This window comes from Telmatherina bonti, assembly GCF_933228915.1.
Source record: "Telmatherina bonti genome assembly, chromosome: 8".
Lineage (NCBI taxonomy): Eukaryota > Metazoa > Chordata > Actinopteri > Atheriniformes > Telmatherinidae > Telmatherina > Telmatherina bonti.
Genome location: NC_136626.1, coordinates 33,234,604 through 33,378,782, shown reverse-complemented (window position 1 = coordinate 33,378,782; position 144,179 = coordinate 33,234,604). Strand labels below are relative to the sequence as shown.

Below are 144,179 nucleotides of genomic sequence, written 5' to 3'. Positions count from 1 at the left end.
ATAAAGCTGAACTGAATTGAATTGAATTAAATGTCTGTGAAGTGAAGAAACCAGCTGCCAGAGTTTTGGTAGTTTTCAGCCTTGTCCCCGACACACAGAGATTTCTCCTGATTCTTAAACTTTGTCATGATATTATACACTGTGAATGGTGGGATCTTCAAAGTCTTTGCAATTTTATTTTCAACATTTTTCTAAAATTGTTTCTTATTTTTAGACCCATTTTGTTTCAGACAGGTGACCTTCTGTCCATCTTTCCATCTGAGAGACTCTGACTCTCTGAAATGCTCCTTTTATACCCAGCCATGCTGTTGAGCTGTTGTCAGTTAACTTAATCAGATCTCAAACGCTCCTCGAGTTGTTTCAGATTTGTGAACTACTTTTCTTCATTTGTTCTCTTACAGAGTAGATATTGTGAAAAATGAGTGTCCTGATTCTTCATTCCTTAAGCTGCAGTCTTCGTTGTTGCAGAAACTGCACTCTCCACATATGCTCCAGTTTGCAGACCGAGGTTGAGCTTGGTGTTATGCTATGCACAAGTGATCAATCAGACATAGCTCAGGTGAAAACAAGCGTTTAGTATTATTTGCAATTCCTATCGAGCATCGTATGGTATTGAAATATTAACAGTTTATGCCTAGTAAAGTAACATCTTTTATTTCTTCTTGGATGCGTCTTTAGTGGGACAGGGAAGGCAAAGGCACGACTTTACCCATTTTTGTTTAAAAATCTGGACTAGAAATCAAGCCTGTGTGCATCCATATCGTTTTAGGATGATTGTGACTTATAAAAGAGAAGTGTATGGCTTCATAAATCCAGCTTAAGAACGTACACGCACATTTCTGCCTTTGTGTGTGCAGTTTGAGTCATCTGGCTGGAGGATTTCAAAATAAAAAAAAACAAAGAGCTTAAGAGCAAGAAATAAGAAGCAAGCAGAGGAAGACTGTGCCCACTGGTAAAAACATCCACACAGCTGTATCATCACATAGATAACAGTTTCTGATTTAAGCTTTCGCCATACGCCAGATCTTTAACGCTTGTATCAGCTGTTAAAGCCTCAGTAAAACTTCATGTGTACGACTTTATTGTCAGAAGATATTCCACAAGAAAACATTGACTTGTGCCACCCCTGATACCCTGCATGGACACAATCCTCAAAGTGCTGAAATATTAGAACCTCCAGAGGCTGACTGGCCTCTTAGCCAGCAGGTTCCCAAGAGGTGATCAATCAGGGGCCCATTCCAGGGCAGTCTGCAGCAATCTGCTACAGGAGAACAATTCAATTTCCACAAGATGAATGACCTGACTGAGGTGGATCTGAGGCAGCAAGCTGACTGCGGCCCCAGAAAGCCAGTTATTACATTGCAGGAACAGTAACTGGGAACAAAATGAGGTTTGTCTTCTTAATGAAAATAAAACCATTTTAAACTAAAAACGTTTTGTTGCTCCTGTTTTTCACCAACATGAAACTTTATGTTTTCTGGTGGAAATGTAGAATGACAACAGTTGTTGGAAAGGTTTTCAGATGTTTTAAGTTTTCTATTTGTAGTTTCACATCTTTCTTTTTCTTTTTTAGACACCTTAAATCTGCTTTAATCAAGTTTTAATCCTTTGAATTTAGTCGCTGATTGAAAATTTTCTCCTCTCTGCAGTTGACTAACTTAGAGTTTGTGAAAGCATTACAGTTTCGCAAGGACCGCGGTCCTGCAGGTTTTGGATGTTTCTTTCTGCATCACACCTGTATTAGACTAATGTGCCAACATGCTTGGCTAAAATTTCACAAGGGCATCCATTTAATTTTATGCAAACGATATACACCTTCATGTGTCTGTCGCCACAGTCCAACAGACTGACTGTGTCAGAGTTTGTAGGTGAGAAATGGGTGGATGAGAGGATTTCTTACAATGAAATATATATATATATATATATATATATATATATATATATATATATATATATATATATATATATATATATATATATATATATATAAATATATATATAAATATTTATAAATATATATATATATAAATATTTATATATATATATATATATATATATATATATATATATATATATATATATATATATATATATATATGTGTATGTATATATATATATATGTATATATATATATGTGTATGTATATATGTATATATTGGTGAGATATATATACATATACATATATATACATATATACATATACATATATGTATATATATATATATATATATATATATATATATATATATATATATATATATATATATATATATATATATATATATATATATAAAATGAATATGTGCTGAGTCACAACTGGTGTAATGTTAAAGGAGAAGAACTGGGATCTTAACTTGATCTTGCTGAATATTTCATTCACTGCTGTAAATATGAACTAAACCCCATGTTAATAGATGGAAGCATAAACTCAGAACATTCACTAAGCCTCTTCTTTTTATTGAAATTAAAAATGCTTGAAGACTTTTTCCTTGATTTATTCATGTTACAAGACTGAGACCAGCCTTGTTGCTTTGTTCTTTAGTACCCTTTTTGTCATCCCTCATGTTATTTCGCTGTTCTATTTAGAATAATACTGACTTATGCCACACATTAGGCCATTTTTGTACAACCAATAAAGTTTAAAAAAAAAAAAACAGCAATAAAACATACATGTGACTGCCTTATTGTGCCATCATTTTACTATACAGTGTCTCTGAATGGATAAAAACTTAAAATGAATTTACTGATATAATTTACTTTCTTTTTTTGGCTCTGACTGAAGACATGACCATTAGTGCTTCAAAAGAAGCAGTGACAGTGGGAACAGCCAATCACATCAGCTGAAATGAGTTATAACATATAATTCACATAACATCTATCTATCTATTGTGTGAGCGTGTGTGTGTGTGTGTGCAATAGAAACTGAGAGGTTGATTCCTGAGGACACTGTGACATGTGGATAGTGGAATCAAACCACTGACGCTCTTCATTTGCCACAGCTGTACTATCTCTTAAGAAACCAAATGGATCTCACTTTCACACCTTTTTTTTCATAAAACAAATAAAATGTGCAAACAGCTCCCTATAAAAGGCCTTTTAATTTTGAACGGTTGTGTGTGTCTGACATGTTGGTAGTTGAAATGATGAAGTCCAAAGTCACCAGATAATCAGTGCTAGACCGATGAAGTCAGCCTCACAGGTGAAAAAATGTGAATAAACATCTGTTTCGTTGGCTATAAATCAACTTAATCACCCTCTTCTCATAATGAATCCACAAGATGAATATTACACTCTTTCACACCAATAAGCAGTAAGCTGTACAGCCTGGAGATTTCCAGGGGAGCTGGAAGCAAACCTGCTGATTCTGTCCAAGTTACAGATCAGTCTGTGGGAATGATGAACAGTAGCTGTGGGCCGTTGTAGCAAAGGTAATCAGTTACTGCAGATGGCATCCCTAGTTAAAAAAAACACATCGGGTTTAAATGATGAAAACGCCTTTAGAGTTTAAGGCCCTTATGTCTCTCTTCCTACGGTCTAACATTAGATAATCTGGTCCTCACTAAGCTGTAAAAAAAAGGATAAGCACAACCTCACATGAACAACTATTTTTCACAAAATATTACACTGTCATTATTTAAAACAGAAAAATTAAGCCCATTCTTCCACCTTCAACAGGGATTAGGAGTGGACGTAGCAGCAAGGTGATGCTGATCAAAAGTTGTGGCGGCTGATCAATCTGGGAAGGGCTGAAAGGACATGTCCAAAAACATTCAAGACATCTTCCAGAATTCCCAAGAATGTGCGTTACCCCAACACATCGCAACATGCAATGCTGAAGAAAAACAAGGCAAAACACAAAGCAAAGGCGGCATGTCAGACTTTCCAGGTGTCAGTCAGCATGTTAGTGTCAAAGTTCACGACAGTGCAGTTAGACGGAGACACAGAGTTTCAGGTTAAAGCCTCGTCTTTCTAAAAGCAACACGGCAGCACAGCCAAGGTTTGTGAAGTAGCATGTGATGGCTGTGTCTACAGCCACATATAGGTAATATTAAAATGCACCACACATACACTTAGATTTATTTTGTTTAATCAGGATTTAATTTACAGACCAATATTTTTGTTAGACATTAGTTTCATGTAGCATCCCAACTATGCTGAAAAAGCATGATGGTTTTCATTTGTTTTTTTTTTCCTTTGAGTTTCAGTGGCTCCATCCCTTGGCTGTGAACCAGCAGGTGGCCGTGGGGTGGAGCCAGCTAATTGGACCAGACCAGTGGCAGAAATGGGAGGGGGAATTTAGGGTTTTCTTTTGTTCCATTTAGTTAGGTTTTTGTGTGTCATCCCCTTTGTCTGGTTTTGTTTGGGCTGATCAGCGACTATTTAAGTTTACCCTTGTGTGTCATTCATCAGGTCAGTTTGTTTCATTTTGTTGCTTGAGTTACTTCTGTTACAAATTCTTTGATAATAGTTTTGTTAAGTTCACCTCTTTTATATGCCTGATTTATTCATTTATGTTAAAACAACTTTTTCTTTTTGGGTCAAAATAAAAACCCTATATTTTGAACTTTAAACCTGTGCCTGACTGTGCTTCACTGCTCGGCCCGTCACATAGCATTTGAATCGACTGAATATCTGGTGAAATGTGGGATGGATGAGATCAATGTGGAGATATTTGTTTGGCCAGAGTGCACAAAAGTTTTACTAAAACCAAACGCAGAACATCTGCACGAACTCCTCATTTAAGCTGTTGAGCAATGTGGTGTGGAGCTGGAGCTGGATCTTGCAGCTGGACAATGATCCCAAATGCTGCAGGAGATTTAAAACAGAATAGCTGATTTCTTGCCTTGTTGGAGATGCTTCATGGTTTTATGTTGACCCTTAAGGATCAAGCTGTTGCAAAGACAAAAGTTTAGAGCTCAAGCTAATTGAAACTCTGAACACCTCCAGAGGGCTGTGCAGAAAACAAATGCTGTAAACTACTGATATGGGGGCGCACCGGTAACCTGTGGGTCCCTTCTCTTTAATTGACCTTTTTTTTACATGTACACAACTTACACATGCTCACAACTCCTCAAGATGGTCAAAGCTTGGATGTTTGTGGAAATTTCCATAGTCTTCTTTAGCGGGAAAATTAGAACAATGTTGGAGAGTTGTTGCATGTTTTGCTGTTTCAGTCAAAGAGGAAATAAGTCATGTCAATGGGAAACAAGTTTTCATTGGTTTCCCAGTGAAGAAACACCGGCCAGCAACCTGGACTCATGTGGAGAAGATGACCAATCACAGAGTCCTTCCCCCTCGGGAAGTCACTAAAGTTTCTAAGTAGAAAAAACTCTGTAAAACCAATCGTTTCCGTTGCCATGGAAACTGAACATAGAGAGTGCTGGAAAACTCAAACATGTGTTTATGTAATGAAACGAAACGGCGCCAAATAGAAAAAAGTTTAGATCACAAACATCCTCATTTAGATAAAACTAGGTGAGGATCTGAAGGCAAGTAATGACATGAAAAGAAAAATAGGTCTGCACACTAGAAGTAGCTCCCGATGTTTTATTTACAAAAACAAGAGACGTTTCAGGCCAGAGCCCTTTCCTCAGACTGAAAAACACCAGGTGATGCACCTGCTCAAATAATCTCTGACTGATCGCCCGACCAATCAGATAAAGGTGCTCACCAACATGTGGATGAACATATATGCAGAAAAAAAGGTAAAAAAAAAACTGATACAATATATACAAATAGAAGTACACAAAGAAAAATACTCTCTAAATACAATATTATACATATGTACCATTTAAATCTATATTGTATGACAAAAAACATCTGGTGAAAGCCATCATGATGACATCCAATACTGAAAGTGTAGACAGAAAGAAATTCAGTGCATCACAGTATACAAAATATGGTGTGATGAATAAGAGAAAACAGAAAATGAAAAATGACAAAATCTACAGCATATAGGGAACATTTGTAAGGAAAAATATAATCACACATTAGGATATATGAAAGGCTTAATGAGAAGTGTATGGAAATACAAATATAGCTAAAGATTAAAAAAAATACCTGAAAATACTCACAGAACTAACACGAAAAGAACGGCGCTGCTCATATATCTGATGAGTATTCAACACTAAACACTGCAGAAAGCTCTGAAAACTAGAAATAGCATCATAGAGCCCTTTTAATGAAGCGAAGCAAATAAAATAAGCCAAAGTTGTTGCTGCTTCTAAAATCTGAAGCGTGCAACTGATTTTAGAAAATGCTTCAGAAATGTTGAAATCCAGCTCTGGAGCAAAGGCCGAGGTCTGCAACCCTCCTGGGAGAACATGGACAGGAACGTTTCTGCGTCGGCAATGCCTTTGTGTCTCTGCTATTTGCACATGCAGCTTGTTTCATTATCTGGATGTATTTTTCTGTGTTTGTATCCCATTTCTGCATGCCTTCTGTTTTCTGCACAACCAGCAGATTTCAGTGTTTTTTTTTCTTTCCAGCGCTTGTTATTATGATTGTATTTTCTGCATTTGTTCCTGCTTCAAATCTAAAATATGCCAACACATAGTGTCTCTGAAAAACGCTTGATCCACCATTGTTCTGCTTCTCTGAGGCTTAGCTTTGCTAAGTGTACTGCATACCTCAACACATCCGTCCAGCCAACAACCATGAACTAACTGTCTCATGTTGCCCTGAGCAAGGATTATTATTAATGGCTAGATATCCACAGATTGCTGCCTATTCATTATCTGCGAGGCTTTTCACTGCACCACAACCTTCAGCACACGCGCGTGCCTTATTACAGATCAGTTTAACAAGTTTCATGGGAATCCATCCATCAGCTGAATTATAAAAGTCAAGCCAAAACAGGCTGAAATATTAAACTGAAGCATGTTGGGAGTATTGTACTGGTTTACAACATATCCGTGGTAGAGTAATGAGCAGTGTGGAATGTGCCTTCGTTATTTCTACTAACTAAATTTGTTGTATCTTGGTGTGTTCAGAAGATGTGATGAAAAATCTCATGTGGATACCAACGAAATCTGGGACAAGATGACGATGTCACCTCTAGTCCGAGCTTTATTTAGACAAGTGATTCTAATTTTAGTGGGAAAGATAACTGGTTCAGGACAGTACCAGACTCCATCAGTGTGGACTCAACAGACATGCCTTGGCTGACATAAACTTGTCGGCCACTTTATTAGGTACAGAAATACAAGTATCTGCATCATCCAGTCACATAGCAGTAATGCGTGTTGTGGACATGATGAAGACGACTTGCTGAAGTTCAAACTGAGCATCAGAATGAGGAAGAAAGGAGAATTAAGAGACTTTGGACGCAGCATGTTCACTGGTCTGAGTGTTTACTGGGATTTTCACACACAACCATCTCTAGTGTTTCCAGAGAAGGTCTGAAGAAGAGAAAATATCCAGCGAGCAGCAGTTGTCTGGACCAGAATGTCTGGTTGGTGTCAGAGGTCAGAGGAGAATGGACAGACTGGTTGGAGATGATGGAAAGTCCAGTAAGCACTGGTTCCAACCAAGTCTATCTGATCTCATCCGGATAAAGTGGAACGGGAGATTCTCATCGTGATGAGGTGGAACGGGAGATTCTCATCATGATGTGGTGGAACGGGAGATTCTCATCATGATGAGGTGGAACGGGAGATTCTCATCGTGATGAGGTGGAACGGGAGATTCTCATCGTGATGAGGTGGAACGGGAGATTCTCATCGTGATGAGGTGGAACCGGAGATTCTCATCATGATGAGGTGGAACGGGAGATTCTCATCGTGATGAGGTGGAACGGGAGATTCTCATCATGATGAGGTGGAACGGGAGATTCTCATCATGATGAGGTGGAACGGGAGATTCTCATCGTGATGAGGTGGAACAGGAGATTCTCATGGTGATGAGGTGGAACGGGAGATTCTCATCGTGATGAGGTGGAACGGGAGGTTGTCATCATGATGTGCAGTAACTGTGTGATGTTTTATGTCAATAAGGAGCAAAATCTCTGAGAAATATTTCCAACATCTTTTTTAATCTTAGACGCCAAGAATTCTGAAGGACAAAAAGGGTCCAAACCGCTACAGCAAGGTGGACCTGGTACATACTAGATGACAATAAATGTTCAGCATACACAGTCTGTTAGATATATGTTACATGTATTAAACTTATACATGTATACATGGTGAGTGTTGAACACAATATTAACATCTTCTTTTCTCCAATCCTAAAATGTTTCTGGTTATTTTGAGTTTAGAGAATTTAGGACAAATATATGCATCTGTGAGTCTATGACAACTGGACAGTTTCAGAAAGGTAAAAGTAGCACAGCAGGAGAACTTGGCACAATTATATTCAAAATGGTATTTAAAGGGGTACATATCTCAACCTAAAAGTGTTTCACAGCTTTACACTCCCACATGTGCTTTGAGGGGCTGATGGTTCCATCTGAGCAAAGGGTGCAGATCAGAGATGATATACGCTTGATGAGATTCTTCCTTTGTGTGGTGAGATAGGTTCTGTGGACTTAATTGAAGTGGATCTGTTGATGATTCGGGGGTTAAAGGCGAAGATAATCTTAGACCGTATATTGTCCCAGTCTAATGATTCATTATTGATGTAATGTTTCAGGTCCTGAGACCAAACTTGTACAATAGGAAGAGGTGTATAAGAGGTTTCCCAAAAGAGGGCATGAGAGACCGAGCCCCTTTTCTGACATTTATCATAAAAATTTGGGTGCAAGGAATGAGTAGGAGTGTTTCATGACACACCATAGGCTTTCATTGATGACTGTAACTGGAAAAATAAAAACAAGGATGCATGTGGAAGATCATTAGATCTCATCAAATCATTAAAGTCATAGAGTCCTCTGTCATTAAACACCTCAGCTAAGGTGTGGAAGCCATTAGCGCTCCAAGCTGAAGATGAGAATGGAGTTCCTGCAGTTAGATGGGAATAGTTATGGAAGAGTGGACTGTTCAGGTGCCATTTACAAGTGCTTTGGGATTCTTTTTTAGCAAAATGCCATGCTGAAATAAAGAGGAAATCACAAGACCAAATGGTGATTTAGCTCGCTTTAAGGGAACTTTAGAATGAATAAAAGTTACTTTCTATTGGTTTCCAACAGGTAACCATCATGAATGGTGTTTTGTATTTTTAGTTTTGGTTTCTTGTTTTGTATCTTTAGTTCTGGTCTTCCCTGTTTAGTTCCCTCGTTTTTTGTTTAGCCTTTGTTCCATTTCATTAGATTCACTTGGTCTCATTTAGTTCATTCACTTTACCTGAGTCTCGTTTTGTTCCTGTGTATTTATACCCCTTGGTTTCTGTTCCCAGTGCAGGTCCATTGTTTGTGTTTGTATGCCTCCCATGTTCATGTTCCTTCGTTTCAGTTCAGTGGTCTTGTATTAAAACTTCATAATATTCTGCATCCATGGCTCCAATTCCTGCATTTGGGTCCTCACCTCCACCACCCTCGTGACAGTAACTCAATCAGGGTTTAGCCAAACTGAGAGTGGTCTTAAGACAAATGACCAGCAGTGATGTTTAAGATTTGCTAAAGAAAGTCCACCAACTGTTTTGTGGCTACAGAGTGTTTTGCTCATGGGCGCTTCCCATTCTAAATGAACTTGGACACCAGTGAGTGAACCTTGACCCAGTAATTGGCTGGGGGCAGTAATGGTAACATAGAAAAAAAGAAATGTATCCATTTTGATGATGACCACACGATCATGTAAACTTTCGTAACAAAAGATCACCTTTCAAGATCAGATCAATTTTATTTTATAGATATTATATTGCTATTGTTTTTTAGAGGCTTTTATTGAAGATACTTACAAGTGAGGGAAAAACATCCACACCTAAATATTTAAATTATGCAATGACCAGAATATGCTGAGGTCCTCAGCGTATTCCAGTCGTTTCCTCAGCCTGAGGAAATAAACTAGCATCCAGATCAAAGTTTGATAGAAATAGATTTCATCTAGTTAATAACTGGACAAACATCTGAATTGATCAAAAGTATCCAAAATATGTGATACAGAAGTATCAGCTCTATCAAAAAATAGTAATATATCATCGGCATATAGAGAAGTGGAATGGGTGGGGTAGTTAAAAATAATAGGAGCGATAGGTGGATGTTGACGAACGTTTTGTGTGAGAGGCTCTAAAGACAGAATAAAAAGAGGGACTCCGAGTGCAGCCTTGACGGCATGAGCGTGATACCGCAGTTTTGTCTGATATAATACCATTTGTGCTTTATTACTGCAGCGCGTGCCATGGCCAGCCGTTTTCAACGTACCATTATCAGCTGTGTGTCATTATGTCTTTTATTTCCTCTGCAGTGATTGGCTGGAGTGGCATGCCTAGGTGGACATATGGCAGGAGTGTGCAGTGCTCGGCAGAGGGCACTGCCAACTTCTCCAATGGTTCCTTTTAGTTGTTTTGAGTTGGGAGTCTCCGGTAGTCCAGGTTTTGGTTTTGGTTCTTTGGTTTGATCCTCTTTTTGTTTGGGGAGCAGCCCAGATCTTATGGCCCATTGCGTGACTGGTTTTAGACTGCTCCCTTCTTTTGTTCATTTCGGCTGGGGCTCCCTTCTCCTTTGGTCACCGTGGTTTTCTTTAATAAACTTTGTTAAATGTTGCAGTTGGCGGTGGTCTCTCTTATATGTTATGGTTCCTATTCTTTAGCCGTAACAATTGCAGATGGGTTACTGTACAGCAACGTAACCAGGTTGATGAAGTTTGGACCAAATCGAAAGTGAAACAGAACTGTCCACATGTATTCCAATTCTAGCCTATCGAAGGCCTTTTCTGCATCTAAGCTCAGCTTCAGGGACTTATTCATTTTAAACTCATTATCAATGCATGTTTTTGTTTAGACTTTAATTTCATTTCATTTCAAGATCTGTCCTTTTAACCTGTTCATTTACAGTATCTACAATATTTTCATCTTCACCTTTCATGTCTGGAAAGTAGCAGGTAGAAGTAAAAACATATAAAGACCTACCCTGTTCCTACTAAACATCTTAATGCTCCAACCCTGTTATACGGCTCAAACATCCAACTTCACAACAATAATAAAAAACTTATGAACTCTCTGGAGAAACGTTCATTCGGTTAGTTTTCTCATTAAACACCAGAAGCCTCTACAAGCTTGGACCGCAGGCTTTCACTTCCTGCTCCTACTCTTTTACCTTCACTCATAAAAACATGCTGGTGCAGCTGTAACACCCAGAAGAGCCTGTAAGACACCTCTGACTTTATTAAAGGTAATGTCTGGTTGTTAATCACAGTCTCTGTGCAGTGCCTGGGGGGTTACTGGGAATGCCTGCTGGAAGCTTCTCTTTGTGAGGATTTCTACATGGGGTTGGAGATTGAGATGATGGCGTCTGGAGATGGTGGAAATGGATGTACTTACTACACTCTGCTACCACTGGAACAGATGGACGGTATTCTGGAATAAATTTAGTTAGGTCTGGTTTTAAACTGGTCAGCAACAGACAACATTTTTCATGCTTCATCCATGACCCGAACCATCCGTTTAGGTGTGAATTGAGGTTTTCTCTTCATGTGAAGGGTTTTTGTACACGACCATACAGCTGAACATTAAAATATATGAATGAAAAAATATTTGCATGAGATTTTTATCAGCCTCTGCTTCACTTTGCTCTGGAGAAAAATCCTCAGAATTACCCAAAGCCCTCACAAAAGATCAGTCCTCTCCACTGTGCATAGATGATTGGGTTATTAATAGATCCAGCTGACTGCTTTGTGAATATATAATGTGTTTAGAAGTTAACTGTGCACAGGCCCAAATAAATCAAAGTAATTAACTCAATAACTGATTTGATGAATTTCCCTGCAAAATGGAGACAGTTTTGCTCCCTCTGCAGGAATGTAAAGCTCCTGGGGCTTAGGGGAAATTACACAGAGAAAGAGATCTTGCACAAACAATTGACACAATGTGCCAGAAGGCACCATACTTTTAATTACAAGAAATCTGCTGCTCGGGTGTACCATTCCATCAATTGTACACCCAAACTGATCAGGAAATTAGAACAGAGGTAAACAACATCTCCAGCCGAGTGAATAATAATCATCATTGTCTTTGGCAAAAATGACTGTAGCAACCATACAGTTCACAAACGTTTGAAGAACTCCAGCCCAGCAAAAAACTAAACAACACTTACATCTCAAACTCTGCAGACCTCTGTTTGCAAAGCTGCATTTGAGGAAACCAGTGGAGCAACAAACGTAGCATATCGACACAAACACCAGCTGTTGGGCTCGGTGGTGGACTTTTGCAGGTACAGAACCTGGTCACCTTGCTGTCATTGAGTAGTCCTCTGAATATCTCTGTGTTCTAGACTCAAATGTAAGTCTGTTTAAAACTTGCCTGGAACAGATCAATGATCTCAAAAGCTCCAGTAAGAGTGAAAGACATGTTTCTGATTTAAATGCAGTGGTGGGACCTGACCTCACAAACCTGTCTGAACTGATGGAACCGTGTAAAAAGCTTCGGTCCAGAACTCCTCCGCTGCAGGAGAGAGAATAACAACGTCACGCAGAAAATATTTACTTGAAGTTATTGCTGATGAAGGCGTTTCTACAAGCTGCTGAATCATAAGTGTACTTAAGTTTTCACATCCTGCATCTGCAGTTTGACTAAATGTTAAATAAATAATGACAAAGTGCAATATGTTATTATGTGTATTGTACCATGACATGTTGCACCATGTTGCACCCGACGGCCTTTTTTCCCACAATTTTATTCAGCTTACATTATTTCAGTGAGCATATCCCCAATTCTGTACTCAGTTAAGTTCGAATCCAGTGGTCAGAGCGATAAAGAAAAAAAGAGATATAACTAGGTCCTGTGATGGACTGGTGACTTGTACTGATTACTGATAGACACCAGCTTTCCTGTGACTCTTTAATCAGACTAAGCAGTTACAAAAATGGATGGTAGAGAGAATAACTCATTATCTGATGAAACATTTCAAACAAAAGAGGATTGACAAAGTCTGGAACAATATTTGTGCTTTTTATGCCTTTATATTAACCTGTAATGTTAATTTGGACTAAGGTTTGGACTATCTTTCCCGCTAGAGTTTATGGGAAAATTTGTCCACACTTTTGACTTGTTCTGTATATCTGATTTAGGAAACCTAACCCAACCTGGCTCTGCAGAGCTGTCCACCAAGGATTCAGCTTAATCCTTTATCAGACACGTGTTGTGGACATTTAAATTTTCAAAAACAAAAAAAGAGTTTTTTTTTTTTTTTTTTTTTTTTTTAAATAATAATAATATTGGAGGATTGTAAATTAAATGTTTTATAATATTGGAGGATTGTAAATTATATGTTTTAAAATATTGGAGGATTGTAAATTAAATGTTTTATAATATTGGAGGATTGTAAATTATATGTTTTAAAATATTGGAGGATTGTAAATTATATGTTTTAAAATATTGGAGGATTGTAAATTATGTTTTTATGATATTGGAGGATTGTAAATTAAATGTTTTATAATATTGGAGGATTGTAAATTATATGTTTTAAAATATTGGAGGATTGTAAATTATATGTTTTAATGATATTGGAGGATTGTAAATTAAATGTTTTTATAATATTGGAGGATTGTAAATTAAATGTTTTTATAATATTGGAGGATTGTAAATTAAATGTTTTTATGATATTGGAGGATTGTAAATTAAATGTTTTATAATATTGGAGGATTGTAAATTATATGTTTTAAAATATTGGAGGATTGTAAATTATATGTTTTAATGATATTGGAGGATTGTAAATTAAATGTTTTTATAATATTGGAGGATTGTAAATTAAATGTTTTTATGATATTGGAGGATTGTAAATTATACCTCTGAATGAAACAAATTTGCACTGACTTATATCAGGTTCAGCACAGATTAAAAAGAGAGACTGATGAGCTCAGAAAAACACAAAAAAAAACCAAAAAAAACTAGTGATGAGATTTTAATGTGTTAATTAAATGTCGCTAATTACAGAAAAATTTAAAAAAAATGAATGCATTTAATTGAGGAACGCCAATGCACAGTTTCCTGGTGCACTGATGCATGTGGTAGACCTCACCGCTGTAGAGCAGGAGGGGATCATTGCCACTGACTGATCCCGTCCTGGTTTATTATCAGATATTAATGCTTAATCATGATGAGTGTGGAAAAAAACATTTTAAATTTTAAAATACTGAAGCATGTTGGAGACTTTTAATTACTGTAAAAAGTTAAAATAAAGTTAAAATCACACTTTAATTTTAAGTCTGCTCAGTTCATGGATATTTTTTTTTTTTCTTTTTTACTTTTTTAAAATTAAATGCATTTTTCCAGATATTACTACAATACAATACTTGCACATACACAATACATATACACACAAATTTACATTTAAAGTTTGGACACATTTTCAAATGAAATCTAATGACAAAGTGTGTCCAAACTTTTGACTGGTACTGTATGCTTGTTATTTTATTTAGCTGTCGACTAAAATCCATTTGAATAAATGTTACTTTTATGCAAATAAAATGTGAAAAATCAAGATTAATTCATGACAGAGCCTGTATGTAATTATTTTTCAAATCAAGTCATTCTCAAAGCAAAGTGATAAATTTTAGAGCTTTGTCAGAACAGGAAGCTGCTTTCACTGAAAAGAAAACTGTTGCTGTAAAAAATGAGGTTTGACTCATATTCACATCTTCATCAGTGCAGAAGCAAACATGATTATATTTCATTTTAATAGTTTTTTTTTGGATCAGCAAGGTTTAATCTCATGAAAGTCTTTTATGACTTTAAATTCTGTCTGACCTTTTCCAGCTATAAGAAGAAAGCTCACAACTGTCCATTAATAACCTCTGTGCCTAACGAGATCTGGGTCAATGAAAAAGTTTGGTTGTTCATCCGACACACTAACACAGTTGCTGCGAAAAAGGGCTATAAATTCATGATGAAAAAAAGGACACATGTCACAGCCTTCTGCATCATGTTAAGTGACAGTTTGTATATTCTTTACGACTCTTTAACCCTCACATTCATGTTGCTGCTTAGCAACTATAGGTCATAACAAAGCAGCCATATTTCTGCTGCACTTTGACCCCACTAGACAGTAACAGGGAATATTCCCTGAGGGTTACGCAGCTGTAAAGGGGCTGTAACCACAGTGTCAACATGCAGATTATTATATTTTATGTTGCATTATAGTAATTAGTTACAGCTCCCTGACAGTGAACTGGATAAAACACTTGTAGCTCATGGATAGATGGGTAGTTATTGCACAGTGACGTGTTGTTGAAGTAGACTGGACTGAAGAGATAATCATTCAAACTGGTCTGGAAACATCTGTCACGGTTTGGTGGAGGTGTGGAACCAAAATGCGGAGACAGTAGTCAGAATTGCAGAAACTAGATTTTTTTATTCAAAAAGGTTACTTAACTGATGGCCAGCAGACACAAGAGGCTGACAGAACTAAACACAATGGACCAGCGAACAGGTGTAATAAATAAACTTGAAATAAACATAATTAATAAAATAAACAAGACCAGGTGAATCTAACTAACAGGAACGAAGGCTGTACAGGAAACAAGACAAGGGAACTAAACAGGGAAAAACTACAAAAGAAAACAAGAATCTGGAACTTAGAAAACACATGAAACAACAAGACATGACAAAATCCCAGTGGTGAGTTCGGAGCCGTTGCTGGAAAAGAGATATTGATTCAGTTAGGCAGCATGTTGTGACTGCCACTAAGTGATAAGAAAATATGAATTGAAAAAAGTTGCCATTTTTCCTTTCCTCTCTTTTTTTTCTGTCCTACAGAAATTACATGCATGTCGTCAGCTGTGTAAATCAGATGATGGTGTCACTTAGCTTCTTTCCCTACTGAGGAGTCAGCTACATCAGCAGCGTAGACAGCAGCAGTTAAATATTATATGCATAATTAGATGTCTTGGTTCACTCTTTGGACGATTAGAACATTATTTAATATGTTGTGGTGTTAAAAACAGGATTGTATTGTAGAGTCTTGATTATTGCTGAAAACATTGTCTATGACTGCATTGCATTTTAAATCTCTAGATTTGCCTTGAGTCCATTTATGCACTACAGAAAACATGGATATGGAGGTTTTTGTCAGTTTTCTGCATCCCTGAAGCGCGGGATTTGGTCTGTTTTGGGGGCCCTTGTAGATAATTTGCGTATGAACAAACAGAGCAGTGCCACCGGGGGCAGTGCTGAGCAGTTGTTGGCCTGTGGAAGCAGCAAGAAGAAGAGGAAATGGAGATGTTTTTAATGGCTGCACAGTCCAACGCTGTCTGCTGGGCTGTCTCTGTGAATGTTCATTTTCATGATCGTCTATAATCACCATGTTTGCTGTTTACTGAAACTCAAACTCTCCACTGCCCTCTAGTGGACATATGACACAACAACCACACCACCAAGATGATGCATAGGAGCATGAGAGCGCCTGTAGCTTTACCTCAGGAGGAAGAAGTCTCTTCTGTCACTTCAAAGATTGGTGGTTTGTTCTCTGCTTCCCTAAACCCAGAGTGTCCTTGGGCAACATACTGAATCCCAATTTGCTCATCAGTGTGTAAATGTTATGTAAAACTGCTTTGAGGGGTCAAAAAAGAACAGAAAAGCAAAATGCAAATACAATTCATGCAAAAGGAGCACAAACTCTGGCTTTTTGGGACATTAATTTTATATAAATTCAAGTAATTTTTGTGAGAGTGGTTAAAATAGCATATTAATGTAAAAATGTAACTGTTGATCTCTATTGAAGTTTGTCAGTTGTTGTTAATTAGCTAATTACCAGATTAGCTGCCAAACACGTCCCAGGAGCTAATAAATCTTCAAAGTTACAGTTTAATATGATTTATTATTCATTTAAAATGTCATAAAACCCTGCCTTCACACGGCGGCGATTGTTTTAAATTGGAAATTTGTTCAAAATCTGAACATGAACAATGTTTTTGCAGGTACAACTGCATTTGAGTTTTACTTTAATCATGAGGCTATGAAGAGAAATTGGGTGAACACAGCAAATGCATGCTATTCTCATTAATCTAAAGGGTTTCTGGGCATCCTGCCAGCACTAACGGATGCCAAGGTACCGGGACTCACTGAGCTTATAATATTTAGAGATATTTTAGTGATCTATAGCATGCTTTATTACATGCAGGGTTAGGGATGGATGTTGTATGGGAACGACTTGGCTTAGCCAGCTGACTTTTGCATCACTGAGGTGCAGAGATTCTAGAGGATGAATCAGGCTCTACTTAAAATGACACAGACTCTAGGAATTACAGGTAAAGTTAACCATTCATCACTTTGTATCCTTCAGTAAATCAGGACTAAAAGCACTGATACATGACATAAATATTAGAGCTAAGCCAATGGTTCCTGGTCTATTTTCCCTGATGAGTCCCTTCATCCAACTCAACTTCTAGAAAACTCTTGTAATAAAATACAAACCAGTCCATTAACTACACCAGACCAAACTGGTTTGTTTCCTCATTTCCCAAACTGGGAAAGACTGGGCAAAGTAAATTTCAGGGGTTTGCCAGATTATTGTAAATAAAACATATTGTCCTTGTCCTCTACTAAATACTAGTACAGCACCACCTTTGGTGGGAATGGGGATATATTATTCTAATGGTTCAGCTCATTTGACCCAAGGGCAATGTGAGCACAGCCTAAGTCCAAGTCCCCAATCGGACCAAGTCTAGCGGACTATCCTGATGTCAATGCACCCTTACTTGATCCACATGACTTACTGATCTCGCTGTGAAGTACCAAGTCTGGTGTTTCTCTCCGCTTTCTGTCTTTGTTGTTCTGATCTACCATCCTGCATCTTTTAGAGCAGAAGGGGGGCAACTCTGCTCCTCCAGGGCCAAAGTCCTACAACTGTTAAAGAGTTTTCTTGCTTGTGCAGAGTTTAATGCCAAGCTCTGGACATTGATTTGAGTCAGGTGTGTTGGAACAGGTAAACTCCTAACATTTGCAGGACTGCGGCACTTGACCCGAATTGCACACCAATGTTTTAGAGACGTCCCTTTTCAGACACACCTGAGATAAAATGAATTGCTTGCCTGTGTTTGACACGTGGATGAGACAGTACAGTCATCTGATTCAGGTTTCATCTAAGTATTGCAGGATATTAGATCAGACTTGGAAACCTCTGGTGTCTTATATTTAGGGATGTGACCAATGAGAACAAGTAAACCTGTCAGCAGGTGAGTTTTGTCATCTGGCACAATTTATTTCATCATTGCAGGTGGATTTGAAAGAATCAAGACACATACATTAAAACGGATAAGTGAAAGGATTGGACATTAAAAGACATTTATCAACATAAAATGTGTAGAAAGACTGGTTGTGTTATACGAGGACACTTGGAAAACAAAACACTTTAATTTTATTTGAGCTGCAGGAGCTCTGACTGTACACAATACAGTGAATAATTGAGCTCATTGTGGTGTGTGGGTGTGCTATCTGGCTGCATAATTTGGTTCTTTTCAAACACTTGACTAATCACATTCAATTTATGTCCTGCCAACAAACACACACACACACACATTTAAATATGAAAGCAAAACAAAGTGGGTTTTTAAAGGAAAAAGGCCATGAAAAATAGGGACCTGCGTGCTGAACAGCGCGCACACACAGGTCAACAAAGGTTCTACTCAGACATATTTAATCAGCTGTAAAGGAGAATAAGAAAATATCTGACATCAGCAGTAGATTGGAGAGCTGCTGGATGGTACACACAAAACTCAGCAACAGTTTCTCTGCAATGTTAATGTGATGATCACACAAAAACACAGCTTCTTTTTCTGTTAATGTGAAGTGAAACTCAACAATAAGTGCATGCGCTTCATGTTTCCTCATCACTGGGCAGGGTGCGAAAACTATTAAAACTCATTTCTTTCACCCTCCTGTGTTGGTTACTGACCTTGAACTAATAATGGTGAGTTTTCTGGAGCGCACCAACTGCTTATCAAGCCCTTTTTCCTAAAAAAAAACAAAAACAAAAAAAAACCCTGCATGCTTACAACTAAAGGAACCAGAAAAACCACTGATATTTTCTTTTCATGCTCTGTGTGCTCACAAACACCAACCCTGCAAAACAACTTTGCTGCAACGCAAGCGTCCTTTTAATTCCTCGCCATTTCACTTTAATTGTTTTCAGGTGATAAAGGCATAAGGAGCAAATGTTGCCAGTTCTGCTTTGCTGTGTGTAACAGGCTCGTTCTGAGCTTAGTTTAACTCTGCAGAGGGAAAATACTGCAATGAATGTGTAATGAGACCATTTAATTGGTGTAATTTGTAGATGAATAAGTGTGCAGTGACCTCTAAGCTCCGTTTATCTTCAGATATACATTTTACATCTGCCAGTAAGACCTGGCAGAGCCAAACACATGCTGGGAACGTCTGGTGGAGTCCCGTGTCAGAGTGCGCTTCAACCCCCACCTCCAGCGGAGTTTCAACCCGGTCCCGAGTGAGGTGGAAAATTGAGTCCAAGGACTATGTTTCATGCCTCTATAGTTGAGATGGCCAGCTAGAGCAGTGGCAATAAGGTAGTTGGTGCCTGTTGTGGTGGTAATCCCAGGACACCAGCAGTGAGGGATGTCGTCAAGCTGAAGGAATCCTACAGAGTCTTTTTGGCCTGTGGGACTCTGGGGGCAGCTGATGGGTATCGGCGGGTCAAACAGAATACAGCTTCGGTCATCATCAAGGCAAAATCTTGGGCATGGGAGAAGTTTGGAGTTTGGCCATGGAGAAACACTTCCGAACAGCTTCAAGGAGATTCTAGTCCACCATGTGGTGACTCAGGTGAGGAAGCAGTGCTCCATTAACACTGTGCACAGGGTTACAATGGGGGATTGGGGAGACTGCTGACCTCGACTCGGGACGTTATGGATCAATGGAAGGAATAAGTTGAAGATCTCTTCAGTTCCACCAACATCTCATCTTCTGATGAAGAAGAAGAGCTGGGGGACTCAGGGATTGACTCTCCTATTTCCATGACTGCAGTTACTGAGGTGGTTAAAAAGCTCCTTGGTGGCCAGGCCCATAGGGTGGATGAGATCTGCACGGAGTTCCTTCCGGTTCTGAATGCTGTGGGGGCTGTCCTGGCTGACACGCCTCTGCAGTATCGGATGGACATCGGGGACAGTGCCGCTGGACTGGCAGACTGGGCAGACTAGGGTGGTGGACCCCCCTTTTCAAGAAGGAAGTCCGAAGGGTGTGCTCTAACTACAGGGGGATCAACACCTCAGCCTCCCTGGTAAGGTCTATTCAGGGGTGCTGGAGAGGAGGGTGTGTCATCATCCTTGGTTTGGAAGAGTGGACCAGCTCTATGTCCTCTTCAGGGTCCTACAGGAAGTGTAGGAATTTGCATAACCAGTCTACATGTGTTTTGTGGACTTTTGTGGAGAAGGGTTCGAGTGTGTCCCCTGGGGACTCCTGTGGGGGGTACTCTGGGAGTATGGGATACTGGATCCAATTGTATGGGCTGTCTGGTCCGTGTATGACCAGTGTCAGAGCTTGGTTCACATTGTCTGCAGTAAGTTGGATTCATTTCCAGTGTGGGTTGGACTCCACCAAGGCTGCCCTTTATCACTGATCCTGTTTATAATTTTATGGACAGAATTTCTAGGTGTGGCCGAGGTGTTGAGGGGTGGAGAATCAGGTCCTGCCCCAGGTAGAGGAGTTCAAGTATCTCTGGGTCTTGTTCAGGACCTAGGAAAGGATGGAGCATCAGATCAACCAGCGGAATGGTGAAGCATCTGCAGTAATGCAGACTCTACATTGGTCTGTCATGGTGAAGATTCACCAGTAGATTTACAGTATGATCTTACCTTCTTCTTCTTCATGGTCACGAGCTGTAGGCAGTAACTGAAAGAATGAGACTGTGAATGCAAGAGACTGAAATGAGTTTCCTCTGCATGGTGGCTGGGCTCTCACTTAGAGATAGGGTGAGAACTTTGGAGATAAGGGAGGAGATCAGAGTAGATCCACTGCTCCTCTGCGTCGAGAGGAGCCAGTTGAGGTGGCTCAGGCATCTGGTCAGGATGCCTCCCTGGTGAGGTGTTCTGGGCACGTCCTTCAGAATAAGATCCCAGGAAAGACTCAAGACACGTTGAAGGGATTATATCTCTCAGCCGGTCAGGGAACGCCTCGGGATCACCCCACTGAGCTGCTGAATGTGATTGGGAAAAGGGAAGTCTAGCCTTCCATGCTTAGGCTGCTGCCCGCCACAGCTCGATCCCTAAAAAAAGTGGCATGAAATGAATGAATAAATGAATGAATGAATGAATGAATGAACATATGTAGGTAAACCCAGCTCGTTGTAGACTTAGACTTTTTTTAAAGGTTAAACTTTTTTTATGTGCTGATCACTTTTAGTGATAACTGTAGTGCATTCCATGTTTGAAATGAGCAGGTCATAAGCTGGGGTACATAATGTTGGAGATAATGGCGCCCTGTCTTGGCTCCTCCACGTCTGGTTTTGCTCTTTCCATAATCCAAGGTTTTTTTTTGTTACCCCCACCAAGGAGGTTATGTTTTTACCGGCGTTTATCTGTTTGTGTTCAAGATAACTCAAAAATTATGGACGGATTTAATGAAATTTTCATGACTTGTTGAAAATGTGAAAAAGAAAAACAGATTTCATTTTGGTGGTGATCCGGATCACCAGAATTTCTTGAAGGCCTTGGTGAAGGTTTGCGCCCTCTGAGTGCTTTTCTAGTTCTCAGCTTTTCCACCAACAATTTTCTCTTTCTCGGCTGTTTAGGAGGAGGAGGCAAATAAACCGAGCCGAGTTGGGAAATCCGTCCTGCATTTTCTCAGCCATGTTTGCTTTCTGAGTTTCTTCTTCACTACTTTGTATTTTCATCCTAACATGCAGGGTGTGGCTATCAGGTATGCGCTGCTGGAGGGGGAGGAGGGGAGCCGGGAGAAGAAGCTTACAAAATATAAGAAATGAACAACTTCAGTTCAGCCCAAACGTTTGGATTGTTCAGAGTTTTTTCAGATTTACTGTAAACTGAGGGGTCTAACTATATTTCTTATTGTTCATGATTACAAAATGTATCAGAACGAGGAACCAGTTCACCCAGAGTTAAAAAAAAAATGTCTCTGAGCAAGATTACCTACCCCAGCTTTAACACATACAAAAGTTCTGCAGCTAGATTGTAACTTCCTTAATTATTTGCGTTACACATTCAACAAGGTGTTGGAACCAATCCTCAGAAATTATATCCGTACCGACATGATAGTATCACACAGTTGTGCCGATTTGTTGGCTGCACACCCATGATGAGAATCTCCACGTTGGTACGTAAGGGCCCTGAGTGTGCCAAGAAAATCTCTTACACGATTACACTAGCAAAAGCCTGAAGCGTTAATCCAAGGCAGGAGGAATCCATGTTTTCACAATGTTTCTACCAAATTCTGACTCTGAAATGGAGACTTGGATAATTAGTTTAAGATCAATCTCAGAAATGGACAAATTTCTTAGATTCAAACTGAGATTACTGAGAAGTCTCTGCTGCTTTTATGAAACTGTTTGATATATTACAGAATGCTCTAATATATGCAAGTGTTATTTTATACACTGTCTATCTGGGTGTGAATGTAGCAGAACCATCTGGACAGGCTGCAGCCCAGCTGGTGAGCAGCATGGCACTCCAACAGCGAGCTGAGCTGTACTAAAAAAAACTGATGTGTGCAGGTGGTCCCTGCAATCAGTATGACAGAGTCCCTGTGTACTTTACATTTATACCAGCTCAACAGTACATTATATTATGATAATAACTAAGCAAAATAATACATCTTGAATTATTTTTTTGAAAAACAAGGTTGTGTGGACTTTTTTTTACTGCCCAGCAGGTGGAAGATATTCGGTTTTACAAAAGCCCGGCTACATGTGGACATGGCCTAAGACTGCATCTTCCATTTAGTTAATGTTGTAGTCACCCAGGTGTTAGCAACCCTAATAGTTTGTTTTTGTTTGATCCTTAAAGACATGCATCTGGTTAGGTTGAAATGTTAATCACCATCTTGTTGCCTCGTGAAGTCACATTTGTTTTGTCGACCCACTGCAGCGTCATGTTAGTCTTTGATAGTCACTTAATCAAATGTCAAATACAAGCAAGTTTTATATATAAAAAAAAAAGCATTAATAAAAAGGGGAAAAACTTCTTTAAATCAAAAGACAATATCATATTTACTGTGATGTGGGTCTGCTGAGGTAAATGTATGAAGATGGACAACCAAAAGCAAGCTACTCTCACCCAACTCATTATTAGCTGTTCAATTTCTTGTTAATCCAAAAATCTAATCATGGCGGCATCTCAATACATTTAGTCCTGCAGACACGGTGAATATGACTTGCTGAAGTTCAAACTGAGCATCAGAAAGAGGAGGAGAGGAGATTTATGTGACTTTGAAGGTGGATCGGTTGTTGGTCTGAGTGTTTCAGAAACTGCTGACCTACTGGGATTTTCACACATAACCATTTTTAGAACAGAGTCTTGCAATGTGTAAACAGCAACAATACTGATGCACCAATAAAAATTACATAAATAAAACCTGCATGCACAGGTTCAGGCATGTATTTTTATTTGTGCAGGTGAGAATGACTTTTTTTTCCTTCTCTTTTTTCCTTTTTTAAAATTTCTGTTTTAAGACAAAGTTTTTTTCTTGTCAGGCGCCAGAGTCTGGGGTCACCTTTATTGGGAAGTCCTGCAGGGTGTGGGCTTCCCTCCAATAAAGGAAGCAACATAGTGCCACACAGTGCCAACCACAGCTGTACCAGCTAGCAAAAACCAAAATGGAGGACATAAAAGGAATTGGAACCAGTGGTGAACTCCATATTGTGAAGAGTACTTTGATAACAGCAAAGTCAAATGTCTGGCAAAAGTTTGACATCAAGGACAAAGATCATAACACTGTCAGTTGTTTTGTAGATTGTAAGAAGTGCAAAAAAAGTATTGATGTTATTGAACTTCACAAATGGGGCCCGCCTTCTCTGAAAACTTTATTTACAAAGCCCTTTAAACCAACCAGAGTTGAAACAAAGTGCTGTACAAAATCAACTAAAATAACAGAATGAAACAGTTAAGAGACAAAGAAATAACACAATAAAACACCAGGTCATACAAGGAACTAAAACAATAAAACAAAATGAAAAACAGTAAATAAAACCAATAATTAAGACCAAACTAAAACACACTGAGCAGAAGCTGTCTCACGCTGGGTTAAAGGAATAAAAGGAAGGAATAAAAAGGCTTTTAAAAAATCTTCTGGTGTGGTACCTACACCGACGTTCTGCTGCTAATTATTCTTTTGTATCAGTGACATATATTTTCTCATAAATGCAGGAGATCTCAAACTGCCAAAACAGGAGGACAAGGAGGCCGTAACGCAGCTAGCTGTAAGGAATGTGTGCCGAGACATCAGATCATTAGAAACTGTGTTTGGTGAAGCACTTCTGGAGCAAGGAACCAAGTCGGAGAGCTTGACAATGGTCTGGTAGCTGCCATGGTGGACAGATCTGGTTTTATAATGTTAGTGATCAGGGACAGGTGTGTGTCTCATTAAGTACAGCTGCCACCTGAGAAGGAGGAGAGACTGAGCGAGAAGAGAAGGAAGGAACCATCACATGACACTAAGGTGAGTCCCAATTCAGGGTCTGCATTCTTCAAAGTGCTGATTTAAGAACAGGAAACAAAGGCTACAATTCATACCTGAACTGGACGGAACTGGAAATTTAATGTCATCCACACAAAAACGCAGATTTATGCACTCACAAGCGATTCCTTAAAAAACCTTTGACCAAAGTGAAGATGTGAGAATACCCCGTTTCCCCCATGTGGACACATGTAACCAGAACTTCAGGTTTTGAAATGTCACGTCTGCAACAGAAAACACCATGATGTCACATGTTTTCAACAACATGGACGTCTTCAAAACTGTGTTAGCGTCAACTGTGTGTGTACTCTATCTGACCCTACGACATGTGTACTCATACTGTACGACTGCTGTCAGCCACCATTATTGACAACCACAACTAGTTGTCGGCGTCAGTTGGTGTGTGACGGCACAACGTGCTCGAGTGTGAACAACGAAAAACAAATGTTCCTAGTTCCTATGACAACCACAGGGTGCCTGACAACAAGATGTCAAGCAGGCAGCAAGTTGTTGCAGTTGTGTGCACTGAAACAAAATTAAAAAAAAGAAAACCTCGTGTTCTCTCCATAGCTCTACTAATCTCTCTTCTAGCAGCTGTGTCTGAAGTTGGGGTTGCCCGTCGTTGTTTAAAGCTCCACCGGTGTCTTCTGCGCAGGTGTGAACGTAGAATCGTGACGTAACACCACTCACACTGTACGAGCGACGGTGAAAATTTCTGACATGCCAGAAGTTTAATCCGGAGGTCGCAGCATCATCGTTAGAACGTAGCAGCAATTAATCCTTCCTCGTGAGTGTTCTCACACTGTACGGCTTACGACCTCCCGACCGGACATCCCGACGCTGCGATGTTTCCACGATGACGCAGCGTGGTCTGCGACGGCAAAATCGTGGTGAAATCCTCTCGAAATGTCCGCCCGGCATTACTCTGATTGAATACGATTGGAGGCGCTACTGACGCCTAAAGGTTTGATATTTTTATAAATGCACTCATGCAGATTCTATTCTATAGTCATTTAGCAGACACTGTTATCCAAAGCAACATACATATAGATAGGCACATCGGGGGGCAACTTGGGGTTCAGTGCCTTGCCCAAGGACACTATGGCACGCAGTCAGGGGAAGCCTGGAATCGAGCCCCCAAATTTCAAGTTGAAAGATGACTGCTCTTCCTCCTGAGCTACAGATAGGTTTGCATGGACTTGTTTTTGGAAACAAGGTCAGGTGGACTCTTTATTTATTTATTTATTTATTTACTGGCTAGGGGTGGGAGTTTGGGGGCTTGGGGGTGACGGGGTTAGATATTCTTTTTAGTAACTTGGGCCAGTTGCATGACTCGCAACAAATTGCACCTGAAAGAGGAATCTGTTTCTTCCAGGTGGTCCAACTTCATACAAAACAATTGCATGTTTTTGAGTTAGGTGTGCAGTCTGTGCTCTCAGGCTATTTACAATATGCTCTCATACTAAAACAACATGCTCCAAGGGTTTTTAGGTATTGTAGACCTTGTAAAAGTCGTACCCCAAGGCAGGGAGAGGCCCCAAGATGATCCACTTGAATATAGGTGTAAATTAATGGAAGAAAAGGAGCAGCTGTCGCTGTGTTCTCTCAAACCACAGACGCTCCATCAAGACCTCAGGACATTGTGTCAGCTTCTGAAAAAAGGACACAACACGTCTCCTTTAAGTGCCCAGAGGGTATAAAGCGCATATATACAAACAGGACATTCTTTTACAACAGCAGCTGCTGATAAAATGGAGGATGTGCACAGAAAAGTGCTCAATGCTGCTCATTTTTTTGGAAACTCAAGTTTCTTTTATTCCCAGGAGCGTTATTGCTGCGATGCGCCACCGGGCGTGCAGAACAAGCGGCTGCTAATGTCGAGATTGTACTTTTAGTCTACCTTCTCTTAGGGGATCTGCTGCTGTTGCTCCCACCTCCAGTTTTAATATCTCTCGCTCAGATTCACTTGTGGGAGCAGATATTCCAACTGTGTCTCATTATACCCTGAAATGAAGTTTTTCACAGCCTCTCAAAGAAAGTCAATCAAGTATGATTTTTTTTCCTTTATTGCTTTTACTGCACACGCTAAGATTTATTATCAGAAGATATGAAGACAAAGAGAAAAATCATTTTGCTTTATTCTAACAATAATTTCCATAATTGTAATGGACTCATGGTTAAAAATATCACCGTGCATATCTTCATTTTAGTCATTATGCTCAGCTGAGGAGTGGTCCTCTACCACCCTCGTATCATCCTAGCCCTCATTTAAATGCCACTTATTGAACTAATCTGTAATTTTTATTCAGGACTGGCACTCTCTCACCCGCCCATCTGACAGCTTCCCTTGAAAACCCTAATTATACAGTCAAATCCTCAAAGCAGGACTTTTCAAGGAGGGTTTACGGTCCAGCATCCTCGGAGACATCACACAGAAAGCTTTTTTTGTTTCAAAGTTGTCATTTCTGAATATATTGCATACCTACTGCAGTGTGGCAGCTTTATTGCTGTTTTATTGTCATAATACAGTAATAGGTTGATGCTTTACAGCCGCAGCCTATTTTAAGCCTGTTTTAATGAGCGGAACAGCCAATTTCTGAACAAAAAAAAAAAAAAGCTTAAGGTGTATTTTTACAAGAATGAAGCTCTGTTATTAGCGTCACATCTCACAGGCATCACAGACAGGTGTATGTATGCCTTCAGGATGAGTGACTTCCAGCCATCTATTTTAAGACATGTCCGAGTTTTATGGCTTTGACATGATTTCTTAAATTTGTCATCTGTATGATGTTGTGGTTTGAGACGGAGACCAGATCCTTGAACAGAGGCAGACTCAACAGCTATTTCCAAAAGATTTTTACCCAAAACTCACAGAACTTCTGATTCACTGTGCAAGCAGTTATTCTTGGGATTTCATAGGAAGTAAAAACTCCCTTTCCACCACAGGAACTTTACTCATTTACTCAAGATCTTCACTAAACCTTAGTGTATTTCCACCAATGTTGTTATAGTTAAAAACTTTCATTTACTTCCAAACCTTCCTGAAAAAAACAGCTAGTAGAAGTGAAGGACTTTACCGATTGTCTGGTTGGTGGAATGTGCTTGGCAGCATTTGCAATTCTGCTAACATATGTTCTCTGGGTTATAAGAAATTATAAAGCTGTCCAGAGTGTACCCTGTCTTTCCCCCTAAGACTGCTGGGATAGGCTCCAGCTTCCTCATGACCCTGAATTGGATTAAGCAGTTAGGAAAATGAATGAATGAATATAAAGATTTCTGTTCTGCGAAGAGCACTTATGGACCATATGGACCCTACTACTGTCATATTGCAATAAAACAATTGTCGTTTCTATAGTTTACAAATGTCTTAATGGTCTTGTGCCTTATTTATCAGACCTGCTCTTGGGGACCCTGAGGTCCTCTGGTACTGACCTATCAATTGTTCCCAAAGTGAGACCTAAAACTTACAGTGAGGCCTCATATCATTCAATTTTGCCTCTTGCACGACATTGTTCCTCTCCGCAGCATTGTCCATTACAACTATATGTACCACTTTGATAATGCAAATTAGATGATGACGTTGCTTTTCAACTTTTAGGACAGTCAGTAATGACTTTTCTTACTGAGAAATTTGCAACACTGAACAGGTCACTGGAGAAGGACAAAAAATATCGATCCAAACATGCAAGAATCACCAGCATCACCAGTTTAAATGTTAAAATATTTTCCAATTTAGTCATTCTTCAAAAGTATTCATCTGGCTTCACACTTTGAGAAGAGATTTTGTCCCTGTGCAAGTACAAATACGAATGTCATGCAAAGCTGTTAACTTGATGTTAGCATGAAGCTATGTAGCAGTGCTAATCTAGTCGTATGTTAGCACTAGATTAGTTCTAAGAAAACAAAGGAAACCATGTCATATTAAATGTTTAGTCTGTGTATTTAGGGACTACACCATCAACTCAGTTAATCAAGATTTTTGTGTTGGAGCTGAAAATAAACGACAAAAATGTGCAAAGAGTACTTCAGTGACTGAGTGACTTAAGCTAGCGCTACTTGATCCAGTTTAATTTAACACCAGCAGGAGAGCCCATATCATACCCGTGTTGAAGTCTCTTCACTGGATTCCGGTTGTGTATCGCATTTAATTTTAAAATCTTGATTCTAACTTTCATAGCTCTACTTGGACATCGTTATATTGTGGAATAAAGAAAACCCTACAGTTTGGCCCGAAGTCTGTGGTCGTCCGGGAAAGACCTGTTATGAACCCACAAACCTGCTTTAAAACTCAAGGAGACCGATCTTTTAAAGCTGTCTCTCCCTGCCTTTGGATCAGGACCTGTGCTCTCTGGACTCAGTAGATGCCATTAAAAAGCTTGAACATATTTGTTTGAACGATCATTTTAGTTTCAATGTAGACCCAGTCGGTGCTACTGCTCTATACATGTTGTTACGACCCAGCGGTCTAGGGGTAAGGGCCGCAACATAAAACAATTGGAAGGGCAGGGCAACCAAAATATAGAACAGAGGTGGTTCTAAACACAAACAATCAAACACCTGTAAACTCAAGTCACTAAATAGTGAAAACAGTTAAGTTCAAAAGCTTCACAAAAACCCACAATATGGTAGACAAGGCTGTAAAACCAACAACCGAAAAACCCAGTCTCAAAGGGGGCAAGCTGCAACCACCACACAGCTCCCCCAGAATGAAGAACTTGGCGCTCTTTTATTCTGATTGGAGAGGTGTTGAATCTTCATTGGAGCAGAGGTCAGCCACTCAGAGATGCCGACGAGACCAGATGATGTGGAGGATCCAATCCAAGCCAAAGGGAGGCCAGATGGTTTCCAGGCTGAATGAAAATGGGTTGATGGGCAATTGGGGGCAGCTGTAACACATGTATTGTTGTGTTTATCATATGTTGTATGTTTTTATTATGTTTAAATTATATTTTTATACTGTGAAGCAATTTGTGACTTTGTGTCTATAAAAAACGTTATACAAATAAAGTTTACTTACTAATTTAAACAGAGTGCTAGCAAGGCTGCTAGGTGATTCAAAGTAGCTACAACATGAGCATGTAGAGAAATATAACCTGCAACCAGTTTGTAAAGGAAGGTATACGAAAAGAGAGACTTTTCTGTAAAGAGGAAGGCCAGGAGCCAGATCAGGACAAGACAGACTATCAGCAGCCTGACGGCTCCCAACATGGAACTAGCCACACAGGGATCCAGTCTACCACCGCTACCAGACAGTAAACCAGATTCCCCTCCCAGCCCATCAAGCTGCATCCTAAAAAAAGCCAACTTACCGTTCAATGGACCTGTTTGACTTTGACAGGTCTGTAGAACGGTAATTGGTGATCCAGGTGGTTTTTCACGTCTCTATAATGTGACCACAGCTACCACATCAGCGGATGTGAGTGTGTGTTGGAGAGAGGGGCACTATAACCCACCTTCAGTATTAAAGTAGCGTTAAAATTCAGGGTCCTGAAACTGCAGGAACTCCATCAGCAGTTGACTGTTTCAGCCCCCAGAGAGAGATGACCCCGTAGCAGAGCTGATACTGCTAATACCCAGTCTCCTTTTTTCCCTCCAGTCTGAAAATTTTCCTTAAAATGTTGGTAAATTTATTTTTAAATACATTTTCTCTCTGCTCTGCTCTGATTTGCAGTTCCTTCTGCCTTTCCCAGCTGTGTCCACCGTTTCTGTGGAAAAACACACTGCGATGATTTCCAGTGGCTCACATGGCCTCCAAAAGAGCACAGGAGGCGGCTTTATACCATGTTTCTCAAAAAAGAACATCTTTAAATACATATACACTAAAAAAAAATACAGTTAATCTTGTTAGTCAGATCAAAACCAGACTTCAAAACTTTGACACTTCTTTTTGTTTTTAAATGTATTCTTTCAAATGTTAGAATATGAGGCTAAAAATGATTTTAAATTAATATATTAAAAGATATAGAAGCATTAAAGTCCTGAAAAACCAACTAAACCAAATTTACAAAATTCTGTAGAAATAACACACATATAAACAGTGACCAAGGCTTTTCTCATCTGCATGTCAGACTTAAGTCATGACTTTCAGGGCAAAAAGATACTGGCATTGAAACAAGCACACAACAAAAACTACATATTTATATTTTTTCCTCAAACTGTCTGTTTACAATTATTCATGCTATTATTGATCTACAAAACCAGCATCATGGCAATCTTCTTGGCTTTATTTCAGCCACAGAGGAACATTATTTTTCTTCTTTTCAGACACACACAGAACTTTCTGCTCACCTGTTAATCTTCAACCCACCATATAAATACTATTTATGTTATAAATAATAGCAAAAATAATGCTAGCTTGGACTTTACTATCAGTTTAAGCTCTCTGATTGGTGGAAAGTTTGACAAGAAGCAGCTTCATTATGATTTCCAGGTCAAAATGGACGTCTCCATGCAACATGGCCGTGATGACAATATTTTTTTTTATCATGAAAATGTGATAACGATGTTATCATCAGTAACACATTGCTTTATTTACTATAAAGTCTGTGTGTATTTGTGACTGGATTGAGTGGATGGGATGTAAATGTCTTTAAAATTTCTGTAGATCACCTACAGTGAGGGTGGGGAACTCCAGTCCTTAAGAGCTGCAGTCCTGCAAGTGTTTAGAGTTTCCCTGCTGCAACGCACCTTACTCGGATAAACATGTAATTAGCAGACTTGTGCAGAGATGGACATCAAACTTTGCACAAGTTTGCTAATTACCCACAGATTTGATTCAGGTGTGTTTCAGCAGGGAAACTATGAACACTAGCAGCCTAGCCTTGAAGACCAGAGCTGCTCCCCCCTGACCTAAAAGGTAAAATATCCATCACCTTACCCAATAGAATGACACACTACTGAGAAACTGTTGGCAATAAAATGAAGATGTAATGAAGTGTTAGATGCGAGCTTACGCATGCTAACACGCTCAAGTATACACAAACAGGCCTGCATGCACCAACAGTTTTATTCTTTGTATCTTTTTTGTAAAAAATTAAAGTGTATGTAAATAGTTGTTATCTGGATAACATATTTTTCTGTTTCACTTGTCAAATTGCTACCCATGTAAAAACGTACATAAAATTCTGCCTTTTAAGACTGTACGAAATCAGTGTGTTAAGCGTACAGCTGGTTGCTACACACACTTTATGACCACATCATTATCTGAATATAAAAACTGTATTTATTATGATTTCCCACAAAGAAAGTTGAACAGTAGGATGTTTTGACACAGTTCACAGGATCTGGCATACTTCAGGATATAAATAGATTTTCCACCTGTCTTATACACACTGGGACAAGACAAGGGTCCAATTAACAGACCAATTGAAACTCTCACTGTAGCCCCACTTAACTGTACACGCAACCCTGCAAACTGAGACCAGGGCAGCAACACTGCTTTTGCTTAAAATGAACTGAATACATGCAGATTCTGCATCTTGTAAGCAGCTGTGATCGTCATGGTGTTTGGTTTGGTCAATAGTTTTAGCTTTTTTGTTAGTTTTGGCAGAACTGTACCATAATCATCTTTCACGGTCCGGTGGTACATGGCCATTGATACTTACTGGAAAACTTACAGCTTGAGCACTGGAAATGTAAATAATAACAGAAAAACAGAGGTACAGAGAGAAAACTCATTAAGAAACAAACTTACCAGTTGGTGAACATGCTGGTTCAGAGCTCACTGGATATGTATTATGCAAAGTGAGGCCCAGCTGCTGTGGTAGGAAACCTCAGCTGATAGAAGGCTTACTGCCCCGTATGGATAACACACATAGGGTTATACTAACCCAGCTGATTATGGCTCACATTAGTGAAGCAGCTTTCTGAGATGAAGACCACAGGTCCCTGTTTTTGCTGGTATTTGGTATCCAAATAAAACAACAGAGATCATGTTAACACTGCACTTTAGTCACCTGAGCCAAACCATTAGAACAATATCTCCCCATTCCCACCAAAGGTGGTGTTGCACTAGTATTTAGCAAAAGAGAGGACAATACCCACGTGAAGAAGAAAACTCTGTTCTTCCTCTTGCGAGCTAAACTTGTGTCTGTATCTGAATGTCCACAATATTCACTAAACCCTCATTTACTACACAGGGCTACACTATATAGTACACTGAACTTTTTTTGTTGGTCATTTGGATACGAAGCTGGCTATTTTCTCCTTGTCTCATGTCATGTGACTACCGTCTGTCACCACGGCAATCACCATGCGTCATTCCAAATCCAGTCCAAATTCATCTGAAAAAAATGTATTTTCTCATATTGTACTTTATTCTTTCTTTGTTGCATGTTTATTCAACAAATAAAGATATAAAGTTAATTATCTATAGTTTTTTTTAACTGGCTTTGACATTCGTGTCAATTGCGTCACTTTGAGCTCCTGCCCAATGTGTCGCGGTCTATATTGACATGTCTAGTGACCATCAGTGTTCACTACTTTTCAAAATACATTGTGGGTAATGTTCAGTGCACTACTTTTTTCTCTCTGGACATTCGGACAACCCTAGAAAATAGCGTGGGCGCTATAAAGGGCACTATGTAGGAAATAGGGTTCACATTCGGACACAGCCATGAAAACAAAACTATCGCTGTTTTGGTTTTTATTTTGTCTTTTGCAAGTATACTGCAGAAATACTCTGCAACAATGGACGGCGTATGAACAACAGATGAGGCAGAGTACCCTTAATGCAAACGTTATATATATATTCCTGTATTTGGTCCGCTTGAAACGGACCAAGGCCTGCGTTTGGAGACTGACCAAGTCTGCTTCTTAGGTCGGAATCAGAATTAATTTGGCGCATTCATATTTCCCCAAACGAAGTGGACTATCCGAGCAAATGGACTACGGTTTGAATCAAAAAGGCTGATGTGAATTTGCCCTTAAAGTCCACAAAACATGTCAGGTCTGGCCCCTTTACAACAAGCTAAACGTGATTGGCTTGAGTCATGTCATCTTCTCTTCACAGATGCTTCACAATGCTAAACATCATCCTGGAACTACTTTTTACAAACATGTTGCTGCATCACATTCACAATCACATCTCATATTTTTGCATAAAATGAAATATTGTTTATGTTCCACTGGGAACAAAAAAATGGGAAAATGGGATTTCCAAAATATTGGATTGTTTTTATTGACATTTCAGAGTCCCGGGTTTTTATATATATATATATATATATATATATATATATATATATATATATATATATATATATATATATATATATATATATAGATGTAGTGGCTTCTGAGGGAGAATCTGCAGATTGCAACAAGTTTCAAACCTCTTGCCACTGCTGCTGTAAAACTGTGTGCACGTTCTTATCTAAAATTCCCCAAGTGTTATAGGTGTAATAGCATTGGTTGAATGGTGAGAGTATAATATCTCTCTTTCGTTAAATCATTATCAGCCATTAAAGCCATTAACAGTTCCAGTGGTTTGATTAATGTCGTCTGTCAGCAGGACGTAGCCGTTTCATGAGAATCCAGAGGCCTGGAGGCTGCAGAATTTTGATTTCACGGTAATGTAACAGAGAATAAGAGAAATTTCAGCCATGAAATGTGCTTTTTGTCTCAAATTACAATAATGTTCAGCACATGACCAAACACACACCTGCTATTCATTAATCTGAAGTGAACTGCTATCAATCAGGTGTAATTTGCTGATTGGATTATCTAGCTTCTGGTGTACCCTGCAGCTCTAATCCATTCATCCACCACTGGGCTAATTACAATAGTGACATGAGCAGGGGAATAAGGAACAAACAAGCACATCGGCAGAAATTAGATTAGAAGAACAGTGGTAGTATAACAGAGTGGAGAAAGGCTGTGGAGAGTAAATGAAGAATAAAGATGACTAATGACTTTGGTTGTAGTTTCATGTAGATTTGTAGATTGTGAAGTGATGTAAATACTGATACAAATATGTAAAAAGCATGATTGTATCAGCGCTATGGCAACTGATTTGTTTCTCTCGTTTTACTGGCAAGGTCCTGCAAAAAGAGTTTCTACAGGTAACACTGAATGTCAAGGTTCGAGGAGGTATGGGGACCCAAATGCAGGACAGAGAGGCAGGAGCCAGATGGGAACAGGTTTTATCCAAATTATGAACTCAACGGAGGACAGTCAGGAACATCACAACGCAATAACAGACAAGGAAACTACATGATGAACCAGCAAGCGGGAGCAGAAACCAATAGGTGGAAATACAAGGAAACAGAACAAGACACAGGTGTCCTAAATAAACTCATTGAGTCCAGGTGAACTTAATGAACAGGAAAGCAAAACAGGACAAGAGGGAACTAAACAAGTAAAACTACAAAATAAAACAGGAAACTGGAAATAAAAAGACAAAACAAACTCCATATCACAACACTAAAAGATTCTTCTGGAAACTTTCCTCAGTTTTCAGACACAGAAAAATGTATTCCAGAAGAACACAATATGTAACCCATTCTTTATTATCCTTCACGGCGGCCTCTTACAGCAAACATATTGATTGTATTGTTTCATATGTTAATGGATTGAATATTGCAGATATATTCATTTATCCATGTGTGGAAGGAAAATGTACAAACACGTCAGTAGAAACTTCAAGACATTATAACAGAGCTGCTGAGTTTACTGGGGGAGGTCGGCATGTTTCAACCTGTTTTATACAGTCCATGGTTCCAGCGTAGAGACACTCTGGGACATACTTGTGGTGATGCTGGCACTGCTGATGCAGAAACGTGCTCTTTTCAATTCAATTCAGCTTTTTTTGTATAGCGCCACTTCACAAAAATGTCTCAGGGAACTTTACATACACATCATTTCAAGCCAATTCATAAATAGCCTAGTAATAGACACCAACTGATTGCATTGAATCGTGACTTGGATCCAATCCCCCATCCTGAGCTGCACACGGCGACAGTGGGAAGGAAAAAAACTCCCCTTTAGCAGGAAGAAAACCTCCGGCAGTACCCGGCTCAGGGAGGGCAGCCATCTGCCTTGACTGGTTGGGGTGGAGAGGACAGGAAAGACAGATCAACATGTACAACTGCACTTATTCAGGAAGACCTGCGGGAAAAAGGAGAAATAAGTTAGAGATGGCCATATTGTCATATATTGATACATTTATACATTAGAAAATTAGAGCAAGGTACTACTCAGTGCATCAGGTGATATCCTCATTGCTGCATAAGTACTGGATGGCTAGACTACCCATAACTGTAAGAGCGTAAGCGCATAGCCTGGACAGTTGGGACATGTAAATGCAGACTCCAACTCAGGAGATGCTCGTATCCTAAACATAAGATTCATGGAAAAGGAAGGTTTTCAGCTCGATCTTAAAGGTGTAGAGGGAGTCTGCCTCCTGAACCCACAGTGGGAGCTGGTTCCATAAGAGAGGAGCCTGATAGCTAAAGGCCCTTCCTCCCATAGTACTCTTTGAGACTTTTGAGTAAACCTGCAGTCTGAGAGCGAAGTGCTCTATTTGGATTATATGGAACTATAAGATCCTTTATGTACAATGGAGCTTGGTCATGGAGAGGGGAAGAATTTTAAACGTTATCCTGGATTTAACAGAGAGCCAGTGTAGAGAGCCTAAAACTGGTGAAATATGATCTCTCCTGCTAGTCCTCATCAGAACCCTCGCTGCAGTATTTTAGATCAGCTGAGACTTTTCAGGGCATATTTGGGACAACCCATGAATAAGGAATTGCAGTAATCCAGTCTGGAAGTAATAAAGGCATGGACTAATTTTTCTGCATCTTTCTGAGACAAGATGCCCCTAATTTTTTGCAATATTATGCAGGTGGAAGAAGGCGGTTCGAAAAACCTGTTTTCAATGTGAGCTAAAAGACAAGTCCTGGTCAATAATGACTCCAAGATTTCTCACGGTGGTACTGGAGGCCAGATTGATGCCATCCAGATTAATTACATATATATATATACATATACATATACACACACACATATATATATATATATATATATATATATATATATATATATATATATATATATATACATATATATCGCCTATATCATGTTTGGCTCTACTGTTTACCTTCTTACACACACACTTTTGCTACTGAAACAAATCTTAAAAAGGGATTTTTTGAGTCGGCTGCCTTTTTTCCAAACATCTACTGTAAAATCCAGATGTGTTTTAGCTCACGTCCTCCCCTTCCCCCCCTGTGAAGTTCTTTAGATTGGCTACTAAAAATCCCTTAGAAACCTCAGTTTAGCTCTAATTTCGCCTGAGAAACCCCCCAGTTTAATTAAAACATTAAAACCTCTCCACACTTGCTTGTTAATGTGAGTATCTTATCCATCTATATCATTGATGCTAAATAAGACAAGTTAAATGCATGTTATTTATTCTCAGACCCATTAAAATAAAGCCAAATGTAAACATTTTTTAAATCCCACTGCGGGAAATCAAGTAGAGCAATGATTTAGAAACGTTTTCACACTCATCAAGAGTGTTTTGTCGTTTTTGTGTGATCTTTTCAAGACATTGAGGCTTGTCAGGCGGATGCACAGATCGCTGAGTTTCATGGACTTCTGACAGGTGGTGTCACTCCTACGCGCTGCAAGTCGCTCAACCAAGGGGTGCAGATGGTGCGCTGCAAGCTGTGTCTGCCAGCATTTTCTTTTTCCAAGAAATTCTTAACTCCCCAGTTTCTTCAGTGCTCAAAGCATTTCACATGCTGAGCTTCAAGGAAAGAATGGAAAAAATCTCAAACTGTGGTTTTATGTTTTATATTTTCAATCACAAATAGGAAATTATAATATTATCTCAAGACTAACAAAACAAAACAGCAAGGCCAGAAATCACTGAGCAAAAACAATGATGACAACATAACCATGTGATACAATGTGAGCTGAGAGAAAATGTGCAGTTACAGTATGTACATCAAATCTCAGTTAGAATAAAGAAATCTGGAGTAGAGATGAGATCTGTGACAACGATTCAATATAAGAGCCTTTACAACATGGATTCTGAAATAAAAACAACAATAATAAGTTGCTGTTTGAAGTTTCATCTGGCAAATGTTTTAAAAATCGGTGAATGTGTCAGCAGGACTGATACCACAGTTCAGATATCATTAAAAATTTCCATAAAGGGAAACTTTGTGTGATCTTCACTTAACATAAAAATAGCAATTTTTTATGGGTATGAAAAAGCAAAAACATATAGGTATATTTAAATGTTTAAAAAAGTTTGATATATTTGTATTTTTCACTATTTGCTTATTTAGTTTGCAACAAATTTTAATAAAAATGATGTGACTGTCATACGTATAACTGAATGTTAGCGTAGCTTAGCATGAAAGGTAGAAAACTCAAAGTAAGGAGAAAACCAAAAAACTTTCTAACTAGCATCCGTGAAGTTCACAAACTAATACATGTTAGGTTTATTTAATTTGTAAACATAAAAATGGCAGCCACAGCATCAGCCAAGACATATTTACAGAACATAACTTTTGACATAAATTATACACATACACTGGCTTGCCAATGGATTAACCCCATGCTAGCATAAATGTGTTAGCATCAAAGATGCTTTCAGGCCAGTTGTTACTGAATTATTACCTAAACCTAGTCTTAGCTTGACATTAAGATACAGAAAAGCCACTTGTCACATTACTGTTAGCAGATGGACAGCTAATAAGTAAACGTCGATTTCACTGACAATGGCTGCGTCCGAATGTCCCCCCTATTCCCTACATAGTGCCATAGTGGTCACACCATTTTCTAGGGGTGTCTGAATGTCCAGAGAGAAAAAAGTAGAGTCCTCAAAATGACCCACAATGCATCTTGAAAAGTAGTGAGCATTGATGGTCACTAGACGGGTCAATATAGACCACAATGCATTGCAGGCAGGAGCTCAAAATGTTGCAAGTGACACAAATGTCACAGCCAGTAAAAAAAAACAAAAAAACTATAAAATTATTCATTTTATTCTTTTTTATAGAATAAATATGCAACAAGGAAAGAATTAAATACAAAAAATAAAAAGAAAATGAAATATTTTCATACATATTTAAAGAGGTTTAGGAATGATGTGTACTGGTTGCCATGGTGATAGCCAATAGTAATGTGATCTCGAAGCAATCTTTGTGTCCGAATTGCCAACAGAATGAGTGCACTACATAATGTGCTATATAGTATAGCCCTGTGTAGTAAATGGGGGGTTGGGGAACAGTGTGGACATTCAGACACAGCCGATGTGTATTGTCAGTGTGAGACAGACAGTTTTGTAGAATGGTGTTCTCTGTCATGACATACATTGGTGTTTGATACAGAAACTATTTTTTGACATTATTGCAGTGAGTGACCTAAGAAGGCTTTAAATTAGTGGTTTAAATACTGTGTCAAAGATGTTTATGATCAGACTTTCAATGAGCATGAGATTCTTGCTTTCTTGTTCTTGTTTTTATTGTTGTTTATGATTTTACTTTGCACATTATTTTTATCTTTAAAACTTTACGCTTCATGCTGTTTTCAGCACTTTGCGTCAACGGACGTTAATGTGCTCTTTCAATAAAGTTGAGTTGAGTTGGGTTTCTGGTCTTGAAGTTAAGCTAAGCTAAGCTAAATAGCCGCAGGTGTTAGCTTCTTGTTTAACAAACAGAAAATACGGTGGCAGACGGGTGTAAACGCGCTTCATATAGAAAAACGGCTGCATATAGGGATAGTAATGCAAGCGGGAAACGCTGCATGTATAGAAGAGCGCTGTAAATCCTAAAACACAATGCAAAAGAAAAAAAAAAATGGTTGCAAATAAAAAAACGAACTGCGCATACAGAAAAGCGTGGCATAAACGAAAACAGCTGCAACAAGGAAACGCTGCATATTCAGTCTCACAACGGAAGGGCTCCAGTGAGTTTCTACCCGTAAGACAAACAAAGAAGACACAAACGGCGGTTCTGTACTGAGTTTGTGCGCGGGTGTCACTTCACCGAAAAGAGGGGAGGAGTGGGATGACAAATTTATATAAGGGTCGCGGGGGAGCTGGAGCCTATCCCAGCAGCGAGAATCACTAATAGTAAAATTAGTGTCCTATCATTCCGTTATGGGCGTTACCATAGCAACGCGTTAATAAACTGACTTTCGACAGGTTATTGAGAGAAACTCAGTTGCTTGAGGACAACTATCGAGGTCAACATAAAATAGTTCCTAAAATATATATATATGGGTGGCAATGTAAAGTAGTTCTTCTCCCGCGTACCAACTACAGAACCGCCGTTTGTTTCCCCTTTGTTTGTTTCTCGGGTAGAAACTCACCGAAGCACTTCCATTGTGAGACTGAAAATGCAGCGTTTTCTTGTTGCAGCTGTTTTCGTTTATGCAGCACTTTTCTGTCATTGCAGTTTGTTTCTTAATTTGGAACGCTTTTTTTGTGGTTTTTTTTTTTTGCATTACGTTTTCGGATCTGCAGAGCTCTTCTGTACACGCAACGTTGCCCGCTTGCATTTCTATTCCTATATGCATCTGTTTTTCTATATAAATCACGTTTGCACCCGTCGGCCACCGCAGCCTCTGATAACAGTATCGTTAGCAACATGACATCTAATAAGTTAAAGCTAAACTATTACTTTGTTTGTTATAATGTTTTTATAAAGTGCTGGTGTCTGCTTTAAAAAAGGAAATTGATATTAAAGCTATTCTTTTTCTAAACATTTTTAGCTTGAGTGTACACTTGAGTGACGGGGCTTCAACTCCAAGGCAAATTAAAGGAAGGTTTGAAGATTTTGGAAAAATACTGCGTCTTGTTTTCACTTGTTTTTAGTTTCATGCTAAGCTATGCTAAGCTAAGCTAATAAGCTGCTGTCATCAGACATGAGATTGGCATCAAACATCAAAACAAACAAGGATATTTCACAAAGTGTCAGAGCTACAAATTTAATCTGGTTTAATTGCAAAACATTAGCAGATAATAATGTATGAGTTCAGTCCGTATAAATCATGCTTGCCCTTCACGTAAAGAATGATGGACTGGAGTGCTAACACTCATAGTGTGACCACATATAATACTGAAATCATGTAGATAAATGTAATTACTGATCTTAAGCAATGTAAGAAACATTTTTAAATTGCAGCCCTCCAAACCGTGTCCCAAGTGTTCAAAGTGGTTGGAGCAGAGACTGGTTGTACATATAAGTCTTTTAGAAGTACCGTAGTTAAATACTTGTGATCAAAGTATCTGCTCTCACATGAAAGTCTTCACTTCTTGTGGTGTAAAAAAAAAAGAAAAGTAATTCAGGATTATGCCATGTCAGGTGTGTCACATAAAGAAGTCTCTCGTTCAAAAACTAGCGAGTTGGGTTTGAAAATCAGAGAGTTAATTGACGTAGTAAAGCCAGTAGATGAGGTTGAAGAGGGAGAAGATGGAGGGGAATATAATCCGTGACCATCTGTCTATGGCGTTCACATCGGTGAGGTCAGGGATTTTTATTTTGAGCTGCGAAGATCGTCTCTGCAGACGTGCTCTCTTAAAATGTGCGTTCTTATCTAAGCTCAGGCGGCCTGATTCATGCAGCGCACTTGACTTCCTGTACTGGACCCCCGAGTTGTCAAACACCATGGAGGTGGAGTTGTGACTCTCGCTCAGCGTGGTTGTGATCTCGTTTCCCCCCATCTCATTGTGGATCTCCAAGGTTGTCAGCAAAATGTTCCCCTGGGAGTCGACCTGAGAATAACAGACAGCAGCAGTGTTAAAAATGGGGTGTGAGCTGAGGCCTCGGTGACTGATGACACATGTGCTGCGTGCGTCAGGGTTCCCGAGCCGGTCTCCTCCAGCAGGGTGACAGATTACACTTTGGAAAACTGGGACCAGCCTTCAAAAGCAGGTTTTTTTTGTCCCAAAGTTAAATCACTTCTCACAAATCAGCTCAAGGTTGGACTTGGATGGCTTTTACACTCATGTCATGAAAGGTTTTGCTTCCTACACAAAAAGAAATAAATCACTGACACCTCAAGCAAAAAAAGAGGCACAAAACAAACACAGACGATGGACATGAGAGGAAGCGACATGGTGAGTTTTTATTTAATAATTCTGTCTTCTTTGATGCAAGCTTATGAAGCAACCTATTTTCAGTGTGCAACAATGACCGTCAGGGTCTGCTCAAGAACTCATTTTTATATTGTCACCCTCTTAAAATAATGTCCAAAGTCATTTTTTTCCCAAAATTTTCTAAAAACACAAAAAGCTAAACCAGATAATAAGAAATTTATTTTTAAATTACTTTGACCTTTATTTTAGGAAGGTGACGACATGAAAACTTGCTCTAAGAAATGTTTTATTTGTGACGCAAATAAATATTACCAATAACAAGTAGAAGAAAGTGACCATATCCTAATATAAGTAGAGAATAACAAATTGACGATGTTAAAAGGAATTAGACTGCGATGGACTGGCGAGATGTCCAGGGTGCACCCTGCCTTTTGCCCAAAGACAGCTTCCAGCTTCCGAACGACCCTTCATCAGAATAAGCCGTTAGGAGAATGAATGAATGAATGAAAGAAAAGGAATTAGGGATGGGCGATAATTAAATTTTACCTGTTCTGATGATATAATTACTTTATGCTAATTTCTCATCGATACTTATACCAGTAGTTATACTTTCTGCCCCTTAAATGAAAATTTAAGGGGCAATGATACAATGTACAATAATATCTTTATTACAACGGCAATGTAAAATATAAATAAAACTAATAATAATGAGCAGAAATACATATATGCTTTTATATCACTGAGTAAATGAAATAAAAATAAGATTAGAAGAAATATTTTCATAAGTTTACAAATTAAAATCAGATCATTCAAATGTCTTAAATTGTCTAGAAAAAAATATAATGTATGATAGTGATATAATAGATATAATAAAAAAGGGTTCGTATTCAACTAGTATAATATTAAAACACATCATCATCACCAGCACTAGCATCATCATCATCATTATTATGCATCATCGTGATGTCTGATAGGCTGCCACAGTCATGTGACACAGAAGAGCAGAATGTCATTTTATTGTCTAAAATGATCATTAACGTGAGCTAAATGCATGTTTTGTATCAGCACAGTGGTATTGGCATAGTCCAGAAAATATCAGCTCTGATATTTTGATATCAAAGTATCGACTCCAGAGTACTGATACGCCCATCCCTAACAGGAACATGCCCACACGACGATGAGGGAAGTGACTGTTAGAGCGGCGGGATAAAACATGTTGGTTTGTTAAATGAAGAGGCCAAACTTTGCACCGCAGCTGTCAAGCGACAGACACTCACCCCCCGTGAGTGACGACGGCCTTGTACCTGATTGGACTGTTTAAGAGATGAAGACTTGCAATTGACTCCCTCCAGGGTGGACTAGCCAGAAGAAACACAAACACAGAGGCTTTTGTCTGGATGCCTTCAGATCTTCACATTGAAGAAGTCAAAGAGACGATCATTGTGGAGCCACAGACTCTCAATGTCGAACAGGTAAGTCATTCAATGCTGAACCAGAGTCACTTTTTTATACTTTATATCCTGATGGTACGAAGGGCCTAAATTATACCCATTATACCCTGCAATCCCCACCATCAGCTGTGACGGGAATACGGAGCAAATTGAGGGGCTGAATTCTGGGAACGGAAGCTATTGTGTAACATTGGAGCTGAAGCAGCTCCCCGTAAGCACAGGTAAAAATACAGGTCGAGTGTGTTGGACAGTTCACAGGACTGATTACCTCTGCTGCTAAAGCCTTGCTAGTGGATACGACTGGTTACACTTGGAGGTCATAACCCAACAACAAGCTGAGGGGAACCCAACTTCATGCATTTTCTAAGAATTTGATGAATGTAAAAAAAAAAAAAAGCTGTTCGTTTCAGTTGCATTTATATTAGTTTCCTTGTCAACATAAACTTTGATCTCACCTTTAACTGGCATATTAGAGGTCATTTCTTTATCTTAGTTCCTGCCAAACTTGGCAAGAGCAGGAATTATGTGTGGTTGACTGTAAATAAATACCATGAGGATGTGTGAAGAAAAACCTGCATCATCTTCTGGGTGTTCGGAAGGGATTCTCACCTTGGGCTTGTCAAATTTGTTGCGCTCATTATTTGCCTTCAGCGCCTTCTCAGCCAGTTTTTTCTGCATCTGAGGACCTCGTCCAAAGAAGATGTAGTTGACGAAGGCGTATTCCAGCAGAGCCAGGAAAACAAACACGAAGCAGCCCATCAGGTACATGTCTATAGCTTTAACGTACGGGATCTTGGGTAGTGTTTCCCTCAAATGTGTGTTGATGGTTGTCATTGTCAGCACAGTGGTGATCCCTGGAAAAAAAAAGTCTTAATCAGGTAGGAAATAGTTCGCCAATACACAAAACAAATGAGAAATGAAGTCTGACTGAGACTCATTTTCATGAGCTGCAGGTGATGCTTCAGTGTATCTTGGGAAGTTTTAGCTCAGGCAAGCAGAAAACACCCAACACTATGTTTTACAGCTCATGTTGCACAAAACGAGTGAACAGACTCAGCAAATATAAAACAGCGGAGTAGTCAGTCTGATGATAATGTGCACCATCTACGATAACGTGCCTGTGATGTTTCAGAGTCCTCTGGAAAGCTCACCGACCTGGACGGTGTGCGTTGTTTTTGTCGATTCATGTTCACATAATTAAAACAAACATGCTCGGCGTCTTAGTGTATGAGAGACGGTAAAAAGAAGGTAAATGGCACCAATTTCTAGAGAGCAAAGAGAGACTAGCAGGAAACTGAATTATCTCAGAAGTCAGAAGAGCCTGCAGGTATTCAGCAGATACAGTAAAGGACAGAGGATTTTGCCACAACTTCCTAATAGAAATCAGGATGATCCTTTAATGTCTTACTTCAAGAATAACTGCTCTTTTATGGAAACAGTCATGGATTCACCTTTATTATGTCTGCCTGTTCAACTGCTTGTTAAACCATCAGCCAGTCACCATGGCAGCAACTCAACACATCTAGTCATGTAGACATGGTGAAGGCGACTCGCTGAAGGTCATACGGATCATCAGGATGAGGAAGAAAGGAGATTCCCACTGTTTTCCATAGTGAATAAGACTGGGAAATAACTGCATTGTTTTGTTTTTTTTTAATCAAAATTTATACAATAAATAAATAGATAAGCAGTTACACTGTATATAGAAGATGGACGGCGTCTCCGTAATGTCACCTTTAGGTTTCTGAAGAGCTGAACTGAAGCTTGGTGGGCGGTTCCTACCATCGCCATCTTGGCAGCATCATGCGTAATGTCTCTACCGAAAAATACAAAAATGGGCAAAGAGGTAGAGCTGAGAGGGGGACTGTACACGTGTCGTGGATGATTGACATCTAGCGATCTCCAAACTGCCTGTAGCCAAGAACTAACCAAGCAAACAGGAGCTAACTAGCTCACGGAGGCAAGCGGGCTAAAACTAAGTCACGTTGTTAACCGGCTAAAAACTACAGTTGTTCTACGTTTCTCCCTCTCGAAGCAGGAGATGGGATACCTGTCAATCAAAAGGACACGCCCCTAAATATGCCAAATTTCTACAAGAAATTACTTCTAAACAAAGAAGTTAGAAAATAATTCCTTCCCCCCACAGTTGTCATGAAGGTAAACCTGACCTATTAAACCGAAAATGGACTTTTGAACCAGGCTGTAAACATGTTTATTTCTGCTGTAAACATGTTTATTTCTGCTGTGAAGTTGGTCTTTTTAACATGGGAGTCTATGGGGATTTGCTCTGTTTTGCAGCCCCTAGTGGATGAAGAGGGAACTGCAGTTTTATGCACTTCCGCATAGGCTTCACTTTTAACTGTTGGTGGCTCCGTCCATCTTTCATATACATTCATGTTTTTTTTTATTTATGTTTTTTTGGTTTTTTTTCACAAATAATAATTATTTTTAAGTCAATATTTTCATTTTATATCAGTGCTGCTGGATCATTGAATGGCTGTATTCTATTGGTTTAAAACAATGTCCCGGTGCTGCTGGGAATCATGTCAATGAGCTGTGTGGACTGTACATTGTGAAGAACCAGATCATTAAGGGTTAAATGGTGGCTCCTGGGTCAAAAAGCATAAAAACTTTCTCAATTGTCTCCTCAGGATTAAGTTATATTCAAAATGTTCAAATTCTCCACTTTCATTGAACTTGAATGTATCCTGCTGACTAGAAACTGCTTCCCTGAGGTTGGTGTAATAAATTTTCTTTAGCCAGACATAATTTCACAGCTGCATTTTTGAGCAGAGAGAAGCCATTAGTCAAACATTTCCATTTAAAACAGACACATTGTCTGCTGGCACCCATACCATCTATTTACAACATCCTCATTACCTCCTGCTCCTTTCTTCTGTTTTCATTTCCTGTTTCGCAGTATGTGCATTCCTCCACAAGGAAGACACTTTATACTGGCAAGGTCCCCCATGAGGGAAATCCTTTTTGGACGCATGGTGTTAACTAACCATCACATCTTATGTTTCCCACAAAAATTGTGTTAATCCACTGCACAAAACAAATCATACCTAATGCAACTCTGGCAGCCGAGGCGTCATAATTTATCCAGAACGACACCCAGGACAGGATGGTGATGAGGATGGAGGGCATGTACGTCTGTAGGATGAAGTATCCAATGTTCCGCTTCAGCTTGAAGCTCAGAGACAGTCGTGGGTAGGCACCTGCAGGACAAGACATCATGGAGGAAATGGACGACTTATGTTTCTGAAGAAACATGGAGATGGCTTTGTTTTGGTTCATGACAGAATTGATAGACGTGCAAATAATCTGATGAAGTTTAATGTTGTTCTTAAACAGCTATTACTAACTAAGAAACCAGTTAATTAAGCATTTCACAATAAAATAGCTATATCTGACAGTGCACTCTGAGTTTTTTACATATCAAAATAGTTTTCCATTAATGAGAAATTACAATAATATTAAGAGAACACATTAAATGTGATTTAATGTACCTGTCAATGCGTAATGATAATTTTAAAAAAAATGATGGGACACTGTTTTAAATGGAAAAAAAAATGCAATGACTTGCAAATCTCTTAAGCCCATATTTCCCACAACATACAGTATACAATCTCATCCAAAGATTCAGAGACTTCGGAAGAATCTCTGTTGCATTCATCACAGCAGCATGGTGCAACAGGAGAACTGGTCTACCTGCAGTCTAGACCTTTCACCAGTACAAAACATCTGAACCATCAAAAAAAAGAAAAATCCAGCAACAAGGTCCAGGACTGTAAAGCAGCAGGAATCCTGCATCAGACCAGAATAGGACAGCATTCTACTAAAACTCCAGCACCTGCTTTCCTCACTTCCCAGATATTTACAGACAGATGTTAGAAGAAGAGATGCTACACAAAAACATCACCATGTTACAACCTATCAGAGATGCATTGCTGCCATCACATTCAAAATGAACCTATATTTTCCATAAAATGATCAAATATCTCAGCGTCAATATCTAATATGCTTTGTTTTATTTTACATTTTCCAACTTCCTTGGAATTGGAGTTGTATAAACATATGTCCACAATGTCTTAATAAATCAACCAAAGCCTCATCAGAATACATTAAATGCATCAGTAGATGCTTTTCAGATTATATCTCATCAGGATGTGATCTTTAGCTCTAATTGCCATCTTTGGTTCATGTCCTCAACGACATTAAAACAGTCTCTATCGTCCATACCATTAATTCAGAAATGAAAATACTAATTGTTTTCTCATTAATATAAGAGAATAATTCATACTATCTACACTCTGCCACAGGAATACATCATGTTACTGTTAATCCTTTATTATTCATCAAGAGCTTGAAGAAAGGGAGCAGTTGCTTCTCTGATGTTACTCCCAATTCTGACAAGAGGTTCAAACATATTACAAACATAGTAATTGTAATAGACAAGAAATTCAGTCAGGGAACAACCTTATATGTGAAATTCTACAAAGTGAATAACTTTAAAACCAGTTTAAAAAGATTGCTTTAGTTTTGTTTTCATTGTTAGTTGTTGTTTTCTGTTTAACTTTGCTTCAGATAAATTCTATACTTCATTTACACCTCTGAACCTACAGTAACCGTTTTAGCAGCATCATGTCTGAAGTTAATATAGTTCTAGTAATAAAAACAAACAATAATAGAAATATATGTGTTAAAAAGTCATGTAATTATTAAACACTGTTTTGATGATAGTTTCTGTCAGACCTGACCAACCACACACCAACCGCACTTTAACTGCATCACAAACTGTACATGGTCATTTTTATGCTGATGACACTCAGCTGTACGTACTGATAAAAACCCGCCGATCCCACGTGTCTCATGAGTCTCACTACGTAAGTGACGGGTTGAGAAAACATAATATAGACACCCCCTCTCCCATAACCACAGTCTGTACCTTCCAAAGAGGGTATAATTCATATGGTGACTTCATTCCTAAAAAAAGGGATAAAAAGGTTTGATTCGTCACGTGATAAAAACTGTCTAAACTGCACATAGCAGTTAAAGAATACTTTTGTTAAAATGAACCAGAAAACTTATTTCTTTGGGTTAAGAGCATGTATGTGTCATAACGAAGATAACTTATTCAGGTAGACTCCTGTGCCCTTTATCGGTCGAGCCGTTACTCTGGGATTGTTTGTCCATGGATGTTCACGGCGGGCTCGGCGGCGTTTCCTTCATCGAGTAGATTCCATCATGAGGAAACATCATCCTAGTCTCTCTTTTGACTATTTCTCTTTCTTTATCAGGTATCCAGTAATTGTTTCACTGTACTGACCTTATGTTTAGAGCTGAAATGACACTGCATTGATTTTTTTAAGAAGTGGGAACGTTTAGCTCAGTTAATGTGAGTGTTAGCCTCTCGTGTTAGCCTCACAAGTTAGCTGTGCCAGCACGAGTACACGGTGGTCATGCTATTATTGAGCCTTTGTGTTTAAATAAAATATATCTGACATTCACTTATGCACTATTTCTGTGAGTATTTCATGTGTTTTTATAAATGTTTTGTTGGAGAGCAACTGTGTGGTGTTAGCCACTAAGGATATCAACACCGTTCAGGCTATATGTATGTTACTGGATATTCACCAATGTATCCTACTGCTTTGAATCTGACATCTTCATGTTGTGTGTTCATTAATGGTTTCAAGTAAATTCTCTCGTAAGGAAACATCATCTAGTCTCTCTCTTGACTATTTCTCTTTCTTTATCAGCTACCCTTGTATAGGGGCGCAACACTTACGTTGATGCAATTAAATCCTGGATCACATTAAACATACTAAAATTCACTTACAAAAGTCTATTCATTTTAGTTTCCAAATGTCTGCTGACCCTGTTGTTTCTATTCTCTGCAAGCTTTCAGGAAAATATCACCCAAAATGTTTGGGTGGGTGACTCGGTTCGATTGGGCAGGGATCCAGAAATATTTTGCACCTTTGTTTGATTTGGTTTGTGTTCATACTACACTTTATTCAGCCGGCCAGACCGCCTTGAAATGCAGGTACAACAACAGCTCACTAGGGGACGATACTATCTGAAAGAAAGAATAAATCCAGCTTGTTTCATGGCCATGAGCTACAACGGCTCTTACATCGCAGGTAAACAATGGAGCAACAACACAATCAGTTCAGTCAGGTTTCTTTTGCTTTGGGTGTTCAGACATAATTCTGTTTGAGCAGCAGGAGAGGCAGCAAGATATCCACCATGCAGCTCGACATCACTTCATCTCTTTGGTTCATTTGATTTTTTGCTTTCACACTGCAAGCAAAACACACCGGGGTTCACTTGCAAGTAAACCACGGCCAATTTCAAGCTGATCAAAGTTCGGTTCTTTGGTCCGCAACAGGATTCAAACGCACATTCACACTGCTCCAAGCGAACCAGCCAGACGTGACAAATACAGTGTACCTTCCAAATACCTGCACATGATATACACCATCATAAAGCTAAAAGTATTCCGATGTGAAAGATGTATATCATTCCTCGCTACGATCATAAATTTAGGTTCAATAAACACATTGCTGACCAGTCAGCAATGCAATTTATCTATGAAGCTATACTGTACTCCAGTAGCAGATGATACTGCAGCAACCCAGTCCTGTTACATCAGCCAATGGTCCAGTAAAAGTAGTTCAGTAAAATAATTCATCCACAAGTCTTTTATCTATAAATAACAGTTAAAAAGTAAAGGATTTAAGGGGTGAAAATAGGCCAAATGGTGCCAGTCTGCATGTGTCCTTAGAAGTCTGGGACTAATAAAAGTCTAATCTTAATTTTGATGCTCAGGTCAAACTTGGTTCAGTCTTGTTTTTCAAGCTAGAATCGGGTATTTTCTTTCTAATGCTGACGTACAAAGTTATTCATGCTTTTTATACTCTGCTTTGACTAATTCATTGTACTCAGGTATCAGTCTAGCCTCCCTTCGTCACCTCCAACTGATTCAAAACAAAGCCGATATAAAAAAACTTTCCTACATCACCGCTTTGCTTCTCTTCACTGCCTTCCTGTTGGATCTTCATATCTTCATCTTCAAAGCCTTAAATGTTCCCGACATCCATCTCAGACTTACTGACCTGCTTTGTTTCCTCCTGTCCACTCAGTTCACCTTCTAAATAGCCTCAGATTATTCTATCGACCCTCCAATTTATGGAAATGTTTGCCTGCTTCAATCGATACGATATCTGTGACAGCTTTGTATCTTTCTCTTTCAGAAGGACTTTGGTGTCGTCTGAGTATGTTATTATTCTGTTGCTGCTAATCTGGCTGCTTCTGTTTTGGGTTAATAATTTATAAGTGGTGTTATATAGATAATCCCATATTTTTATTCACGTTTTATGAGTAATTGCCTTTATCAAATAGCCTTCAGCTGTCAGATGAATAAAGCTGCCCCAGAATTTCATTGTTTTCCTTGTTTGTTGTTTTTATCTGAAGTTATTGAAGTGGATTTTAATTCTCTGCTGCAGTAAATTCTTTACTAGGATTTAGAGAACTGAAAATAATGCTAATTATTATACATTTCCCCCCCGACCATGTGTCTCTTGGGTGGGGCATGAAAATGGACACAGAAAGGAGAAAAATGTCCCACAGAATTTTTTCTTTCATATAAAATACCATGAGTGTCACTTAAACTCCCTTATTGAAGATTCTTTCACTCACCTGTGGAAAAGACAACGTTTCTGGAGACCAGTTTGTAGTCGACTATGGAGAACTGAGGGAGCTCGATGCGTGTCACCCCGGTAACAGCAGTGTCTCCTCCTTTCCAGTAGAACTCGATATCATCTGTTGTGTAACCGTCTGGGAGAAATGGAGGCATAAGCTGTGATTCTTATGAGCAGAAACGTCCTGAAAAGTGAGGCCGTCTCATTTTGTTGGATGGCCATACTTAATCTATGGCTGATTTACATCGGGGTGCTATGAACTGCAGATTGCAAGAGATGTAAATCTTTGTGGGAACTGCAGGAAGACAGACTTATCACACATAGAAGGGATCCATAGCTGTCAATAGTCTGATGACAGCCCAGATGGTCAAGCATGTCATCATGATGGATGATGCTGAACTAATCATTGCTGAGCTCTACTGAGAAAATCACTGTCTGCTTAAAGCTCTGGTGTGTGGACAAAGTTGTTTTGGCTGGAGAGGGTGCAGCGAGCAATCTCACTGAGATACGACCGGTTAATAAATCCAGAGCAATTCAGCAGTCGGTGCAGTTTCTGTCTCCGCAAAGGAAGGAGTGTGAGAACTTGTTTCTTTTTTACGAGAATCCGGACACTGTTCATATTTTTAAGTGATGAAAAAGTATGGCTGTATTTCTCTGCTAAGCAGCAGATGTGGGGCTTAAACTTACAACTTTCAATTTCCAGGGTGCAGTTCTGCTCGTCCAGCGGGTACCGCCTCAGATCCATCATGCAGGCTGCTGTCGTTGTGATCCTGAATCAAAACGTAAACAAAAAGTAAGACGTAGGTATAAAAGATGTTGTTTAGCTATGAAAGGAAAACCTGACAATAATAACAGATGCATGTTTATACCGAATCTTTTTTTGAGCTGCAGATAGAACAATTTAGGACTGGAGTTAAGAGATTAATCTTCAGTATTCAGATGAAAATGTATTGAACTGTGGCTTAAATGACTTCAGTGAAGCAAATGAAGCTCCCTGCTACTTGATGAATCTCAGAAATGAAGTGTGGAGCTAAATAATGGAGTAACAGCCAAGAGTATTGTAAAACCAAGCACTAAGGAGATGGACTGATGGCTAATTACAGAAAGTGTCATGATTGCTGCTCTGTAGGAACATCCTCTTCCTCATCAACCTCATCTGCTCCACCTGTGCTACCTGACTGCACGGCGTCCTCACCTGCTCTCTGCTCAACCTAATCCCTCTCCTGTCTCAGTTTCCCTGCCAGATGATCGGAGGAGCTTCTCATGTTGTTATCCAGCGTTCTGTGTCATCTCCAGATTCTGGTTGTCGACCATGTCTTGTTCCACAGATTAATCTTGTCTTGCCCTTGTCGGTTCCTTCTCGCCTTGTGTTTTGCCTGGACTTCGGCCCCTGCTCCAAACGACCACGGATTCTTGCCTTCTCCAACTGGATAAGTAGCCTGACCTCTGCCTCTTGGTATAACCCATGCCTGCCTAACTACCACGTCTTTGGATTCTGGATTCCAACATCTTTTCGGGAGCCAATCGCCATTCCCCGCTGGACCGGATCCTATCTTCCCCCTCAACTTCCCCCATCTTAATAAACTTTTAAGATCTTTTCATTGCTTTTAGTGTGGCCGAATTTCCAGGTATTCAAGGATATCCCATCACAGAAAGCACAATGAGAGGATTAAAAATACGAGTAAAAATGATCTTTTTTTGTACATGCATATATTATTTTATTGAGTTTGGATCAGTTTGAGGAAAGTCCAGATCAGTTTCCTATCTGGGTATTACAGATGCTTCATGTGTGAATATCTACAATGTGTTGTATCTGCATTTCATGAGATAGATGACCATGTAATTTAGGACGCCAGACTGCAAACAAATGGTCGAATTTGAGATTAAAATGTGAGACAGCCCTGTGATGGACTGGCGACCTGTCCAAGACGTACCCTGTCTCTTGCCCAACTGGAACAAGTGGTAAAGAAAATGGATGGATGGATGAAATGTGAGACAGTGCGAGTAGTGCAACCAGTAAATTTGAGTTTGTTTTGATTATTATTATTTTTATTATTGAATTTATTTTGTTGCTGACAAACTGCTGCTCCCATCTTCAGCCTGGTAGTTCACAGTGGCTACAGTAACTTGATGTTTTTCAATTCAGAATTAACTTTGGTTATAACATTTTTTGCTTCAATTTTGATTATATTTTTGAAGTAGCAGCTCGATACAAGCATGCTACTTTCCTTTTTCAGCCAGAGGAGAGGAAGACAGCGTACTGGAGATGGAAGGCAGAGGACCGCACATGTGCATCATCAGGATAGGACAAAGTAACGATTAAACGCAGAACAACAGGAATGAATATTTTCATAATAGACATTACTAGCCACTTACTTCAGAATTAAGTTTAATTCTGAATTGTCATTCCAGTAAGTTAAGTCTAATTTTGTAATACAGTTTATTTAGTGGAAATCTATATTCTTTTGCTTAATTGATGCCATGCACTGTTCACATGAGCAGATCATGCATGGCACTGAGGCAGCTTCATGGCCATATAGAAAGCCTGTTTATGCAAAAACTGTAATATTTTGCATGATTATTTAGTTGCTGATATTATTTCATTTCTGTCCTAGAACCACAATTCATGTCAAGTGCAAAGAGGACAAATTGGAAACTTCAGTTGGCTTAATAAACACCGTTAAAGTGCAAGCTCCAACCAGCATAGCACCGTCACTATCTTACAGGCATATTTAGGGGTGTGTCCTTTGGATAGGCATCCGATCTCCCGCTTCAAGTCAGAAGAACGTAGAACAACCGCGTTTTTTAGCCGGTTAGCAACGTGACTTAGCTTTAGCCCGCTTACCTCCGTTAGCTGGTTAGCTCCTGTTATCTCCGGGTTAGCTCAGTTAGCTCTTAGCTACAGAAAGCTAGGAGTTTGCTCAATGTCAATCATCCACCATGACGCTCACAGCCCCCCTCTCAGCTCCACCTCTTTGCCCATATTTGTATTTTATGGGCAAGACGACACGCATGCCCCTGTCAAGATGGCGATGGTAGGAACCACCCACTTAGCTTCAATTCAGCTCCTCAAAGCCTTTGGGTGAAGGCTCCGTCCATCTTTTTATATACAATCTATGGGAACGACTGTTATTCTTTTAAACGTCATATTGAGAAAAAGAGTTAATTTTTTCATTATCGTAAGATAAGGAGGGGGGCAGTTTTCCCGAGAAAACAAACTTTGTTTTCCAAGATGATTAATGTGCATAGAAAGTAGGGTAGTTACTGTGTTACACCTGGTTTCATGGGTAAAACTAGCCTGTGACAAGTGGGGGAGAGGGACTACAGTCATGGTGTTTATGTGTAACTTTGTGAATGAGTGATTGGTAAAACATAATAGTGAGACACATGAGAATTTCAGCCTTTGTCAGACCTGGTACAATTTAAATCTGGTCAAGTGATCAGGATGTTCCTTCATCTAATGTCCGTTGCAGGCTTCACTGACTGAGACATGTCAGGTGAATTTTTTTGGGATGTCCATTATCACAATTTATCACAATGTATCCTGTGATCTCGAGCTAACGGTGGAAAAAAGGATTACCTTTATTTTTTATATATCCTTTTTTTCTCTTTCCTGTATTGCTGAAAAGACTTAGTAAAGAATGCAGAAAAAAAAAGCAAAATTTGCTTTTAAAACTGGGAACACACAATTAAAACACTTTGATTAAACACAGTGCCAGTTTGAAATAAATTGTGCCATGACCTGCGTAATGAAAGTCAACTCCACTCCCAGTTGCATTTGGAAAACAAGAAGCAGCTGAGCAGTGCGCAGAGGAGACCGAATCTATTCTAAAGCTTAATACGACCAATTCAACAGCAAAATAAGAACTGCCTTTTACCAAATTTAGAGGCCAAATTGATCTGCAAAGGAAGAACAGTGTACGCCACAGTTACAACACATTGTGCATGGTTAGTTGGCATCATAGCAGCGACAACAGGATGAACATGCACGAGAAGATTAAGAACGCTCCCTATGTATCATGATCAATGGGGACGACGACGCTTCAACAAAGGAATGTGAAATCATATATGCTACAAGGGAAACCAACGAATCCTTTGATTGGCCACATCAAAATGCAACATGCACACGCTCAAGGTATGTTTTAAATCAAACTGTTTGAACTCAGCATATGATATTGATTAGGGTGTTAGGTGTGATGGCATGATGGTGGTGTCTGGTCTATGGTAAATATTAAAGCAATAATAAATAACTGTGCGAAACAATCATGTGATTTTATTTAAAGGGTGTATGACGCCACCAAAGAGGCCGTTAAGAAGCTTGGGTAAGAAAGAGGGTGGTTAGAGAAGACAGTTGCCATGGGAGCAGACGGTGCAGCTGTCAATCTTGTGCATGATGGAGGTGTAATAGTCCTTGTCCAAGCTGAGGCAGGAGCTTTAATCGTCCCATTTCATTGCATATCACATAGGTAGGTCAAGCAAAGTTTCAGGCTCAAGACATGCCATAAACACATGGACAAAATATTTGGTACCCTTCGGTCAATGAGAGAAAAACTCACAGAAATACCTTAAATCTGACAAAAATAATAATAATTGTAATAAACATTACAACAACAATAGGGCCCGATCGATACTTCGTATAGTTCAGACCCTAATAAAAAAATTCTATGAAATTTAACCAGTGAAAGTCAGACATTGCTTTCCAACCATGCTTCAACAGAATTATATAAAATAACACTCTAATGAAACAGGCCTGGAGAAAAATGACGGTACCCCTAGAAAATAATGTTACCAAAGGGACATATTGGTCCAAGGTGTGTCCACCAATTAGCATCGAAGGTGTCTACAATCTTGTAATCAGTCAATGGGTCTATATATAGAGTTGTCTCAGGAAATTAGAATATTGTAGACAAGCATGATGAAGGTAAAGGCTATAAGATCATCTCTAAGCAGCTGGCAAACAACTGCAAGACTTACAAATCAGGAAGATGAAGATGACAGTATGAAGTTGTCGTCGAAGTTCTCACCTGAGTCCATAGAGAACCGTGCCATCCGGGTGCAGCCGAATCATTCGGTTTTTAACTGTAACACCATGCACAAAGGACTTCTTGTCATTGAGGAAGTAGGTGTCTGGGACCCAAAGCTGATCCGCGACTCTGTTGTCCAGCGTCAGGTTGAGAGGGATCCCCACATAGGCCAGCCTCTTATCTCTCCAATACTGCTGGAAGTACATGGTCAGTGTGTAGTCCTGCAGACAGTAAAGTCAGAGAAGTTTAGGATTTAATATAAATAGTATAATTTCTTGCAGATATTTGAACTTCCTGGAGCCCAGCGTAGCCATTGATATCCAAACTGAAGCCCAAGAGTTCTGGGAGGTTAACAAGTTCAACACTTGATGCCTGCAGCCTGGAGCTATTGATGGATTTTTCTTGTTGTTGGAACAAAAGTGATATTTCTGGAGTTGACAGTCTGCCCTGGGTGACCACAAACCACGATCAGACTCAATAAGAAGCCCTCCCCAATACTGGCAGCAGCTGTCAAACAAAATGCTTCCAATTCTGCGGGCCCTGCATCACTTTTTTTGTTTATATTGACAGATAAATATCATTACTTATTGCCAACTGTACACGCAGTGGCATCAATTATTTATTCAGCTTTCATCTGCTGCTTTCTCCACAAGTTGATCCATCAAACACAAAAGCTTTTTCCAGGCTTTAATGGAGCTTTTTACCAGCTCACTTGGCTTTGTTCTGCTGACTAATGTTCTCTTAAATAAATAAACAAGCAGGTCTCAGGAAATAAATAAAAACATGGCCATGGTGAAAATCTGCTGGCAAACTTATGACACATAGTGTTAAAAATGCTTACATTTGAGAACCAATACAATACTTATTTATCATGAACTAATTATTGCTTGAAAGTGAGCTGTGAGGTCTCAACGGAGAAACTGCTGACCTGATTTTGGTCAAATAAACAGCTGAATTATATTCTTTGCTTTCTCATTACTCAGTACCCAAAAGACTGGTGCAAAGTGCAGCTGGACAATCTGTAAAAACAATCAATGATCTGACACTGTAATTGATTCTGATATCGTCCTATTCAATCTGTGTTCAATCAGGAATAATATCAAGTATTTTAATCTTTGTAAAGACAGTGAAGGCATCACCTAACCCTACCCACCATCCCCGAGCCAAGCTGGGGCCTTTTGACCAGTCAGACCAGGTGTAGCTCTAGAAAACCTCTCGCTGAAGTTTAGTTTGTGTCTTTTTAAGGAATGCCCTCACCCTCCTCATTCCCTCCCGCTCTCTGCGAACAGAAGATGCCATCCCACATACAGCGGAGGTGTGGGATGGTGAATCAGCTTTACACAACAGCTCTCACACTACAGCGATGGAGCTCATCAACCAACACACTCCTTCCATGTCTGGACCACTGCTATTTTAAGACTATCCCACTTCAGCAATTCTGCTCAGCTGCTTTGAACTTTGCTTTTGCTTGAAACACGGCAGGCAGACCCTCCTGGTGCTCCGAGCAGCCTGCAGGGACCCTCAGGCGTCTTTTCAAAGCCTGGCTTATCAACAGTGAGCCGCTTCGGTTTGTGTACGGGGTGGCAGTCGTACTGGAGGACAGTGTTGCCAGCGCTTGACCAGTTAAAGCTATTGGCTGCTGATAAAGTACTTTGTGGGCTGTGTTTGATGCAGAAAACTGAACAAAAGCTAGCATACTTTCTGCAATCTTTTGTTTTATTGCTTGCCACTGAAGCTTTTTTCTTTATTCATGACATGATTTTAAAAAACGGAAATAGAAAAAGGTAGAGATATGTAGTGAACTGTACCAGAAGTTGACTGCTGCCTTCATGCCAAAGCCATTCACCAGACACTGCCCCCCACTCTGCCAATACCATCCATCCATCCATTTATTTATCCATCCATCCATCAATTTATCCATTTATCCATCCATCCATCCATCCATCCATCCATTTATCCATTTATCCATCATCCATCCATCCATCCATCCATTTATCCATCATCCATCCATCCATCCATCCATTTATCCATTTATCCATCATCCATCCATCCATCCATCCATTTATCCATTTATCCATCATCCATTCATCCATCCATCCATTTATCCATCCATCCATTTATTTATCCATCCATCCATCAATTTATCCATTTATCCATCCATCCATCCATCCATCCATCCATTTATCCATCATCCATCCATCCATCCATTTATCCATCATCCATCCATCCATCCATCCATTTATCCATTTATCCATCATCCATCCATCCATCCATCCATTTATCCATTTATCCATCATCCATTCATCCATCCATCCATCCATCCATTTATCCATCCATCCATCATCCATCCATCCATCCATCCATCCATTTATCCATTTATCCATCATCCATCCATCCATCCATCCATCCATTTATCATCCATCCATCCATTTATCCATCATCCATCCATCCATCCATCCATCCATTTATCATCCATTTATCCATTTATCCATCCATCCATCCATCCATCCATCCATTTATCCATCTATTTTCTTAATTGCTTAGTCCAATCAAGGGTTGTGGGGGAGCTGGAGCTTCTCCCAGCAACCACTGGGTAAGAGGCAGGGCACAGCCTGGACAGGTCACCAGCCATCACAGCCCATAATCATAAATCATAAACATATAAGTTTAAAAAAGAAAAAGTAGTGTTCATTTTATGAGGGAATAACACAACTGTTTTGCATACTGTGAGCTGTAGTTACCCCCCACCACGCACACACACACACACACACACACACACAAAAACAACAAAAGCTATCTTACATACACACACACATGCAAAGGGGAAACAATCACAGACCTTGAATGACACATCCTTCACTGATTTGATTGACAGGTTTTGTGATTTGAGAACTTTTAACGTGTTCAGTGACAGCCCTTCCCTAATAACAGTTTATCTTGAATGAACTGAATTTTTGTTCATACATTAATGTTTATTACTTTTGCTATTTTTCATGGACCATGCACAAAAAACATTTATCCCAGAGGAGAAAAATGCTCAGATTTAGCAACTAGATCATTTCTATAAGTAAAACTCTTAACTTGATTTAACTTATATGTCAACCAGTCTGGTAATTATGAGGGGTGCCCAAGTTTGGTCCTAAATATCTACCATCCTGCAACTTTTAGATGCAACTCTTCTCTGAAAGAAACAAATTGCTCATTACCAGTCCTCTGCAGAAGAGGAAATCCAGGTGTTTGATTCAGGTGTGTTGAAGAAAAGATGATGTAAAAGTTGAAGGATGGTTGATGCCGATGACTGCATTGGGAACCTCTGAACTAAGTTAACAAAAGGTTAGTTTCAGTTTATTAAAGGCCAGTTATGAGTAAGTAAAAATGTACTTCTATAGCACTTATTGAGATAGAATATAAAGACAGTAGCAGAAGCTTAATGTGGAGAAGTTTAAAAAGATGGTTTTAAGCTACTTTTTTTTTTTTTGTAAAGAGATCACAGTTGATCTCCTGCTAAGAGGAAAGGGAGATCCAGAGAACAGGGGCTAATGTACAAATATCTGCATAAATTTCACTCTGAAAAATGGCGTATGACAAAACTTAAGAAAAGTACTTATGGCCAAAAGTATCCAGATGTAAGAATCTCTTTGTATGCTTGTTCCTGCGCATCTTTCACTGATGGATCTCAACTGATTTGGAAGTGAGTTCAGCTTCAGCGCCACCTCATCTCCTCCCAACAATACACATGTAAATAATGTGTGTACAGTGTGTCAAAATAAAAATGTTTGGAATTGTGTCACACAAATAATTTTCACATACATGAATGTCAATTTAAAAATGCAATTTTTTCTATTATGACTTTAAATCTGTAAACTGCATTTAAATTTCACAGTTGTGTGTGTGTGTGTGTGTGTGTGTGTGTGTTTTCAGGCATATTCACACCACCTTGTTTTATTAGAATCCAAGTCTGCTTGCTCAGAAAGTTTGCTTCATTTAGATTCTGATCTAACTAATTCTTATTTGGATCAAAGAAGTGGACTCAGTCCATTTCAAGTGGACCAAATACAGGAAGGAGACTGCAAAGTAAAGTGTATTAGGTTCAGTGAACATTGTGAGCAACAACCAAAACATAAGGACATGTGGGACGATAGACAGCTTTGGAAGGTGGAAGAATCCGGCAATGTTTTTACATAAATATTATCAACCCAAGCTAGGACGGTGGTACAACTAAGCTGTTATGCTTAGGGCACCCAAAAGGCAAACAGCTACCCTGCTAACACTGATAGCTGGCTAAAGACAGCTAGCCAAATGTTTTTTTTTATCCCATCAATGATTTTACATTCAGTTAAAAGACAGTAATGAGCGATGGGAGTTCATGCAAACTGGGGCAGGGCGTGGGTGAGACCAATGTACATGTGCTGTGTGTGTGTATCTGTGATTATGTGTGAAAGAAAGTTTTTTGGTTTTTTTTGTCTTAGAATTTATTTCGAACTAAAAAAACAAACTTTAAAACACAACAAATAGACAAGTAGACGATTTCTTTCACAGGAGCCTGTTACTGGAGACAATATCTACTGATGAAGCCAAACACATACAGTTGTGCTCATATGTATTCATCCCCTTTCATGAAAGAAAAGGCTGAATTTACAACAGTCACTCAAATAACTGGAGACTTAAAAAAGGAACAATAACTAAAAATTTGCAAAAATATAATTTAGTAATATAAGACAATGTTTTTTCATTTAATTGAGTTGAAGAAAGAAAAAAAAAATGGTCCTGAACAAATTAGAGCACTTTTCTGTTGAACAGTGGGACAAAATACCTGTCAACAGGTGCAGAAGTCTGACTGAGAGGAACAGAAAACACCTGACTGGAGCGGAAACATTAAAGGTTTGTTCAACAAAATATTACTTTATGAGTGATGTAATATGTAATAAATTATCTTATTTGTTTGCTTTTTTAAAGAAATATTTCTATTGAACCAGAATTAGAAAATAATGTGATGATTTTCATAAAATTTTAATTTATGATTACTTTAGTCAATTTCAGCTTATTTTACAGGCAGCTGTTTTTTCCTTCTTTAATGAAAGGGTATGAATAAATATGAGCACAACTGTATCTGCTGTGTTGCATTACTAATGTACAGTTTCACAAGCCATACTGTAACTGCAAATGTCCAAAAGAGGCTATTTTTCTTTTTTGTTTTGTTTCCTTATTTTCACTATGATGTTTACAGTAGTAGGCTGATGTGTGATGGATGGAATGGCTTGATGAAGTAAAGTGGAATTGTAATATTATATGGTAAAAAGGAAGGTGCTTTTATCCATAATAGTAATTAAGAAAAAAGGAGAAAAGATTCTTTCGAAATCACTCTTTGTAGGAAAGTTTGTCCAGGTGAATGCACTGATTACTGATCGAGTCCTCTATGATCGACTACTTTGGTCGTGGAATATAAAAACAGCTATGAAAAGAGCGCTTTGGCATAAAATGGTAAAAATGCCATGACTTGAATATTGTTTAATTGTTTTCTTGAACATTGATTTCACAGTGTTTCCTTGAAAGTTTGTGTTTTGAGAGTTTTACCTGCTGATCGTCTCTCAATAGATGATGTCTGAGATAACGTAGGAGAAACGTGTTGCTCCTGCTCGTCCATTACAAGACTGGACATGACAGCAGTAACATCGTGTCTGTTTTTCACTATTCCCCTTTACAGAGTTACAACAGATGCAACAGTGACCATTTAAAATGCCTTAAACTTTTATATTTTATTGCAGTCATAAAATGTCATTCTGCAACTGATCCAGTAGTTTTAACTATTCAAAACGGGAATAAAATGCAATGTTTATATGTAGTTTTTACGTTCTGACAATGAAAACATGTTCAAAAACATGTGTGTTATTAATACATGCAAAAGCAGTCAGGAAAATTGCAGCATTCAAGCTGGAAATAGAGATTTTTTTTTTCACTCTGTTACCTAAAGTTGACTTAATACTGTTTTATGGATATTTGGAACTTTAGATCACATATGTGGACATTATATTTCTCTAAAAGTACATAACATCAAAATATGATGCTTTTGTTTTTATTCTAATTAGGATCAAACAAACCCAAATAGTACAGAAAAAAAGAAAGGTAAAGGTAAAGGTAAAGAAGGTGTGGACAGCACACTTTTAAAGCTTCTTCCATTATCTGAGTTTATGATGATCTAATTCCAGCGTTCGAAGCCTCATAATTCCTCCTTTATTTAAAGCACATCACTTTTGTCTGAGGCACATAGAGGCTACTGAGGACATTAAAGTCCTGTGATGTGGAAACTTCTTAGTGAGCGGAAAAATAAATGTGAACTTTCAGAGTCCACTCTGTCTGCACTCGTCATAATAGAATCTATAAGTGAATCTCCGAGTGTCGCGGCTGAAATCAATGCAGTGAAATGGCTAATGCGCAATCTAATTACTGTGAAAAATAATGGAATGTGCTGCAATACTCAGCATGGCATCAGCTAAAAACTCAACAAGAACTTTAATGATTACCATTCCTAACTCACTCAGACACATTTTATGTGTAGAAGTCGAGCGTTGAGAGGAACGGTTGTGGAGTTAATCACTGATGGATGAGATCTTCTCTTAAAGGGGCTGCAACAACACTGACATTATTCAAATAAATCAGTTTTATCAGATGACATCATGTGAGGAGGGATGTGGCTGGTTGAGGGACTGACAGCAGTATCATCAGAGAGTGAAAAGACTTGTGGTTATAGAGGTCAAGTTTCCTGACAGAGGGAATATTAGGAGTGGGAAAATTGAAAAATCGAATATTGTGATTTTTTTGCATCTCAATTTTGAAATGTTTTTTTTTTTTTTTAAATCAAAATAACAAAATATTTTCAAATAAATCAACGTAATCTTGATAAAAATTTTTGTCTTTTTTTGTTTTTTTATTGATCTTTTAACTTCTTCTTGGGCATTATAGCAGCAGAATGATGGTCTGACTACTGTATTGTTTTTTTCAAATTGAAATAAAGAAAAATGACGAGCAAAAAAAGGTTTTGTGCATTTTTTTTTTTTTTTTGTTTTTAGTCTTCAAAAATCAGCAATATCGAAGAATTGTGAGAATCTCAATTTAAATTGAATCTGTACCTAAAAAATTGGAATCGAATCGGGACGAAAGCATTTCATCACAGCCTTAGTGAATACGGTTGGTTTTGACTTATCAGCTGATGAATCATCCAACTGCAGAATGACCCCATATTCATGCAGCATGAAGGAGAAAGATAACACCAGGCAGCTAATGCATGTGCAGAGTTTTGTAAAATCATGTATATTTAATTGTGTCTTTTGAGCCAATGATGATGTTTGTTACTTTACCATATTATGGAATCAGATTTGTTTCAGAATCTACAAAAAAAAACTTTTTAAAACTCAAGCAAAAAACAACAATTAAAACCAAAACTTTCTAAAACTTTAGTCAAATAAATGATCTCAAAATCAAAAATGATCAATTATCATGAAAACTATTAGGCTTTTATTTAGTTAAATTGAGTAGTTTTGTTTGCAGTTTCCTCTTCCTCTTTCTCTCTTCTCTCTATTTTAGTTACACTTCACAGTCTTTGGTTTTGATTCATGATTCTTTGGTTTCATTTCTGACACAAACCTTTCATGGGCGGGCTCTTTCTGGGGCGCATTCTGATTGGCTGGTGAGTTGTGGGGTGACACCTAGGCATTGGAGTTGTTCCATACCATAATCTGTGCTTGTAAAACGTCAAGATGATGGATTGAAAACGTCGTCAACCCACAGTGACAAAAAGAAAGAACAAATTTTGGAAGATATCTGGAGATGCTCCTCACAGCGATTTGAGTTTAGGCTGTTGCTTGTTATGCAGACCACATGAGACACAAAACAACGTTTGTTCTCAGAGTAAATGAGGCCTTTTGGGAGGACGAGACTGTCATGTCATCTTCGGCTCGGAGAGTTCACGGTCTCATACTCAGACATGGTTACAGTGTTCCAGTCAAACATTGTTTACGTCAGTTTTACAGCAAGATATCTGCTGGGAATACAAGACTAGCGCTTAAGTGATTCTTACCCCATACATGAGGGGGCTTTTCATCACTTCATGAGACAGTTAAAGGGTCCCATTGGGATTCGGAAGTACCATAGATGTGTCTGCAAAGCTTGTGTTTAATAACGTTAGACCAGCATTCTGTCAACCTTGATTTCTTTCAGTTTGTTCCTTCACTTTCCTACAAGCAAGGGTGTCTAAGTCTGTACTTATCTTACAAGAGCGTATGGAGACAGAACAATATGACAACCGTGCTTGTAAAGGTCTTTGTTTTATGGTGAATCTATGCTGCTCAGCCTGGTGGAAGCTGGATAGAGGATTGCTTCACTGCAGCGATCAGGAGCAGCCATGTTGATAAGAAGCTGCATTATTTGCACATTAATTGGATACAGGACCGTAACCTTATTCCATTAGAATGAGATAACTCCTAACTTTGCCTTTGGTGTTGGCAGAAAATTATTTTTTGAAATGTATAACCTGCTGCATGCTCAGGTTTTAAACAAAAGGTGATGAGAGTGCAGAAGCAATAATGGTTGTGGTGTATAAATAAAACAATAAACTGGAAGAAAAGAGTGTTTTGAACAAAGTCGACAGGATTTATCTCTGCTACAGTCACATTTAAAGCTTTAATACCAGACCCATGAAGGAAATGGTAAGAAAAGCCACATTTAAAAAAAAAAAAAAATGGAGGTCTTTATTTGCCCCTTTTACAAAGTGTAAAAAAATAGTTTAAAAGTAACAATGATATGTCAGAATTCTTATATTGTAATTATCTACTGATGAACTGGTGACCTGTCCAGGGTGGACCTGCCTCTCACCCTGTGATTGCTGGGTCAGACTCCAGCTTGAACGTGACCCTGAAATGAACTAAGCAGTTCAGAAAATGGATGGATGGAGTCTTCTGCTTTCTGGTGTCCATTAGGGGGCAAAAGACAAGAATCAGATTAAGTTTAACAGGATATTAGAGTAAGGTTTTTGCCATAAAGTGATGCCAAACGTCTCAGAAAATGTGTGAATCATTATGTCACGCTGGGGTCTTATGGTTTAACAACTCAACTGGACATTTTATCAGAGTCACCTTGCTAATACTGCCATGAGTTATTAACTGCGTTTCTTTGTTAAACTGAACTCAGCTGCTTACTAGACCACAATCTTGCATAATTTCTAAACTAAGCTGAGGAGCCATTTGTGAGCTGAAATAACTGGCTGAACCAAAAGAGACAAACTTCTAGAAGAGTCTGACTATTGAAGTGAACTATAACTTCAGTTGTCGCCACCATGCTGCATAACTTAATGTATTTAGTTGCTGCCGTGTGATTGGCTGTTTAGATATTTGCGTTAAACAACTGAACCTGATAAAGTAGCTTATGAGTGTAATAATTTTGATTAGATGTGATTTTTTTTTTTTTTTTTTTTTTTTTTTTTTTTTTTTTAATTAAATTACTGCAGTTTAAAACATTTTAGTTTATTTTCCTGTGAAGGCGTTCACACTACGGAGGCATTTGGAGCCTTAAAAAGCTCTTACCACACAATGAAACTCCATGATTAAATCATTCTGGTTCCTTAAAGCCTTGAAAAAACTGCATCCCACCTGGGGGTCATCTCTACTTATTTAAAGTATTTCTTCTCATCGTGCAGCTGTGGATGTGCATAAACCAGCTTGTTTAGTGGGAAATTCTGAGGTTCTGCTCAATAAAAACACTTGAATCTCCATTTTTCCTGAAGCGTGTGCAGGGTTTGTATTCCCGTACGGTCCCATTGTTGTATAATACCAAACGCAGCGCAGCTCCAGCACAAGTCTGCATGATGTATAAATGTAAGTACAGCAGTATTTCTGGCTAAGTTTCCCTCACCGTACAGGCAGCTGCAGCCTGCTGCTTCTCAGCACGCTGTGTAGCTGACTTATTAACTAAACCCTTCAGTATAAATCTGTGGTAAGACTTTTTTAAGGGTAACACTTCCTTCAGGCTGAAGTTGGGTAATGTTAAAGTGTCAAATCGGATGGGAGTTTTTAGCACATGATGGATTTGTCTTTCAGCTGACTCATACTGAGGCTATATGTAACAACACCTCTGGGAGGATCTGCTTTGCAGCCTCGAGTGCTTTATGTGCGCTGACAGGTGTTTCTCTGCATTGTGGGAACATCTGAAGGAGGGATTTTAAAAACTTGAACAACGGCGGTGTTTTTGTTGCGTGACTGTGATACATGACTATTACAAGGAGAGGAACTGGTAGAAAACACAAAGTAGGAACGTCCACTTCTCTGCAGGTGAGACAACATTTCATTGTTTATGGAAAAACTGTAAAATCTGAATTTGTCATTTAAATGCACGATACAGATGTTTAATATAAAATGTCAAAAGAACTTAACATATTAGCATTAGCGTGTAAATGAACTGTTAGTAGGGCTGCTCGATTATGGCAAAAATTATAATCAAGATTATTTTGACTGAAATTGAGATCTCGATAATTGAAACATTTAACCTTTTATCTTTAACATGATATATTTTTACATTAAAATGTGACTTTTAAAAAAATGTCTTTAGGATTCCACATATTTTAGAAGACAAACATATAACAAGAAGCTTTTTCTTGACAAAGTGTAAATACTGATGTAAACTGAATAGATAAATATAAGTAAGGATTAAACAACGCTGCGCGTCGTGGTGTTCTCGACTCCGCGTCGGGCGTTATAACCGTCTAACACACGGTTACGAGTTGTTTAATCCGCTCATGCCATGGTCCCACACCGTAAACATTTTATAACAAATTTCTATTTCTTTTCTACATTTGCTGAAGTACAGGAACTATTTCATGTTGGCCTGGATGTGGTTTTTATGCCAAACAACCGCTGTCAGGCTGCAGCACGTTTCTCTCATTCACCTGTTAAAAGACGGCTGATCTGAACCAGCTGATGCGTTGCTATGGTAACGCCCCGTAACGGAGGGATAGTACAGTGTTTAACTCGCCGAACTATGTATATGAAAATAATGCAGCCAGTTGTCACTGACAACGGTATAAACTATGTTTAGGTGAACTTCCACAACCTACTGCAGTTATTCTACATTGACCTGCAGCCGGAGCCGACTGAGACTGGCCGCCTGGGAGTGCTTTAGGACGGGAGAGGCTCCCGCTGCTCCTTCCTTACAGTAACTGCAGAACAATATGTGCCTTCAAGTCAGTCGCCAAAACACCAGAAAAGTCTCTAATAACTCCAGTAAAAGCTGCTAGATTTGTCGCTTTTAACAACAAAAGTCTCCAGATTTAGCGAGAAAGTCGCCAAGTTGGCAACAGTGTCTGAATGAAAGCAAAGCGGCTGTGGGAGGAGTTTACAGCACAGCGCTGCAACGCCAGAGACGCTCGATTAGCAGCTGAAGACAGCAGGAGAGGAAACTGCAGAGAGAAAAATAATCACACACTTTTATTTTTATGATTGTTGAAAACCCGGATCGTTGTTGAGATTAAAATCTGATTAATTGCCCAGTCCTGACTGTTAGTGGTGTCAGATTTGAAACTTTTCATCATCGGTCAAGCTATCAATCAGCATTTACTTGCATTTCACATAACCACAGAAAAAGGTGTTTAATAAGTTCATGAGTGGCCAAAGTGAGTGTCTGTGATGAGCTACAGTCCTGACCGACTATGGGTTATTCTAAAGATTAATGTGAAACTGGACCCGGAGTGAACTAAAAATGTGCAATAAACCAAACAATGTTTGAAGGAAAAACACTGAATGGACTTCCGAAAGCCTGAAAACTATTACTTTAAGAGCTCTTTAAAAGAATCCAAGGCAGTCTGGGTACTTGAAAGTGACATATATGTAGGTCTTGTGTGGTGTGCAGTCAGGGTAGGAGGTACCTAGCCAAGGCACAAAGAAATAAATGGAATAATTCTTTTTTAATAGTTAGTTTTTATCATTTTCACTTTCTTTTGTAATTATTATTTTTAATATAATCTTTCAGATGATAATTTCCTATAGGCTGTAGTTGTAGTTGATTTGAAATTGGTGGCTTTTAGTGGTTTTCATAGCTCAATGAAAGTGACTCACCAGCGCCTCCTTCTGGTCAGACAGAGAAGCTGCACAACTCCGTTGGCACAGTCCTGCACCACAACGACATGTGTGTTTGCGCATGCACAGTCCGTTCCCTCATATAAAATCATTATGTAAAAAAGCAGATTGCTACACTGCCTTTTTTCACTCTAACGGGAGGGATGTGTTGGATTAAGCACGATGAATGCTGCCTATACATTTAAATTATTCTTTGAGTGTCTGGCGCAATTCTATGCAAATACCATTTCTGTGATTAGCCAGTGTCATGCTAGTCTGTCAACAAAAAAATGATATTTATTTCAGACCTACAGGAGCATAAAAGAGCACCACCTCTAATGAGGTTTATCCTAATTTACGTATGTTAACCCTGTAATGTAAAGTTTCTAAGACCTTTTTCATCACTTTATGGTAAAAACTATAAATGTGCTAGTTATACTACTATACTGGTTGTATACTATCTGATACTGGTCTTCATCCCCTGGTGGATACATATTACATAAATGCATTTCTTTATTCTTTAGGTTTTGTTAAATTATAAAACAAAAACTTCAGATTTGAAAAATTATAATTTTCTGCTGATCATTTCTTGGGTCAGAGGTGAAAAGGTTAAAGATCCTAACCTGGAGCAGGGCTCCATAGTGGTGTGGTGGTCAGCATTGTTGCATCACAGCAAGTTGGTTGCTGTAGAAGATCAGTCAACATCAGACTGACTTTTACCATGTGGAGAGAACTCAGAGTACGTGTAGGATGCAAGATAGATGCTAAATCTGCCATCGTCTGGGGTACCGCACTGTGAAAGTGTGCCCAAATTCAGTAGTACTTCTTTTAATCCCAAACCATTAAATCCCCAACCTAACTGGGTAAACTGTTCCAGTTAGTTTAAGACTATATGTCAAATAAATATGATTCCAGCTATGATTCACTGCAGCGGACGCTCTACATATTAAAATGTCATTCTTAAGCATGATTTTCATAGAACACACAGATTTATCTGAACCAGAACCATTTAATCCAACCTTTACCCCGAAGTTGGTTCTGGCTGCAGTTCTAAAGGTTTTTGATGTATCCCTCTACCCACACCTGGCTCACATTAATCCACATTGATCCAACAGCCTCTGAAGTTCTGCACAGCGACTGATTCATCTGAGTCCGGCATGTTGGAGCAGGGATACATGGAAAAACCTGCAGGATTGTGGCTCTTGAGGACAAACTGGACTCCCCTGATCTAATCTGAGGCCACACATATCAGACCCCACTGCATGTGGGAATCAAAGTGCAACTTCAGCACGCAGGAATGAAATGATGCTGTTGAGGATTACAGATAAACCCGGGCTGCACCACATCCTCTGATGATAAAAGCGACACTGCACAATGATGAAGGTGTTAAAAAAATGGAAACCATGATGAGCGGTCTTATCAGCAATCCCACGTTCTCATGTGTATATTCCATCAAGATGGTGCGGCTATTTATAGGCGGCTGACAAATCAAAGACGTGACTGTTTCCACGATGCCTCATGGAGATGTCGTCCCATCACCTCTATCACCAGCAGATCATTTTTAACACGTACCAGCGCGCCACTGGGAGTGTTTATTTTCTAGATGTGTCCGATTCTGAGGGCCTGGGGAAGAGATGCATTTCCTGTGTCCCCATCTGTATGCCCAGAGCCATTAACTCAGACGGTCTGAAACGATCAGCGCAGAAGAGACGGAATAATTTCACATGGGATGGCCAAAGCAGACAAGCAGATACTCAAGCTGAAAGGTTGTGTGGGCTCTAATGTGAATATTACATCTGTCCCATCGAGTACTGAATTCAGATGAGTGCTAGCAATCAAATAGCCTGACTTTCATCTTTTATCTAAAATAACAGAGGCATGGTAGAGAAGTCATGTCCATACAAATAATACGTACTACGCAGAGAGTTAACAGCTGCTTTCAAGTGGTTTGTGTCCTTTTAGTGGTATGTACTTTGGCTAACTAACAATAATAAAAGTATATTGCATAATTCCAAGACCTTGTTAGCATCGCACCCCCTCACATGGAGACATCCATCATTAGATGAATGTTGACCCTGGAAAATTGTTACCATGGTGACCCCCAGGTGAGTTTGGCTGCGAAACAGAAATCCTTTGCCAGTGACTTATGAGTAGAGCTTGTTTTAGAGCTGTATGAGTTTTTAACAGTGATATTTTATCTGTATTTGTGTGTTAACACCCTTTTACACTAACTGAGAGAAGAATTAGTGCAGCAGATAGACAAAAAATAGTCTATTATACTGTCATGAGAATTTTGGATGATATAAAAACAAAAGAAAAACTTTTTAATGTCCTTCATAGTAGAATCTGTTTTTCTCCACAGAACTTACCAGAGCAATGTCTTAGTCTGTATAGATTATAATAGTGTTGGTTATCTCAATCTCCTGCTTAGTTTTGCAAACAAGTTTCATCCAGCTTTTTCAGTTTTCCCCGATGATTTGAAGGGTGCTGATCTTCAGACACTCTTGGTACACGAAACAGAGCGAATCCCCATAGACTCCCATGTTAAAAAGACCAACTTCACAGCAGAAATAAACATGTTTACAGCCTGGTACTAAAAACCATTTCCAGTTTAATAGGTCAGGTTTACCTTCATGACAACTGCGGGGGGAGTGAATTTTTTCTAACTCACCCATTTAGAAGTAAATTCATATCAAAACGTGACATATCTAGGGGCGTGTCCTTTTTATTAACAGGTACCCATATCCAACTTCAAGAAGGAGGAATTTAGTGCAACCACAGTTTTTAGCCATTTAACAGTGTGATTTAGCTTTAGCCTGGCTACCTCTGTTAGCCAGTTAGCTCCTGTTAGCGCTTAGCTACTGGCCGGTGTGACGCCCAATGCTCACAGCCCCCTCTCAGCTCTACCTCTTTGCCCATTTTTGTATTTTTTGAATTTTCCGGGAGAGACGACATCTGCAAAGATGCTGACTGTGGGAACCGCTCCTCAGAAACTTATGGGTGACAGAGGCTCCAACCATCTTTTATAGACAGTCAGGAACAGCAGGGGAGTCCAAGTCTGGTCCTCAGGATCTACTATTCAGTAACAGTTAGATGCATCCCTTTTCCAACATACTTAAAACAAATGGCTGAATTTCTTCACCCACATGTCATTTAGCTCTGCAGAGGCCTGGTAATGAGCCATTCATATGATCAAGTTGTGTTGGAGAAGGGATGCTCCTAAAAGTTGCAGGATTGTAGATTTTGACGATTGGACTTGCAGAATTTCAGTCAGGTTACAGTCCAGAGTTAGACTGGACTGGACACATGAGCTTCATTCTTTTTGCATTTTTTAGTCATTCTGTTGAAGATTTGCTGCTTTGTTTGGGATCAGTGTCCCACACCAGTCCAGGTCCAGGTCCTGAGACTGCAGAACAAGCCCGAACCATCATTCCTCAGTCGTCATACTTGACAGTTTTGGTCTTCTGCTCCGGTCCTCGTGAGCTACCATCCTGCAGGTTTTAGTGTTTCCCTGGTACAACACACTTGATTCAAAGAAAAGGTTCTCCAACAACTTGTGATCTTCTGCACCTGCCTGTTGATGAGCCATTGATTTGGGTCAGGTGCATTGCAGCAGGGCAACTAAAACCTGCAGGACAGTAGCTCACAAGGACCGCGGTTCGGAGACCCCTGGTTTAGATTGACTCCAGGCTTCTACTGACAATATGCCAGAGTGTCCTTGGGCACGACACTAAACCCCAAGTTCCCTCCTAATGCGACTGTTCTGATATGAGTGAGGTGTGAAAAAAAGCATTAACAACATTAGAGGCCCTGTATGAGTGTTTTAATGGATGAATGTGACATGAGCGGCCAGCACGACTAGAAAAGTGCTTTATAAGTACAGTCCATTTAACGCAAGAGGTGTTTGTACTGATATGCTGCATTTGTTTGTTGTTTTTTTTTTAGAAATATGCTGCTGTGGATTCTGACCAAACATCTCCAATTTGGTCTGGTCTAACTAGAATACATTGTTCTACAAGTCCTGTGGCTTGCTCAGGTGCAGCTTTCCAAACCGAAGCCATATAGCCATTTTCTTTTCAGAAAGAAAAGACTTTCTCCTTCAAACATTCACACTTGTTCAGGCTTTTTCTAATCGGACTGTCATAAACTTTAACATTTAACATGCTAACTGAGGCCTGCAGACTCTGAGGTGTAGCTCTTAGGTTGCTGCAATTTCTCTGAGCATCGTACAATCTGATGTTAAGCTGAAGCCTCGAGTCAAGGAAGTTTTTGTTCTTTAATGATCTTTTGACTGTACAATGAAGTGATGCCAAATAGTTTCCATACTGATGAACAGCAGCAGTTGCTTCTCTAAAATCATTGCCGATGTCTTTTAGCCCTGGCAATCTGCTAACACACTTAATTTAGCAGATAATCATTTAAAGAAAGTACAATTAATTTATGTGTTTGACATGTTTGGTCAGATAGTTGTGATCTTTCTGAAACAATTTTGCTCAGGTGATCCGTGTTTGAAGTAAGAGCTAGTCCTTCCTGAAACTTGTGATGCAGTAACTACCAAAACAAATTCAGCCAAACCTCGAGAGATCTGCACGTCCATACAGTCTTGACCAATCACCACAACTGTAATGCAACACAAATAAATGTGCAGACCATAAACAAAACATAAAAGATGGGCGGAGATGTCACTCGTGGGTTTCTAAAGAGCTGCATTAAAGCTCTTTGGGTGGTTTCTACCATCACCAACTTAACAGCGTCATGCCTGTCGTCTCTCCTAGAAAATCGTAAAAAATGGGCAAAGAGGTGGAGCTGAGAAGTGAACGATTGACATCGAGCAAACTCAGATCTGCCTGTAGCTAAAAGCTAACCAAGCTAACAGGAGCTAACCAGCTAACAGGAGCTAACCAGCTAACGGAGGAAAGTTGTTCCATATTCTGCCCTCTTGAAGTGGGATATCGGGTACTTGTCAATCAAAAGGACATGCCCCTAAATATGATAATATGATAATAATAAATTAAGTTGATTTGTGAGATAAAATTACATCTGAACAGGGGAGTTAGAAAAAAAAAAAATTCACTCCCCCCACAGTTGTCATGAAGGTAAAACTGACCTACTAAAATGGTTTTTGTACCAGGCTGTAAACATGTTTTTTTCTGCTGTGAAGTTGGTCTTTTTAACATGGGAATATATGGAGATTTGCTTTGTTTTGGAGCCGCTAGTGGATGAGGGGGGAACTGCAGTTTTTTTAGTCTTCACTTTTAACCGCTTGGCGCAGACATACTACATAAGCCTGTGAAACCTAAAATTACTGCCAACAACCATGTGTGACACTGTCGCGATGTTATGCATGAAGGTAGAAGTAAGCTGTTTTCTAACACGTCAAACAAAAGTTGTCAGCTGACAATCTTCGGCTGTTCTCTCATTAATCCACTAAAACACCACCAGAAAAATGTCAGAAATGTGGAAACGAAGGAGACAAATCCCTGTGATGGAGTCTACAACATTTAAATGTGTTACAAATAATGAAAGTAGGAAACTGGCACTGTTCGAGCAATAAGTTGCATCTCCAAAAGCAACTTTTGTTGCATATTTTTTTACAAAAGCTGCCACAAAATAAGCATTTTAGGTCAGAATAATCACAAGAAAATGCTGCAAAACCCAGGAGGGACTGAAGAGAACACATTTCTGCCTCTACAATTATTTGGTAACCTGTTGTACTGGAAATTAAACAGGGCATTAAACAGATATTTCCATATATAATGGAGATCATGGCTGGTGAGCAGAAAATCTTGCATCCAACCATGAATTATATGCCTCTGGCTTTGTTATTTACCTAAAACAAGAATGCAACTACAGTGAGAAGGAAATACAATATATTAAAAGAAAATCATGCCTACTTTTTCTGAACTAACCTGAATAAGAATCAAAGTAACCAGATTATCTTTAACAAGTAAGAATCTGTATGCTAACCATGAAAAAAATCAATGCATTGCCTCTCAAAACCAGCATTCAGCCTCGCTGTGCTGCTGCATTCGAATGCAGCACGGGTACATTTCATCAGACACACTTGTCAGGACAGCATGTCAGGGTCTATTTCCTCTCAGACCGTGGGACTGGACATCAAGCTCTGTCAGCATTTCAGTCCACTGCTAGATGGCACAAAGGCACTGAACTCATGGCGTGCCAACCTCAGTGCGCTGCCACACACACCTCTAAAATCCCTCTTTTTCTGCACTTTATCTCATTGTTCTTTTGTTGGTTTATGACAGAAAGATATGGCATAGCAACAACACTTACTGACCTTATTTTCTAACAGGATCATTAGGGCATCGCTGCTACGGTCACATAGCCAGTGAACCAAGATGCGCAATTATTCTACTAATCTCACAACAAATGAGCAGATCCTTCTAGACAACACAAATAGAGCCTAAATAAACAACAAGAGTAAAGATGACTTGTTTCTATTGGCCAACATATGAGACCGGATTCATTTTCTAGTTTAAACAGACCAATTAAATACTCTGGTGCCATTTTATAAAACATAATGCTAAAGCTGTCACCATTAAAATGCAGCATGTTTAGATGCTTTACAAACCTGGAACCAAAAGCCAAAAATTACATGTATTTGGTTGATTATTTCCCCCTTTAATAAAACTGCATGGCATTGTGTTATACACTCAGGTCCATTTACACTGACACAGGTTTTGTTATTTAACAAAAAGACCCACAAACTACAACTGAAGACGGCCGGTGGTGTAGTCCGAGGTATACACAGGTATACACAGGCATACTAAGTATACCTACTTCCTTTTCAGTGAGTACTGAGTACCCTTCATCTACCAGTTCTAAACTCTCTGTGATGCTGCTGTTACAATTACAAATGTCCTTAGACATGTAGCTACGTGGCCCATTAGCTCAGCTAAGGTTAGCTATGCTACACTGCTGCATTTAGCCAGCAGTTGCATTAACTTTAACCTGAACATAGACATAATAAAGATATATGTATATCTGTCTACGAGCCTGTCTCTCTCTAGTCTGTGTGCCAGTACTGGTTTAGTTTTATAACTCTTCCTCCCTGAAACTGAAGAGCAGAAATTATGTGAAACATACTGATGGATTTTTGGGGAACTAGACAGAGTAGTCTTGCATGCCACTTTTTCTGAAACAGTGTTTTTCTGGGCTACTTTTTTCTGTTTTTAAAACAAGGGCAAAAAATTGAGAATGTACCGACCTGTTGGGGGAACACGACACCTCTGGCCAGAGTAAAGGCTGAGCAACAGATCACAGAGGAGTTGTGATGGCTGTGTCTACAGCCACACATGGGTGATATTAAAATGCACCACACATACACTTAGATTTCTTTTGTTTAACCGGGATTTAATTTACAGACCAATATTTTTGTTAGACATTAGTTTCATGTAGCATCACAACTATTCTGAAAAAGCGCGCATTTTAGTTTATGTTGTAATGGTATGATTGTTTTCATTTGTTTTCTTTTTCCTTTGAGTTTCAGTGGCTCCATCCCTTGGCTGTGAACCAGCAGGAAGCCATGGGGTGGAGACCAGACCAGTGGCAGAAATGGGAGGGGGAATTTAGGGTTTTCTTTTGTTCCATTTAGTTAGGTTTTTGTGTGTCATCCCCTTTGTCTGGTTTTGTTTGGGCTGATCAGCGACTATTTAAGTTTACCCTTGTGTGTCATTCGTCAGGTCAGTTTGTTTCATTTTGTTGCTTGAGTTACTTCTGTTACAAATTCTTTGATTATAGTTTTGTTAAGTTTACCTCTTTTATATGCCTGATTTATTCATTTTGTTAAAACAATGTTTTCTTTTTTTGGGTCATAATAAAAACCCTATTTTTGAACTGTAAACCCGTGCCTGACAGTGCTTCACTGCTCGGCCCAAGTGTTCAGTGATGTTCCTGAGTTCCAGACTTCAGGCTGTCGTCTGCAAACGACTCTCATCAGAATATTAAAAAATAATCTCTTATTGACAGTAATGTTGGTTTTCTAATTACTTTTGAATCCCTGAAATGAGCAGCCCTTGGATGAAAAGTGTGGCAGTTTCTAAATGCTTAATAGGATATTTTTGTTGTTAAACCCCGAAGTCTGAACTTCAGTTGCATATCAGTGGCTTAACTTCTAATCCAACGCAGAGACCAAATCAGGAAAATTCTCCAGTATTTCTGGGCCTAACTATACATCAGTAGAGAGTCTGAATAGTTCTTTACAGGATATCCTGAAAGGATTGTTCTTCTGTGGAATGAGCAACACAGCTGAAGGTGTGGGTAGTGCCACCCAAATATGTAAAAAATTCTCTTGCTTGTATGGCATCCCATTCCCCAACCTGGAGCTGTAAAAGGACAACCAGTGTGGGTGTGTTGGTCACTCTAGCACAAACAGCTGATCCCACAAGTGTTCAGCGGGTTTGAGGTCTGAACTAACGGCAGGTTATTTCATCCACTCTAAAGTTCTGGAGGTTGACTGTGATGATCCCGGCTCTGTGGGGGAGCGCGTTGTCATCCTTCAGGATGGTGTTATGACTTAACTTCCAGATGAACACACATCTGGAAGAACTTGAATCTCAACACGAGAGGGAATACAAACAGGACAACATTCCCTCCCTCATATTTAGCTGTGTTGCCCATTCTACAGAAGCACAATTCAAACTAGTTATACCTTGTTTTAAAGGTGACTAATAAAGTGCAATCCTTTCAAATTATACCCATTTTTTAATTTTGATTTATCAGCCTTTCAATCCATGTATAAAACAACACCAGTTGGAATTATTAAGAAAGAAAAATAACACAAATTTCCTTATTTTTATGTGCAGTTAAAAACCATCCAGCCATTTGACATGACTGCTGAATTACATCTATTTGATGAACCAAAGCTTATCAGATTATATCAAAGTCATTTATTAAAAACAACCTATTGCCAGCTCGTGTTACTCTTTATGATGCATGACTAAAATAATTTATTAGCAACTTGATGGATTACAGTAAAAATGTCACAGTTTCGTAAATCAGCTCCTGGTTTGTGGGGATACCGTTTATAAAGGTCTAAAAAATAATTCTCACAGAAAAGGATAAGAAAAATCCGTGGGATTTTTCACAACATGGCAACCCATGCATACTTGTTTCTAGATAAATATGAACTTACCATGTTAACTTCTGACACCATGTCTATGCTCGCCACGTCTATACTCATACCAACGGCAACAGGGGGACCTTAGAAGAAATTATATAAAAGTTCATTAAGGGGCGACATTTTTTAGATATAAAAACAAAATAAAGTAATAACCAGGGGGCTTATTTAATACAAAATATGAATAAAAACGACCCGTTTCTTACCTCCAAAGTCTGGCCGAAGACGAATGTCGTATCCTTTCAACAGTTTATCCACAGTCTCTTTGACGAAAGACATGTTCCCCGGTTCATTGACGCTGAAAGACAAAACAAAAAGGCTTAAAGTCCTCTTCAGGCACACTTGTGTCGGGTTTAACCCCGCAGACACACTCACCTCTGGGCGCAACACACCAGTGCCACGGCCAGCGGCAGTGAGATAAAGTCACGCAGCCCTGTTCTCCGGCTTCCCCGCATCCCCCCTGCGTGCTGTCGGAATGAAGGAGCTGCCCAGCCGCCAGATAACGACTCCAACGGGGCTGCAAAGTCAGCCTCGCCTACATGAGGTGACACTTCTACTTTCACCTCAGGCTCCAGCTGGTGCTTAATGTCAGGATTTGTCGCCATGAAGGTTCAGACTGGCCGCTCGGCGTTCCCCATCATCTCATCCCAGTTTAGGCTCTATATTCATTTTAACATTACAAAACCACAGACCAGCCTTCCTTCCTCACATAAATAAATAAATAAGGTGGATCCCAAGGCAAGTTCATTTGTACAGCAACTTTAATGTACAAGACAATTCAAAGTACTTTACATGAAACATTAATACATGACAAATGGTGTTAAAACAAAAAACATAAAATACAACAAAAAAAATAGTAAAATCACAATAAAATAATAAATTATATTGAAATAATTAAGCGCAAGATAATTTAAAAGTGTAGATTCCATGCAGGCACATAAAAAAATTCAATTCAATAAACTTGTCATACTTGTCATTGCACAAGTGCAATGGAAGGGACACAGACCACTCTCGTGTTAAAACGATTAAATAAATAATTAAGCACATTTAAAAAAAAAAAAAAAACAACAACAACAACAACAACAACAAAAAAAAAAACAGAAACAATACTATAAAAAAAAAACAAGACTATTGATAAGATAATGCTAAAAAAAATAAATAAAAAATAAAAAAATGTTTTTAATCTGGATTTAAAAGTGTCTGCATCTGGTGAAAGTTTATTCTCCACTGGAAGTTTGTTTCAGTTGTTTGCATGTTAACAGCTAAATGCTGCTTCTCCATGTGTAATCAAATAACTTGATCCTTTTTCCCTTTTTTTTTTTTTTTTTTAGATTTTTTGACAATTTAATGAAATCTGTCCATAAACTTGCTAACAGACAGACAGACAGACAGACAGACAAACTAACTGCTGATGCTGGAGTTAGTAAATAAAAAGTCTTATAAGAACAAGGCTGTTGTATCCATGATTAAAGGGGCACGTGACATGAATGATCAGGAGCAGCTCATGAAGACAGCTGTTTATAAAACTATGATAAGATGCAAGGGCGTGCCTATAGGGTGGGGAAACCAGGGGCTCCTGCCCTTTACTGAAAACATGACAGGAGCAGTAATTGTGCCATTTAGACACCTCTCTGTTTGATTCATGTTCAAAATGTTGTTGAGAAACTTGATGCTTTTTATTGAATTAAGTTTTTTCATCCATTCATTCATTTGTTATCCTAAATGCTTAATCCAATGGAGGAATGCGGGGAAGCTGGAGCCTATCCCAGCAGTCTTTGGGCGAAAGGTACACCCTGGACAGCTCGCTGGTCCATTCCAGAGCCAGAATTAAATTCTTATGAGTCGTTTATAAGAAAAAAGAAAAAAATAGGCGGGGTCACCGAGGCGAAGTTCATACACTAAATCTGACTTTTGTTATGGTCAGCTGGCCATCACACCACGATAGTCTGCTGGACTCGATTCATGACTTGGTTAATCTGGGGAATGTTTCAAATAAATCCGACTTTTTAAAAAAATATTTCACTTCAGCAAGAAATGCTGAATGAGAAGGACGAGACACACAATGAAGAACTTATTTATTTATTGGTTAATGCCGAACAACAAATATTACCCCCGTTTCTCCTCATCAACATTTCCCTTTACCTCCTGTCTTGTCTTGTAATCTGCCTCGTTCTTTCCATCGTCCCACAACCATATTTACAGTGAGGCAAATAAGTATTTGAACACCTGAAAAATCAATGCTAATATGTTGTACAGTAGCCTTGGTTTGCCATTACAGAGGTCAAACGTTTTTTGTAGTTTTTCAGCAGGTTGGCACTGCCGGAGCGATTTTGGCCCACTCCTCCACACAGATCTTGTCTGGATAAGTCAGGTTTCTGGGCTGTCGCTGAGAAACACGGAGTTAAAGCTTCCTTCAAAGATTTTCTATTGGGTTTAGGTCTGGAGACTGGCTCGGCCACTGCAGAACCTTGATCTTACGGAGCCACTCTTTGGTTATCCTGGCTGTTCTTCAGCCCATTGTCATGTTGGAAGACCCAATCACGACCCATCTTCAATACTGTAACTGAAGGAAGGAGATTGTTCCCTAAAATCTCGCAATACATGGCCCCGATAATCCTCTCCTTAATACTGTCATCCTGTCCCATGTGCAGGAAACACCCCTAAAGCATGATGCTACCACCCCCATGCTTCACAGTAGGGATGGTGTTCTTGGGAAGGTACTCATCATTCTTCTTCCTCCAAACATGGCGAGTGGAGTTAAGACCAAAGAGTTCTATTTGGTCTCATCTGATCACATGACTCCACTAAAATCATCCAAATGGTCACTGGCAAACTTAAGACGGGCCTGGATATGTGCTGGATTAAGCAGGGGAACCTTCCATGCCATGCATGATTTTAAACCATGACGTCTTAGTGTATTACCAGCAGTAACCATGGAAACAGTAGTCCCAGCTCTTTCAGATCATTGACCAGTTCCTCCCGTGTAGTTCTGGGCTGATTCCTCAACTTTTTTAGGATCACTGAGACCCCACGAGGTGAGATCTTATATGGAGCCCCAGTCTGAGGGAGACTGACAGTCATGTTTAGCTTCTTCCATTTTCTAATAATTGTTCCAACAGTGGATCTTTTATCCACCAAGCTGCTTGGTAATTGCCCCATAGCCCTTTCCAGGCTTCTGGAGGTCTACAATGTTGTCTCTGGTGTCTTTGGACAGCTCTTTGGTCTCGACAGGTGTGTTTATGCAGTTAACGACATCAGACAGGTGCTTCTGCTTTAGGATAACTAGTGGAGTGGAGGTGAACTTTTTTAAGGCGGACGAAAAGGTCTTTCAGGGTCAGAGTTCGAGCTGACAGGCAGGTGTTCAAATACTTATTTGCAGCGGTAACATACAAATAAATTATTTTTAAAAAATCATACAATGTGATTTCCAGATTTTTTTTTAGATCATGTCTCTCAGAGTGGACATACAACTAAAATGAACATTTCAGACCCCTTCATGACTTCTAAGGGGGTGAACTTGCAAAATCACAGGGTGTTCAAATACTTATTTGCCTCACTATGTTTGTCCTCGTACACGTCACTTCCTCTAACTTTTGCTCCTCATTCAGGTTCGTTCAGGCTGCAGCTCTAAACATCACCATGCAGACTGAAGCGAGTCTCTGGATGAATGATGTCATGGAAAAGTCTTCATGGGAAAAGTAGGAACATTGCTACCAGTTTAAGTAACAGAAGTGATTTCCTTCACCTGCCAAACTCAGTAGGTTTTCATAGATGGTGGTTTTGATCTGGGCTGATTTAGAGTCCTGTTGGAGAGACCAATCAGGACCAGAGGGAGGATTCCCAGCGGGCTGCTGTTAGCTTACGCTACCTCTCTAACCCTACCTAAGTACACCCTCATACTTATCTGACCTTAGGGTACCATCTGACCCTTTTTGTGGTTAAAACCTCGACACTGGAACACGCTGCCTGAGATCAGATAAGGAGTCTTCTTTTCCCTGATTTTATCTGACACCTCTTCAGTTACGTATAGATTGAATTGATGCACTAGTATGTCTACTGTTGTAATTCTTTTGGTTTGTTTCACAGGAGCAGCTGTAGCAGTCCCAACTTGGATTTCTTTGGTTTTTTTAGACAGAAAATTATCGCAACAAAAACAAAAAAAGTCCGTTTTTTATGGGTTCAGTAGTTTGTCCAGACTAGTTTCTGATCAATATTCTGCATCTATTACTGTAAAACATGCATTTGTGCTTCTTAGCTTCTGCCAGAGCTTTTTTTCCCCCTGATTTTTATTTAAAGTAGGCAAACACTACTTTCACTATCATTATGCTTGAACTGCTTTTCGCTTTTCAGGATATAACGAGGCAGCCGAAACAGCTCCCCCTCCCACATTGTCAAGACCGCAGCCTCCGTTACAAGCTGTTTTTAGTGGTTTGAAAAGGAGAAATTAGACGGTATAAAAATGCAAGGGTGGATTGAAATGCTGAGATGAAAAAACGCAAAGATGTTTCAGGACGATGCGCTGAAAATGGTGAGATGTATTTTCTTCATGTTAACACGTACTGACACATAAACATGTAGTGATAAGCAAAGACTGCAGAGACCAGTGCACTGTCTGAAGTGTACCAAGAGTCCCCTGCACCATTACACCACCACAAACAACTGGAACCGATGATACTGGAGATGACTAACTAACTGGTTTTAATGGTCAGCTGCTATTCATAACTCTTCTTTGGAGGAGAGTTATGTTTCATTGTGCCGAGATGTGGAACTGTTTACAGATGTTATAATAACAGCGTGGCCTCTTTAAGAGTGACTACAGAGAGAATTGTTCATTGTCCCGAATGGGAAACTTGGTTTGAAGACAAGTCGTCACACAAAACATACACACATCAAACATGATCGTCCACTGAAATTAGCGATAAAAAAGGAATAAAACCACTGAAATGAAAATGAAAAAAGAAATAATATACCAAATGATCCATAAATAATTAAAAGATGCACAAAAAATGAATAAAAACACTATGAAAATGATTAAATAAATTAATTTGTAGCTGTTTTAAAATGCTTTTGCACATGTGACAAAGGAGTTTTTCAGTCAGTTTGAGTTTAGTCATGTTCTTTAGTCAAAGCTGCTCCCAGAGCCACAGCCATTGGACTGACAGCACCGGTCTGAGTAAGAGGGGGTGTTGGATCATTTAAAGTTAGCTGTTAGCAGAGAAAGCTGCAGCTGTAAACTCCACACGGCTGGTTACAGTCTGCAACTGTAGCTGCAGGAGGAACTGCCTCGTCTCCCAACCCCAGCAGGAAGGTTTAACGGCTATTTCTGCTTGGTTTTTTAATCCATGGTGGAGGCAACAGAAATGTAGTGAAAAGAGCAGACAGAAAGAGGAAGAAAATAAGCTGAACGCTCCTGTTGGCGTGCTGTTCAGGTCACATAGCGCAGCAGTCCCTCCACAGAAAGAGGTTGTAGCCTCTTGACACAACCAGCCCAGGTTCAGTCTGAGGTCTCATCTACCTTCTGTACAAGGACAGCAGATCCCGCAGAAGGTTAAACAAGAAGAAACCTCCTGTGTGGGGAATCCACATTATACATATTTAACATCTCACAATTTCCCCATGGGAATAAAGTATTTTAATTTAACAGTTTTAACTAGCCTTGCAAGTCCACTCAGTATTTAATATGGACGTTTCTAGCTGATCCTGACGGCAGGATGGATCCATGTTGTCATGATGTTTCCAGCAGATTCTGATCCTACCATGTGAATGTGGAGCTGAACTGGAGACTCATCAGAACAGCAACGTTTCTCCATCTTCTATTGTCCAGTTCTGGTGAGTCTGTGTGAATTGTAGCCTCAGTTTCCTGTTCTTACTGACAGGAGGGAACCCGCTGTGGTCTTCTGGAGACCATCTGCTTCTAGTTGTCTTCTTCATGTCTACATGGCTATGGATTGACTTGCTGCCATGTGATCGGCTGATGAGTTATTGTTTACCAGTGAACCAGCAGTTTACCTCATAAAGTGGCTGCTGACTGTAAACTACTGAAACCATTTAGTAGATGATTAAAGCCACCAACAACCCACAGAACTCATCACACCCTATAATGTATGGTACCTAACAGAATATGACAAAAACAAGATCTTTACACAAAGATGTTTTTGCTGTGAGGATGTCCAAAGAATTCTCCCTGAGCTCTTTTGTCTGCTGGGTGTGTTGTAGTGGAAGAAGCTCATTACTGCTGCAGGGAACTGGAGAGTTTGAGCTGGACTCTCCATCTCATTTCTCCCAGTTATTCACATATATTTTATATACATACATTTTATATATATACATTTTATATATATATATATATATATATATATATATATATATATATATATATATATATATATATATATATATATATATATATATATATATATATATATATATACATACATACATACATACATACATACATACATACATATATATATATATATATATATATATATATATATATATATATATATATATATATATATATATACATATATATATATATACATATATACATATATATATATATATATATATGTATATATATATATACATATATACATATATGTATATATATATATACATATATATATATATATATATATATATATATATATATATATATATATATATATATATACATATATACATATATATATATATATATACATATGTACATATATATATATATATATACATACATATATATATATATATATATATATATATATATACATACATATATATATATATATATATATATATATATATATATATATATATATATATATATATATATATATATATATATATATATATACACACACACGCACGCACACTGCTCAAAAAAAATAAAGGGAACACTGAAGTAACATGTTGTAGATCTGAATGAATGAAATATTTTAATAAATACTTTGTTCTTTCCATTGTTGAATGTGCTGACAACAAAATCACACAAAAATTAATTAATGAAAATCAAACGTATCAACCCATGGAGGTCTGGATTTGGAGTTATACTCTAAATGAAAGTGGAAAAACACACTACATGCTGATCCAACTTTGATGTAATGTCCTTTAGACAAGTCAAAATGAGGATCAGTAGTGTGTGTGGCCTCCGCGTGCCTGTATGACCTCCCTACAACGCCTGGCCATGCTCCTGATGAGGTGGCAGATGTTCTCCTCCCACACCTGGACTAAAGCATCCGCCAACTCCAGGACAGTCTGTGGTGCAACTTGGTGTTGGTGGATGGAGCGAGACATGATGTCCCAGATGTGCTCAGTTGGATTCAGGTCTGGGGAACGGGCGGGCCAGTCCATAACATCAATGCCTTCATGTTGCAGGAACTGCTGACACACTCCAGCCACATGAGGTCTAGCATTGTCTTGCATTAGGAGGAACCCAGGGCCAACCGCACCAGCATATGGTCCCACAAGGGGTCTGAGGATCTCATCTCAGTACCTAATGGCAGTCAGGCTACCTCTGGCGAGCACATGGAGGGCTGCTCGTCCCTCTAAAGAAATGCCACCCCACACCATTACTGACCCACTGCCAAACTGGTCGTGCTGGAGGACGTTGCAGGCAGCAGAACGTTCTCCACAGCGTCTCCAGACTCTGTCAGTCTGTCACATGTGTCTCATACCACTAGAGTGAAAGCACCGCCAGGATTCAAAAGTGACCAAACCATCGTCCAGAAAGCATCGGAACTGAGAAGTGGTCTGTGGTCACCAGCTGCAGAACCACTCCTTTATTGGGTGTGTCTTGTCAGTTGCCCATAATTTCCACCTGTTGTCTTTTCCATTTGCACAACAGCATGTGGAATATATATATATATATATATATGTATGTGTGTAAATATGTATGCATAGGAAGTTTTTCTTACCTTGTATCATATATGGCATACAGCTTTTTGTTTCCATCAACGGCATTCCTGTAAGAAAACAAAAACAAGAATTACTTTCTGCAGTAAATTGCTGACTTTGGCTGCCTGAAACTTGCCCCAGGAAAAAGTTTGGAGATTTATTTTAAGGCCCATTGCCAAAATCACAGATGTTCTGCAGGATTTCCCTGTAAGTCGAGTTCATCAAGGTATCGCAGTGTCACTCATCATTACTACTTCATAGTGAAGTGAAAATTCCCTTGATCCAGGTGGGGATCTGGATCACTTCCCAAATAAATTTCTTTTATGAAAGTTCCTGACAATTTAACCAAAATCCATCCATAACTTTTAGAGACATTTTGCTGACACACAGACAAACTGAGGTAATAACAAGACCGAACAAAGTTTGCTTAAATGAAGTCACCAAACACATTAAAACTGACTAAAAATGAGTTGAGGCATAAAAACACCACAACATTAAAACCTCTTGGTAATCGAACAAAACTCCAATTAAAAGCCAAGCTAAAAGAACAAAAAGTGGATTTTCCACCAAGATTTGAAGGACTATTCAAACTCTGCAGCGTGAACGTTTTGTAGCATTTTATTCCACCATCTGGGGGCTTCCACAGTGGAAGCCATATCCACACATTGGCTCCATGAAGGGCTTGCAGCTAAATGACGTCAGTGATCTGTTGGAGTTATAAAAGTATAGACGCTCGGTTAAATAGTTTGGTGCCGTATCATTTGAAACTTTGAAAGAAAGTCATAGAAACTTTGAAGTGGGACAAGTGGCTGACGTTGCGGTAACGTATTGTGTCATTTCCTGTTTCCCTAGCGTGTATCACTGCGGATTGCTACAAGCCGTTGGCTCCTTTATCTTCTTTCTAACTTCTATCTATTGTTAACCAACCACTCACTTTAGCGCACAATATCTTCCCAAACCACTGTTCTATATATTGCATTTATTTTTGGGATCTTTGGCTTTCTGTTTACTGACTTAAACAGCTCAAGCACTCGGTTTTAGCATGGCTGCTAGCTCTCTTCCCACACCCCGGTCCCCTGCCTTTTCTTGCTCGGTGTGTCTGATGTTTAGCTACTCCTCCGCCTCCTTTAGTGAAAATGGTAGTTGTATTAAGTGTAGCAGCTTGGCAGCCTTGGAGGCGAGGCTCTGCGAGTTAGAAGCCCAGCTCCGCACTCAGTTAGGGAAGCAGTTAGTCAGCAAGCCCCCATTAGCCAGTGCGGAGCTACCAGCCAGGGCAGCCATCCCTCAGCAGTTCCCGCGCAGCCGGGAGCCGAGGCGGGCTGGACGACGGTCAGGCGGAAGCGTAGCCCCAAACCAAAACCCACTGGCCACCACCGACCTGTTCACGTTTCTAACAGATTTTCCCCGCTCGGTGACACACCCGCTGAGGCAGAAACCCTGATTATAGGTAGTTCCATAGTCAGAAACGTGGCTCTAGAGACACCGGGGACCATAGTCAAATGCATTCCTGGGGCCAGAGCGGGCGACGTCGAATCGTATTTGAAACTGCTGGCTAAGGCTAAACGTAAATACCGTAAGATTGTAATTCACGTCGGCGGTAACGACACCCGGTTACGCCAATCGGAGGTCACTAAAATTAATGTTGCTTCGGTGTGTAACTTTGCCAAGAGCATGTCGGACTCCGTAGTTTTCTCTGGTCCCTTGCCAAATTTAATCAGTGATGACACGTTTAGCCGCATGTCATCCTTCAACCGCTGGTTGTCTAGGTGGTGTCCCGATAACAACGTGGGTTTTATAGATAATTGGAGCGCTTTTTGGGGAAAGCCTGGTCTTATTAGGAGAGATGGCATCCATCCCACGTTGGATGGAGCCGCTCTCTTATCTAGCAATATGGACTCTTTTATTAGTCAGCTAAATTGACAACTCAGGGTTGGGACCAGGAGGCAGAATTGTAGTCCTACACACTTTTCTGCAGCTTCCCACCTGCCGCCGCCCACCCAAAACCCCATTCCGACCTTATACAACTTCCAAGCAGTAAGAATTAAACAACACAAAAACACTTCTGGGGTTAATCGTGAAAACCTCATAAAAATAAAAACAATGGATCTAATAAAATCTGAAAATAAGACAATAAAGTGTGGCCTACTGAATATCAGATCCCTCCCAAATAAGTCTTTATTAGTCAATGACTTGATAGGTGATCACCACATTGATTTATTCTGTCTTACGGAAACCTGGTTACAGCAAGAGGATTATGTTAGTATTAATGAAGCTACGCCAGCTAACTATTTAAACTTTCACATTCCTAGAACTACAGGCAGAGGAGGAGGTGTTGCAGCTATTTTTAAGTCAGAATTTTTAATTAATCCTAAGCACAAAACTAACTATAAATCCTTTGAATTCCTGACATTAAATTTATCTCATCCAAAATGGAATTCAGAGAAACCGCTCCTTTTAGCATTAGTGTATCGCCCACCTGGACCTTACTCCGAGTTTCTGACCGAATTCTCTGATCTCTTGTCTGAGTTAGTGCTGACTACTGATAAAGTCATTGTACTAGGTGATTTTAATATTCATGTTGACGATGAAAATGATAGTTTAAACATTTCCTTTAGCTCTATTCTAAACTCAATTGGGTTTTCACAAAATGTCAATGGAGCCACTCACTCTCATGGTCATACTCTTGATCTTGTTCTAACATATGGTATTGAGACTGATAAGCTCAAAGTATTTCCTCAAAACCCTGTCTTGTCCAATCACTTCTTATTAACCTTTGAATTCACTTTATTTGATTACTCACTGACCAAACATAAATTCTACTATAGTAGATGTTTATCAGACAATATTACAAAATTTAAACAATCAATTGAATCAATTTTTTCACATCTACCATATGTTAGCATGACTGAGAGTCCCCCTTTAAGCTTTACTCCTGCTCAGATTGATCAACATGCTGATACTATAACAGCTTCAATGCGTACAACCTTGGATAATGTTGCTTATGAAGGCTCCCTGGTTTAATTCCCAGCTTCGAGCTCTAAAACAGGCGTCAAGGCGTTTGGAAAACAGATGGCGTTCATCAGGACTAGAGGAGTCTCACTTAACCTGGAAAGAAAGTTTAATTGTATACAAAAAAGCCTTACATACGGCAAGAACAGCTTATTATTCATCATTGATAGAAGAAAACAAAAACAACCCTCGGTTTCTTTTCAGCACTGTAGCTAGGCTTACTAGGAGCCGGAGCGCTGTGGAGCCATGTATTCCTTTCTCACTTAGCTGTAATGATTTCATGTATTTTTTCAGGAATAAAATTGACACTATTAGAGATCAAATCCACAATATTCTTCCTTCTACTTGTAATGTTGAGCCTGTTGTGGTCTCCGACGCATCCTTAGAACCAGGATCTGACTTGTGTCTAAATAGTTTCTGTCCTGTCCAACCCTCTGAATTAACTAAAATAATAGCTTCATCTAAACCATCCACCTGTATCTTAGACCCTCTCTCAACGAACCTATTTAAGGACATTTTCCCTTTAATTAATACATCACTACTAAATCTTATCAATATGTCTTTAGTGACAGGATATGTACCACAATCATTTAAAACTGCTGTAATCAAGCCTTTACTTAAAAAGCAATCTCTGGATCCAGAGGTGATAGCAAATTATAGACCTATATCTAATCTCCCGTTTATGTCCAAAATTCTGGAGAAAATAGTTTCCGCTCAGCTACATGCCCACCTGAGCAGAAATAATTTATGCAAGGAGTTTCAGTCAGGATTTAGAGCTCATCATAGTACTGAGACAGCATTGGTGAAAGTTACTAATGACCTTCTTATGGCCTCAGACAAAGGACTTGTGTCCGTACTTATCTTGCTTGATCTTAGTGCTGCATTTGATACAGTCGATCATAACATTCTGTTACAAAGACTAGAACAGGTGATTGGAATTACAGGTACAGCGTTAAGCTGGTTTAAATCATATTTATCTGATAGACTTCAGTTCGTTCATGTAAATGACAAGTCCTCCTCACAAACTACAGTAAGTCATGGAGTTCCTCAAGGTTCTGTACTTGGACCAATACTCTTCACGCTATATATGCTCCCTTTAGGCAAAATTATTAAACAGCATGGAATAAACTTTCATTGTTATGCAGATGATACTCAAATATACTTATCCTTTAAACCAGATGAAACAAATCAGCCCAATAGGCTACAAAATTGTCTCATAGACATAAAGACTTGGATGTCTACAAATTTTCTCCTCTTAAACTCAGATAAGACTGAAGTAATTCTCGTTGGATCTGAAAAACTCAGAGCTAAATTTTCCGGTTTTGTAATGAACCTGGATGGCATTACTTTAGCTTCCAGTGCTACAGTGAGAAACCTTGGAGTAATATTTGACCCTGACCTGTCCTTTGGCCCACATATTAAGCAGGTTACTAAAACAGCCTTCTTTCATTTACGTAATATAGCCAAAATTAGGGACATTCTGTCTCAGAGTGATGCAGAAAAACTGGTTCACGCTTTTGTTACTTCGAGACTAGATTACTGTAACTCTCTATTACTGGGCTGTCCTAAATATGCCCTGAAAAGCCTTCAGCTGATCCAGAATTCTGCAGCCAGAGTCCTGACCAGAACCAGCATGAGAGATCATATTTCTCCAGTTTTAGCCTCTCTTCATTGGCTGCCTGTTGAATCTAGAATAGAATTTAAAATCCTTCTCCTTACATATAAAGCCCTCCACAACCAGGCACCACTATATATCAAAGACCTCATTGTTCCTTATATACCAAGCAGAGTACTTCGTTCGCAGACTGCAGGCTTACTTGTGGTTCCTAGAGTCTCAAAGAGCCGAGCAGGAGGCAGAGCCTTTGGTTATCATGCCCCTCTCTTATGGAATAAGCTCCCAGTTAGTGTTAGGGAAGCAGACACCCTCCCCACCTTTAAGACTAGGCTGAAGACTTATCTTTTTGATAAGTCCTATAGCTAGGGATGGTTAGCATCCCTTAGTTATGCTGCTATAGGTTTAGACTGCTGAGGGACATTTCCTGATACACTGAGCTTCTTTCTTTTTCTCTTTATCTCTCTCTCTTTTATCCCCCCCCCTCCCCCATAACAGTGTTGCATCATTAACATGTATGTCTCCTGTCTCAGCAGGTCTCCCTGGCCGGGAGTAGCAGTTCCTGTTGTCTGTTGTCTTTCTGTCCTCTTCCCCCCACACAGCAGAGGCAGATGGCTGCCTGTCCTGAGCCGGGTTCTGCCAGAGGTTTCCTTCCTGTTAAAAGGGAGTTTTTTCCTTCCCACTGTTGCCAGTGTGCTTGCTCAGGATGGGAGATTGAGTTGGAGTTTCCAACTCAATCTGTTGGTTTCCTTATATAGGCTATTATGAATTGGCCTTCATTATGTTTTCCCCTCTGTCTGTAAAGCGTCTTGGGATGGCATTGCCGTGATTTAACGTTATATAAATAAAGTTGAATTGAATTGAATTAAATAGAAACTTCAAACCAATACAAAACTAGACTGGCAGCTGGTGCAAACACGCTGAAACTGGAGTGATGTGAGCATGTAACCTGTTAACCTGTGCACTGTGAGTTGCCTCTTTCAAAGGTGTAAAATAACGCGTCGGCACCCAGTTGACATGTCTAAATGTGCAAAATATGGTGTTATATATTGGAAGGAGAAAATGTAAATATATTAGTTTAACACCTGCAGTGTGATCTATCACACCTGAGAGAAACGTTCTTCATTAAATCTCTGCCTGTATTTAACACGCTTCAAATGGACGTGCAGTCTGTGTGCGTAGTTATGCACACATGGCAACAAGGCGACATCAAAATGAAGCAGAAAACGCATTTTTCCATTTGTTAAACTGTCAGCAGATAGATTATGTGTATTAGGTATATGGGGCCGCGCACTAATACCTAATGTGATCTCTTTATGTGTGTGTGTGTGTGTGTGTGTGTGTGTGTGTGTGTGTGTGTGTGTGTGTGTGTGTGTGTGTGTGTGTGGTGTGGTCAGTGAGTTGATCTGTAACTTAAAGAATGAGTCGTCACAATAAATGATCAGTTCGTACCATCAAGTGAAGTAAACCTTCCCTGTCATTATAGACAGTCCTCTCAGTCAGCTAAGAGACTTTTACACTGGCTGTTAGCAACGCAAATAATATACAGTAGTGGAGTAGAAGGTGCAATATTTACCATAGCGCCCCCCCCATGCTTGCCTTTGCCTGGGGCCCCAAATCTCTGAAATCCGGCACTGACTTTAGGTGAAATAAGGAGCTACTACCTTCCTAAAACCTAGATATTGTAGCATGTTGAGCATTGGTGGGTGGAGTTTTCCCAGCATGCCTTGCTGACTTAGTTAAGGTTGCACCGTGAGTGAGACTGCTAATGCCGTTAATGAGACTGTTCTTCAATGCATGTAGGTGGTTCTGTGAATGTTAATAAAGGGTCCAACACGTAAGAGAGAACTCTTGTCTGCATTCAACTTCATCCCATTAACATTGCTACAATATGTATTTTTAAAGGTTTGACATTATTTACCGGGGGCACCCTTCCCTCTGTGCCCCTGCTGGCCCCCCCATCAAAATTTCCTTAGACTCGCCCCTGTTTGCGGACAGCTGCTGGAAACAAACTAGCTGCTGTGCAAGCGTCCTTTTCGCTAAATCTTGGATTAAACATTCATTTCTTTGAGTTTGGCGCTTTTTTCGACGCTTTAATGGTTCAGTCAGAAGTGCTGAGGTAGATCTTGTGTCCCACTTTTAATCGGGGCCACAGTAAGGGGGTTAAATGGGAGAAGTGTGTGTAACGAGCTTAAAAGCAGCAACACAGTGAGTGTTTGTTTCCCTCCCTCACTCCTCTCCTTCGTCTCCCCCCTCTGGTCGCCCATCCTCCCGCTTTTCTGCACCGAAGTCTACATTTTCCACCGCACTTTGCCGCTGGTTACAGTATTGGATTTTGTGCAAAGCTGGCTGTGCGCTCGCGGCTCCTCAGAGACCAACTAAAGGATAGTCAGTCAGCAGAAGTGTTGGGAAGACGTCCCCCACCCTCACCCTCCGCTTCCAGCATCCTAATGGCTCTGGGAGAGAAATAAACCTCGCTGACAGGGAAATTACTCTTCTTTTCTCCCCTCCTCCTTCCTTTCCTTTTCGCTATTTCCAAAATGAAATGAATATGTGGAGGAGGCGTCCTGAGGAGGGACTGATGCCAGTTACGCGAATCGGTGCAATCTGCGCGTGAGAGAAGTTGGGTTGCGCAGCGTCGTGTGTGGTAAGCTTTGGAAACTGCGGCAGCAGAGCCTTGTTATAGGCCAGAACAGTGTGAGATGTAGTGGGACGTGTGTGGGCTTTCCGAGGAGGAGGAAGAAGAGGAGGAGGAGGGTAGGCTGCTTCAGGAGAGAGTCTAACAGCCCCTCAGCTCTGCTGCCTCAGTAGGAAGAAAGGGAGCTGCTCCGGGGAAACTTGGTGATGAGAGCCGGAGCAAGAGAGGAGGTGCCTGGCTTTAATCGGGATGTTTGGTGTGTGTGTGGATGGAAAAGGAAGTGGATTCCGGCTGTGCTGGTGGAGAAGCTTGGATGGAAGGATGCAGGTGTCGGTGTAGCCACAGTCACCTCAGTGAGACAGAAGTCTTGTGGTGAGATGTGCTGTATGAGGGTGGGATGCAGGGGATTCAGACATCCAGAACTGTCTGATGGAGGTCCTGGTGCTGCTCGGATGCTTTAGACTTGGTGGACGTGACTGGTTTGGATGCATCAGATTTTCAGCCGGTTTTGCTGTTTTGGGATTTTTACATCAGTAGTTCAGCTGACTAAAACAAGGACAACTGTTTTTAAATGATTAGAAAATGCTCCTCAGTAGAGCAGAGGCAGTCAGAGAGGAGTGAGGTGGAACAGATTGTAGTTTTACAGAAGTGTGTGTGTGTTTTCAGGAATGGGCGATGGGATGTACTACAGCTTTGCAATGAGACGTCTTTGGTTCTGTGTCCTGCTTTTGAGCATCGCCTGCTGTCTGGGGTAAGGCACTAACTTCCGTAATGTGTTGCCATTCTGGCTTATTCTATAACTACTCTCTATACAACTAAAAAGGTTGATTTTAATGGTGAGAAAAGTTAAGATGATCTTTTTTTTCCATCTTATCTTCCAGCCTCGCCCAGGATGTAACTGGAACTCCCAAAGAGGCAGAATTAAACGACAACATCACCATCTTCACTCGCATCCTGGACGGACTGCTGGACGGCTATGACAACCGACTTCGCCCCGGACTGGGAGGTAAGCCCTCCTCCTGATCTTTGGGTTTGGGAAGGTATCAGAGGCGAGCCCTCTGCTCAACCCAGACAAATAAAATGTACCCGTGTGATGAAACAGACACACTCTCACCTGATTAGACCTCCTGTACGTATGATTTATTGTTCCTGTGAAGACACTCTGAAGCTGGGCTGCTGTGACCTTGAACACACCATTATATCACTGTATCGCTGGTTAAATGGCTCGTCTGTTCTGCAGCGGCTACAAAGTTCTCATCATGATGAAGACATAGAAAATATTCTCAGTCTGATCGATACCGTCAGCAGAAACTTGCATCATATACTTTATTTATTACAATAATGTAGCCTAACATCTTAAATGTGTTTAATGTTGCAGTTATGAGACTTTACTTTCTTATTTTTATTGAAAGAAACCTTGTTTTTATATATCTGGGATTGTTTTTATGTTAATTTGCTGAAAATGAAGGTTTGTTTGTACCCAGTAGGAGTCCACAAATTCTACCCTGCAAAACACAAAGATTAGAGGTGTAGATCCTGATGCGATTCATCTTTATATCACTCCAAATTATTTTAGTTCAAACTGTTTTTTTTTATGAAAACTTGACAACAAGACACAGTTTCTTCTTCAGCCAGGAACTCACACTGTGTGTTTGCTTCACTATGTTTCGCGTTCAGATTGGCCAGTCAGGTGTGTGTCAATATAAGTGTCCCTGATCCTTTAGCTTTATCCCGTAAAGTTTATATTTAAAAAGAAAAACAAGGATTTTTGAAAGAAAAAGATTAAATTATTCAAAAATACAACTCACATCTGCCACTTTATCAGGTCCACCAGACTGGACCCTTTTTTTTTTTTTTTTCTTTTTTTTTTTTTTTTTTTTGTCTTGTCCAGCATTTAAGCAAGCAGACTGATGTTCTGGATGCTGTGTTCTGCTGAGCAAATTTATTTTGCCAAGGGGAACTTTTGTAGATGTAATGATCCCCTTGTATTTCTTGATTCTTATTTTATTTTTCAATTTGTTTTGGATAATAGCTTGTATTACAGAGTTTATGCTACTGGACCTGACCGGAAAGGACAGGAAAGGGGCAGAAAGAGAACAGAAAAGAGAACATAAAAAAAACAAAAAAAAAAACAAAAGAAAGAGATCAATGCATACATGTATATGCACATACATACCCACCTACATATATATGTATATACACTCGCACATACATTATATATATACATATATACATACATACATACATATACACATACATACACATGCATATACACACATGTACACATACATGCATACATAAAGATAGATATACATACATACATATACACATACATACACACACACATATATATATATATATATACATATATACACATATACATACTCACATACATACACATACATATACACATACACATACACACACATACACATACATACACATACATACACATACATTCACACATATGCATACATATATACATATCCATACACATACATACATACACATACACATAAGTACACACACATACCCACCCACACACATAAATATATACACCCACACAAGCCAACTCTAGATTCGTGGAGAACAAAACCGTTGACAATCATGAAGACCAGAAACTAGCAAGTTAAGTCAAAAAGACAGAAAGAGAGGTACCTGCTGTTAATGAATAAACTTGCTGGATGACTCAGTGACTGTGACACATGCAGAACATTCATGCAGAACATTCAGAGTGGAACGTGTTTAGAGAAGAGTGATCATGCCAATGTGACCCCGCCCGCCTACAGCTAGAGGAAGGCCAGGAGAACCCAGAGACCCGGGTAACCGACAGTCACCCCCAGGTACAGATCCCAACCCCCCCACTCCAGAGCCAGCCATGCATCTGCCCAGGAGGTGGCGAAGGAGGTGCCCAACCAGAGTCCCCCGCAGTCAGGGGGAACAGGCCCCAGCAGGCCCAGGCCGGCAAGGGCCGATCCCGCCGGGCACCGGCCACCTAGGGCAGACAGAGCGCAGGCCCCAGGGCCCCAAGAGCCCGTGAGCAGCCCCCCGCCCCCGCAGGCAGAGGGCACAGCCCACACCGACGGAGGACCAGGATCCCCAGACCGCCACCCAGCGGCAGCCAGGTCGCACCCCAGCGCACCAGCTGCGCCCCCGGGTACAGGACACCACCCCCCCACCACCAAACCACACACACATATACATGCATCCCCCCCCCCCCCCCCCCCCCCCAACACGCACTCCCCTCACACATATACATGCATACCCTTTTTTTAACCTCAGAACTGCCTTAAAGCTATTGTTGGTAATCTGCAGACATGTTTACCCCGGATGAACTGGTTCCTCGTCCTGATAGTAGTCTATATATTTTGTTATGATGAACAATAAGAAATATAGTTAGACGCCTCGGTTTAATGTAAATCTGTAAAAACTCTGATCAATGAAATGAAGTTGTTCATTTCTTATATTTCATAAGCTTCTTCTCCCGGCTCCCCTCCTCCCTCTCCAGCATATCTGATAGCCACACCCTGCATATAAACAGCATGTTAGGATGAAAATACAAAGTAATGAAGAAGAAACTCGGAAGGCAAACATGGCTGAGAAAATGCAGGAAGGATTTCCCGACCCGGCTCGGTTTATTTGCCTCCTCCTGCTAAACAGCCGAGAAAGAGAAAATCGTTGGTGGAGAAAGCTGCGAACATCACCTGACCCTGGTTTAATTCTTGGTGTCACAGATTTAACATTGAGTAGGAAATTTATCATCATGATGAAGAAAGCAGCTGGAGATGATGTGAGCTTTGTGACATGGTGCATCATCCTGCTGGAAGTTTCCATCAGAAGATGCTACACTGTGCTCAGAAAGGGATGGACATGGTCAGCAGCAGGACTCAGGTAGGCTGTGGAGGTTAAACCAGGTCATGTTGGTACTAAGGGGACCAAAGTGGGACCAGAAAACCTCCCCCCACCATTCCACCAGCAGCAGCCTGAAGCGTTGATCCTGACGGCAGGATGGATCCATGTTGTCATGATGTTTCCAGCAGATTCTGATCCTACTCGGGGCGAGAGAAAAAATCAATTCACATAAAAATAGGGATGTTTTGTTTTACCATTTTTTAATAATTTTTTTTGGTCAAAAATATATTTTTTATTCACTTTTAAATGTTTATATGTTTTAGATGCCAGATGGAGAAGAAGTTACCGCTTTTCTCCAGCAGAGGGCGAAATGTTTCTCTTTGACAGTCGAGTAAAATGACGTTATATCCGTTTAGAAAAACACTTAAACGGAAAACGGGGAACGGCTGACAACCTGCAGGAATGTGCAGATAAATCCTCCACCATCACATTTTAAGTCAAAAGTGTGGACACATGTTGTATCATTTGCTTTGGAGAGAAAAGCAGAGCTGGACATGTGGAAAGCTGTTTGTAAACTCTGTGATGAATGTCTGTACTGCAGTAACACGACTAACGTTACTGCCACCTAGCAGGACACCGTCCTGACGTAAATGCAGAGCGAACGCAGCAGCAGCAAGCCAACAGACACGCAAACCAGCACTTTTATATGCAATTTAAGTTTATGGAAGAAGAGTAGAAGTTCAGACAGCTGGTTCAGATATACTGCTGCTCAATGAATCTTAAAAACTGTTGATTTTTTATTTGGGAAATCTGCCTCTTGATAAAGTCTGTAAAGTTGCTCATCAGGCAACTTTTTTACTTGTTTAAAAAGCAAACTAAAAATCGACAAAACTGAGGAATCGAAATTCAAATTGAAGCAGATTCTGATCCTACCATGTGAATGTGACCATCTGCTTCCAGGTTGGACGTGTTGTGTGTTCAGAGATGATTGTCTGGTGGGAACCAGTGCTTACTGGACTTCCTGTTGTCTTTCCATCATCTCCAACCAGTCTGTCCATTCTCCTCTGACCTCTGACACCAAGCAGACATTCTGGTCCAGACAAACTGCTGCTCGCTGGATATTTTCTCTTCTTCAGACCTTCTCTGGAAACACTAGAGATGGTTGTGTGTGAAAATCCCAGTAAACACTCAGACCAACAACCATGCTGCGTTCAAAGTCACCTAAATCTCCTTTCTTCCTCATTCTGATGCTCAGTTTGACCTTCATCAAGTCGTCTTCATCATGTCTACATGACTGGATGTGTTGAGTTGCTGCCGTGTGATTGGCTGATTACATACATGTTCTAACAATCACCTCAACAGGTGAACCATAAAAATTTATGAGATATTTCAGTCATTATCTGACTGTTAACAGAAAGAACGAATAAATATTTTTATTTTTATAGAACAGACCATTTCTATCAACCAACGATCCAGGTTCTTCTAGACGGGAGAACCGATACCTTACGGCAGGGGTGCCCAAAGTCGGTCCTCGAGGGCCGCTGTCCTGCAGGTTTCCCATGTATTCCTGTTCCAACACATCTAGCTTCCACTAAATGGATCAAACAGCCAATGACGTGCACAACTGATTAAGCTCTACTACTAATTAATTTGAATCAGGTGTGTCTGAGCAGGGATACATAGAAAACCTGCAGGATTCTGGCCCTCGAGGACCGGAGCTGGACACCTCTGCCTTACGGCCATGGTGCGTACAGAAGAGTCTGTTCATGGGGAACAAAGAATAACTTTGGCAACAAAATGATTTGATCAACAAAGTTTCAGCTACTTTTCCATCAGTGCTGCGGCTCAGCAGCTGAAATCTGGAGGAAATGTAGTAAAAAGTTCATTTAAAGTGGAACTATTATGTGCATTTCAGGCTAATGTATTTTTATTTCTGAGCCCTGTAGGGCTGGGATTGATCAAGTTATTGTCACAAATCGCTTTATTTACTTCAGACCGACCCTCTCCGTAGGCTGTCAGATCAGCCTGCGGGCAAAACGAGTGGATTGAGACTCTTCCGCATTAAGCCCCGCCTCCCGCCACTGCACTACATCGGGAGCGCGCACCGCACCTGCTTTCGCCGTCATTGTAACATCTCATAAACAGAAGGATTAGGCTAATATGAACACAATAAAAAAACCAAATACAATCTCAACACATAGCATACAGCCCTACATGTTGGAACCTGAATCAGAGCCTGAAAACGAAGTGGAAAACAGCAACCCACAGCAACGAATGCAGCAGGATGTCTCTCTTTGGTAAACTCACCAGCCATCGTTGGAAATAACTTTATCCCACGTTTTCCACCCGCCTGATGTATTTGTACATGCCCTTGTTAACCAGTAGAAGGTAACCAATCACCGAACCTTATCCCCCGGGACGTCACAAGGATTTCCAAGTAGAAAAAACTCTCTAAAACGACGCATTTTTCGTCGCCATAGAAACCGAACGGAGAGAGTGCTGGAACTCAAACATGCGTTTAGGTGATAAAAAACAGTGCCGTTCACATGTCTGATGAGGATTCAACACTGTAACACTGTAGAAAGCTCAGAAAACTCCAAATAACAGAATAGCACCCCTTTAAATACTAACAGAGTAGGCTGCGTGCAGCAGGAACAAGCTGCACAAAGTCGGAATTATGTTTTGTTTTCAGGATTCTTTCAAAGCTTCTTTTCAGACGGGATGTTGAGAATCCAGCGATGAAGAGCTTCATGTGACCCGCAACAACAGAAACTTTATAAATATGACACACAGTCCTGAAAAGGAAGCTGTGGAGGCAAATATAGACGTGTTTTTAGTGTTTGTTTCTTTCCAGCTGCGCTTTGCATCGCTGCAGCCGTGCAGCAGGTTTATGAACACACACAAACAGAAATCAGCACGAAACATGATAAACGTGCTGCTTCTCGTGTTGCACTTACCAAACACACAACACATCCAGGTCCTCGTTTGTCAAACTTTCATAGAAACAGCCTTAAATTTAATCTCCTGAATAAAATTTATATAGTAAGTTCATGTCAGCCATGTACAGGCTTGTTGTGTGATCTTTATGACAATAAGCTGTTCAGAAATCACACATTTGTTCACGATCATAGTAATTTATTTCAGAAATACTCTCTGTTATCCGGATGTGATGGTGAAATGGAGAGGCGTCTGGATTTAAGTCTTTCTGGTCCCATGTGGTCCGTTTCATGCATGATGCAGCACAAAATAAAGCAGAAATTAAACTGTTTTGCAGTTTTATAAAATTTCACAAGCAGGAGTTCCAACAATGTTGTAAAAAAGAGAAAGAGATTTAAATGATAAGAAAAATACAGCGAGACAGAAAGGAGAGCAGCTAGAAGAGAAGAGAAAAACCACAGATAAGACCCGTCTGTCCACGGAGGGCCGAGCCCATCATGTCCAGTATAAACACAGTTTCTTCTCCAGTCCCAGCGACCAACAGATCCAGAGTTAGGGAATGCCAGATGTCTCTCCTGCTTCATCGCTTGGATTTGTACCAGAACAGCTCCGTTACAGTTAGTATCTCTGCAACAAAAGGTCCCGAATCACTGCAGGACGTGAAATCTGCTCTGACATCTCATCAAGCAGATCAGCACTGTGGAGACAAAGTCCCTGCTGAAAACTCCACATGCACCACCATCACCACTCAAAACTCTTCTCAGAAAAACTGCTTTTAATGCTGAATATTTGTCTTTTATTCATTTCAATTTCTGCTATTTAATGTAAAGCTTCTGTCAGTATTATCTAAAGAGCTCTATGAATTAAACACATAATTATTTATTATTATTTTAAGTTTCAAACGCTCATCTGTCACACACATCTGTTTATCATTAAACATTTTTACCACAGTCATTTTATAATTATTTTCAGGAGAACTTGTGGATGTTGAGGCTGACTCCTGGTTTTTCAGCAGAGCTTTTTATTAACTCTGCTCTAAATATGCTCCGAGCTCAGATTATATTTATACGGTAATTTCAATACTTGGTAGAAAAATATTCTTTGGGATGATTTAATGGATGATCAGATTTCTGTCTCCACCCAGCCCTGAAAATAAAGTTTATACAAGTCATATAAATAAAAAAAGCATGATGTAATGTAAATATATAATCAGACTTGGTTGTTGGAGTCACAACATCGAGCAAAGTGTCCCGGTGTGACTGAAGCGGCTGCAGTTTTCATTTTCACCACTAGATGGCAGCAAATGTTCCTCCAACTTTTTCATTATGGCTGATGGAACAAGCATCAACTGGACTTCAGCGTGTGTGTGTGTGTGTGTGTGTGTGTGTGTGTGTGTGTGTGTACCATTTCACATCAGGTGAATAATAATGTGTATAAAACTCATCATGTCCTGTTTGTGCTTGTTTTCACAGAAAAGGTGACTGAGATCAAAACCAACATCTTCGTCACAAGCTTTGGTCCCGTTTCCGACACGGAAATGGTAAGAAACTGATTTATTTTTATTATTTTTCAGCTTTTCAAACAGCATTGCAACACAGTAGATTAGTGTTAATCTAAACCAAATCCATCCTTGTCGACTTTAACCCTGAAGCTTATTTAAAAAAGGCTTTTTGGAGACTTCTGAAGGTTAGGAAGATATTCTACATAAATCATGTTGCCTGGCACCACAGACAAAGAAACATCACTCTTTTTTATCGCATCCTACCCCAGTTTCAAAAGAGTTGGGACTTTGAGCAAAATGTAAATGAAAAAAAACCAAACAATAATCAGAAACAAGAAAAATGTAGAAGATATTCAGGAAAATATGAGCTCATTTTGAATTTGATGGCAGCAAAAAATCTCCAAAAACCTGGAACAGGAGCAAGAAAAGGCTGGAAAAGTCATCAAGCAGATGTTCCTTTTATTCTTCCACAATAGAAGCATTCAGAGAATTAGGAGGAATCTCTGTGCGCATGGGACAAGCATGAAGATCACACTGGATGCTGATGATCTTGGGTCTTTAGAAAGCGCTGCATTAAAAGCAGACATGATTCTCTACTGGCTGCATGGTGGCGTAGCGGTCAGTACAGCAAGTAAGTCGCTGGTTCGAGCCTCAGCTGGGGGGCGGGGGTTTGAACGGTGGTCTTTCTGTGTGGAGTTTGTTGTACTGTGTGTGTGTGTGTGTGTGTGTGTGTGTCTCTGGGCACTGTGGCACTCTGTCTCCCCTCCACTGTCCAAAGACATGCATGTTAGGTTGGTTACTGTGAATAGTGAGTGTGAGCATGAATGGTTTGTCTCTCTGTGTTGTGTTGGTGACCTGTCCAGGGTGTACCCTGCCTCTTGCCCAGTGATTGCTGGGATAGACTCCAGTTTCCTCACATCCCCCTGAACTGGACTAAGTGCTTAAGAGAATGATTCTCGACTGGAAACCAGTGCATGGACTCAGGACGATTCACAGTTAACACCATTCAGTCTGAAATCCACACCTGCAGGTTAAAGCTCCATCATATGTGAAGAGGATCCAGAAACACGCCGTCTTCTCTGGACCAAAGCTCAGTTAGACACTTTTTTAATTCAGAGAATTTGGTGACTCAGCAGGACTTACACCAATAAAGACAAACATTAATTAAAAAATGTTGAGTTGTGAACAGAATATAAAGTATTTTATCGTGACAAAACAACGTTAAGTAAAGTGACAGAGTTACTTGAAGTGACTAAAAAGGGACAAATTGGCTCAAGTTAAACATGTTTAGCATTTACAGTCCCTACATATTATCCATAGCGCCACATGCGTTGCCGTAGCAACCCTCCCCAACAGGCTGTTTTACAGGCTAAATGGCTGCAGTGTGGCAAAGTGGAAACCTGGATGAAGATGTGGAATAGTTTGTGGACAGCATGGACGGCGTGTCCTGCAGACTAAAGAGGAGAGGGAGCATCCAGCTTGTTATCAGCCTGCATCTCTGATGGGATGGGGTTGCATTAGTGCCGATGGCGTGGGCAGCTTCCACATCTGGGAAGCTCCATCAATGCTGAAACATCTGCTCCCATCCAGACAACGTCTCTTTCAGGGAAGATCTTGCAGGTTCCACCATGCTAAACCACATCCTGCATCATCACAGCAGCATGGTGGAACAGGAGAACTGGTCTGCTGCAGTCCAGTTTCACCAGTACAAAACATCTGGAGCATCATGGAAGCAGGAATTATATTCTACTGGAAATAAACATTGAAATTCTGTTTTTATGTCTGTTTTCCATCTTCAGTGGAACTCGGGTTGTTCCTGTGACGTGTTTCATGTGGTTTAGCGCCTCCTACAATCCACACATCGCATCGCCTCCCTCGTCTTTACGAAGCCATTTATTCATTCATTTACTTTTCTGTTTTTGCAGGAATACACCATTGATGTATTCTTCCGCCAAAGCTGGAAAGACGAGCGGCTTCGCTTTAAAGGGCCGATGGAGATGCTGCCTCTGAATAACCTCCTCGCCAGCAACATCTGGACCCCTGACACTTTCTTCCTCAACGGGAAAAAGTCCATCGCACATAACATGACCACGCCGAACAAGCTACTGCGGCTCAAAGACGACGGGACCCTTCTGTACACCATGAGGTGAGCTTCCCGAGGTCGTCCAGTCATCCTGGACTGGAGGATAAACTTCCCTCCTCCAGCCAGACTCACATCCAAAACACTGACTCATAGAGCTGAGTGCTGCTGTTTAGGCATGTTGCGTAATCCAATTAGAAGCTGGAGAGATGACTGAATCCTCCATCAGCATCGTCTTTGTGTTTAATGGTTTCTAAGACCCCCGCTGCTCTGAAACAGCCCACACACTCATTCTCGCTGGTGCACTGATGCATCATTATGTTGTCCTCGTGCATTGAGCTGGAGGTCAGCGGAACTTGAAATGTTTACTTTGACCCAGCGTTTGTGTCCTTCTGAGATCATGTTGTTAATTCTGCAGCAATCTGCAGGCAAACAGGACGAACTCCTCCCTCCTCTCGCTGCTTTTTACACCTGCGACAGCTTCTTAAAGGTCATTTAAACACACAAGCTGCCTCAGACGCGTGTTACGTGCGTCTCCTTTGCAGCTTCTGTTGTTTTAAAAGCTGAAGTAGCTTTTTTTCCCTCACCCCTCTACCCTCTTAAACCACGCTTATCTGCTTACTAGAAGCAGCCAGAGTGGCTTAGACGCGTAGTGTGTTTGATTCTGCACTACAGATAAAACTCATTTCCAGCCACTGCTGGGTCATCATGTTATCGCTTTAATAAATCCTCCAAATCAAATATTAACAGCAGAAGTTCATGGAGACGGAAATGGCTGCATGTCAACAATAATTATTGATCCACTCTCTTTAAAATTGCTACAAGTCCTCTGCACATTCGCCAATGCTACGAGCTGGTAGAAAAGAGATCACAATAGTGCATTAATGGGTTTGTGTACGAGGAACGAGACTATTAGGGAAACACTTTATGCATGCATTACTCTCCTCTCCTACGTCGGATCAGAGAACAAGTAGCTGCTGTAGCATGAAAATATCTTTCAGTGTTGAACAGGCAGCGCTCGGTGATCTGCTGGATGATTAAATAGGACACAGATCAGGCTGTGTTTTTGTTTTTTTACGTGAAGAACAATATGAGATCCACCTGTTAAACTGTTACAAATATCAGCGAAACACAAGGAAGCAACTCAACACATCTAGTCATGTAGACATAATGAAGATGAAGGTCAAACTGAGCATCAGAATGAGGAAGAAAGGAGATTTACGTGACTTTGAACGCAGCATGGTTGCTGGTTTGAGTGTTTACTGGGATTTTCACACACAACCATCTCTAGTGTTTCCAGAGAAGGTCTGAAGAAGAGAAAATATCCAGCGAGCAGCAGTTTGTCTGGACCAGAATGTCTGGTTGGTGTCAGAGGTCAGAGGAGAATGGACAGACTGGTTGGAGATGATGGAAAGACAACAGGAACATGACATGGTTTAACCACCACAGCCTACCTGAGTCCTGCTGCTGACCATGTCCATCCCTTTCTGAGCACAGTGTAGCATCTTCTGATGGAAACTTCCAGCAGGATGATGCACCATGTCACAAAGCTCACATCATCTCCACCATGACGATGAGTTCACTGTCCTCCAACGGCTCCACAGTCACCAGATCTACATCCAGCAGAGCAGCTTTGGGATGTGGTGGAACGGGAGATTCTCATCGTGATGAGGTGGAACGGGAGATTCTCATCATGATGAGGTGGAACGGGAGATTCTCATCATGATGAGGTGGAACGGGAGATTCTCATCATGATGAGGTGGAACGGGAGATTCTCATGGTGATGTGGTGGAACGGGAGATTCTCATCACGATGAGGTGGAACGGGAGATTCTCATGGTGATGTGGTGGAACGGGAGATTCTCATCATGATGTGGTGGAACGGGAGATTCTCATCATGATGAGGTGGAGCGGGAGATTCTCATCATGATGAGGTGGAACGGGAGATTCTCATGGTGATGTGGTGGAACGGGAGATTCTCATCATGATGTGGTGGAACGGGAGATTCTCATCATGATGAGGTGGAACGGGAGATTCTCATCACGATGAGGTGGAACGGGAGATTCTCATCATGATGAGGTGGAACGGGAGATTCTCATCACGATGAGGTGGAACGGGAGATTCTCATCATGATGTGGTGGAACGGGAGATTCTCATCATGATGTGGTGGAACGGGAGATTCTCATCACGATGAGGTGGAACGGGAGATTCTCATCATGATGTGGTGGAACGGGAGATTCTCATCACGATGAGGTGGAACGGGAGATTCTCATCATGATGTGGTGGAACGGGAGATTCTCATCACGATGAGGTGGAACGGGAGATTCTCATGGTGATGAGGTGGAACGGGAGATTCTCATGGTGATGAGGTGGAACGGGAGATTCTCATCATGATGTGGTGGAACGGGAGATTCTCATGGTGATGAGGTGGAACGGGAGATTCTCATGGTGATGAGGTGGAACGGGAGATTCTCATCATGATGTGGTGGAACGGGAGATTCTCATCACGATGAGGTGGAACGGGAGATTCTCATGGTGATGAGGTGGAACGGGAGATTCTCATGGTGATGTGGTGGAACGGGAGATTCTCATGGTGATGAGGAGGAACGGGAGATTCTCATCATGATGTGGTGGAACGGGAGATTCTCATGGTGATGAGGAGGAACGGGAGATTCTCATCATGATGTGGTGGAACGGGAGATTCTCATCATGATGTGGTGGAACGGGAGATTCTCATGGTGATGAGGTGGAACGGGAGATTCTCATCATGATGTGGTGGAACGGGAGATTCTCATCACGATGAGGTGGAACGGGAGATTCTCATGGTGATGAGGTGGAACGGGAGATTCTCATGGTGATGAGGTGGAACGGGAGATTCTCATCATGATGTGGTGGAACGGGAGATTCTCATGGTGATGAGGTGGAACGGGAGATTCTCATGGTGATGAGGTGGAACGGGAGATTCTCATCATGATGTGGTGGAACGGGAGATTCTCATGGTGATGAGGTGGAACGGGAGATTCTCATGGTGATGAGGTGGAACGGGAGATTCTCATGGTGATGAGGTGGAACGGGAGATTCTCATGGTGATGTGGTGGAACGGGAGATTCTCATCATGATGAGATGGAATGGGAGATTCTCATCATGATGAGGTGGAACGGGAGATTCTCATCATGATGTGGTGGAACGGGAGATTCTCATTACGATGAGGTGGAACGGGAGATTCTCATGGTGATGTGGTGGAACGGGAGATTCTCATCACGATGAGGTGGAACGGGAGATTCTCATCACGATGAGGTGGAACGGGAGATTCTCATGGTGATGAGGTGGAACGGGAGATTCTCATGGTGATGTGGTGGAACTGTATGATGCTTCATGGCAATATGGAGGGAAACCTCTGAGAAAGGTTTCCAACAACTCGTTGAATCTATGACACCAAGGATTAAAGTAGTTCTGAAGGGGAAAAGGGTCCAACCTGACTGTGGAGTCCGTATATGTTTATGTCAACAGTGTCGATAGTGTCCCCACCAGTCTGCAGACCTCATTGATATTGCCTTATTAAAGTCAGTATTGCAGAATAGCAGATTAATAATAATAATCAGAATAATAAATAATGTGTGAGGATTTTAGTCAAACTAAATCCTAAACTAAAATCAGACACACAAAGCAAGTCCACTACCGTGTGAGACAGCCGCCTGAAGGTTTGCACATTCACACTAAAAAACATTTTTTGTGAATAATTCAGTTTGCAGAAAAGTGGGATTAAACACCAGCTGCTGCACCTGCATGACCACCGCTGAGGCTTCATCTCTATCAGGGCTCTTGCCACAAGCTTCGGCTTGTTTCAGACTCAGTCAAGCTTTGCGGAATCGTCCATAAGAGGTGACACGCCGTTTGGCTCACGGTGACCGTTATCATGCAATATCACATATATCAATATCAAATATATTCCAGTGAATTCCAACCTCATCGTATTTCTAATGTCTTTTTGTATATTAAAGGTTGCATATTGGTGCAGTTATATATCTTCAGTGAAACAGCTGAGGCAGCAGATGCCCTTTAATATGGTGAAATGTCCCCAGTGTGCACACTTTTGCCCCCAGCTACACCAGTATCAGGCAACTTGTATTAATATTATATAGAAATCAAACCAATTCACATTAGGATATTATTGGTTTACATATATATTATATCATGATGTATTTTTATGATGTCTTATGACCAAAAAGAGCGAGTGTGGCTGTTCCCAGTGCAGCCAGCAGAGGGCAGCATTACACCAGGATGCAGTTCTGTGTGGGAGCTTTTGTGTGTGTTTTATTTTCACTAAAGCTTAGTTTGTACTCTGCTGTGACTCCACACATAGGTGGCTCATTCTCACACCCTTGTAGCTCGGTTGCTTATTGCTCTTCGCTAAGAAAAGACACATTAATTAAGAAAAAAATCTTATACTAATCTGTTAAATTGCTGTTTTTTTCTGCACTTCCTCTTCCAGGCTCACCATCTCAGCAGAATGTCCCATGCAGCTGGAAGATTTCCCCATGGACGCCCATGCTTGTCCCCTTAAATTTGGAAGCTGTGAGTAAATATGCCTCCGTGTAGATGCATGCATGGAGTATCTGCTTTCAGTAATGCAAGAAAGGGAAGAATATAAATATTCCCTGTCAGCAGTTTGAACGCCGATGGACATAAAGCCAACATAAAACAAGGACAAGAGTGAGAAAGCAGCTTGTAGCTCTGACACAGCCTCAGCTTCTGAGTCTTTATCCTTGCAGAGGACGAGGCAACGGGTGTATCTCAGTGTGTTTGACAGCCCGTGTCCCTCAGGTGCAAAGCTATTGTTGTGCCGGTGCAGGAGATAACCATCTAGACGCTGACACACTACTCCTGATTAAGCCATTAATCAACATGTCAGGGCTGCTCTGCTGCCTGCTTCACTGCCTCAGCTCTGTCTAACGGGGAACATCGAAACAAATATGCAGTCACACTGGAAACAGCTCGGGGTGCCCACACTCTCCACCAAGGTAACCTTTAAAAATTCAACCATACACCTTGCATGTGAACAGATAAACAGCCCTCCGCTTGATTCTTAAGCCAGTCGATTTCAGTCAAACTCGGTTTAAGATTAGCGTCCAACGTGTTCCCAAATGACGTATGGAGGAGGGTGATCCTGGGCCTCGGAGCTGCATGCGGATACTTATCCACTCCCACATCCGCTTTGGGCACCTTCAACCTGCGTCTGAGACCAGGGACAGGGGAAATAAAGACATCTGATGGAAGCTGGGATGTTCGGTGTTCATAATTCTGTTTTACTTATTTTAGCAAGAGCAACCGAACGCAGCAGCTCCCAGTATGACAAAAAGAGACAAAGACTGCGTTTCCTTCCACCTACTTTCATACGTTTTACTCCAAACCCAGTAATTATACTGCCTATGTGGGCACCCACAGCAACATTCTCAATCTAAACAAGACAGCATCATTTTACAACCCCGATTCTAAAACGTTGGGACTGTGTGTAAAATGTTGATAAAAACAGAAAACAATGATGTGCAAATCTCATCAACTCATATTTTATTCCCAGTGGAACAAAAACAACATTTACGTTTACATTTACGAGCAAAAAGACAGTTTACGTTTCATGTAAACGGTTCGTCCCTCTTCCGTCTTTACCGCTTACTCCATTGCAGGTGCATGAGGAGATGAGCCAATCCCAGCTGCTGCTGGCCAGGAGGCAGGGAACACCGGGGGAAGGTGGCTAGTCCATCGCAGGGACAGCACAGGGAGACAACACTCATTCCAAGGGAGAGTTTTACGTAGCACGCAGGTCTTTGGACATCATGACCTGGAGAGGGCCTGGAGAGGAACCACTGCATACATGCAAACGTCTCACAGAGAAGCCCAGGTTGGACCAGTTCCTCCAGCAATGGCCCCAGTGAAGAACCTGCTTGCATTGATGCAGCAGTGCTAACCATCACACCACCGTTCAGCCCAAAAAAACCCAAAATAAAACATAAAAACATGAGCTAATTCAGAATCTGATGCAGCTACACGCGTGTAAAAAGTAGTTCCAGCATGATTTTAGCATCGTGTAGCATCTCTTCTTCTTTTAACAACTGACTGGAAATGTGTAGGAACCAAGCGGCAACCTCCGCTGGTTAAAAGTGAAGCCGAAGCAGAAGTGCATAAAACTGCAGTTCCTCCTTCATCCACTAGGGCACATATGTCAAAGTCAAGGCCCGCGGGCCACATTATCTATGGCCCCCGGGATGATATTTGATTAGTATTAGAACCGGCCCGCAGGCTGTAGCCACCCGCTGGTGTTTTGCACGCACCAATACTACATTTCCCACAATGCAACGGTAACCCGCGAACTCACTGCAGCGCAGCAAGCAGACCTCTGCTTCATCATTCATTAGCAGTCAGAGCAGATGTCAACTTTCAGCTACCTCCTCCCCAAAACATGGCTAAACGGAAGGTGGATGCTGAGAACGAGGGGTTTCAAGCTAGGTGGGAGGCAGAGTACATGTTCACTGAGGTAAATGGCAAACCTGTGTGTCTTCTGTGTGGAGAAAGTCTGGCTGTAATGAAAGAATACAATCTAAGAAGGCACCATGAAACGTAAGAAACACACAAAGTATTTTGTCTGTGTGCCACATATTTTTGCATTTTATTTTATTGTATTTTATTTATTTATTTATTTATATTTATTTTTCAGTTAATGGATTCAGGGAAAATTGCAGATAAGAGCCATGAGAAATAATACAACTGATTTGATTTATTCTATATTTTCTCATTTTACTATTTGAAGCAGTAATTGGTAGGATAATAGAGCGGGATAATATTGCATTTTCAGTTTATAATGCATGCAGTTTCATTTATGCATTTATCTTGATATAAGGAACTTATTTCGTTTCTGAAGGAAAATTGCTTTTTTGCTGTTTGCCTGTTGAAAATGTTTTCTCTTTAACTTACTGACAAAGCCATAAGAAAATATTTATTCATTTAATGTACAGGACATGTGATTTTTCTTTGAAGGCAGTTTGTTCTTGTCTGTGTGCCTGCTGAAAAATGTTTTCCCGATTATTCATTTAATCATTAAATAATACACTGTGTTAGGTCTTGGTTCAATAGGCTACGTGCAATAATTTCAATATGTTTTAATAAACATTGAACCAATCCGGCCCTCGGCTTATGGCCAATTTGTTTTTTTGGCCCTCCGTGTATTTGACTTTGACATCCCTGCACTAGGGGCTGCAAAACAGAGCAAATCCCCATAGACTCCCATGTTAAAGAGACCAACCTCACAGCAGAAATAAACATGTTTACAGCAGAAATAAACATGTTTACAGCCTGGTTTTAGGATTAATAGGTCAGGTTTACCTTCATGACAACTGTGGAGGGAGTGAATTTTTTTCTAACTCGCCCGTTTAAAAGAAATTTGATCTCGAAGTTCGGCAAATTTAGGGGCGTGTCCTTTTGATTGACAGGTACCAATCTCCCGCTTCAACAAAAAACAACAGAAGAACAACCGCGGTTTTTAGCCGGTTAACAACGTGACTTAGCTTTAGCCCGCTTACCTCCGTTATTTGGGTAGCTCCTGTTATCTAGGGGTTAGCTCGGTTAGCTTTTAGCTACAGAAAGCTAAGAGTTAGCTCTTCAGAAACCTACAGGTGACTGCACGGAGACTCCGTTCATCTCTTTATGTACAGTCTATGGTAGGAACTGAGGAGACCAGTTGCTGGAGTTTTAGGACAGGAATATGGTCCCATTCTGGCGCAGGATTCTAGCTGCTCATTAGTCCCGGTTCTTGGTTGCTGAACTTTTTCTTTCATGATGGTCCAGATGCCTTGATTTGGTGAAAGGTCTGAACTGTAGGCAGGGCAGCCACACTCTTCTACTATGAAGTTGGAGTATGTGGTTTAGCATCCACTTGATCACTGGGCTCATCCTGTACATACAGAGATTCCTCCCAAATCTCTCAATTTTATAATTGTCTCCCAGTTTTTAATCTGTGTGTTTTAGGTTGGCTGTCTGCCCATCTGAGGGACTCTGCCTCTCTAAAGTGTTCCTTTTGTAGACCTTTATACACTGATCCGGCATCCGTTTATGTGTTTTGCGCCATCTTGTGTCGGAGCCATTTTTTGCAGTGGGAACCGTTTACCTGCAGACACTGATTGATGAATGGATCTGGACTGAAACGATGGACAGTGGTTCATTTAGATTCATATACTTCATGTTTCTCCTAATAATAAAAGGCATCACACAGGTCTACGCTCAAGCTTGTTCCATCCTCCATGAGAAGCAAGAACTTTGTTCTTCTTTATGATGCTGAAAGAACAAGAAAAAAAACTCTTTCATCGGGTCACTCTATCCTCCAGGATCTGCTTCATGTGAAATATACCCGCTGATTTCATATTTAACGGGAAACTTCATGCGGCAGGGCGGGTTGTGCATGCAGCTGCATCCGTGTTTTAATGCCACATGTTGTAAACATGTTTGTACTTTCTCACCACCTGGATCAGCTGTTTTAATAAAACAATTTATTTTATCTGCAACAGGAAGAATCTGGAAGCGGCAACCGTGTTAACCACTAGGGGTGGGAAAATCCAATCGAAAAATCGGAAATCTGGATTTTTTTTCTTCACAATTTTAAAATCGATTTTTTTTGTTAAAAACACGATTTTTTTCAAATAAATAAAATTAATCCACCATATAATTTTTGTCATTTTCATTGGTTTTATTGATCATTTTACTTGACTTCTTGGGCATTATAGCCACAGAATGATGATTTGGCTACTGTGTTGTTTTTTCCTAACTGAAATCAAGAAAAATTACTAGAAAAAAAAAGTTTTATAAAAAATTTTTGTTTTTAATTACAAAAATCATCAATATTGAAGAATTTTGAGAATCGCAATTTAAATTGAATCGGCACCAAAAAAAATCGGAATCGAATCGAATCGGGACAAAAGCATATCATCACAGCCCTATTCACCACGCCCACCTCAAGTATCCGACCAATCACACAATACCTCTCGAAGCCCCGTATGAAAAAACTTCTGCCAGCCTGATGTGTCGAGGACTGTCTTCAGTCACGTTTCCAGGAACAAAATAACATCATTTTCTTCTTGAGACCTCGAGAACAAGAAAGCAGTTCTCTTGTCTTCTGGCTTTAAGCTTTAGTCATGTTTCTCCCAAATGAGCCATTTACTCCCTGCGGCCTTCTTCTCTTAGTTCATTAGCAATAACTAGCATGATAGCAGGGTTGGTTGAGCCACGTTAAACTTGACAGCAACGTGGAAACGCAGAGTTTTGTGTCGAATTGACAACTTTTCACCAAAGCTCACTGTTCTGCTGTTGTTGGGAATAAAATTTCTGTTAATAGTTCAACCAACTTCTGTCGAACATCCCTGCCTTCTGCTCGCCCAGGGAACCAGGGGCAGTCTTCATGGATTAAAGGTCCGTGTTCTTTGCATTCAGCTTTTTTCCACAGCTGTTAGAACAACTAAGAACACTGCATGTCCACCCAGATATAAAAAGATGGGCGGAGCCTCTGTGACATCACCCGTAGGTTTCTGAAGAGCTGAATATAAGCTTGGTGGGCGGTTCCTACCATCACCATCTTGGCAGGGGCATGCGCGTCGTCTCACCCGGAAAATACAAATATGGGCAAAGAGGTGGAGCTGAGAGGGGGGCTGTGAGCGTCATGGTGGATGATTGACATTGAGTGAACTCCGAGCTTTCTGTAGCTAAAAGCTAACCGAGCTAACCCAGAGATAACAGGAGCTAACCAGCTAACGGAGGTAAGCGGGCTAAAGCTAAGTCACGTTGTTAACCGGCTAAAAACCGCGGTTATTCTATGTTCTTCTGATTTGAAGCCAGAGAATGGTACCTGTCAATCAAAAGGACACGCCCCTAAATTTGCCGAACTTCGAGATGAAATTACTTTTAAACAGGCAAGTTAGATAAAAATTCACTCCCCCCCACCGTTGTCATGAAGGTAAACCTGAAAATGGATTTTTGTACCAGGCTGTAAACATGTTTATTTCTGCTGTGAATTTGGTCTTTTTAACATGGGAGTCTATGGGGATTTGCTCTGTTTTGGAGCCCCTAGTGGATGAAGGGGGAACTGCAGTTTTTTGCTCTTCCTCATAGGCTTCACTTTTTACCGTCGAAGGTTGCCGCTTGGTTTGTACCTTGTTACGTTACGGACCTATGATGCTATCTCTAGTTTTCTGAGCTTTCTACAGTGTTAAAGTGTTGAATACTCATCAGATATATGAGGGGCGCCGTTTCTTATCACCTAAACACATGTTTGAGTTTTCCAGCACGCTCTATATTCAGTTTCCATGGCGATGGAAACAATTAGTTTTAGAGTGTTTTTTCTACTTTTTAAAATTTTTAAATTTTAGTGACGTCCTGGGGGACGGACTCAGTGATTGGTCATCTTCTCTAGGTTGTGCACGTTCACGTGAAGAAAGCCACGTCCACCTTCACTGCTCAGTATAACTACTCCTAGCAGTTGACCAATCAGAAGCAGCCCGCAGGTAGAAGGCGGAGCTTTCTCTGTCCGCTTGTTTCTACCAGAGCCTGATCTGAGAGGATCAATACAAAATGAATGAAGGGGTTTGTGAAAAAATGCTTGATTATTTTCTGCCCTGTGTACATAAAAGAGACACTTTAATCTAATCAGTTGTCTACTTCACCCCCAGTTGCTTTTTGGTTTGTACCAGTTTCTTTTCCAGCCTTTAGTTGCATCAGATTCACAATTTACTCAGATTTTCCTCACAATGATAAAATGTCTGACATGTTGTTTACGTTCTATTGGGACTAAAACATTGGTTGATGCCATTAGCAAATAATCAATCAATCAAGAATATTTTATTCATCCCAGAGGAGAAATTCAAGGTTCCAGTACAACCCGTCCGAGGTTTTACAAAAAAAACACATAATAATACACAGATCACAGAACAGGTCATAAACTGAGGCCTCGCAGCCGGCTTTATCCGGCGCCGCCTTTAACAGAGTAGAAACAACATGAGGAAAAAAAAGGAAGTTTCTCTGTACCGCCCTCACAGGGCAGTCTAGAGGTTCAACAAAAAAAAAAAACCCCTCAAAACAGAAAAGCACATATTCAGACAATCACAACATAAGGAAAACACATGGGAGGGCGTGGTCGGGGTGGGATCTCCCAGCACAGCCAGTCAGTTCGCAGCCGAGAAGGCGCGTCCAACCAACTCGCTGTCCGTTAGTAAAGGGAGAGATAAGGACCGGAGAGTGTGTCTGTAACTGTGAGTGTGCATATGTGTGTGCGTTCAGTGAGCGATGGTGTGTTCAGACCAAACGCGTTTTGAGCGTCAAAAAACGTTCAACACGCTGAACGCTCGACACTGGTCACTAAACTGCCACTTTGGTGTCCGACATCCAAAACGCTCCCAGTGCTCCTGCCGCTAGTCTGGAGCAAGCGGCGAAAGCGGAATGATTGCGGATTCAGTAGAGCGATGGCAACATATCCTGCTACATTGCCAAATCAGTAACATTCAGCTTTTTAGCAAGGAATGGTTATCCTAAATATTGCACAGAGTAATGGCATCTCAGCCCCGTGTCTGGGTTCACCACAGGAATCCTCCAGGAGCTGCGAGCTGATCGCCCTGATTGGTTGACGCCATGCGTCAAGTGGCAAATGTTCAGCTTTACCCATCTCTGGCTTTTGATGTGCGCGTTCATCGCGGCACGCCGATGCCCAAAACGCTCAAAACGCGACGCGAGAAAGCTCGGCGCCCCCTTGCCGCGCCTCCACATAGACTTTACATGGAAACCTGCCGCTCTTAACGCTCAAAACGCGTTTGGTCTGAACACACCGTGAGTCTGTTAGCTATCCTTCGGTTCATCTGTGCAACCTGATGTAAACGCAGCCTCGAGCTGAAATAATGAAATTCTTGTTCCATTTAGACTTCACACAACATGCCAACTGTTTTGGAACTAGCAAAACTAGCAGTTGTGATGTTTACATGAGTTGCAGGTAAAACCTGCTTTTCAGACTTGCAAACTTCCCTCAAAACTTAGATCTGGCTTTCTCTCTCACCTAGGAGGTGTCTTCTTACTGCAGCCTTCATGTTTCGCCTGCATTGCCAAATCTGGTGACAGACATGTGCAACCAGATCTATACATCTAACAAGCATGGTGTTCTTAGAAAAACAAGCCCAAAGGTGTTACTTATCGTAAAGCCTTGTTTCCTCCAGCAGGTGCAGATGGGGTAGTGGGGTGAGGTGGGGTGGGAAACTTTTTTAGTGTGTCAAAGTTTTACAAAGTTTCACATGGAGACGAAAATATTGCTGTTTGGGTTTTTTTTATTGTGTCTTATGCAAGTATACTGCAGAAATACACTGTAATAATGGACGCCGTATGAACACCAGACGAGGCAGAGGACTCCTAACACCATCGCTATGTATTTACCCACAATGCAACTCTACATTGCATTGTAGCACTGCTTTATGGAACTCCCTTCCTCTTGTAAAAACTTGGAAGTGTACCCTATTATCCTATCCAACCGGCTGGTTTTCTTTGACCTTCCCACTGGGCTACCAATCTAACCAATCCAACCCAAAAGGGTGGAGCCTGACACAGTGAAACCTTCGGATTGGTCCTGTACAACCTGGCAGAAAAACAAAGCAGGATGGCTCCTCGTTTAGAGCAACAAATTTATTTTTGTTTATTAACATTGAATTAGTGTCAAGTAGAAAGAAACTATTTGATGTCCGCCATTCTCCACTTTTGTTTCTGAGTCATGTTTTGGAAGTTGTCGTGCTGCGACGGTATTGTATGACGCCATGCAGCGACGCCATGCAGTGACGCAGCTGAGGCATCTGTCGTAATCTGGCTGATACTTTGCCTCTCAGGTTTGGTTACAGTTGGCTTTAGGAAATCATAGAGTGTATAAAAAAGATGGACGAAGCCTCCGTGACGTCACCTGTATGTTTCTAAAGAGCTGAATTGAAGCTCATTGGGCGGTTCCCCATCACCATCTTGGCAGCGTCACACGTTTTGTGTCTCCCGGAAAATGTGAAAATGGGGAAAGAGGTGGAGCTGGGGGGGGGGGGGGGGGGGGTCTGTGAGCATGGGGGTCGATGATTGACATATAGTGACCTCTGACCTGCCTGGAGCTAAGAGCTAACCTGGAGCTAACCAAAGCTAACCAGCTATTGGCTGTTAGCCGGCTAAAAACTCTGTGGTTGCGCTGCACTCTGCCTTTTTGAAGTGGCAAGTAAGTACCTGTCAATTTATGTCAAATTTCAAGATGAAATCAGCTTTAAACAGATGAATTATACAAAAAATTCATCCTTAAGAGGGAGTGTTAAATGACTTAAAGCTGCAGTTGCTCTACATTCCTCCTCCTTGAAGTTTGATATGGGTACCGGTCAATCAAAAGGACACGCCCCTAAATATGTCAAATTTTTATATGAATTCACTTCTAAACGGAGGAGTTTAAACGTAAACCTATTAAACCTAAAATTTTTATTTTAGGATTTTTATACCAGGCTGTAAACATGTTTATTTCTGCTGTGTAGCTGGTCTTTTTAACATGGGAGTCTATGGGAATTCACTCTGTTTTGCAGCCCCTAGTGGATGAAGGGGGAACTGTAGGTTTTGGCACTTCAGCTTGGCTGCTGCTTGGCAGGAATGCAATGACATTACAGTTAACCTCACAACATAGTAAGTTTTTCTTAGGGATAATATTACAATATTACAGCACTGATAATCTTGTTTTATTAAAAAAGAACAGAAAATGTTCAGGTTAAAAATAAAAAATACAAATTGAAATTGATGATTCCTTTACTGATTTTGTGAAAATGTCAAAACTTTGTATTCATAATATTGCAGGGACAATGCTTTGGATGAAAAACTAGATGCATAACTCAGAAACTGTGTCTAGTTGATGATGAAAAGGAAAAAAAACTAAAGTGAGCTTCGTGTTAATGGAATTCTATGCTTTACATGCTGGATCTATTTTCAGCCTGTATGCTCTGTAAGTGTGTTTAAGCAGCTTTGTAAACTACATACAAGCATCATCTGTTACAACATGGAGGGGTAGAAGTCCCACTGACCTGGAAACTTAATAAACAGCCCTTTTCTACTGACCAGAAAATGACTTTTAAACCCAACACCACAGAAGAAGAATCCCGCCCCTACCAGGTTGCAAGCTGTAAACATTACTGGTCTGTATGTCCTGTTTTTCTCAAACTCCATTAACCTCAGCTAATCCTTTGACCTAATGGACAGCGCTCACCCAGGAGCTCAAGGCTCTCGGAGCCGCAGCAGACCTGTCCTTCGCTTGTGCTAATCACCTTTCATGTACTGAACTCTGCCCCTATCAGTCCAGCTTGTGTCAGCTCGGTTCAGCGGTGTGTTCAGCGCAGTTTAGAGGAAACGTGTCATGGATATAAAATCTGCCATAAAGTTTGAATTTGATGCTTTTCACTGTGCTACATTGATGTTTTTTGTAGTTTAATTTGTGTTTCTTCAATGCTAATCCAGGCACACAGAATCTTGAAAAGTTTTTTATTTTATTTTATTTATTGGTGTATTTATTTTCAGCTTGCAGCATCGACCCCACTGAGGCTGCGTCTGTTCAAATGAAGCCAGAGCCAGAAGATAGTTAGGTTAACGCGGGGTAAAAACAAAAATCCAATTAGTGTAAAAGAGCTTTCTATTTAGCTAATTAATCTTGTTTGGTCTAAAAGTAACTAAAAGTCTTCCTGAAACAGCCTCAAAAGCTCAATAATTACCATCTTATTCATTACTATGGAACTTTTTGCTGTCATGATGCTGCAAAAGTCTCAGGCCGGTTCAGCATCTGGACTCTTCTCCTGTGAGGACTCACTGTTGTGATGGATGCAGAATGTGGTTTAGATGAATGACTAGTTGACCTTTAAGGTCCATGTTGCCTCGGTTGCCCGTACTTGCTGATTTGCTCCCTGGGACATCAGAAGAATAAGGTCGTACCTGACAGAACACATGACACAGCTCTCGCTTCAGGCTCTGGTCTTTTCATACATTAGCTACTGTAAGCTACCTCACTGGAAGGTCTGCCTGCATGCTCGGTAAAACCTCTGCAGATGATTCAGAAGGCAGCAGCATGTCTTCAACAAGCCTAAAAGAGCTTGTGTCACTCTGCTGCTAATCACGCTTTACTGCCTTCCAGTCGCAGCACCAAGGCTCTGCTTCTGGTCTGCAAAGCAATAACTCCTCCATGCATCCAGAGTTGCTCTCCTCCACAGTTACACTCTACCAGAGAAAGATGCGTTCTTCCACCACCACTACAGGAGGCTAAATTACTAGCCAGACTCTTTTCCTCCATTGTTCCACGATGGTGAAAACAACCTGCCAAACTGATGATCGGAGGTTTTCTTCCTGTTAAAAGGGAGTTTTTTGTTTTTTCCTTCCCACTGTCGCCTTTTGCAGCTCAGGATGGAGGATTGGATCCAAGTCATGACTCGATGCAACCAGTTGGTTTCTATTATAGGATATGTATGAATTGGCTTGAAATGATTTGTATGTAAAGTGCCCTGTGACAACATTGTTGTGAAGTGGCGCTATACAAATAAAGCTGAATTGAATTGAACTGAATTGAATTGAATTGAATTGATAGACAGATAGACATTACACTTCCGTTTTCTATAATTTATGGGCTTATCATCTCCACCGTGGAGGTTATGTTTTTGCCAACGTTTATCTGTTTATTTGTTTATTTGTTTGCAACGCTGCGTAAAAACTACTGGATGGATTTTCATGATGAATGGATCTTGGTCTGATTTAGGTTCTATAAAATGTTGGGAGTGATCCGGCCCACCAATTGGAACCAGGAATCTTTTGAAAGAGTCTTTATCGATCCGAGATGGGTCCGTTTTCAGTATATATAAATAAAACTCCACAATAAAAGGTCAGGATTTTTGGCCAAAAGTTATGATTGATCAAAGTGGATCCCGGCAACATTCTGGATACAACCATCCAGAACAGGGAAAATAGGGGATCTAAAGAGTTTTTATCACTGCAAGAGAAAAAATAAAGGTATGAATAGGAACAGACATCACAACAAAGCCAAAACACCAGGATTCATTATCAATGTATCTCTAATCTTACAATCTTTCCGTATAAAATGAATGTAGGACTAGAACAGGTTGGAAATGGGTGGAAATGAGCTGCTTTTTGAAGGTCTGCAGTCTGACAGTGATTTTCTAGCTTATTTTTTGTTTGCGTTATGAGACTACAAGTGTCCAAATGGAGCCAGAGCCAGAAGAGAGTTAGGTTAACACAGGGTGAAAACAAAAATCCAGTTAGGCCAAAACAGCTTCGTAACTGGTTAATTAATCTTGTTTGGTTGAAAGGTAACTACTAAACGTCTTCCTGAAAGTTCCTTAAAAGCTCAATAATTAACATCTTATTCATCATTTTGGTCAATAAATACAGATAATATCTTTAAACTGTTTGCTCAGTGGTTGTTTGACAGTCTTTGAGCTTGTTAGAGTTTCTTTTTTTGTAAATGCACCTCAGTGCGTGAAGAGAGGTGAAGAGAAAGAAGTCCTGGCTTAGATAACTGCTTTAGATGGTTGTTTGTTTTCATGTTCTTTTTAAATTTTTTTTATCACATGAAGTGTCCACAGACTGCTTAGCGGTCACTTCACAATATGGCTAAAAAGCAATAATTCTAAATAAAATAGCAGCCTATTGCCTACTATAAAAAAATATATTTTTTTAAAAATGTACTTTTTTGTTAATTATTTCTTTTACTAAATTATTCATGTAAGATGCATTCTTATGTTTCATCAGAATTTATGCAATGATACCTTTAAATTAGTTTAGACTTAATGTGAAACACAAAGTTTATTGGTAAGTGTGCGTTGATGTTTTTTCTTTTTTTCTCTAGTCTTGTTATTTTTGTATGGAGGGTTTAATAATTCAGTTCCTGCTGGTGTTTCTGTTCTGGTCTCATTGATAGTTGAAATAATGGTTCCCACTTCACAAATGAATGGAGGAAGTGTGTTTACCTGCAGACCTGAAGTGCAAATTGAAAGTAAAATTAGACTGAATTTTTCTCATTTCCCCACAGCCTGTTAACTCAGTCAGTCCAGCAGCTTGTTTTTCACAATGAGTCACATCAAGTAGTGTTTATTAGACCTTTTCCTCTTTTCTGCTTCATTTTACTATTGATATTGGACAGAAAAGCGGACAAACACAAAGCTTTCCGAGCAGAAATACGAGAAATGATACCAGAAATACTGCATCCATATACTATCTTTGTTCTCCTGTTTCCAAATACCGAGATTGTTTTCTTTACTTGGAAGAACCTCACAAGACAGAATGTAAAATGCAGACGAAGTTAAAAGCTGAATAACCACAACAAAGGCACATGATGTTCATAAACTAAAAGCATGAAACCTCTGCAACACTGTCTCCGTTACCCGGGTGACGAGTACGACAGTAGGAACTGATGATGGTATCAACATCTCTGTGTGACAACAGTTTTTCCAGTGACCTCATGCTGCCCTGATCGTGATCTTTAACTAGATGGAACCAAGTGCTTTTGCTTCCCAAACTTAAAACAAAGGTAACTGGAAATGGGTTGTTTTACCACTTCAGGTAAAGAAAGTTGTCAAAGATTTCTATTTCTCCCACCACAAAGCATCAAAGTGACGTTATTTCTGCATCGTTTCGGTTGTACAACCTGCTGCAGCACCTTCCTCCCCACTAGGGTCTCTGTACCTTCTTTTTATTTGTGTTTAAAGGATGGTTTTCAAAGAGATGGATGGAAATAGTAAAAACTGGGTAGAAGCAACGTTGCATGAGGGGAATACTGGAGAATGGAAACTTGTTTATAAACCGAGTCTGAGCTTAATAAGATCCGACTGGCCAGCAGCTCGCTCTGCATCTTTTTCCTTTGGTAGATGGGGAATGTGGCTTGTTGTGTAAAAGTCGTAAAAAGTTTATTTATATAGCACAATTCATCGACAGGCTCATTCAAAGTGCTTTACAGACAGTAAAACATTAGAAAATAAAAGCATAGTTTATAATAAAATTAAAGGAAAATGAAAAAATTTTAGATAAATCGTGATAAATTCTTGCAGATTTACTTAAAATAAACTTAGAATAACTTTGAATAAAAAGTACTGAAATGTAGCTGAGAACAGGTGAGTGTTTAATCTGCAGTGTTTCAGCTGATCTGAGGCTTTCTGGGACACCGGCTTCCCGTTCTTTTCGCCCCCCCTCCCTGACAACACAACTCGGCTGGGTTTACTCACTCCCAACCAGTCAGCAGAAAACATCTCTGTTTTCAAAATGTACTTTTAGCAACTTTTAAAAACATTTTTTCAAAATTTGCTTGAAAACCTTTTCAAAGCCTTGTTCGTGTTCTTCCTTTAAATAAAGGTTAAAAAATCCATAAAAATAAGAATAATTGAGAAAAAGGGAGCTGAGTTATGAGTGGCGTTTTCTTTTTCTGTGAATTCTGAGCTGTTCCTGAAACCGCATGGCTCCGCTTCAGGAGACATGTATGACTCCGGCAAATCCTCGGTAATTTCTCATGTCTGAGTCTCATGCCATCCAGGGACAGCTAAAGATGGAACAATCTGCGTCTTGCCAACTTGGCATGAGGTTTACTGGCCCAAATTCCACTTTTACATCATCATCACCATTTTTTTCTGATTTGAAAAGAGGAAACACTGAAAAATGATTTCACTCAGTGTTACTGTAAAATAGTTCAATCGTGCTTTTTATCCACTCAGCTGAGCTCACACTCCATTTCAGACTCATAACATATGCATATGAGTTCACCTTCTCCTGCTGCCATTCATGCAAACATGCCTCCTTTAGGTAAAAGTTCCACCTCAGAGCAGCGACGGCTGCAGATGAATCCAACCATAACCTACAGGATGGCGACTAAACAAGTCTATTTCTACTTTCAGGAGGATTTTTTTTCAGGAACCCATGTCCATAATAGCTTACACATTGGGCTTGATAAATACATATAACCTGCACATTGTTCATATTTGTTGGGATGTATGACGAGCAAAGTTCTGCTTTCCAAGCCCGTCTTAAAACACGAAGAAGAAGGAAGTCCACTCTCTTTGTAAATGGTCAAACGAGATATGAATGTTTCGTTTTTATAAAATAAGAACTGTGGGTTTTTGTTTTTACGGGCACATTCCTCGTTGGGGAAATGTGAACGCGCCAAATAAATTCTGATTTGGATCAAAGAAGTGGACTCCAACAAACGCAGGTCACGTTCCGTTTCAAGCAGACCAAATACAGGAAGTGGACTACAAAAAACAAAGTTCACTTCCTGCATTTGATGTCAGTAAAGGTTTATTTATATCGCACCTTTCAAGGTAAAAATCATTAAAGCACTTCACAACAAAACAAAACACTAAAACAACATAAAAACAAAACATTAAGAAAAAACATAAAAACAAATAAAACTAAGTAAAAGCAAGATTAAAAAGATATGTCTTGAGCTGCTTTTTAAAAGAGATCGCCAACTCAGCCCATCTCAGGCTGAGAGGAAGGGAGTTCCATAAAGCAGTGCTACAATGCAATGTAGTGTTGCATTGTGGGTAAATACATAGCGATGGTGTTAGGAGTCCTCTGCCTCGTCTGGTGTTCATACTGCGTCCATTATTACAGTGTATTTCTGCAGTATACTTGCATAAGACACAATAAAAAACCCAAAACAGCAATATTTTTGTCTCCATGTGAAACTTTAACTCCAAGTTTTCTTCTTCACACTGGTCTTGTTCTCTCTTTTGCTAAATACTACTGCAGCGCCATCTGTGGTGAGAATGGGGATATATTGTTCTAATGGTTCGGCTCGTTTAGCTAAAGTGCAGCATGAACATGATCTCAGTCCACATGGATACACTCCCCGGCCTCTTCCATGCGGTAAGGAGGTGTAAGTTAGTTAATGCACCCTAACTTAACCCTTTAAAGTCCAACCTTAGAACAGCTGGGGAGAAAAGTCCAATTTTTTAAAACTGAAATCTTTATTTGACCTGTGAATAAAATCTGAAAAAAATGAACGATTTATTTTTTGGTATTTTTACCATTTATTCCAGTGTGATAGATCAAAATGATTGTAGTGTGGTCCTATGCATTTTGGTAACCACCAGAATGCAGGAGACCAGTATCTTATGGTACACCACGGGGTTTTGAGTAAAGTTTCTACCATAAAGTCTCAGAAACAGTATGGATCAAACATGATACATTTGGCTTCATTGGGTTGAGGCTGATCTTTAGTGGGAGAAGGCATCTTAATGAGAAGTAACAATGAATGAGGCGGGTGTGTATGTGCGCTTATGTACATGCAAATGTATGTAGGTTGTTTTAGGTTCTTTTTCTCTTTTTCTCTTTTTCTCTCTTTTTTTTTTTTTCTGTTTTCTCTTCTCCTTTATTCTCTTTCTGTCTCTCTTCTGTCCTCTCCGGTCCTGTCCAGCAATACAAACTTTTTAATACAAATGATTATGTAAAATAAATAGAAAAAATATAATAAGAATCCAGAATATCAAGGGGAGCATTATATCTGTAATGCTTCCCTTGGCAAAGTACATTTTCCCATCAGAATACAGCATTCAAAAAATCATTCTGCCTGCTTAAATGCTGGACAAGACAAAAAAAAAATAAAATAGGAACAATGAATGGGATTACTGAAAGCAAAAATAGCTGAAAGTGTCCGGACAGATGTGGAAATGTTTCAGAGATCACATGATATTGGAGAACTAACAACCTCCCACACAGCTGCCATACAGACCCACATCTTTACCAATTAATAACACCTCTATAAAACAGATTCTTTTAATAGGTGTAAAGATGATGTTTGTACAGATAATTCAGTCCCAATCCTGGCTACATTTAAAGTCCACCTGCCCACCTATAAATAAACACATGCAGCTTTTGCTTTCACAATGCACATAGATGCTTTGTGTAAATGGGACACAAAATATGCAGTTTCTCAGTGTGAAACACAGCTAAGGTCCTGTTCCGTTTGCAGCTGCCTGTTTGTGCTGATGTACAGCGTTATAAGCCTTTTGGTTGTACTGGAAACCGGCAGTTCTGCAGATACAGAAGCCTCTCGCGCTGATGCTGTACTGCAAACTCCACACTGTAAAGAAGATGCACTAAATCTGTGTGTCAGTCGTACTGCAGCGTCCAATCACACAGTGCTGCACTAATCCAGCAACTGTTGTGTTACAAGACTTAACTGCAATTTAGTTTGACCTGAGTCCACCAGCGTGTGGATTATCATCTTAAAGACAGCGCAGCATTGTCTTAAATATGTCCACGACAGAGTTACAACACACATAATCATCATGTCATGAAAATAATGTACACAATTCATGTTGTCCACTACTCAATGTTCATTTCCTTTATGCTCATGATGACTTGATCTGCACTTAAACACTCTAGAGACAAAAGGTCAAGACTTTAGGTTGTATGTTGGAAGACTGAAGTCACATTATGTAATGGCTTAACCAGAATTGCTTCAAAACTTTAGATATGAAAGATGAATGTGTGTGATGTAGAGATTTATGCTCATCAGACGCTTACTTCATTCATCACACACTCACATAAAGCGGGTTCCCCATTAGAAGACATTTTGGAGCTGATTTACAGCCACATGTTACGCGAGAAAGTTCACATCTGGAGGCTGAGTGGATAAAATACTTGTATGTACAGAACACGTCCTGTCTGCCGTATTCTTCTGTTTTACTTCATATCTGCACTTCCATCCATCTGTCCGTCCATCTATCCTTCCATCCTTCCATCCATCCAGTTGTCCGTCCAGCCATCCATCCATCTATCCATTCATCCATCCATCCATGCATCCATCCATCCATCCGTCCATCCATCTGTCCTTCCAGCCATCCATCCATCCATCCATCCATACATCCATCCATCCATCCATCCATCCATTCATTCATCCATCCATCCATCCGTCCATCCATCTGTCCTTCCAGCCATCCATCCATCCATCCATACATCCATCCATCCATCCATCCATCCATTCATTCATCCATCCATCCATCCGTTCATCCATCTGTCCATTCATCCGTCCATCCATCCATCCATCCATCCATCCATCCATCCATCCATCCATCCATCCTTCCGTCCTTCATCCATCCATCTATCCATCCATCCGTCCTTCAAGCCATCCATCTGTCCGTCTATCCTCCCGTCCATCCATCCATCCAAGATTTGAATGTGCAGTTAGTCTATCAGCCACACGAGGAAGCGTTTTATTTTTCTCTCTACACTGGACTTGAAAAGTTTGGGAACCACAGTAATATGCTAGCTAATGTAGCTAGCCTGACTCTGGTTCTGATTTCGGTACCTTTACAAGTTCTCCAAACCTCTGAGTGAGAGCAATTTGTGCACAAGAACGGGCATGTGCAGATGGATTGAAGGGGGAGGGACAAATGGGAGTTGCATTTGACATCATCCAATCATTTAGAAGAGACCGGTTAAAATGATTGGATGGTGATTTTAACTCCTGTCCATTCCAGAGGTGATTAAACTGATTATATCTGTGTTTCTGTGTTGACCCCCCCCCCCATTCGGCTGTTTGGAGCTGCCAGCCTGAGACCTGCTATGGACTCAAGGCCGAGGGCAAATTGTTTTCCTTGCCTAGAACCCAAACAGTCATATCTGGATTCGGCTTCCCAATGGCCTTGGGCCGGTACAACCCCCCCTGAGAATGGAAGAAGAGATGTTCATAGATGCTCTGTCCCCCTCCTCATCCACCCCCGGTCCCCTCCCACATGACTCACCGCCTCCCTGGACTTTGTGTGTCTTGTTTGAGTATGTGCTTGGTATTTTTCTCTGTCTCTTTGGACTGCGTCATCTAGTGGCGCGGTCCGGAGTTATATGACCTTTTTTCCCTTGAGCCCTTAGGATCCTATTGTGTCTCTGTTCTTATCTGTTATAAGGCGGCGCCGGTGAAAGACTGGCTGCGTCCCTTAAGTTTCAGCTTGGTTCTGTATTCTTCTTTTGTCATTAATGTTACATGTCTGTATGTCAAGCCTTGGACGAGCTGGTTTGAACTTTGAATTTCCCCTCGGGGATGAATAAAGTATCTTTGATTAGAGCGTTTAACCAATCGGTTGCAGTCGGGACGTGAAGGGAATTTAAGCAAAATACTAAAAACTGCTCCTAGAAAACATCTACACTGCCTTTAATGCTACAAACGTGTGGAGCGCTGAAGGAGAGGTGAAACATTTTCATTGGATGATCAGATCTGAAGCCATTCAGTGTCTCCACCGTTCCCGGTGGATGGCTCTCGCTGTCATGCTGGGAGACAGAAGTCCACTAAAGGACAGAAATGCTTGATCAAACCTTTCATGCTTCAATGGTTCTCCAGACATATTTAGTCTGTCCAGATGACTCTCATCTGGTCTGATTTTACGGTATCATGATGTTACTGCTGACATGTTACAGGACAAACCGTCCTGCACAGCAGCACATCCTCGTGTCTTCTCTAAATGTTAAACCACAGATCTCACTTTGGACACTGCTCTGTTTGAGTGATTTGAGCTGTTTGTTGGATACGAGCTGCTGACATTTCTGCCCTAACAACAAAGTCCATGTCATTGTCCTTCAGCTCTTTTCCGCTTGTCATTTTAATGTGAAGTCCCCACCAGTCTCTGCATCGTCACCCTGGTGTAGGACTGGATGTTAGACGCCTCCATCGTACCCGTATGGTCACATCTACCTCTTCTCATTTATTCCTGCTCTTCCTGAACATCGGTTATCTGTACTTTATCATGGTTTCTAGAGTATTTTTGCTCTTTTGAGCTTGTGTGTGTTCCTGTGATTCTCAGATCTTACTTTAGACTGAGTCTAAAGCACGTTTTTTTTTCCAGCAAGCTTCCAGTTGGATGTAAAAGTCTTCTCCTTGTTTCACTGCCCTTTCTGTTTCTGTAAAAGATGGACATTTATAGTTGATCACAAAAGTGAATATTTGTGGTTTTGCAGATGCATATCCTGTCTCAGAAGTGGTCTACACATGGACTCAGGGTGCAGCCAAGTCAGTGGTGGTGGCAGAAGAAGGCTCCCGACTCAACCAGTACCATCTGATCGGTCAGACAGCGGGGACAGAAGACATCTTCACCAGCCGAGGTGAGGCGACAGTAAACTGAGTTATCTCTCAGCTTGCGAAACAATTTTCCTCTGTAAAGATAACAGACGTGTCCAGTGATGCTTTTCTGAGTGGCCTATAAAAGTAAACATCTGCAGCACATGTGGGCTGAAGATAAGTTTTCTGTTTCATGAAAACTCCAGAGAAAAGCGTAAAAAGGTGTTTCATTGTTTGGAAGGAGATAAATGAAGACCTCGGATTAAAAAAAAGTCATCAGCATGAATGCAGGTTAAAAAGTCTTCAGACGCCATCAGAGTGAGACAAAATGTCAGCAGATGAGGTCATTGTTAAGGCCTTTACACACCTACTCGTCTGAATAATTTATATGGTGATATTTTCAGTTCAGCGACAAAATTACATCCAATGATTTAGCAAATTTTTAGACATTTTTTTTTAAACTGAGGTAGATTTTTCTTAATATTTGCATCTGACAGACATAAAATCAACCAGAGAAGGCGTGTTGACTGAGATCACCGGCTGTGAGATACAGGCGTCACTTTCACTGCTATTTCATTCAGAATCATCATGGCCGAGCGACTTTATCATGTCTTCTCTGCTTCTTAAAGCAAGCAGTTAGCTGCTAAAGCAGATCCTCCAACTGTCCCACAGACGTCCTAAAGTCCGTCCTGAAGCGCTTTTCCAGCTTCAGAACAATGAAACTCACCAAGTTCTCCTCTCTCCTCTAGAACTGGACAAACTCAGCCCCTCTTTTTGTCTTTTCTTTTGCAGCATCAGCCTGATGTTGTTGATGTGGAATCCAGCTTGAGAGTTTCAGAATTTTCATCATTTATTCACAATTTCGCATCACACTTGGTGCAAATAGAGAGAAACGTTGATAGTTCACCTCCGAGTAATTTGAAGTCTTGTGTCGTTTCTTCGCATTGGTCCCGGTGTGTAAAGGCCTTCAGCCTGACATTATTTAATGTTTATGAAGAAGAATTAAACAACAGCAGAGCTGTGAAACAGAAGCTGTTATTGCTCATTTCCTGCATTTTTAGAGGCCAGCATTGAGTGTCATTAATGTACGTTTTTATTAAAACAGAATTTAGAAAACAGAGATCTGCTGTGTTCTCTTTACCACACAGCAGTGTTTCTTTGTTGGGACGACATGTACCTGGAAGGTACTCAGAGACACTTCAGGGGGTGCAGGAATTTCTTTAAAAGGCTAAATTTTGTGAAAACTGTGCTCATTTTTACCAAGAAATTCCAGATTATTCATATAGTTTTATAATCATATATTTAATAACAAAATATACTTGTACTTTTTTGCACTGACACATATTAAAAATAAGTTTTGTTTTTTTTATTTATAGGTTATTGTGCTGTTATTTTTACTGGTTTGGTCCGTTTCAAACCAAAATCTGGTGTATCTTACACCTGTTATAAACTGTAAACTGACACTCCTGGTTTAGGAGGTTCTTGTTGTTCTGCATTGAGAACGATGCTGAAGATGAGAACAACCAGGCACAACCATACAAACATTTACATCAACATCCACCTCAACATTCTGCACTCGGTCTGAATGAATAAATAAAGATTATACAAAAATGATTCCAGCATGGTGTAAAGGGGAACTGTTACAAACATGATTCAGAATATCAACTCTCTCCAGGTCTCCTGAGTAAACATGGCCAATACTTGATGACGTGAAAGCATAACAACAACATATCTAAACACCACATTTACTCAGTTGTTTGGGCTAACGCTGCCAGCTGAAATGCAACAGCTGAAACGTATCTGATGCCCATGTCGTGTTCAGTGACATTTACAAAAATATCCTTCAGATTTGTTGGACAGATGGGTGGAAACATGCTGGGTTTACATCTGTCATTAGCACTACAAGATGCTGAGTTTGAGGGGTCTCTTGGTGGTAATCTGGTACGATGCCACCAGATGTCACTACATCCTGCACGTATAATGAAAAGCGCCATGTTAAGCGACAGTAACGGTGTGTTCAGACCGCTGGTCACTAAACTGCCACTTTGGTGTCCGACGCCCAACACGCTCCCAACCCTCCTGCCACATTTGCCGCTTTTCTGGAGCGAGCGGCAAACGCGGCGGAAAAGAGGGAGGGGAAGGCGGAGCTTTTCTTCCGGTCAGTCTGAATGATGGCGGATTCAGTAGAGTGATGGCATGGTTTTATTTAATAAATAAAGCTAGAGAACATTGTCGTAGGGCAGTGCCAGTCACTGTTAATGCAACAAGAGCCGCCCCAAACAAAGCGTTGCTTGGCAACGCATCCTGCTACGTTGCCATATCAGTAACATTCAGCTTTTTAGCAAGGAATGGTTATCCTAAATATTACACGGAGTAATCGCATCTCAGCCCCGTGTCTGGGTTCACCACAGGAATCCTCCAGGAGCTGCGAGCTGATTGGCGCCATGCGTCAAGCGGCAGAAGTTCAGCTTTCTCTGGCTTTTAAAGCGTGTTCTGCGCGGAATGCGCGTCAAGCTTAAAAACCTTCTTAAATTTTCGGCACGTTCCGCGCGGAACGCCGACACCCAAAACGCGATGCGAGAAAGCTCGACGCCCCCTTGCCGCGCCTCCACATAGACTTTACATGGAAACCTGCCACTCTTGACGCTCAAAACGCGTTTAGTCTGAACACACCGTAACACAGGAATTGCATCCCATCTGTTAGGCTATAAGGCTAATCATACCCTTCGTTTTGACGCGTCGTACAAATTACCTGGTATAAATTCAGTCAGCAAAACAAAAGCTAACAATAATTTGTGGGTGTTTCCATTGAACAGTGTTTAGTGCATTAGCCTCAAGTCTTGTAAAATTGCGTTGCTCTCGTGAGATTTTGCGAAAATTGCCACGTAGCGTTATTTTGAGGTTTTCTCGCTGCTGTGGCTTTTCAAAGCTCTTCGCCATCATTTTCTTTTCTAAAACTCTGAAATTCGCTGTTATTCGTTCCACACCGCGCCATCTTTACCGACACGTAAATGAGAAAAAAAAAAATCCATTGCACTTTTGCGATCTGTTTCTATATCGAAACGTCTGAAAAGCTACCTCATGAGAGCATAAAAATGTTTTAACAACATATGATACTTTTTTCTAAATGTAGGTGTTTCCATTAAGGTTTTTTATTGCGATATTTAGTTTTTGCGTAATTCTAGGTGTAATGGAAACGCACCCAGAGAACACTTGTCGACATTAAAATAAATTAAAAGTGCATTTTTTTTCCCCAACACATTAAGAGCTAAGCATAATATTTCTATGCAATTAAGTGTCATTTTCCTTTCTTTTCATGCTATTTATCTCTCAAGCAACATTTTCTTTCTCTATTGCAGCACCAGTCAGAACAGTATCAGACAGGAGCTGTAATTTTAAGCCTCCACTTCAACCCTGTTATTCTCTGTGTGCGTGTGTGTGTGTGTGTGTGTTATTACAGTGTGTATCATCTAAAGATGTTGTGTGAAAAAAATGTTTTCAAATCACACTGGATAGAGACAATGAATGAATCACAAGGATTTGAGAGTGCCTCCCACACAGAGCCAGCTGTCTCTGAGGCTGCCAAGAGAAAAGAGAGGGTGGAATAGGGAGAGGTGGGAGGAACGCGAGGGGAGGGGGGGGACAAAAAAAAATCACTTATCCGTGGTCTGAGCCATTGGGTCTGTAGGGTTAATCTGTATGCGGGCCCATCGGTTGTGCTTTTACCGAGTGACGTCACAGCTCGCGGATTGGCTACTGTGGAGGAGTCTCGTGGAACGAGGGGCAAGCGGCATCGGCTTAATTCTGTTACGTAAAGAATAATACACTCCTGCTGCGTGGTGGTTGGTGCTCACTATCACAGAGGAGGGGGTTCCTATAGCTGTGCCACAAATAGGAATAGTTAGATTGCTTCATTTTGCTTCTGACAGGAGAGGAAATGTTTACAGTGGATGATGTATGGGAGCTAAGTGTTTGTTGCTAGGTATGCCACACCGCTTCTTTTCCACAGCTGCAGTAAAAACCGCGCATGCTCATGGTTGTGGAAGACCCAGAATTCGAGCAAACTTTAGATTGTTTGTCCCTTTTTACTCATAGCGGAGTCAGCTAGCTAAAAAAGGAAGGCGAGTCACACAGAGCCAGTGTGATCTTAATTAGGTTGCTAATCTGAGGTTCAAGCCCTCTTTAACAAGCCAGGAATAGCTCAGCAACATGCTCTGCTCTCATGTGGTCGCAGTGACCTCTGACCTCTCAGGTTTAGCCAACGTGGAGGAAATATGGACACAGGAATGCGAATCGGGATGAGTAAACCTCATCATTTGGTTACATTATGCAGATCAGTGCCTCCAGATTTTAAAATAAGAAGCGTAGTTTGGTTTGGATCTTTACTCACCAGTTGACCAACATGGCTGCGTTGTTCTCCGCGATGAACGGCAGTTCTCCACAGACGCTCCGAAAACCAAACAGTAAAATCCACCACAACCGCATTGTTTTTACACCTTGGAGGTTTCCATCCACTTGCAGTCCCAGCAGGCGGTCAGATCAGAGCAGAGTTCCCCGGCTGTGCCACCGCAGAGCAAAGCTGCTGGCGAGTCGTCCGCTGAGTGAAGGCAACACAGGTGCCTCTTTCACTGAGGACATGATGCTCCTCGTTGCATCGCAGAGACCATCCAAACTTTGCCCCAGTCCCTCTCAGCCCCCCTCCGCTTCAGGCATCTGTGCACCTGCGTGTAATCACTGCTGACCCAGGTCTGTTTGAGTGTTATCACTCAGGCAAGGCAAGGATGCACGTCCCCAATCAAGAGTGGCCTGGCCTGACAGAATGGGATGGACTCTGTGGCAACACACACACACTAACGCACTCACAGACACATACTCTTGCACATAGAAAGAGAGAGACAGAGGGAGAGTGAGAGAGATATACAGCATGCAGATTGTGACAAGGGATTAGCGAGACAGAAAAATCCGATTTTGCCAGGAGAAAGCAGCAGTCATCTGTGGATTTTCTATAGTTTATCAGACTCGCCGGCTCGGCGGGATTTTTCCAGAAAAAAATCCTTCAAACGCAATCTTCAGTTTGTTAACAGGATGTGATGATTCCTCAGCTAACCTGTTTTCCTCTTTCCTTCCTCCAACATTTCATCTCACTTTGAAATGAGAATCTATCTGCTTGTCTGTCTGTCTGCCTGCCTGTCTGTCTGTCTGTCTGTCTGTCTGCCTGCCTGTCTGTCTGTCTGTCTGCCTGCCTGTCTGTCTGTCTGTCTGTCTGTCTGTCTCTCTGCCTGTCTGTCTGTCTCTCTGCCTGTCTGTCTGTCTGTCTGTCTGTCTGCCTGCCTGTCTGTCTGTCTGTCTGTCTGTCTCTCTGCCTGTCTGTCTGTCTCTCTGTCTGTCTGTCTGTCTCTCTGCCTGTCTGTCTGTCTCTCTGTCTCTCTGCCTGTCTGTCTGTCTCTCTGTCTGTCTGTCTCTCTGCCTGTCTGTCTGTCTCTCTGTCTGTCTGTCTCTCTGCCTGTCTGTCTGTCTGTCTGTCTGTCTGTCTCTCTGCCTGTCTGTCTGTCTGTCTCTCTGCCTGTCTGTCTGTCTGTCTGTCTCTCTGCCTGTCTGTCTGTCTGTCTGTCTCTCTGCCTGTCTGTCTCTCTGTCTGTCTGTCTCTCTGCCTGTCTGTCTCTCTGTCTGTCTGTCTCTCTGCCTGTCTGTCTGTCTGTCTCTCTGCCTGTCTGTCTGTCTGTCTCTCTGTCTCTCTGCCTGTCTGTCTGTCTGTCTCTCTGTCTCTCTGCCTGTCTGTCTGTCTATCTGCCTGTCTGTCTCTCTGTCTGTCTGTCTCTCTGCCTGTCTGTCTCTCTGTCTGTCTGTCTCTCTGCCTGTCTGTCTGTCTGTCTCTCTGCCTGTCTGTCTGTCTGTCTGTCTGTCTCTCTGTCTGTCTGTCTCTCTGCCTGTCTGTCTGTCTGTCTGTCTGTCTGTCTGTCTCTCTGCCTGTCTCTCTGTCTGTCTGTCTCTCTGCCTGTCTGTCTGTCTGTCTGTCTGTCTATCTGCCTGTCTGTCTGTCTCTCTGCCTGTCTGTCTGTCTGTCTGTCTGTCTGTCTCTCTGTCTGTCTGTCTCTCTGCCTGTCTGTCTGTCTGTCTGTCTGTCTCTCTGTCTGTCTGTCTCTCTGCCTGTCTGTCTGTCTGTCTGTCTGTCTGTCTGTCTGTCTGTCTGTCTCTCTGCCTGTCTCTCTGTCTGTCTGTCTCTCTGCCTGTCTGTCTGTCTGTCTGTCTATCTGCCTGTCTGTCTGTCTGTCTGTCTGTCTGTCTCTCTGTCTGTCTGTCTCTCTGCCTGTCTGTCTGTCTGTCTGTCTGTCTGTCTCTCTGCCTGTCTGTCTGTCTCTCTGTCTGTCTGTCTGTCTCTCTGCCTGTCTGTCTGTCTCTCTGTCTGTCTGTCTGTCTCTCTGTCTGTCTGTCTGTCTCTCTGTCTGTCTGTCTGTCTCTCTGTCTGTCTGTCTCTCTGCCTGCCTGTCTGTCTGTCTCTCTGCCTGTCTGTCTGTCTGTCTCTCTGTCTGTCTGTCTGTCTCTCTGTCTGTCTGTCTCTCTGCCTGCCTGTCTGTCTGTCTCTCTGCCTGTCTGTCTGTCTCTCTGTCTGTCTGTCTGTCTCTCTGCCTGTCTGTCTGTCTGTCTGTCTCTCTGTCTCTCTGCCTGTCTGTCTGTCTGTCTGTCTGTCTGTCTGTCTGTCTGTCTGTCTCTCTGCCTGTCTGCCTGTCTGTCTGTCTGTCTGTCTGTCTCTCTGCCTGTCTGCCTGTCTGTCTGTCTGTCTGTCTCTCTGCCTGTCTGCCTGTCTGTCTGTCTGTCTGTCCGCTTACTGGTGGAAGTTAAAATAAATGGTAACAAAAATAGGTTTTAAATTGCAGCTTTGTTGCTTTTTTTTCTGCCATGAAAATATCATCATGATTGTTTTTTCGTTGTCAAATCTGGTCATTTGGCATGAAAGTGCTCTTACTGAAAGCTAAAAACCTCAGCTGACTTACTGAGCTGATAACTTGCGTTTAGCCAGAGCTCCATTCCCAGGTTTAGTTCAGCTAGCTTCGTTGGATTGGTCCAGTTTAAGAACTACTGGAGGCCAAAACTGAGCTAAAAGGAGAGTGAATGTCGCAGAAGTCAGAGACATGACTACATATTAACACTAATGTATCTTTTTGCTTGTGAGCTGCTAATACTCGCACCTTAGCAGACGACTAATAAGTATGTGCAGAAAACTTTTCTGTAGTTGCTTTTCCTTTATCAAACCAGCGAGAAATGAGTGAAGAACAACATGCTTGACAGCAGACAGGACAACATGGCATGAAAGATTTGCTGCTGGTTTTGTACCTTTGCACCTTTTTACCGGGCCTGCGTGAAAAATCTCTGCAAGCAGTCCACAGCAGATATCTTACACAGCTTTCCATCCATTCCATACATCCCTGAACATCTCTAGAACATTTCAGGCCTGCAGAATATGCGCACCAAAGCCTATTGCCTTCACTTAAAGGGGAAAAAAACAACAAAAATCCAGCTTTTTTTCCTGAATGAACAGGTTCATTTTATTAATAATATATATTTTCTGTATAGTTTTCTGAATGTTTGAGACAAATTGACAAAATAATTCCTTGTTCCACAATTATTAGCAGGATGTGGACCAGGGTAAGCATCTGCAGCTCAAGAGGCTGTTTCTTCAGGCATCTGCTTGTAGAGTATCAGGCATCTCATTTCCTACAACAGCTAAGCTGTAAAAGTACCAACTCGGCTCAGTTCTTACTGCGTAGCTGAATGTAGTTCTACTGCAAAAGGATGAGGAGTCCAGTTAGCGAAAGGCTCATCTCGTAAGATGATAAATTAAATTAATTTTTTTTTTTGTCCTTTTATCTCATGATTTGAGATAAAACAAACTAAATTTTCTTTTCTTTTTAGCAAAATCTCCTTGTCAATTCTGAAGAAAGAGATTTTTTTTTTTTTAAATCATAGATTGGAAACCATACATATTTTGTTCAGTTATCTATGTTTGTGAATTAATATTTTCTCAGTTTTTTTAATTGCGTAAAATACACAGTAACCAGTTGTTTATTTTTGTAGCAAGCCAGAAACTTTTTTCATATGTGTTATGTGTCATCTTCCTTCATTACTCACCAGTAACACAAATATTAATGTTTAGACATTAAACAATCTAAAAAGTGTTTTCTACAACTCCAAAAGTATTCAGTACACTTGTAGTTGCATATATACTCGTTTCATTTTAGGTATTATTTTTTAGCAGAGGCCAGTTCTACATGTATCCAGTTGGTTTCTCAAACAAGGCTTTGTTGTGCTTGTTGTCTTACATCATTATGTGGACATAAACATGCAGTCTGAGCACTCGAATGTATGAAAATATCTGAAGTTCATCCAACTTTATCTCTTCTGCTCCGTTCAGGTCAATACACAGTGATGATGGCTCACTTTTACCTGAAGAGGAAGATCGGCTACTTCGTCATCCAGACCTACATGCCGTGCTTCATGACTGTAATCCTGTCCCAGGTTTCATTTTGGCTCAACCGAGAGTCAGTGCCAGCAAGAACAGTTTTTGGTGAGTATGGAGCAAACTGGTGCATCAAGCAGAGAAATGAACATTAATGTTCATACTGTATTAAAATGCATGTCACTGCTGTTGCAGTGTTAAAAATGTATGACTTTTTATTTTTGCTTTTTTGTATCTCTGATCTGTTGATAATACTCTGGTATGTGTGTTAGATTGTCCTGGACTTAATCTGCTGGAACAAAAACTGAATTGCAAATGTGACGACTAAGATTGACCCAGTTTTCCCCACCAACAGGTGTTACCACAGTGCTCACCATGACCACCCTCAGCATCAGCGCTCGAAACTCCCTTCCTAAAGTGGCCTACGCCACTGCCATGGACTGGTTCATTGCAGTGTGCTATGCTTTTGTTTTTTCTGCCCTCATTGAATTTGCCACAGTGAATTATTTTACCAAAAGGAGCTGGGCTTGGGATGGGAAAAAAGCAATGGAGGCCCAACAGCCCAAGGTATGTGTGTTTTCATATTGATTTCACATTGTGAAGACAATAAGGGGGAAAAATTTGGAAAAAACTTTAGGCAGACATTTAACGCTGAGCAGTTACATAGAGCGCTACTTCACAGTAAGGTTGATGAAAATGATCATAGTGGATTTCATAGTCAAATGTATTTAAATTCCTTTCACTTTTCACCTCCTCCTGAGTGAGGGCAGAAAGCAGTGGTGAAAAGGTTCATCAACCATGGATGGTACGTGTTAAATGAGAATGTAGAACTAAAAGTTGGTTCAGTTCATTCACTGCTCAGTCTGCTGCTATTTTGCTGCTTCATCAGCGATTCCTGTCTTTATCCTCACCATCTCTTCATGTTGTGCCATTATCATAGAACACATATGAAAGATGGACAGAGCCTCCGGTGGTAGGTGAAGCTTGTGCAAAAGTGCATAAAACTGCAGTTCCCCCTTCATCCACGAGGGGCAGCAAAACAGAGCAAAGCCCCATATACTCCCATGTTAAAAAGACCAACTTCACAGCAGAAATAAACATGTTTACAGCCTGGTTCAAAAATCCATTTTAGGTTTAATAGGTCAGGTTTCCTTCATGACAACTGTGGGGGGAGTGAGTTGTTTTCTAACTCGCCCGTTTAAAAGTAATTTAATCTCGAAATTCAGCATATTAGGGGCATGTCCTTTTGATTGACAGGTACCCGATCTCCCGCTTCAAGTCGGAAGAACGTAGAACTGCGGTTCTTAGCCAGTTAACACGTGACTTAGCTTTAGCCCTCTTACCTCCGTTAGCTGGTTAGCTCCCGTTATCTCTGAGTTAGCTCGGTTAGCTCTTAGCTACAGAAAGCTTGAAGTTCGCTCGATGTCGAGCATCCACCATGATGCTCACAGCCCCCCTCTCAGCTCCACTGCTTTGTCCATATTTGTACTTTCCGGGCGAGACAACACACATGCCCCTGCTAAGATGGCGATGGTAGGAACCGCCCACTGACCTTCAATTCAGCTCTTTAGAAACCTATGGGTAATGTCACGGAGGCTATGTTCATCTTTTTATTTACAGTCTATGGCTATTATCCACTTTAACGTTCTTTTTTTTTTTTTTTAAACAATTGGGTTCATGTTCATTTTGTTACAATCTGTTTGTTTGTTTTCCACAGAAAAAAGATCCTTTAGCTCTTTCGAAAAAGCCAAACAACACCTGCCCAACTAGTGTGAATTATACAGCCAACCTCACAAAGGATGCATCCATCTCCACCATCTCAAACAGCACAGCAGTTCAGCTCAAACCAGCTGAAGCCAAGGCTCCAGATCCCAAAAAGACTTACAACAGTGTGAGCAAGATTGACAAGATGTCCAGGATCGTATTCCCTGTGCTGTTTGGTACCTTCAACCTGGTGTACTGGGCTACGTATCTCAATAGGGAACCAGTGATCAAAGGAGCTGTGTAAGAAATATGAGTGCCATTCATTCTCCCAATAATCGCTGGAACCAAATCAAAAACAATGCCAAGCACTTAGTCCTTGTATTATAGGTGGGGTTTTTTTTAAGTTAATTTGAGAACATTGCATGTGTGTCGCTACAGGAACGTGTTGTCATATTTGTATTGAGTTTGTACATGTTTGATTACCAACTTAAATTAAGGCATTAATTAGATTATTTAAGCAAATCATTAAGAACTTCGTTACTGATCCATTTATTATTAAATCTTTTCAAGTTTTAGCATTTGGCATTCTTATTTTCTCCTTGAGTCTCCAGTACTTGATAGTGCAGCAAGGCCAAATGCTATGCAAAACAACGTTTTTACTGTGCTGTTACTGAAAACCGGCTTTTATCTTTGTAAATCTTACTTTGTACAGTAGAAATGGGCTGGAGGTCCGGGAATGTTTAGCTGGACCCAGGCACATTGAACTTTGCTTCTTTGTTGAAAGCAGACATATAGCCATGCTAAAAGTGTTGCCTTCAGAGTGTGACAACTCATTATGAATGCACTGAAATCTCCTGCAGTTTCTTATTTTTCGAAAGCCAGGTCTTTCGAAAAATAAACAAATTGATTTAATTGTAGACTCTTGTTATTCATTTAGCAACATGTGTTGATTTGGAATTGACAGCTTTCATTTTGGAATGTTTTCCAACCTATGTTTCTGTGTTTCTGTGAGATAAAATAGGGACATCTTTGAAGCTTAAGTGATGTTGGCAGCTTTTGTTTCCAGTCACCTGGTTAAGAATCCTGTATGTCACTATGGTAGGAGTTTAAGGAACTTGTACATATGCCCTGCTTTTAGAACAATGCCACAAAAACAGTAAAGATAGCTTCAACGTAATGCATATACTGCTACAATGTACCGCTAGGTTAGTGCTTCATCAAGACATGAGCTAAGTAGTTTAAGCTTCAGTAATTTTGATTAAAAAATACAATACTTTTCTGAAAATATGATTTCTATCGGGGTTTTTTTTTTTAGGTAAGTTTGTCGTTTCTATAAGCTTTAAACACAACTTGCTAATGTAATGTTTGGTTGCTTTGCGGATAGTAACGTTTTTGCTTCAAAGATAACAAACCTGAGCAGAGCTAGTTAATAGAGACAAAAAGTCAAAATCACAAAAGTGTCACATCACTAGCATTTAAAACCACATTGTCTTGATCATTTTTAAGTAATAAAGTTAATTTATTGTTAGTGTAATGATATATAGATAAAACCAGATGTCTTTAACGTAGCCTATTTTAGCTTAGCTTAGTTTAGCTTAGCTTAGTTTAGCTTAGCTTAGATTAGCGTAGCTTAACTTGGCTTTGTTGGGCTTCTATCACCTTAGCTTTTCTTAGCCTAGCTTAGCTTAGGTTAGCATACAGACTGGAAACTGAGTGAAAATAACTAGCTTATTGTTCTGGAAGTTGCTGTTCATCCAATTTGTTCTAGCATGTTATGTTTTAGCACAATATATTTTAGCACATATTTGGTCACATTTTCTTGCAGGTGCCTAAAACAAACTTTTAAGGTCTTGACTTTTTTTTTTTTTCTTTGTTTGTTTTTTCGTTTTTTTTTTTAAATAATGTTTAACAAGAAATCAGCAAGCAAACAGGATTTGAAACATTTGCTGGAGAGTTCACATGAATGTCACATTTAATAAAATGCACAAGAAAATCTTGTCACATTGTAGCTGAACTTGAAACTTTGAGGAGGTGTGTTTTGGGTTGCATGTAGTGTAATCACAGAGGTGTGTGTAAAGCAAAGAAGTAGAAAACAGGGCTCAACCAGGTTTGCTTGACAGAGACGAGCTCCAAGACAGATCCGACAAGGCAGTAGACTTGGATCCAGGTCAGAGAAAGATTGAACTGAGTTGCTGCCAGTCCCAAAGGCAGCCAAGTCTCCGCAGTGCTCACTTTCTCTCAAGTACAAAATATGTACTAAACACTACTTATGTCATAAAACCTATCTCATAAAACGTATACAAGGTTTAAGAGCTGGGTGTGTTGCACTTCTTTGGTCTATTGTTATAGGTCCATTGTACTATTATGCATATGTGCATAGAAGCAGAATCTGCATGCAGACTGTAAAAACACTCTGACTTTGTTAATTATGTTATCAGGCTATGCACTTCGAAATGTTATGGCTAATATAATCCGGTACATTGGCTGAAAGTAATCATGTTCTTTGCTCACATAGTAATAAATCTAACATCATGGACTTCTGGAAATAACATTTTATTTTATCCTGTGATAATAAAACCATTTTGAGTTAAATATGCAAAGAAAATACAAGATCCCAAAACATGAATCCTGGCAGTGAATTGTTTGAGGTGTCATTTCTGTAAAAAGTAGCAGGTTGCAAAAGATAACTGGAGTATTATTAAATCGGTAACCAGCTGTTACTGTCATGCTGCTGATGTTGTCAGATAAGATGAGCAAAAGCACAACGGCCATGGAAAAATCAGGCAAAAACCACCCAGAAAGAATTTCAACAAGTTTATATAAAAACTTTAAGCAACAAAATGGTGTTTTACAGACCATATTTAAAAAAAAAAAAACAAGTCAATGATCTGGAAATGTGTGTGTGTGTGTTTTAAATAAGTTGTGGTGTTTATAATGTTAAGGCTACAACTAAGATTTTGCCCACTGGACATGCCCGTATACAGTATTGCTTGTTCGTAATGAACCCATGTGTTCTCAACAATAGCAACAAGCCACTTCACTACACAATAAGACAAGTGGGTGTTGGTTCTTCATTTATAAGAAAATTTTTGTGAATGAATATTGTTTTTGACATTTGGACAGTGCCAAGCTTGCTGTTGTAAGTCTTTATGCTAAGCTAAACTAAGCTAAGCTAATCCACCGCTAGCTTCATGTCTCATAAGCTATTTTCACACATGAACACTGGAGATTTTAGAAAGTTTTTGGACAATTTTGGCTGTTTTTTTTTTTTTTAGGCATCTGCTGTTCACATAAATTCATCACAACAGGAGCTTTTCTGCTAGACATGCAGCGGTTTCTAGGATAGCAGATTTGCTCATAGGAGTCTTACATGTATGTAATCACAACAGCAGAAGGTGGACAGCAAACAGTAAACAATTCAACATAAAGAAGAAAGCTCTCACCAGCACACACATACACACATACACAGATTCACAGCCATTGTTCTTGTGCAATATGACAACTGATGACCTGATGATTTTACTTGGACCTGGGTGGAAAGTGTTTGCAGAAAGTCTTTTATGACCATATGCTCTGGAACAGCTCTAGAACACTTCAGAACTCCAGTACACGTATGAAAGTGGCTCACAGAGACATGAGACGGAAATCATGTTCCCATTTTCCAGAATAAAAGTGTAATTTATTTAACTGAATATGAAGCTGATGCTTTGCAGGTGATCATATAACTTAAATGTTTGTACATCTTTTTACACACTAAACTTCTTTCAAAGTTATCATGTGACGTAACAGCTGCTTCACTTGCCACTCGGATAAGTCGTTGTGTTTTTACACTTCAGTAAATTATCAATACAGGCTGTGCTTTACATTCAAATATCTAAAGCAATAAATAATGCTCATATGAAAGCTAACTTGTCTACGTGGTAATATCGTTCAATCATTTTGTCGGTATGTCTTTTTTTAAAATCAAGTTTTCCTTTTTTTTTTTTTATACATGTATGTCTATGTTTTTGAGTCATTTAATCCTGTGAGGCTTGTTGCAAATTTGCGAGAAAACACTTCTGGTTTGTACCATTGATTTTTATCTAACCGATTTATTTTATTTATTCATTTGCTTTTATTTATTCTTATGTATATATTTTAAATAACAAATGATGATACAATTGTAAATAAATTTAAGCCTTACAGGATTAACTTTGACCATATTTAATTAATCGATTTCATAATATTTTCTGTTTGCAGAACATAAATGTTACAACCTGTATCACCATTAAAACCATCTACTTTTTTCATAATGGTTATGTATCTGCTTTAATAAAGTTTCTCTGACTCTCATCTGCCTGGTTTTAGTAAAAAAAAAAAAAAAACTCAGATATAATGAAACAGGGAGGCTTTATCACTGTTGCTGCGTGACATTTATGGCATAGAGTGCCGTTCTGTGAAAGTACGATGGTAGCTGGTATGGAAGGTCACGCTCCATCATCTCTGGATAAAAACACACATAGCTAGATCAGACTGCAAGGTCATATTCAGATGCATTTATGGAGTTGATGTGATAAAACAGCAGCTTAATCTTGCTTGATGGAACAACGGCTTGCACGTGCCATTTCGCCTTTGATTACACACATGCACATCCAGATCATGCAGCCTCTACAGTTGGTGGACTGGTAAATCCATCTTGGGGGTCTCTGTTGCAGCAACATCTGGCTCACATCTGTTTGTCAAGGATTTAGCTCCATTTAAGTTGCTTTTCCATTCAGTAGGCCCACGTTCTCTGTCAAATTAAGCTGCCACTGATGGAACCAAATGACATCAATCAAAGTATGTGGCTTCAGAGGCGAAAATGGGTTGTGGAACATGTTGACAGGAAGGACCACCGTCTCTTATCCAGCTCCTGGGCTGCATCAGAACACACTCTGTATGTACCATGCATGCACTTGTTTGCAGATTTTTATGCAGTGATTAAACAGATGATTCACATAAAGACAAAGTTGCAGTTTTTGATAAATGTTGGAAGCAGATTGATTCAGTAAAATGTTACATCAGAACGGATGGATGCACACAATGTTGTGTACAGTAGGCTTATTGTTTACTCAAGAGGCTGTTTGTCTTCTTTTTATTTCATTAATCTTATTTTATTTTGGAGAAATTTACACTAATTGGCCACAAATTATTGTCAAAAACTATGTTTGCATGAAACTGCAGCTTGCAGTTTTGTTAGCTGCTTCATCTGTGGTGGTCTCAGGGAGTTTTATTCATGTTTTTCCAGTCTTGTCATGTTCTTCCTTGTGTTTTCAGTTTTGCTCTCTGCTTCCTGTGTCATTTGTTCATCCGGATTGATTTTTCTCATTTGCGATCATCATTCCACATCGCCCTCGATTTGCTTTTCTCCTTGCCAGTTTATTGTCATTTTCTTTATTCTGTCATGTTTCCTCTGTTTGGTCTGTTCTGCCTCCAGTCTGCCTCCAGCCTGCTTTTCAGTCCAAATACTCCATAAACTGTGATATTAATTGAGTAGAATCCATCATTTTTTAACAGATTATTGAATTCATAACAAACAGTCTTGTTCCAGAATTTCTAAACATTCATTAAACAAAAAAAATCACACTATACTTCACTTTACTGAATTGTGCAAATCTTAGTAAGTTAGACATAAACTGAAGACAAATGTTTATATTTTTATTTTTACATCATCATAAAAAACAGTTTGCTATTAATCAAACCAAACTTTTTGTTTTATCATGTCAGGCACTTTGTCCTATTGTAGAGTCTGTATGTGCATCATGAATAAAATTTTATTTGATTTTAAAAGAAGTAGCAGATTAAAAACAACACAGTTGTTTGCAGCAGATGAGTCGCTGAAAGAGACTCAAGAAATAGGAGCAAACCCTGACACCGGATCACATGGATGCATATGGACCTTCGGTAAAGCCTCATCAGAAATGGTGGCTGTCAGAAAGCAGTTCTTAGGAAACGGAAACAGAGAGAAAAATCCTCCCCAGAGCCCAGACCTCAATATTACTGAAGCTGTTTGGGATCATCAAGACAAAGAACGGAAGAAACAGGAAAAAAAAAAAAAAAAAATCCAATGAAAAGTTTTAAAGTTCTTCGATAAGTCTGGATAACCATCCCGGGATACCAGTATGAAATCCAAAGAGTCAGAGAGAGCTCAAACTGTGTTGAATAAAGATGATAATCCATAATACTGACTAACAAGCTCTTTGAAATGGTACAAACACTGGTCTTGTCTTAAATGCTGCATTTCCATTTATGTTTTATTTCAATGATGAACTGCACTTATTTTTCACTGCACTGTTTTCCTGACGGTATTATGGAGAAATCACATAAACCGGCAACAAAACACACCTAAAAATGTGTTCATTGGTTCAATGTAAACAAGTGCAGCATTGAAGCTCAAGTGAAGACAACATACATTTTTATCAAGATACATATTAAACATGCAGGACTGACAACTCTTCAAATCAGGACAATTGAAAACCAAACCAGACAATTTAATGTCATATAAAAGCATAAAATGTCTGTTGTGAAAATGGTCTGGATGTCAGGACCAGCACAGCTCAGGTTTAGTGTGTGCGGTACATTTTTTAACCACCAGAGGAGGACAGCAGTCAACATCAACAGCAGCAACACACTGAGTAGCTGTCAGAGCGTCACTGCCTCTGATAAACCGCATGTTAAACCTGCAGCTGAGTGCAGTCCCGTGAGTCGATGTTGATACATACATCATGCTGCGTTATTTCCTGTGTTTGTTCCCTTTAAAGACAAATGGTGGTGTCTGCAAGATATTTATATCTGCATGAAGTTGAAAGTTGTTGCATTTGTCTTCCTGCTGTAAGTACTGTCCTGTTGTTCAGCCAGAAATGAGATAGAGACCATAAAATGCCCAGGCATGATGAAAAACTTCTAACATCTCATCAGCTGCCTCAAAATACTGACAGAAGTTAATCCAGCATGTGCAGCTTTGTTGTCACAAACTCAGTCACAGAATATTCCGAAGGTGCACTCCCTTTCAGCTTATGGAGTCCTACTGATCCCATGAAATAGCTGCTGCGTTATCCAAGGCTCTGGAGAGACCTTTTCTATAACAGCCCCATGAGTGATGTCATCCAGGTTATCTTCGCTGGTATAGAAAGCAGCACGTGCTGCAATCTGGAGGTGTGAGAAAGAAGTGA

At 40.3% G+C, this 144,179-nt stretch overlaps 2 protein-coding genes across 3 annotated transcripts; one reads left to right on the top strand and one right to left on the bottom strand.

The window, feature by feature from the left end:
- Positions 1-41,101: 41,101 nt before the first annotated feature.
- gabrb3 (gamma-aminobutyric acid type A receptor subunit beta3) lies at positions 41,102-131,315 on the bottom strand (the record flags this gene model as incomplete). Of its 2 annotated transcripts, XM_079244859.1 has the most annotated exons (10): positions 41,102-41,449; positions 43,834-44,078; positions 46,293-46,445; positions 50,932-51,069; positions 51,621-51,703; positions 55,958-56,178; positions 77,210-77,277; positions 77,401-77,492; positions 85,111-85,158; positions 131,221-131,315. In XM_079244859.1, 10 exons carry the CDS (start codon positions 131,313-131,315, stop codon positions 41,102-41,104), a joined length of 1,491 nt encoding a protein of 496 aa, XP_079100985.1. The 2 variants fall into 2 exon arrangements, with proteins under 2 accessions (XP_079100985.1, XP_079100986.1); XM_079244860.1 differs by lacking the exons at positions 85,111-85,158; positions 131,221-131,315 and adding an exon at positions 77,570-77,604.
- On the top strand, positions 93,018-137,293 carry gabra5 (gamma-aminobutyric acid type A receptor subunit alpha5; the record flags this gene model as incomplete). Its single annotated transcript, XM_079244861.1, has 9 exons — positions 93,018-93,100; positions 93,231-93,355; positions 100,611-100,678; positions 102,565-102,785; positions 107,211-107,293; positions 126,731-126,874; positions 135,241-135,393; positions 135,641-135,852; positions 137,003-137,293. The coding sequence occupies 9 exons, from the start codon at positions 93,018-93,020 to the stop codon at positions 137,291-137,293; spliced, it is 1,380 nt and encodes a 459-aa protein (XP_079100987.1).
- Positions 137,294-144,179: the final 6,886 nt, after the last annotated feature.